The sequence below is a fragment of the Manis javanica genome, chromosome 5 (genome assembly GCF_040802235.1).
Source record: "Manis javanica isolate MJ-LG chromosome 5, MJ_LKY, whole genome shotgun sequence".
NCBI classification, from domain to species: Eukaryota; Metazoa; Chordata; class Mammalia; order Pholidota; family Manidae; genus Manis; species Manis javanica.
Window position 1 is genome coordinate 33,139,568 of NC_133160.1, and position 132,081 is coordinate 33,271,648.

Genomic DNA, 132,081 nt, shown 5'->3' on the forward strand with positions numbered 1-132,081 from the left:
TCACTTGACACAGAATAAATGGCTGAGCTTGTGAAATATTCTCCAGAGAGCTCTCAGAATAGGCATGGCTCTTATTGGTCTTCAGCTACCTGGGTAGATGTGGTTCCACTTTGTTCTGAGAGGGATGGATTCATTAGTTGACCAGGATTCACCAGTGACCAGCATTCATTAATCATCCAGTTCTCTGACTCAGTGAAGCAGACATTGACCCACGGAGACTGGAAAAACTCAGTGATGTACTGGGAATATGAGCCTCCCAGGAATCACATTTGGCGCCAGCATTGTGACAAGTGCCTAGCATTGTCCAGATGGTGAATATAAGCTCATGGATGTTGATCTTTCCAATGCTGCATGTGAATACTACATGTGCTTACAAATCATCTAGAGGGAATTCTCAAAGTGTGAGGCATGGTGTACACAAACTCCTTGGAAACACTTTACCATTTGAACACTCTGTTACGTCAGGACTTTGGATATGAGTCTTCATGTTTCTTTCCCTTTCTTTGTCTGAAGGAATGTATCAATTTACACACAACACTAAGTATATTAATTGGCACACAATACTATAATCAGATGGCTTCTGGCAGCCAAAGGACCATAAGTGACCTGACCTGACAGTGACTGATTTCCTGATATCTCAGGATACTTTCAGGCCCTTTTGCTGGTATTACTGTGAGCAAAACAAAACTAAAGAAAATGAAAATCTCCACATCTTCTTTACTTATTTTTACTTTTATTTTGTGGCCCTCCTCATCTGTCATTCAGTGGAAATAAAGACCTGCCTCTGACATGAAGATCATGACTGACTTCATCTTGCTGTGCAGGAGATAGTTTCTTCATTTTGACATATTTGCCATAATTTTATTGCTTATTCTTCCATGTGTATGTTCCTTCTCCTGAACAGAAAGTATGTAATTAGGCTTAACAGTACTTCAGAAGATACTTAACAGTATCTAGTGATACCTATTATCACAAAATAGAATGTAACAGGATTGAAAGTAAAATATTATCTCAAAAACAAAATGCTACAAATAACATTAAAACTTGTAAATTAGCAGTCCCATTTCATCTCAAATGTTAATCCAAAATAGCTAATAGCCCTAATATCCATTTATTTGATCCTGACTCTGAGCACTTAACTGACTGCAAGCAAAACGGTGAGGAAGTGATTAAAAATTCAAATGTAGGTTTAATTACAATAAGGGAAATACACTCTTCCTAGGCAAAGGGTGACAGGGGTCGGGGGAGGCCAGTGTTCTTTGGAGAGGAACTGTATCAAATCCTTCAGGTCTTATTCAAGAGCAACATTGGAGATTAGGGACTTACACATTGAGGTGAGATATGGTAAGCGTTCCCAGCAGTCTCAGCCCATGCCAGCCTCCCAGATGTTCTGGAAAGTCACAACAAGCTCTCATCCACCTTTGGGGCTTAGTATTCCTCCCTGGAATGTTTTTCTTTCAACTCCTTGCCAGTGCAACTCCTTACTCACCCTTCAAGTCTTTGCTTAAATATCACTTTCTCAGAGACACTGTCCCATACCCACATCGAAATTAGTCCCTTACCTCCTGCATGCTTCTGGACAGTCTTCCCATCTTGTTTAGCTCAGGAAATATTTGGCAAAATGATTATAGATGGACAATCCCCAGCATGTCTCCAGTGAAGGAGCATTTATTGTATATTAGCATTTCCTAATTATAATGATCCCCATACTCTTTATTTCTCTAAAAAGCTTGACACCAACTTGCAAGATAAGTAAGTCCCACACATGCTGTTTCATAGTCCTTAATTTTTTCCTCACACTTTCTATTCCAATTTAGCATTTAATTTTTTTTATTATTACTTTACATCTTCCTCCCTCTCTACCAGACTGTGACTTCCATAAGGGCAGGAAACAACTTCAGTGTGCTCAGTACTGACTCCTACCAAACACCTGTTACAGCTTATTAGAATGACAGTATATACTCCCCCTGAAGAAAGCATTTACTAATGTATAATTTTCTAATTCATAGATAGATTAACCTCAGAAGCAAATCTCTAATTACTGGTGAGTTAATGAACAGATGAGGAGGACCATGAAATAAAAATTACAAGTGTAGATTGTCAGCAGACTGGTTGAGACGTCCTGGAAATCAATTACTGTTACTTGAGGAAATGAGGAAACTGAGACTCAGTAACTGGCCACGTTCATACAAAGGGCAAGTGGCAGGGCAAGCACTGGGTCATAGGGCACACACTGGATCCTCAGCCAGTGTTTGATGAACGAATGTGAGGACACATTCACAAGATAAGTTGCCCACAAGTTCTACATATAATAATGCTCTTCTCCAAAATGTTACTTTCCAAAAATTCAATGTCAGTCCTAATTTTGCTTTGTGAAACTCCAAAAACTTGATTCACTCTTCCCCATGATATCTTAACTCATTCTTTTATTCATTTAACCAAGATTATTGACTGTATCAAATATCAAATGCTATGCTAAGAACACAGTGATGAGAAAATAAAGACATCCTGTCTGCCCACATGTACTTACTGGGGAGCAGATGAAGAGCAATCATCATACAGCAGTGAAATTACCACAGTGCTACCTAATTCACAAGAGAGAAGCTGTGGGCGCTTATAAAAGGGGAATTAAACCTCCTAAGGGAGAGCAGAAAAGATGAAGGGTATTACCTAAGCAACTGGAGGAAAATGCTTTCCAACAGAGGCAACAGTGTGTGTGAGGGACTGAAAAGGTCCGTGTGGCCAAATCAGAGAAAGTGAAGAGTACATGGTGTTGAGTCAAAGCTGAAGATCCAGGTAATGGCCAATCCACGCACAGTCCCATAGGTAAGTCTACCTTTTGCCATAAGGATAGCAAGGGCAAAAAGAACTATAGAGGAGTTTTAAACTAGAAAACAATGTTATCAGGTCTTCATTTTGCAAAATGTTACTCTTGACAGATGTTTGGAGACTATAGGGACAAAGAGTAACAGCAGAGAGATAACCAATCTACTGCTGGCAACTTATGGGGATAGCTTAAATAAAAAGGCATTGAAGACAGAAAGTGAACCGATTTAACATACTATTGAAATGTAAACTGAACAGGACTTCTTGATGAAGGTGAGAAAGGAAAGAAAAGGAAAATGACATTTACAGGATGATTTTTTGCCAATTTCTTTTCTCAACACCTATCTCCCCCCTTCCTTCTTAACAACAGAACACTACATTTATTTGGTGTGCCACGAGTCACAGATAAGATTAATATTTTTCTGAATGTCACTTTCAGCTATGTATAGTTATTATTATATTGATAAACATGGGCAATAAAATATGAGTGGAAGTGGTGGAGCCTTCGAGATGTTTCCTTAAAAGAAAGACTTCATGACCGTACTCTTCTCTTCTCTTCCTAACCCCTACTGTCTGGAACTCGGATGTGAAATCATAATTTTAGCAGTCTATTTGGAGTATGACGACAAGGGCCAAACTTTGGAGAAAGCAGGCCTGCATAGCCCAGACTTTTTAAACAGAAAATAAAACTTATGTCTAACTCACCTACAGCCAAAAACATCTGACCTGATATACAGCATAATCCACTAGACAAACAGGAATACCATTAACTAGGAAGAGAAGGCTAGGGGAAGTCCAGGTGATGGGGAGAAAAGCCAAGAGTTACTTTGAATGTGATGATAAGTTTGAGATACCTCAGAGACAAGGAAGCAGGCAGTCAGATAGACAAGTCCAGAATTTCTAACCTATGTCTGGATTAAGTATAGCTATTTGAGATTCCTTGGCATATTGAAGGCATTTACCATCATATAAGAAAATAAAGTGGAACTACAGATTCTGTGCAAACCTATCAAAATCTCAGATGGCCTTTTTGCAGATATTTAAAAACAGATCCTAAAATTCATATGGAAATGCTAGGAACCCAGCATGGACAAAACAATCTTGAAAAAGGGAGGAACACACACTTCTCAACTCTAAAACTTACTACAAAGCAACAGTAATCAAGACAGCATGGGAGGAAAAGGACAGCATGGTACTGGCATAAGATGACATATTAATCAATAGAATAGTTTTGAGTCCAAAAATAGGCCTTTACATTTGTGGTCAATTGACTTTTGATAGGGGTACTAAGAAAATTCAAAGGGGAAAAGAACAGTTTTTCAAAAAAGGGTGCTGAGACCATAGGATAGCCATGTGCAAAATAATGAAATGATTGCCTACCTCACACCATGCCAAACGCTGTGCGTCCCCTGAAGTCCCAGCCTGTGGCTTAGTCTATCCGTATTTGGACCAGTCCTGGGAGCTTGGATGGGAGTCACACGGCGGCACATGCGCAGTCCGCCCTAATGCACCTGACCTCAGTCCCTCCTAGCCTGTTGGATAGGTCATGCCCTTGGGGCTGGCAGGTTCTGCAACTGTGCCATTGATGAGAATGTTTGAAGGGTGGTTACCGTCAGACTCCCTAAGGTCCTCCAGTAACTTAGGGCCTGTCTGCCAATCTTGTTTCCTAGATGTCGCTCATCCGTGTATCCCTGGTCTGAATGGCTTCTCAGATTCCATGAGAATCAGATTCTGTTTCAGGAAAATTAGCAATCCTGTTCTGGAGCAGTATGGACCCTGGGCTACAGAGTGTGTCCCCTAAGGGTCCACCTGGGTCCAGTTTTATCCATCCAGACCCAGACACAGCGCAAGAATCCAGGACTCCAAGACAGAGTGGCAGGCGCATGCGCAGTTTGCTCCCCGCACACCTGCCCTCAGGCATTCAGGACCACCAAGCCTGTGTGGGTAGGGGCTGCGCCTGCCTAGCAGGTCATCCTCCTGGAGCCATCAGTTCCCCCACTGCACTCTGCACTCCCGAGGCAGAATCTGGAAGGTGGCTTGAGCCAGCCCTCTGTGGCCCAGTGCAGGGAAGATACACAGGCCTCTGTGGGCGTCGGCTCCCCCAGGCGTCAGTCATCCATCCTCTCCACCGCTCAGGATGGCAAGGCTAAAGAGTTCCCGTCCTGGAGCGGGCGGGACCTTGGTTGTGCATTGTGTCCTCCAGAGTCTGCGGCCCGGTCAACCCCTACGTGCCAAGGACGGAGGGACCTATCTCAGGTGTAGCCCAAATGCTGAGACGCGTACTACGCGCATGTGCAGTTTGCTCCCACACACCTGCCCTGAGACATTAGGCTTTCCGGGCCTCTCGGATCCAGCTTTCCCTCGCCGGTTGAGCCATCAACCTGGGGCCCTAAATCCACCAGTGATGAGGAGTAAAAGTGTAGTAAATTATATGTCATCAATGAAAATCATATAACCGATAAGGGGCTTGTTACCAGGTTATAGAATAACTATTAGAACTCAATAAAAAAAAAAAAAGGAGGATGTGAATGGATACTTCTCCTGAAGACATACAAATGGCCAAAAACACATGAAAACATCATTAGTCATTAGGAAAATGCAAATCAAAACCACAATAAGATTCTACTTCGCACCCCCAAAAATGGCTATAATCAAAATAGCATAAAATGATAGGTGTTGTCAGGAAGTAGAGAAATCGGAACCCTCCTACATTGGTGGTGAGAATGCAAAACGAGGCAGTCAGTGTTATTTGAATAGAGTCTGGCAGTTTCTCAATGGATGAAACAGAGTTGCCATAAGATCCAGCAAAGAAATGAAAACAGATGTCCACACAAAAATGTTTTCACATTATTTTCAGCAAACTTTATTCATAATAGCCAAAAAATAGAAACATCCCAAATGTCCTTCAACTGATGAATGGATCAATGAAATCGGTTAAATCCATACAATGGCATATTATTTGGCAATAGAAAGTCATGAGGTACTGATAACTGTCTATATTGTGGGTGAGTAGTAAAAACATGCAAAGTGAAAGAAGCCAAACACAGAAGAATGCAGAAGACATACATTGCATGATTCCACTTTTATACAGAGTTCACAATGGGCAAATCTATAGAAACTTAGATTCGCATTTCCCTAGGGGTGGGGATGGCAGGTGCACAAAAGCATGAGTAGTAACTAGGAATGGGCACTGGGTTTTCCTTGTAGGATGGTGAAATTGTTCTAAACCTAGATGGTGGAAATGGTTTGTCTTGCCAATGGGTTTCATCCCTGGGCAAGTTCACTGTGGATTCAGTGTGACCAAAGAAATGACAGTAAAACATTCTTGGGGTGAAAGAGTTATACCCAACTTTATTTCCAGGTGGCAGGTCAGTCAATAAAATCCTGTTCACTCAGAGCGATTCTGCATGCAGCAAGCCGATCTCTGCCTCTGGGCCTCTCAGCCCGCACCCCTGTTCTCTGGGCCTCTGTTCTCAGTGCTGCCACCACTGCAGGCTATGCTCTGCCCTCCTGCAGCCTTGCAGCCATGCCACCATGTTGCCCAGAGCACTGGGCAGGGCTCTTTATATAATAGAGTCAATAACAGCATATTGCCCACACATGTGTAGTGAGCTAGCCAACCAAGACCAGGTGAGAATCCTGGCCACAGGAATCTTCATTTTATCCACATGGTTGTACAATTCTGTGACTATATTAAAAAACACTGAATTGCACATTTGAATGGGTGAATTTTATGGTATGTGAATTAAATCTCAACAAAGTGGTTAAGAAATCAAAAGAGGAGAAGTTAGCTTTGCCCATTGCAGTACAAAACCACATGATCATGTCAATAAATTTGTAATTCCCAAATGTGCAATTCCTTTTGCTGCCCCTACCTGGAAACTCCCTGTCTATCCACATTCTTGCTCGGGGTTGCCCCTCTGCAGCTGATGGAGCCCTTTGCATCTTACCTGTCTCTTTTCTTGCCCTTCCCCCAACCAAATGGTGAAAAATGGGTTTTTACCTCAGGATTTCCAAAAATTTTGTTCCAGACTTCTGTTTGAAATATACTGAGCTATTTTTAAAGCAATAATTTTTAAAAAACCAACACAATTATTTAATTACATACTATAAAATGGATGTATATTGGAAAAATAATTTGTATTCAAGTTAATTTCTTCTCTAATGCAGAAATTTAAATGCATCTCCTCCTGCCCTCTCTCTCAGATATTTGAAATGTTTATAAATGTATGTTACTTCTGACCTACATATATCTATGTAGATACACTGTCCAAGTGTGTGGGCATCTGAGCCAACAACTCTCAAACTTAAACTGCATCAGAATCACACAGGTGGCTTGTTAAAGCACTGATGGCTGGGCTCCACGCCCAGGAGTTCTCATTCTGTGGTCTCCAGGTAGGGCCTGGGAATCTGCGTTTCTGATTAGGTTCCGGGCAATGCTGATGTGGTCTTCCACTGTGTGTACACTAGTCAAGGCTTAGACGTGTCACTCAGAGGAGGCTTCTGCCAGGGCAGATGTTCAGTAGTAAGCTCACATATAACAGCCTATCATTTTTTCATAATTACGTATTACCACTAATATGATGAGTTTGGCTCCTTATTCTCTTTTATAATTCTAATAAAGAATATTAACAATTGTGATATATTGTCCTTAATTTATAACAAAACAGTGTCCTAATAATTCACTTTAGGGCTTCTAATTTAAAGATAATCCCAATTCTGTAAAACAGGGCTTAAAAAAGAAATTAACAATTGCAATTATTGTTCCAAATGACTAAAATTTTCCTGATACTATTCATTCAATACTAAAAATATAAGTAAATTGAATCCCAAAACATTTTATAACACAAATCCTATAACTGCCAACCCCAAGAACCAATAATCAATTATGTGCGTATTACAATCCTATTATTCTTATTTTAAAAATAACTATTTTTATTTGACTTTATAAGGAAAATTATAGTTATAAAATATTATTTTTAAAATACACACTAGGAAACTGAGACACATGATAAAACTAAGCTGAACATCAATGTGGTAGGGAAAACATCACAGGTAGGGGATAGGAAGGAGCAAATATTTTCTGAAAAATAATCTGATTTCCTGCAGTTCTTAACATATGTTTAATTTGTACTATAAACAATGATTGCTTTGTCTGAAGAACAAAGAAACATGTATTATAATTGGGAGACCACACAAATTATAGTAATTATATAAACTTTTCTCAACATGATCAGCACTAAATCAGCACATTGAATTCTTCTGATTAATATTTCTGCAAATCAAATCAGAATATCTTCTGATCTCAGAAAACCAGTGGTTCAAAAAATAAAATACAGCAGGGGATTATATGCAATTTGTGTTTTCATTTAACATGAATGAAGAAATCCCAGACGTGCTTCCTGTTTGACAATAGAATGCCAAGTCTCCTATAACTTAGAAATAAACACATCTTTTAGAAAAATAGACCAGCTGATTGCCAACCCAATATCATAATATTCTAAATATCAGATCACAAAAGCAGTCTGCATTTTTGATGATATGAAACATATAACTAAGTTTCAAAATATAGCTAATGAATATCCTCTAACAAATGATGATATAACATGTCACTTTTGACTTGTCTATAAATACACATTTTTCTTTTATCATTTTAACATCATTTTTTTCTTTGGTAATTTTATAATTTTACTTTTGTGAGTAAACAGACTCTTTCCAATCTAAATGGTAACACGTCATACACTGTGTATAAAGAATATTAAAGGTTTAATTTAAGGAATTTTTAAAAACGTGATGAGTAAAGGTAATTCATATTTAAAAAGTACATTATCATTTCCATGGAAATATTCCACAACAATTTTCTTGAAAACATAAAGGTGGCTACAAGTTTATATGTAGATTATTATATGCAATTTTAGGGCAGCTGTAACAAACTGCCAAGTATGCAGTGGTTTAAAACAACATAAATTGATTCCCTTATGGTTCTGGAGACCAGGAGTCCAAAATCAAGTTAGCAGGAGCATGAGTTCCTTCTGGAGGCTCCGAGGTAGAATCCATTCGCATACTTCCCTCGTAGCTTCTGGTGGTTGCCTGCAATCCTTGGTGTTCCTTGTCCGTGGATTCACTATCGCGATCTCTACCTCTCCTTCACCTGCTTCCCCCTGTGACTCTGTGTGTCATCTCCTTTTCAGTCTGATACTGATCTTTGGATTTAGGGCCCATCCTCACCTAGGCTGATCTGATCTCAAGACTCTTACCTTAATTATATGTGCAAACATCCTTATTCCAAGTAAAGTCATATTCAGAGGCTCTGGGTAGACATATCTTTTGGGAGCCACAATTCAACTCACTATAATTGTAAAAGAAGTTTGAGAATTTCAAAAAATTGGCAAAATAACAGCAAATCCTTGCTTATCATTCCATCCATACATTGCTTCATTCACCCATATGTTGATTTTGTCCAGTAATTTAGTACCTACTATGTGCCAGGCACTGAGTTAGGCCCTAAGAAGACAAGAGTCCCCCAAACAATTACTGCCTCTAAGAAGGCAATCATGTTCTGGTTTCCACATGGACTGGAAGTTTCACCACCCTGAGACAAAATGAAGGACATTTTTTAAGAATTGAAATTTATTTCATTTAAATATATATTTTCAAATTTCTAGAATCTGCTCTGTTTACTCTTTTGGGCAGATACTTGAGTTCTATAAGAAGCAATGAATGAACAGAAGATGAAAACTGTACTTTGTAATGCTCTGTTTTGAACTTTATAATCTTCTTTCTTGGAGAAATACAAAATATGGAAATTCTATTAGATTCTTCCAAGTTTATTTTAATTGGCTGATTTTTTTTTAAAGCAACACATCTGGGAACCACCACTTCAAAAGTGCACTGGTCATCCTGAAAACCTCCACTGACCTTGGTCAACTTCTTTTTGCAAGAGGAGAATGAGATTCCCAAGATTTTCCCTAGATTGACACAAATCAGATATGACTGGAACCAGCCTTCCAATTTCACTGTAACCTGTGCCTGCACATCAGGTGATCAGATGTGCTTCCAGGCATCTGGCTTCATGAGCTGAAGGCATCTACAGGAAGGAAAGGTTCCTGGATGACTGTGTGGGGACGTCCTTGCCACAGTCCTGCACCACGGATATTAATCTGACTCCTGTGGAGAGAGAGGCTACAGGCAGAATAGAAAAGCCTCTTGCCCCAAGGACTGGGAAAGATTAAGGCATGAAGTAGAGATGCTTTGGTGCTCAGGTGGATCAGATGTGACACAAACTACAGAGCAAACATTCTCTCCCCATCTCTGTGTGGAACCAAAGGTGTCTTGAACTCACTGAGGTCTCCCCAGGGGACAGTTCCACTCCAACATTTCACTCCCCTAGATTCAGCAGGGAGAGATTTTGACTAGAATTGGGGTGATGGTAGAGTAGAGGCAGAGCTTAAATTGATGAGGTCAAGAACATTAGCACTTGTTTTTATTAATAATAATAATAATATCAATATTTTTGTCCATAAACTGGTAATGATAATGTTACTGAAATGTGTAATGCAAGGAAAGCCAGAGAGAAGATTCATCCTGGAGGAGGAGATTCCTAATTAGGAAAGCAGGGAGGTAGCATTTTCACTTACAGGCATATTTTAAAGAGGGGTGAATTTTAGAAGTATATTAATTAACAATTCTGGGATAAGGCATTATTGTAATACTCATGAACAAGAACACGGTGAAAATCCTCACGGAACTTTTATTTATTTCCCACAGCTTACATGCAAGAAATTCAGCAGGCCTGGGTTGTTCAAATTTGCACATTCTGAAGAAATGTGTCTTCAGGACAGGCCCTTGGCAGGACTCTAAGAGATAATCTCTGAGCCTTAGAACATCCTGCTTGATAGGAGTGTTTTTGTATGCCCAAGGCTTTGGGCCACTCTTTGTCATTTTGACCTCTAGGAAGCTAGAGTCCAAGAAGCTGAGGTCAGTCACAGGGGCATTTGCATGCCTGCAGGACTGACCCACAATGAAACCCTGGCTAGTGGCTTAGGTGAGCTTTCTTGAAAAACAAACAAAAAACCAACTCAAAAGAAAGGAAGCAAAAAGGTTTTAAGCTGGAAAAATACAAAGTATAAAAAGTGGTAACTGATTTGGGCACCCAAACAAGTTATATTTTATTGTGTGTAAAAGGATCAGATGTTTAAAGAGGCCAAATTTGAGATCATCTGAGCAACAAAAACAATCCTGTCTATAATTCAAACACTTTGAATATGTAAAATTTCATGAGTACAGAATGGTACTCAAAAAGGATACAAAATGAAACAGAAGACGCCACATACTACTTAGATAACTATCTAATACGAATTCCTTACTCTGAAAATTGCACCAATAGGAAAAGATGTACACATTCTGCCTTATACATTTAGAATTAGTTTAATTTTCTTGTGAGTTGACCCTCTTTAAATGAAAGTCTATTATATTTGATACTTGCATAATGATATCATTTTCTTTTAACTGTATGTGCATGATCAATCTTTTGTCCCCTTTCATTTCAACCTTTCCGCCTATTTATCTTAGGTGGGTCTTTTATAAACATCACATGGATTTTCCCCCCATCTATATTGCCCACCAAAGAGCAAGGCTACTTATAATGATGCTGACACTAAGTGAAGTATTGATGAAAAAATAAACAAATACGTCAATGAAATAGAACAGAGTGGATAAATTTACATATCTGTTTAGAAACAATCTAGATAAGGGAGAGGGGCTACAATATTCACAGGAAAAAGGGTTAAATAGCTAATGTTAATGAGATGGCTGGAAAAGATGAGATAAAAAAGTTGGATGGAGAGATGAGACCCAAACAGGTGGTGATACCGTCTGAGACTGAAGGAGAGGAGAAGTTGGACAATGGAGAAAAATTAAGGTCGGCAATGGTCACGGAGAATGAGTGAGCTGACCACACAATATAACAACATGGCTGAGCATATGGAAGAACTATTGAGACTCATGACCAGAAATGTGTAACTCATAAACAGCACAACATATCTTTCGATGTTTATCTTTTCAAGTGCAAGCACAGAGAAGGTAAATACATGAGGCCAGTAAGCACTGAGATATTACTAGATAAGTATGGTATAAAAGAATAAGTAGATGGGCTATTGGCAAAGATGTTATTGAAATGGATAAACTTGTAAATACAAGTTGTGAACAGAGAACAATAAAGAAAAAAATGGCTGGATGGCAAGAAAAGGATGGATGGGAGTCTCTATGATAGTTTATTTGGTATTGTCCAACTCTATCTGGTATCCTCTTATCACCTCTCTACCTGACGATGTGTCTTCTTTCCTGGCTTGAGTACAGAAATGAGATTTCCCACCAAGCCTCTCACATCCTGCTATCAACACAGTGATCCCACTGGAATTGCCAATGATCTGACCGCCTTCCACTGAATCAATAAAAAATAAAATGAATAAAATAAATGCAGAGTCAGACTGAGGGCAAAAAGGAAACCCAGGACCTGTTCTGACTTAATACTGCTAGCAGAAGGTCTCCCTGAAAGGTCTGTTTTAACCCAATAGCAAAACCTTTGAGTTGTTTTGCACAGCATGTAAGCAAATGTTAGTGTGTGTGTTAGATTTACATTTTACTCACAAAGAAAGAGAAAGAACTGTGAGGCTGAAAAGGCACCACAAAGGTTTATTTTGTAGCAATGGAATCATAGCTGCCTGGGTGGAGATGAACTTGATCGATGGGTTTTCCGTGGTAGCCTCCCAGCACTTAATCTTACCCAAATATTAATGTGCTGAATTTATTACATTCGAGCTCTGAAATTAAAAGTGACCATCTGCGGCACATGTGTGTGGTACATAGAACAGTAATATATTGTGGACTAGCCCAGCATGAAACAAAGGATATTACGATTGTGACGGGGCAGGCAGACTCACACATCGAGACAGCTAAATGAGTCTGATGGATACTGGTGTCATTGCTCTCCCCAGGTATATTTAGTTTCTGAAATAATGCACAGTATATAGGAGATATTTATTAATTCCTTCAACATACCTCTATAACAGACTGTGCAGTCTAAATCTGGAAACGCAGTTTACATCACTGAAACAGAGCAATCAACTGAACAAAACTAAACTCTGGAGGGAAAAGATCACAAGTCAAAAGAAATACAGAAGAAAATGCTTCCTTTTTTCCAGAGAGCAAGACTACAATGAAAGTCAGCATTGCAAAGATTGTTCCACCGGGATTTTCAGGCAGATGTTAGGATCAAATTAGGGAAGTGCGTGTATATATTTTGGAACCAAAGGAAAAGCAATTAGCATTTTTCCACGAGGAAACAATGCATATGAAATTAACTTTTGCTGCAAATTCAAGTTAATATTTCTATCACAAGGCTGGAGATATAGAAGTTTGATAGAACACTAATCTTTTCATAAATTATATAGAGCGCTCCCTTGGAGGAAGAGGGCAATATGCGAAGGAGTAGGGCCACAGAGGATGGAGACACTTGTTTATTTTGAATGAACTTTTATTCACATTTTGTCTGCATCTAAAGGAAAGAAAACTATCAGGTTAAAATTAATCCTTGGACTGCCATGCTGCCATATTACAGCAGGGATTGGGCTATTATTCCTATGGCTTGGGTTTCTGCATATATTACTGAGTTAAGTTGGTTGGTTTCACAGGTGAAATCCATACCTAGGAAAGATGTATCAGGATTCCAAAGAACTGGTGACTTACTGATGGTTTCACAGTTATAGACTCTAGAATGTCCAAATACTGTCCTATCAGTCCTGTGGGCCTCCTTAAGAGATTCCTGAGGACACTCCACAGAAGGAAAATTAGTAGAGTAAGTATCAAAATTTTATAGGGTTACTACCTACTCAGGAGTTTTAATATTCTCAAGTTCAGTGAACTTGACACTCCTAGAACGTTCCAGACAAAGGAGAGAGGGACAGAAATCAAGAGTGAAAGAAAGCAATTAGTGTCTACAAGGCAGAACCAAGTTGAAAATACCCATTATTTTGCATGATTCACAATTATAAGTGATAGAATCGTAGCTCAAACTGAGCAAAGAATATGAGTAGGCCTAGAAATATAAATGGCCAATGAGCCAATGAAAGTATTTTATCCTCCTATAGGAAATTAAAATTACAACCATGAGCAATGAGACATTTTTGCCTCTGCAATTAGGAAGCTGCTTATAAAAGTTAGGGAGAATGGTCACTTTTGTGCAATGTGATATGAGATTTTTCAGGAGGTCAGTGTGGCTAGACAATGGTAAAGTTTAGGAATGTGCTTTGGCATTTATCCATTCATTAAACAAATAAATTATCAAGTACTTATTATGTCCCCCAAACAGTGTAAATTATCTACCTCTTGCAGTGGTTATGATCTACAAGACAGGTAGATGTTATAAAAAGTAAGCATATTAATAAAGTAAACAATATAAAATTGCAATTGTGACAAGCACTGAAAAAGATTTATATGGAGCTAGAAGTACCTATAATAAGGGTAAATTGAGCAGTCTCCAAACCTAGCAAAATATCCTAGGATGCATCTAGCTATAAAACACTGAGAAAGTAAATGTTTAGTAAGGAAAGGAAGTACCTGGCAAATATAATAACATATACAAATAACATAAGGAAGGAAAGGGAAGACAGAATATTAGGTCAGTGTATAAGTCAGTATATGCTCTGCTATGCAACAGTAACAAAGAACCCTATAGTTTCAGGGGGTAAAACAGCAATCTATTTCTCACTCACATTTCATAGCTATTGTGCAGTGACTTTGCTCTACTAAACTCTGTTCCTTGTTCTCACTCAGAAACCCAGTCTAATAAAGCAGCCACTATCTGGAGCTTTAGTTACCAATCACCATTGTAAGGGTAAAATACCAAAACATCAAAATCAGCCACACAGCCTCAACCACCCATAAAGGGGCCCAGGGAATGCACTTTCACAGCAGAAAGCTGAAATACTTCAAGAACACACCAATCATATGTCCAGTGTGGCTGGAGCTGAGAGACAGGGAAATGGTAGCCCAAGTAAAACAAACCAAAACCTCTTTATATTAATAGCAATGGAGAGAATCACTGACGGCTTTACATTCTGAGAAATCTTTTCCAAGAAGAAAAACTATGTAGTCACATAAAGCTGATCTATAAGTTTGTTCATCACAGTAGTGTTTACTAATTTTTTTTAATGGGAGAAAATCTAAACATTCAACAGTAGGATCTTGTTCAAAAAGCAGTAGATTCTTTGCATCTTTATGATGGACTTAGAAAAATATAATTAAGTGAAAAAGATGTGCATAAGGTATAGTATAAAATAACATCTATTTTTAAAGTATCCTATATCTAGTATATGCATATAAAAATTCATATATATATATATATAATCAATTCTTTTTAATCTAGGATCATTGTTTCTTTTTATTATTATTATTATTTTCTTTCTTATTATGTGGATTTTATTCTTGTGCTACTTTTCTGCAGAAATGTTCACTTTTTCAGCAGAATTTTTTTCTTTTCTTCCTTGTCAGGACTGTATTTGCCACTGTTGAAAATAAATATCTATTTTCTTTTTCCATTGGTAAACATGAGTACACTCCCTGTTAATCTCCTGTCAAGAACATAAAAATTTCCATGTTGCTTTTGCTGTTTTCTCAGTTCCTTTGAACATTCTGAAAACTGTGTTTATATTACCACTAGTTCAGTCACTGTTCTGAGTTGGAGAAGGTTTAACATTTGTTGTCATCTTTTCAATTATCTCCTGCCACAAGCAGCCCCACCACTCAGGTTCTGGGTCCGTATCCAGCTTCCCTGGGGCCATGAAATGGCAAACCAGTACCCTGTTCAAAGTAACCAAATATTCTTCAGGTAGCAATTCTGGAGTCTAGTCAAGCACCCCCCACTTACCGGGCAGCAATGACCACTGTTTGGACATTTCTTGGTGACAGAATGGCCTAACTGCCAGTAATGCATCAAGAATAATACAGTTTAGGTACCACTGACACCATTATAAGAACATACATATCACTGAAAAACAGGCTGCCTCATTTTACTTTCTTACCCTGTCACTGGACATTTTACAGCACTCAATTCTCTGCTACTTCCAGGGAATACTTGGCACAAGATATCTAACCATATTTCATCTCTGCTTTAGCTTCCAGAAAAAGAAATAATCTATTTTACTGGACTTTGCAGACACTGGCCAAATGTTGGCCTGAACTCAGAGCTTATCCCTGGATGGGCTGGTACCTCTGACATAAATGAGTTATACCCCAAACGAGGCTGTACCTGAAAGGCCCGAAAAGGCTTAAAATTAGCCTGGGGTGGAAGCACTCCCCTGAGAGGCACACTGCTGAGGGAGCAGACTTGTACTACTTGCAGGATTTTCTTGTAGTTTTGCTGTATATGAGTTTGTTTTTGTTCCTTAAAGGAAAAAGAAGTTAAAGAATAAAATAGGAGTTTCTAATTCCAAGGATTATAATCTTTGGAACCCAGCATTTTCACTTATCCAAATAAACATTAATAATCTCCATCCATGAGACCACTGACATCTGCCATTCTGGCTCTAGTGACTCTTCACAGCCTCTTGGACACCAAAAGGCATTTCTGTTGGAGCTGGTAGTTTGTGATGAAAAAGAATTTGCTTTTGTTTTTTAATGGAAGCTGTAGCTGGTGCTTTTTTTCACACAGAGGTCTCCTATTTTGGTCTGAATAATGGATTTGAAATTAAATCAAAGTCAAAATGCAGAGTATTTACTAGAGTGAGAGATGATATTTTTCAAATGCAATCTTCCTTGAAAGTACTGTCTGATTCCTCTTTGGGATGTACAAAGCAGGTGTTTACTTAGTCTTACAACAGGAAAGCAACAGCCAGGGACTCTGCAAATATTTCCCAGAAGACACTAATCAGTATGAAAGAAGATAATGAAAGTTTGAATCCCTGGGGAAAATAATAACAGGAAAAGGCAAGTCTTCATTTTCTATTTCTATTTTCTTCCATCATAAGAAAAGAGAAAAAGAATGTGGGGAATATCAAGAGGTTATGATTAGCTCTATCTTAGATGTTACTCTGTGAAAATAAATGCTTTTCCTCAAGTAAACAACCCCCAGAAAAACAAAAGATTACAAGAAGCAAAGCCCCTTTGCTAAAATCTCAGAAAGGAAATTTGCAATAGGTAGATCTCAGCAATGTGAAGATGTGTAGATTCATCAGCACCTAATCAGGATACCAAGACAAAGCCAGGTTCAGGTCAGGGGTCAGATGCCATTAGGAGAAGGCTAAAATCTAGTTATTGTGGCAGATGTAGAGTAACTGTATACCTATAAAGCACACCACTGCAAGTTTTTGCATCACCAAACACAGTGGTTAAATTCAAAATTTCATTTCCTGTAGCTATTTATACCCAGCAAGACAAGTGTGGAAGCCTCAAATTGTGTGAACTTGTCAGTTTCACATCCCTTATCATTGTCTCTCCACTGGCCTAACCTAGCTGAACTCTCCTATTTTCTTATATTGTTTTAGAGTCTTAATTTCATATTTTTATTCATAGTATCCAATAAATTACTTGGCAAAATTCATCATTTTAATTGTGTACCTCATGACTTCCACTCTCTATGTGCATGTGTGTGTGTTTGTATATGTTTGTATACATATATATAATCAAACTAAAAATCTTTTGATAACACCAATGAATAATTTCAAGATAGCCAAGCTATCAACACCAATTTTTTTTAAGAAAATATCAAAATCCCATATTTCCCTTAAATTTTTACCATATAGCCAATAAGGTTCATAAAACCAGAGACTTCAGGTTGAAAGTTACTTAACAGGTCACCAGTGGCAGTTTTTTTAAATGTCCACAAATTTTGTACAGTCCTTCCAACAAAAATGGGACCTATGCCCTGCCTCACACATCTACACCGGCTTCTGACTCACTTGCAAAATACTGCCATGCAGGAAAGTGAGGTTTCTTGATTTCAAGTCAATGCAGCCTCTGCCTCACATCCTGGGACACATGCTTGTATACCCCTGAGCTGCCACGTAAGAAGCCCAACTAGCTCAAAGCGACCAGTGTGAAGAGTTCAAGAACACATAAAGAAGACACCTAAACAGGCTTCAGTTGGCAGCCCCAGCTGAGCTCTCAGCCAACTGCCAGCAAAACCTGCCAGCCAGGTGGGTGAGCCACCTTGGCCATCTAACCCGATAAGCCTTCATAGCGTCCTAGTCGGGCTGTAATGCAACCTCAGGAGAAACCTCAAGTGAGAACTGCCAGGCAAGCAAGCACTTCTGAATTCCAGATGCACAAAAAAGATGAGCAAAATAAAATCATTGTTTTAACCCTCTAAGTGTTGGATCATTCATTATGCAGTGATCAAGAACTGGTACACAATCTGATCCCAAATCTCCACTCTGGGATGGAGCTTTTGGGTGAAATGATTCCAGTAAAGGGGATCTTCCCTCATATGTTAGCCATTTTTTGGATAACTATTGTGTTCCTTGTGTTAGACCAAAAGTGTCATCTCTCTAACTTCAAAGTAAAATTTGGGATTAACCTCTAGTTCAGCATAAAACAAATCTGTTTTCTTCAACATGAAAGCTTGCCATGTAGACAAAAGCACTCTGCCAATATCTTGTTGGTCTTTTCTCTTACAGGAAAATGATTCCCCATTCTTTCAGACTTGCCTCAAAAGATATGATTTTCAGAATTCCGTGTGCCTTCTTCTGAACAGACCTCAACTGGAGAAGTCTGTCTTAAAATACAGAGCAAGAAGTTTGGCACATTATTCTATGTCAGCTCACTAGAACAGAATTTGGTGAAACTTTTTTTTCTATTGCCTCTGTTGTACTAGACACACTAATTCATTAATGCAACTTACAAATGCATTAGTTTATTTTTCAAACAGCCACATCACACTATTGGCTTATAATATTGTTGTCATCAAATTTTTGTCCCAGAATTTTTCCATCTGTACTGTGACCAAGCCAGCTCACTCTTATGCAATTGAACATGAAACTTTCTGAACCTAAACAGAACTTGCAGTTTGTTTCTGCTTCATTTCATTTCATTGGTTTTTAGACCAATGTGTCAACTGACATCACCTTCATTCTTGAGTTTGTCACCTGTAAGTTTTAGCTATGCATCCCACCTACGCATCCTCACTTCTAACCTCTGTCAAAGTTATATATAGAAATATTGAACCAACGGGGCTAAAAGTATAGCCTAGTCAAGCTCTGCTGGCAAACTACAGAACTATTTACCAACACATAGCAGGCAAAAGGCACTCAGTAGCAATAGCTCTGTCATTCAGTGTACTTCCTACCCATGATGTTCTTGCAAAAGATATTGTCAGAGGTGGTGATGTAATTGAAATAATCAAAATGCATTTTATCCATGGAATTTTCTGCTCTCTAGAGATTGTAACAAGGGAAATCACATGAATTTAGCATGATTTATCTTGAATAAATGTATGCTGGCTCCTGGAACTTATTATAGTATCTTCCAAGGTTATGAACTATGTGTATGGTAGTCCATTCTAGAATACTGTGTTGAACTAAGGTAGAAAAGGCAATAATGCCCATAATAAGTCTTTGTCACCATTTTTAAGGCCAAGATATAATGTTCCTACTTCAGAAATCTTATTTTCTAATAGCTCTTGAAAATTAGACTGTAGCTATCTTACACTAGCAGCTAAGTTTTATTAAATGAATGAACTGATTAATAAATGAATGTTTGTTCATGAACCATTCCATTCTTGTTTTATTTTCTTTATAACATCACTCTATGATGTTACATTGTTCATTTATTGTCACTTTATTTACAGTTCTCTGTCTACTCCTCGCTCCTAAGTGCAGATCTCATTTACCTTTCTCAATACTGTGTCCACAGTGCCTAAATTAGTGGCCCCCTGCCACTGCCCGCCCCCACCCCCACATAATATGCCCACTGAAGGAATAACCCATTAAGCCATTAAGGCCTTCAGTTTTAAATTCACTAAATTACTCACTTAGTATTGCAGTATTCAATCTACTCCTCTGGGTGGAAAAACCTTTTTCTTATTGAAGAAAACTGATACAAAATAGCAGCTCAGTTTTTTTCTCTCTCCCTTAATGGATTTCCAAGAAATACCAACTTTGTTCTCATTCTTACACCAGATATTCTTTCAAAACTAGGTATTTTCAGTAGGTTCCCCCAGAAGCAGTATTCCAGTGCAAGCTGTTTATTTTGGAGGTGACGCCAGAAACCCTGGGAGGGAGGTTGGGAAGTAAGACAGACAAAGGCAGAACAAAGAGTTTGACGTTTCCACCCACATGGAAGAATGCTTCCTTGGATCTCTGCAGTTGGAATAGTCATTCAGAGCGACCTCAAGAGCTTGGTGGAGTAACACTTTGCTGACTTTGTATGTTAAGCATTTTCCCCTCTTTTCAAAACAAAGTCATGTTCTCTCTCCTTCAGCACTTTGGGAAAGACTGAGTTGCCCCAGACATACCAGCAGGTTGACATAGATTGAAATGGAACATTTGTGTATATCTGACTTTTACATCTCTTATTTCCCCCATTTTGTCTTGTGATTTGTTGAAGTACGCATGCTTCTGGAATTAGCATATTGGAATTGAAATGTAAAAATGTACACAAATGTATATCAAATACTCTCAAAAAACTTGATAATCATAAATATCCCACTCACTGTTGTATAAAATAACTATCAGACATTGAATGACATAAAAGTGTGACAATTAGTTTTTACCATAAAATGAAAAACAATTTCAAGGAAGTATATATAATATGAATTTATTTTTATAAAAATGTGTGCATATGTATCTGTGTGTGTATAAACATAATTGAGAGTGGTATAGATGGTAGGATTTGGGGTGAGTTTTTGTTCCTTCTTTTAATTATCAATGTGTCTTTTTCAAAAATACATCACATTTTATTTTTGTAATAAGCAATAAAAAGTTTGGTAGTTGGTATAAACAAATATTCAAAATAAGAAAGTAGATAAATTAAAAGACAATATTCATAGACACCTATGTGACGAAAATGTCCTTACTTTATCAAAGAACATGTCGTCCACATTGATTATTTTCACAATAAGTTCTCATCACTTTTTCTATTAAAATATGGTTAGATGGTCCCAACCATATATGGTCAATTAATAGATGATAAAGGAGCCATGAACATACAATGGGGACATGACAGCTTCGTCAACAGCTGGTGTTGGCAAAACTGGACAGCTACATGCAAGAGAATGAAACTGGATTATTGTTTAACCCCATACACAAAAGTAAACTCGAAATGGATCAGACCTGAATGTAAGTCATGAAAACATAAAACTCTTAGAAGACAACATAGGCAAAAATCTCCTGAATATAAACATGAGCAACTTCTTCCTGAACGCATCTCCTCAAGCAAGGGAAACAAAAGTAAAAATGAACTCATGGGACTACATCAAACTAAAAAGCTTCTGTACAGCAAAGGACACCATCAACAGAACAAAAAGGCATCCTACAGTATGGGAGAATATACTTGTAAATGACATATCTAACAAGAGGTTAACATCCAAAATACATAAAGAACTCACATGCCTCAACAACCAAAAAACAAATAACCCAATTAAAAAATGGGCGGAGACAATTCTCCAAAGAAGAAATTCAGATGGCCAACAGGCACATGAAAAGATGCTTCATGTCACTAATCTTCAGGGAAATGTAAATTAAAACCACAACGAGATATCACCTCACACCAGTAAGGATGGCCAGTATCAAAAAGACTAAGAACAACAAATGCTGGTGAGGATGCAGAGAAAGGGGAACCCTCCTACACTGCTGGTGGGAATGTAAGCTAGTTCAACCATTGTGGAAAGCAATATGGAGGTTCCTCAGAAAACTGAAAATAGAAATACCATTTGACCTGGAAATCCCACTCCCTGGAATTTACCCAAAGAATACAACTTCACAGATTCAAAAAGACATATGCACTCCTATGTTTATCACAGCACTATTTACAATAGCCAAGATATGGAAGCAACTTAAGTGTCCATCAGCAGATGAATGGATAAAGAAGATGTGGTTCATATACACAGTGGAATACTATTCGGCCATAAGAGAGAAACAAATCTACCATTTGCAGCAATCTGGATGGAGCTGGAGAATATTATGCTCAGTGAAATAAGCCAGGCAGAGAAAGACCAGTACCAAATGATTTCCCTCATTTGTAGAGTATAACAACAAAGCAAAGCTGAAGGAACGAAACAGCAGCAGACTCACAGACTCCAAGAAGGGATTAGTGGTTACCAAAGGGGAGGGGTAGGGGAAGGTGGGTGGGGAGGGAGGGAGGGAGAAGGGGATGGAGGGGTATTATGTTTAGTACACATGGTGTAGGGGTTATGGAGAAGACAGTGTAGCACAGAGAAGGCAAATAGTGAATCTGTGGCATCTTACTACACTGATGGACAGTGACTGCATTGGGGTATGGGTGGAGACTTGATAATATGGGTGAATGTAGTAACCATACTGTTTTTTCATGTGAAACCTTCATAAAAGTGTATATCAATAATACCTTAATAAAAAAAATATGGTTAGATGGTATAAGGTAGGACTATTTTATATGTATTTTAAATAAAGTTCAGGTTGCAAATTTTAGTCTACCCACAATTTTCACATATAATATATTTGAAAATGTTAGATGAGGTAGAGAACAGAAAAGGTGTAGGAATTTCTATTAATTCATTCCTGGTTCCCTAATTTTGCATGTCTGCTTGGATTAAATACCAAAAAACATACAGGAGACTAGGTGAACTTAATAGATTAGTTTGATCCAAACATAATATCATCATCACCACCATCACCACCATCATAAATAAACAACAACAACAACTTAGTTTTCAGATGACAAAGTATAAATAGCTTATGTTGGCATACATTACTTGGAAGTCATCCTGAGTATACACTCTAGCATGTAGCCACCCAGTAAGATAAACAAAAGAAATAAGGTGGCAGCTGGCAGGGCCAGTACCTTTCTGGAAAGCAGTCACCTGGAGATTCCAACGCACTGGATGATCCATTTCTAAGGGACCCACTCAAGTACCTGCCAGTTGGTTCATCCAGGTCACTACTGTCCTCACAGCATGGCAGCTGGTTTCTGGAACCAAAGATCCGAGCTGTTGAAGCAAAAGTGGTAATACCTTTTATAATCTAGCCTTGGATGTCTCTCCCATCACTTGTACCATATTCAGTTGGTCACACAGGCCAGTCCTGAGTAATTCAATGTGGGAGAGGGCTGCACCACAGCATGAATATTAGGAGACAAAGATCACTGGGGGACCATCTCAGAGGCTGACTGCCACACTTAGCACTGTTTCCAGCTAAATTATAGGGACCAAGAACCAGGAAGAGAGAACATAACCAAGAGGAATGCAGTCACACTTCTCTGGTGCCTGAGCATGTTTTGCCTAGTGGTCTCAAGAAATGTGATGTCTCATTCACCCCTTGAGCTTTCCTCAAAAGATCAAGTTGCTGGAACTCTTCTTGTTTACTGGCCTTCCCCATGCAAAACATATTTTCCATGGAAGGGGAGGAAACTCTCCAAACTTAGACTTCAATGCTTCTGAGCCTTTAGTCACAAAATAGAATGATTGGAAGTCTTTAAAAACAAAAACAAAACCTGATACCAGAGTTCTAATGTTATTGGCCTAGGTGCAGTCCAAGAGGCAAAATTTTAAAAGCTTCCCAGATGATTCTAATGTGCAGCAAAAGTTGATTACTAAATGGAGGAAACCACTTCTGAATGACATCTGTCCTTCCTTAATCTCTCCATCCTGATCTCACAACCCTTATCTTTTAAACTCTGGCTCCTTGTTTCTAAATGCTATTACTGAGAAAACTCATCATTTCCTACAGAATTTGGAGAATTTCTTAGTCCCTTTCGGTGTCTACTTAGCTCCATTAAACCCCTACTTAGCTCCCTTAAACCTTACAGACCCCTAAAAGGCAGGAATTGGCTGTATTCCCAAGACCAGGAGAGAAAGTGGAATGTGTGAATCCACTTCAGCTCTTGGCTGTGGAGGCTGCAGTTAATTTCCTCACTAATTACCTGAGACATATGCACAACTTATCTAAGGGAAAATTAGAAAACAACTTCTCCCTATGAATATGAGTTTGACTCCATTCCTTGTGAGAATAAATAAAATAAATAACCTCAGCATGATTGTGTAAAGGCACATCCCTTTAGGATGTGACATAGAAGAGCCGCCATACTGGTAGAGAGACTCCTATTTTAGCCATTTGAACTGGTGCTTAACAGTTCTACCTGATGCTTTTAGACCCTCTGTCTCTCCTCCAGGAGGAAGGAGAGAGATGTCTCACTTTAGCACATCATCAAACAGTCAAACTCTGCATGCTAACCTCCAAAGGCACTTACAGAAGAAAAAACTCTATATATAAGCAATTCTCAAAATTTAGCACAATGAATAGGAGCCAAGATGGTGGCATGAGCAGGGCAGTGGAAATCTCCTCCCAAAACCATACATATTTTTGAAAATACAACAAATACAACTATTCCTAAAAAAGAGACCATTGGATACAGTACAACAGCCAGGCTACATCTACATCTGTGAGAACTCACGAAGACGGTAAGATACAAGCCATGGCCCAGTGGGACCTGAGTGCTCCTCTCACCCCAGCTCACCGGTGGGAGGAGAGGAGTCAGAGCGGGGAGGCAGTGAAATCCCAGGACTGCTAAACAACCAGCTCTAGTAATCCACACTGGGAGTGCAGACTCACACTGCATGGTGTACTGGATAATAGAGAAACAGAAAAGCAAAATCTGCGAGTGGGTCCCCACAACCAGCTCCCCTGGGACAAAAGAAAAGTGAGTGCTTTTTAAAAGTCTTACAGAAACAGGGGCCTAACAGCTGGACAGAAGCGTCCTAGCACACTCAGCCCAGCAGGCTGGGAATCCTGAGGAACTTCAGGCACCCCAGCCACCTGGGTGGCAACACAGCCCTGAAGCCCCTCATGGTGATAAGCAGCCTGCCAGTCATTCCCCTGGCTGATACAGCCCATGACACAGTGGCCCAGTAGCTGGAGAGCAGCTGTTCATGGCTGAGGCAGCCGTGGAGCAGCCCAGGAGAGGCTGCGCATGCCTGTGGCAGCAGCAGAGCAGCCAGGGAGAGGCCATGCCCCCACCAGCTGCCCAGAATCTGCTCACAGTGCACAGCCACCCAGGCCAGATACAAAGGCCGCCGCCAGCGTGCAGCTGCCCGGCGCAGGCAGAAGAAACCCGGGCAAGGTGCGAAGGGGTGCCGCTTTTGCAGGAGAGAACACCTGCTGTGTGTGCCACTCCCTGCAGGGCTCTGGGCTACTCTGAGGGCGACCCCACCCATGGCAGCTTAGGGGATTAATCCAGAGGCTGCTTCATGAGTGTGGGTAACTGACACAGGCAGCGGAGAAGGGCAAGGTGACCAGCAAACAGGAAAGGACTTTGTTCTCCCAGCTGACACACACGCTACCTGCCTACAGCTACCTCTATCACCATGAAAAGGGAGAAAAATTTGGTCCAGTCCAGAATTACCCAGACAACACCTGAGAGAGGGCCTGGGGAGATAGATTTAACCAATGTTCCTGAAAAAGAATTCAAAATAAAGGTCATAACCATGTTGATGGGCCAGCAGAGAAATATGCAAGAGCTAAAGGATCAAGTTGGGAGGCAGAATACAGAAATATAACAATCTCTGGAAGGACTTAAGAGCAGACTGGATGAGGTGCAAGAGCCATTAATGGATAGAAATCAGAGAACAGGAACACAGAGGAGCTGACACAGAGAGAGATAAAAGGATCTCCAGGAATGAAAGAATATTAAGAGAACTGGGTGACCAATCCAAAAGGAAAAATATCCACATTATAGGGGTACCAGAAGAAGAAGAAGAGAGAGAAAAAGGGATAGAAAGTGTATTTGAAGAAATAATTGCTGAAAACTTCCCTAAACTGGGGGAGAAAATAATCGATCAGACCACAAAACTACACAGAACTCCCAACAGAAGGGACCCAAGGAGGACAACACCAAGACATATAATAATTAAAATGACAAACATCAAAGACAAGGACAGAGTATTAAAGGCAGCCAGAGAGAGAGAAAAGGTCATCTACAAAGGAAAACCCATCAGGCTATCATCAGACTTCTTAACAGAAACCTTACAGGCCAGAAGAGAATGGCATGATATATTTAATGCAATGAAACAGAAGGGCCTTGAACCAAGAATACTGTATCCAGCATGATTATAATTCAAATATGAGGGAGGGATTAAACAATTCCCAGACAAACACAAGTTGAGGAAATTTGTCTCCCACAAACCACCTCTAGAGAATATTTTAAAGGGACTTCTCTAGATGGAAGCACTCCTAAGGCTAAATAGATGTAAACAGAGAAAATAAAATCACACCAAAGTGCTTTCTTTGGTGGTCTGCTTTGACCAACAAAATACTAAATAAAGGCAAAAAATAAAATCAACTACTCACAAAAGCAGTCAAAAGAAACACAAAAGAGTACAGAATAAAACACCTAACATATAAAGAATGGAGGAGGAGTAATAAGAAGGGAGAGAAATAAAGAATAATCAGACTGTGTTTATAATAGCTTAATAAGAGAGTTAAGTTAGATGGCTAAATAGTAAAGAAGCTAACCTTGAACCTTTGGTAACCGTGAATCTGAAGCCTGCAATGGCAATAAGTACATATCTTTTAATAATCACCCTAAATATAAATGGACTGAATGCACCAATCAAAAGACACAGAGTAACAGAATGGATGAAAAAGCAAGACCCATCTATATGCTGCTTACAAGAGACTCACCTCAAACCCAAAGACATACACAGACTAAAAGTCAGGGGATGGAAAAAGATAATTCATACAAACAATAGGGAGAAAAAAGCAGGTGTTGCAGTACTAGTATCAGACAAAATAGGCTTCAAAACAAAGAAAGTAACAAGAGATAAAGAAGGACATTACATAATGATAAAGGGGTCAGTCCAACAAGAGGATATAACCATTATAAATATATATGCACCCAATACAGGAGCACCAGCATATGTGAAACAAATACTAACAGAATTAAAGGAGGAAATAGAATGCAATGCATTCGTTCTAGGAAACTTCAACACATCGCTCACTCCAAAGGACATAACAACCAGGCAGAAAATAAGTAAAGACACAGAAGCACTGAACAACACATGAGAACAGATGGACTTAACAGACATCTTCAGAACTCTCCACCCAAAAGCAGCATGATATACATTCTTCTCATACTGTCTGAGAAAATAAAATCACATGGAACATTTTCCAGAACAGACCACATGCTAGGCCACAAAAGAACCTCAGTAAATTCAAAAAGATTGAAATTCTACCAACCAACTTCTCAGATTACAAAGACATAAAACCAGAAATAAATTGTACAAAGAAAAAGGCTCACAAACACATGGAGGCTTAACAACATGCTCCTAAATAATCAATGGATCAATGACCAAATTAAAACAGAGATCAAGCACTTTATGGAGACAAATGATAACAACAGCATAAAGCCCCAACTTCTGTGGAATGTAGTGAAGGCAGTTCTAAGAGGAAAGTATATAGCAATCCAGGCCTATTTAAAGAAGAAAGAACAATCTCAAATGAATAGTCTAAAGTCACAATTATTGAAACTGGAAAAAGAAGAACAAATGAAGCCCAAAGTCAGCAGAAGGAGGGACATAATAAAGATCAGAGAAGAAATAAATAAAATTGAGAAGAATGAAACAATAGAAAAAATCAATGAAACCAAGAGCTGGTTCTTCGAAAAATTAAGCAAAATAGATAAACCCCAAGCCAGACTTATTAAGAGAAAAAGAGAATCTACACACATCAACAGAATCAAAAATGAGAAAGGAAAAATCCCAACAGACACCACAGAAATACAAAAAATTATGAGAGAATACTATGAAAATCTATATACTAAGAAGCTGGAAAACCTAGAAGAAATGGACAACTTCCTAGAAAAATACAACCTTCCAAGACTGACCAAAGAAGAAACAGAATATCTAAACAGACCAATTACCAGCAAAGAAATTGAATTGGTAATCAAAAACTACCCAAGAACAAAACCCCTGGACCAGAAGAATTCACCACTAAATTTTATCAGACATATAGAGAAGATATAATACCTATTCTCCTTAAAGTTTTCCAAAAAATAGAAGAGAAGGGAATACTTCCAAACTCATTCTGTGAAGCCAGCATCACTCTAATACCAAAACCAGGCAAACGCCCCACCAAAAAAGAAAATTACAGACCAATATCCCTGATGAACGTAGATGCAAAAATACTCAACAAAATATTAGCAAACCGAATTCAAAAATACATCAAGAGGATCATACACTATGATCAAGTGGAATTCAACTCAGGGATGCTGGGATGGTAAAACAATCGAAAATCCATCAACATCATCCACCACATCAACAAAACAAAGGACAAAACCACATGATCATTGCCATAGACGCTGAAAAAGCATTAGACAAAATTCAACATCCATTCATGATAAAAATTCTCAACAAAATGGGCATAGAAGGCAAGTACCTCCACATAATAAAGGCCATGGACAACAAACCCACAGCCAACATCATACTTAGCAGTGAGAAGCTGAAAACTTTTCCTCGAAGATCAGGAACAAGACAGGGATGCCCACTCTCCCCACTGCTATTCAACACAGTACTGGAGGTCCTAGCCACGGCAATCAGACAAAATAAAGAAATACAAGGCATCCAGATTGGTAAAGAAGAAGTCAAACTATCACTATTTGCAGATGACATGATATTGTACATAAAAAACCCTAAAGACTCCACTCCAAAACTACTAGAACTAATACCGGAATTCAGCAAAGTTGCAGGATACAAAATTAATATGAAGAAACCTGTTGCTTTCCTATACACTAATGATGAACTAACAGAAAGAGATACCAGGAAAACAATTCCATTCACAGTTGCATCAAAAACAATAAAATACTGAGGAATAAACCTAACCAAGGCAGTGAAAAACCTGCACCTTGAAAACTACAAGAGACTCTTAAGAGAAATTAAAAAGGACACTAACAAATGGAAACTCATTCCATGCTCTTGGCTAGGAAGAATTAATATTGTCAAAATGGCCATCCTGCCTAAAGTAATCTACAGATTCAATGCAATGCCTATCAACATACCAACAACATTCTTCAATGAACTGGAACAAATAGTTTTAAAATTCATATAGAACCACAAAAGAATCAGAATACAAAAATAAATACAATAGCCAAAGAAATCCTGAGAAGGAACAAAAAAGTCAGGGGGGAATCTTGCTTGCCAACTTCAAGCTCTACTACAAAGCCACAGTAATCAAGACAATTTGGTACTGGCACAAGAACAGACCCACAGACCAGTGGAACAGAATAGAGACTCCAGATATTAACCCAAACATATACTGTCTATTAATATATACTAAAGGAGCCAAGAGCATACAATGGGGAAATGACAGCCTCTTCAACAGCTGCTGTTGGCAAAACTGGACAGCTACATGTAAGAGAATGAAACTGGATCATTATCTAATCCCAATTTAAAAAAGTAAATTCAAAATGGATCAAAGACCTGAATGTAAGCCATGAAACCATAAAACTCTTAGAAAAAACATAGGCAAAAATCTCTTGGACATAAATATGAGTGACTTCTTCATGAACATATCTTCCCAGGCAAGGGAAACAAAAGCAAAATGAACAACTGGGACTACATCAAACTGAAAAGCTTCTGTACAGCAAAGGACACCACCAATAGAACAAAAAGGCATCCTACAGTATGGGAGAATATATTCATAAATGACAGATCCAATAAAGGATTGACATCCAAAATATATAAAGAGCTCGTGCACCTCAAAAAACAAAAAGCAAATAATCCAATCAAAAAATGGCCAGAGGAACTGAACAGACAGTTCTCCAAAGAAGAAATTCAGATGGCCAACAGACACATGAAAAGATGCTCCACATCACTGGTCACCAGAGAAATGCAAATTAAAACCACAATGAGATATCACCTTACACCAGTAAGGATTGCCACCATCCAAAAGACAAAGAACAACAAATGCTGGTGAGGTTATGGAGAAAGGGGAACCCTCCTACACTGCTGGTGGGAATGTAAGTTAGTTCAACCATTGTGAAAAGCAGTATGGAAGATCCTCAAAATGCTCAAAATAGAAATACCATTTGACCCAGGAATTCCACTCCTAGGAATTTACCCTAAGAATACAGCAGCCCAGTTTGAAAAAGACAGATGCACCCCTGTGTTTATCAAAGCACTATTTACAGTAGCCAAGAATTGGAATCAACCTCAGTGTCCATCAGTAGATGAATGGATAAAGAAGATGTGGTACATATACACAGTGGAATATTATTCATCCATAAGAAGAAAACAAATCCTACTATTTGCAACAACATGGATGGAGCTAGAGGGTATTATACTCAGTGAAATAATCCAGGCAGAGAAAGGCAAGTATCAAATGATTTCACTCTTCTGTGGAGTATAAGAACAAAGAAAAAACTGAAGGAGAAAAACAGCCACAGACTCACAGAACCCAAGAATGGAATAACAGTTACTAAAGGGAAAGGGACCAGGGAGGATGGGTGGCAAGGGAGGGATAAGTGGGGGGGAAAGAAAGGGGACATTATGATTAGCATGCATGTGGTGGCACGGGGCATGGGGAAGGCTGTACAACACAGAGAGGAAAGGTAATAATTCCACAGCATCTTACTACACTGATGGACAGTGACTGCAATGAACTATGTGGGGGGAACTTGGTGATGGGGAGAGTCTAGTAAATATAATGTTCCTCATATAATTGTAGATTAATGATAACAAAAAAAAACTTTAGCACATTTATATAAATTACCTGTCTTGTTAAAATTCAATTCTGAACCTACAGTGGGGTTGCAATTCTGCATTTCTAACGAGCTCCCAAGAGAGGTATATATTGCCACTCCATAGGTCACACTGGGTATAGATATTACAGAAAAATAAAAATAATGACTACAGGCCACTTTCTTTTTTTGTTTCCTTCTTTTTAAATTGAAGCATGGCTGACATAAAAGCATATTGGTTTCAAGTGTACAATATAGTGATTCAACAACTATATGCATTACAAAATGCTCACCATGAAAAGTGTAGTTACCATCTGTCACCATGCAAAGATATTACAATATTATTGAATATATATCCTATACTGTATTTTTCATCCCTGTAACTTATTCATTTGGTACCTCTTTACCGCCTTCCATATCTCCCCTTTGATCTCATGCTTGTCTGTAGGACTAAAATAGTTTTATCCTGCTCCTCTTTTTTTTTATTGATGTAGTCTATAATATTCAGAGAATTCTATTATTTTTATACTTTCAATTTCATCTGTTTTTTTATGGTAAAAAAGCTCTCTGAACATCTTTATGTTAAAAGATTGTAGATCATTTTGTGAAAGAAGGACTGAGAAGAACAAACTTGTATCCTAATAAAATTTGTTCTGTTTCTAACAAGCCTTGCTGTATTCATGCAACAATTAGCCATACCAACTCCAAGTCCTTTCTCTTCACTCTTTGAGAACGAAAAAATATCCCACAAAATATAAGTAAATCCACTTTACCACCCAGACTAAATATTGCACAAATATGTGCTCTCTTAGAATCGTTACCATAAAACACACAGGACATAATACTTACACTACCGACATGACTCATGCCCAATGCTATTGTGGTTACATGTTAGCGGGGAGTACACTGAGCTGTGTTTCATTACTTTATCCCATTAGTCAATCTATTATTCAGGTCTTTAGGACACAGGAAAAAAATATATGCTCATTTGAAACAAAGTACCTCTTAACTTTGAAAGAAAAAAACTTATGTTTTCTGATCAGCTATAGTCACTTATAGGAATTGTCCTCATTGTTCTACTATTTCTTTTAAGCAGCTTGTGACATTATGGACCTTTGGCCATTCCAACGTGTTATATTCAGTAATAAAGCCAATTCACAGATTTTCTTTCCCATCTATAAAATAATGCCAGTTATGTGCGATAAACATAGGGGTGCATCTGTCTTTTTCAAACTGGGCTGCTGTATTCTTAGGGTAAATTCTTATACTTCAAATAGTCATTTCCCTGTATTAATAACAAGACAGCGAATAAGATTATGGCATTCTTTTGTCATTTGTAATTATAGAGAAAAAGTCCATAAAAAGAAAGAATAAAATACCGAAAACAACTCAAAGGACACAGGATGTGTCCTTGTAATCCTAGCTACTCACTACAACTAAGTCAAACTTAAAAAATATTCTACTTAAATCCAAAACCTTTTTAACTGTGTAAAGGCACCAACCATATATGACTCAGTATCAAACATATTCTATTGTTCTTGAAGCTGTGTTATGTCATTAGCATTACTCTAAACTGTTTCCAATTAATATTCTTTTATCAATTCACATTTAGGCTCAAAGGGAAAATTTATCCTCCAAATTGCTAAAGAAGTAGTTCTATGTATATTGAATCATTATAGAAGGAAAAAACCCTGCTTCTTTGCCTGCATGGTGCAGCCAGCTGGATCATACGATATTTCCGAGCTCTGCCTAGCCAGCCCAGAATGAATAAATGTGTGAGACGACACTGCAACTTGGAAGCCCAATATTTACAATAGCTGACTACTACACAGGAGTCACCCTCACCACAATCTTTACCTTGGAAATTACATCTGAAGTGGCTGAAGCCATCCCTTCAAACAGCATATGTTGAAATTTAAGTCTAACTCCATGGTAACCATAGCAATGTTTATTCATTACTAACTTTCATAATGAACATAAAGAACTTTGGACATAAATGTTTGGCAGCAATAATGAAATTGCCTAACTCTGGGGCTGTTGTTCCAGTGGCTCCTGGGAGACCATAGTGAAATATAAAGATCAAGTCCCCAACCAGACTCCATAACTAAATTGTGGTTTAATGGGGCAATTTCCACTTGCCTAGAATTTCAAAGATGTGGGTTCCTGTCATGCTTTGTCACTGACCAATTGTTTGAATTTATGGATAAGACAATCAATTTAACCAAGCATTAGTCAGTTTATCTATAAAATGAGAAATGATTTCTTTACCTATCTCTGAAGTGACTTTGATAAATATTAATATAAATTATTAGTCCAATTATATTTTAATAGTGAAAGAAAAAATTGAGCCAAATACTAAACCTTTATGGAAAATGTCAGCCACAAACTTTGAGTCACTAATTACGTTCCTGGCTGTCCATCCCAGACAAAGGAATATACAACAGCCTACAAAAGTGCAGGCTAATTATTAGCCAGCAAATATTCACTGAGAAGCTTCTAGAGATGATGCTACATAAAACTGATTAGTATTAGAGCTCCATTGAGAACAAACTATGGGGAAAGTGGGTAGTGGTACGTCCTTTAACTGGGAATCTAATTAAACAGTGAAGCCCGTAAGTGATGATCAAAGCAGAGAGATGCAGAGTCCTCTTAAAGAAGAATCATAGCCCTCCAACTAAACCTGGGTAGTAACCAGATGGAGGTGTTAGCATACTTAAAAAAGAAAACTCTGTCAAAGAAACAGCATTGGTCAGTCTTAGAAGTTTAGAGGTACAACCTTGAGAACTTATCTCTAGGATCTACAAGCACCCCTTAAGAAAGGTCCTCAGAAATAGGAGAGAGATAACTATCAGGCTAAATGGTTACTTTCTGTCAACTAATCCCACTTTCACTGTATCCATGCCACTAAACTATCTTCTGATTCGAATCGGACTTCCCATGTATCTATCACTATTAGGCAGGGAAAATTTGGACCCACCCCAGAAAGGAGGTAATACGTTTTTTTCTGAGTGGGATTGTTAGCTCTTAATGCACTGATAAATCCCATTCTCTGAGCTTCTCAAAATGTTGGGCAGGGGGAGCTATAATTGCTTAGGCTATTAGTAGACTTTCTCAAGGAACACTGTACATCTCAACTGGGCTTTTTTCCCCTCATACTTCCATACATTTACTCTTTCTGTCTGTCCTCTTCATTGTAATCCTCCTTCTTCTCTTCCAATAAAGGTAACGAACTGATGTGCATCTGAGTTTTAAGAATGGTGGAGATCAAACAGATGCTAGAAGATGGAATTTCAGAGAGAAAGTGATTAAAAGGGGTTGGGGAACTAAGTAGACCAGACCAGCCAGTTTAAGGAGGAGTAGTAAGGCCAGGTGAGAAAAGACTAGAAACTTAATCTGTATTTGGATCAGGAAGACCTCCAAAGATCATGAAGAGACCTTGTCGTAAACAGTTGACTATGAGAGCTCTTAGGGTTTCTTGAAAAGTAGTGACATAGATAATTTTGAATATCAGGGAGATTGTGCATACTATATACAATCATTCATGAAGGAGTCACACTGTAAATTGTATTTAACACAAAAGTATCTAGTTTGGTACTTTTGACTTCAAAGACATCACACATTCCTCTTTGGCACATGGAGGTAAGACACTTGGAAGGAAATGACTAATGTTTATTCACAGGACAACTGGGACTCAGGGAGGGATGTGGGTCTATCCATGAGTAATGGACAGAAGAAGGAAAAGAAAAACTGGAGGGCCCTCTAATTCATCCAGCACCTTTCTTCAGGGACAGAGTTTACCTACAAAATGACTGGCATGTCAACTCGGTCATGCCAACTCAACTCAGCCACTGGTCTCAACTCAGCCACCACAGCAACATCCAGGAGCTAACAGAACCACAGCACACTTTGAAACGCATGAGTCTGGGTTTCAGTGGTATTCCCAAGAAATGTCTGTAGTGTTCCCCCAAAACACCCTTGTCTGAGGAACAGGAATTAGTGTGGCACATGGCAATAAAGGACAGCTGGACACACTGGCTGAATCAGAACATCTGGTGAGGACCTTTCTGCTATTGCAGAACCTGAGAGATGCTCAATAATCATTCCAGCTTCCCAGGGTAGGTTGTTCTGGGAGAAGTACAACAGCCTCAGAATTCCAACTCAGGGAGAAATGTGTCTGCATCAGCGTGAGCGAAAGGAAATGTGTGTGTGTGTGTGTGTGTGTCACGCTGAAAGGAAATGTGTGTGTGTGTGTGTGTGTGTGTGTGTGTGTGTGTGTGTGTGTGTGTGTGTGTGTTTCAAGCAAAACATGAACACAAAATCACACTGCCTTCTGGTGTGATGGGCTCTCCTGGGCTGAATGTTTCAGTGATGTAGTTTGGCACAGGGGCCTTCATCTGAGCTGAGGTTCCCTCCCTGTCTTTTTACATCAGCTCTGTTTTGCTTGAATCTGAGTCATAAACTCCTTAAGCTGGCAGGAAGCAGGGAGTCGGCTGGCAGCTCCCTCTCCCCCAAACAGAGGGGAGTGACTTGGCTGACACCTAAGCAACCTTTTCCATTCCCAGACTCAGGAACAGAACCAATGAACATTAGCAGAACGGAAGGCTGGGCTACACTCACAGAGCAGGAGAAAGAAGAAACCATCCTGGAGAAATCCATGAGCTCAAGCCGGGCTTAGAAAAAGAAATGGCACTATGGAATTACCTCAGCCATTCACCAGACCCTTCACATGTTTTGCATTTATCCCCCAAAGCTGGCCTCTAGACACTCTTTAACTGAGTCCCCACCCCAACCCCACAGGACTTCTTTATCAAGCTCCAGCCTCCGTCCTTCCCTTTATTTCTCCTACACCACAGCTACTCTAACAGCTAAGCTCACATTCTCAGGGTTGGCCCGTACTCATGTCAAAGCAATCAGCTGTAATCTGAAGGAATCAAGGAAAGGCTTCTTTCCTGCTTGGGGGGGTTTCCTCTTTCTGTGTTAGGAAGAATATACATGTGATCAGAGAGGGAGGGAAGGCTGAGATGGTATCAGTCATTGACACCCTGGCTCCAATCAGCTGTCGAATTAGCTCCAGCAGAGATTAGTTAGGGGTCAAGGGCATAAGTAGAAAGGGCATGAGGGAAGGCAGAAAAACTGGAAAGAAAAGTTCGGAATAGGAAGGTTCTCCAGTGATTACCACAATGTGGGTGACCCCGTATGCGGTAGTTCAGGGGGAGGAGGCAGGAGTCTGAACACCTGGATGGAGAGAATCTGCCAAAAGAGCTACAGGGTGTTGAAAAGTAATGGCAGAAGGTTGGAAACAACCTTACCTCCTTCATAGTTTTTCCTTCAATCAACTTGCTAACTTAAGTTTAGGACTGAGCCTTGGCAGGTTTTCTGTATGCAGACCCTAACATAAAAACCTCGTCTTGCCCCATGCAGTGCCAACAATCCATAGTCCCCTCTCCCGACTCCCTCTGTCTTGGTCACAACCTACCACCGTCCTTTCTCTCTCTGGCTCTCATCCACCTCATCTTCGGCCTCCTCGGATGCCACTTCTGACATATGGCAAGACTCCCAGGCCTGTTTTCTGCACTATGCTCCCATTCCTTCCTGTCTATGCCATTGCCTGACGCCTTCTGACTGCTCAGACCAGGGCTCAGCTGTCAATCAAGTGCTTGACCTCCAGAAGGAAGGCAGTCTTCAGCCATTCAATTTAAAAGTAAAAATAGAACATGCACACACAAAAAAAATCTCTAAAATATTTGAAACAGGTTCTGTTTGGAAAGTTAAAATTGGTGAATGCTGAGTGTGTAAAATAACATCGCTCACTGTCCTAGAGAGAACTTTGCAAAGCAGCTATATTTCCTATATTAGAAATATATGCAGTTTTATTATGAATTGAGCTCTTTCTTTTCACAGACACTAGTTCTTTGTTTATTTCTGATATAAGCAGCTATACAGCTGCTCTCCAGTTCAATATTTGCAGCATATTAGTTTTGAGAGATAACATTGAACTATTAATATAAATACTGTAATACTGCCCCACCTGTATATGTAAAGGATCTTGGAAAATAGTCTCCATACCTAGTTGAAAACGACTTTTCATAGAGGAGAAGAGGGTACCTCATAACCACTCGAATTAAGTAAGTTCATTTCTCCCTTTCAGCTGGTTCACACAGGATGCGTCCTACCGTCTTTCTGTCCATGTGCAATCTGAACATTTGAATGCCAATCTTCCTGCAGACAGTTCCACCTTAGAGCTACTCAGCCAAACTCGGGCTTGGTGTTTGACCATTGCAGACCTTATCTGGGATGGAAGCAATTAACCATGGAGCAAAGAATGTAATAAAGAAGGTTTGGTATGAAGTGCAAGACCCTGCAAGGAAATGTCCTTTACTCAGAGGAAAGACCAATCTGAAGAAATGTGACTTACAGAAGAAAGAAATGGATGGGAAGCCTCTGAGACTCTGAATGCTTGTCATAATTCTGTTTCTGAGATGGGTCACCTGAAGCAAGATTAAGTGTTTTCTCAAGTCCCGTAATATGGGAAGTATAATGTAGTCCCAAGTAAGCAGTGAAGACTAAATGTTTTCTGAAGTCCTATGATACACCACTTATTCTCTGCATCTCTCTGCATACAGGCTCAGAAAATGGTCAGATAGACATAGTTCATGCAAAAATAGAACTCACAAAATAACCTAAATTATTTGGATTTTAAAAACTCCTTGAAGTGGAGAATCTCCTGTAATAATTTAAGGAAAAAAAATTTTGTTTTCAGCTCTTATCCCCTGATTAAAGCACAGAAGCCATTCCCAAGGCACTTTCTGCAAAATAGCAAGAGCATATTGCCCTCTAAACCACGTGTCCTCCAGACATTTACCCCTTCTTTCCCTTCACCACTTCGTCACATTATAATGGCAATTGATTGCCTTTTGCTAATCCTTTCCCTCCTCTCTGCACCCGGGTCCTGTTCCTCTACCATCCTGTGCTAGTCCTCTGTCACAAATGCCAGCAGGGTGGGTCAGACCCTCCTCAGAGGGCAGAACTGAAGGGGCCAGAGTCCTCTTTAATATGTAGGGCCTGAGAAACAATGAGTTTGCATGGAGGAATGGTTCTTATCCATCACAGTGATGGTTTATACATACATGCTTCTAAAGAGAAATGAGATGAAAAAATACATAGTGCATGCCAAATCCACTTCCAAATGGAAATTCTAAACTTTGGTTAATTACTGTGAAGAACTGTACATTAAAGCAGATTGTACAGCATTTGATGAAAATTAATGCATGAGAGTTATGTGCATCCATGTACATGGTTCTCATGCACCCATTGCTTTCTCTTCTGGTGCTCTCACCTTTTAACACCTTGGTCTCCACAGACTTTCACCTCTGTCTCCTCTACTCAGAGCATCTACCACGTTCTTCCTGGGTCTCCCCTCTGTGAATCACAACCTGGAGACTCTCTCAGGGAAGTAAGCCATTGGACAGGCAGGGCGCTTGGCACACTTGGTCTCTGTCTCAGGTATCACTAATGGCTAATGTCCTACCAACACATTTTTTCATATATTTTGCCTGAGTTTTTGGTTATTTCAGGTAAGCAGGTAAATACATTTCCTCTGCATCACTCTAAAAGAGGTCCTACCAGCTACAGATTTAACGAAAATCCAGGCTGTATTTGGTAAGTTAAACTGCTAAAGATCTAGTTTCAGACTCATAATGCCCCTTCTACAGGTCAAAACCAAATTTCAAAAAAGATCTGATACACCTCATTATACTTTGTATTTTTAAAACACTGTACCACCCCTTTCAGGATATGTTCATTTCCTAGGGCTGCTGTAACAAATCGCCATAAACATGGTGCTTTGAAATAACAGAGATTTATTCTTTCACAGTTCTGGAGGCTCGAAGTTCAAATACAAAGTGTCGATTTGTAATTATCTGAAAGCAAAAATAGAGTCACATTTTATTCTAACCTACAGCACCTAGCTTTGTACTTTGCTCCTAAAATAAGCTCTATAGTGTTTAAATAAATTTTAATTTAATTGTAATGGTGAAGAGGATTTCCTATGAAGGTAATTTCAGGCACCCAGTTTTAAATGTAGAGCTTTCTAAAAACAGTGCCAAGTATGCAATTATAATATACTTATAAGTGACAGTTGGCTTGAAAACAAGTAGTATTTTTTCCAGTTGTGCAGAAGTTAGTGGAATGCCAAACTAGAGAGCTTTCACTATTATATATGCTACAGAGAAAACAAAATGGTCTGTATAAAACTAATCATTAATGCCACAATAACATCAATTATAAAATGCATCCCTGACTTCATAGATAATTAAAATAGGGAAGATATTTGTCTAGAATCAAATATATCCCACGTGGGTTTGTTCTTTGAAACATGTGAGTAAATGTTAACATGTTTATGTGCCATAGATATTTTATGGGGTTGCTGTCTTGCAAGTTACCATTTAACCTGTGCAGAAAATTTCCCCAGCTTCCTACATTCTGAGATTTGCCCATCCCCTGCCCCACCTCCTCAACACATCCAGCCACCCTACAGCCTACTGGCCCAATCTTGCTTGGCCAATCGTATTTCAAACTTGAAACAGAAGTACCCAAAGTTGGGAATCTTTGTAGCCAAGTCCCATTAAGAGCAACCATCTGTCATATGGTGTTTGGATGTCTCATAAATTTCCTTTAGCCTATCCTTTCCAAAGACCTAGGGATTTAATCATGCTTCAGTTCCACAAAATACCCCAATTTTCTTCCAGTAAATTCCTTTTTGTGGCTTAAGTTAGCCAGAGTTTATTTCTGTGGCCTGAAACCAAAAGAACCTTAACTAATGCAATGCCCTAAGAACACTGCTGGAAAGATACACGAGAAATTAACACTAATTATCTCTGAGAAATGGATGGGACTGTGGGTCCAGAAGCAGAGGGGAACTTCCATGATTACTTTATTACACACTGTACAATTGAATGGTGTGTTTTTACCATTTGCTCTAGCTGGGTCTGGTATGTTCGTTTTTACAACATGAGCATGTGTGACTTGCATACTTTATTCCACTAGGTTTCTTTCTTCTCTTTCTTTTCTTTTACTGTCACATTTGGAAAGGAATGATATTATAATAGCTTTCTGATTTCTCACAGCCCACCTTTATCTCTACTCTATTTGAGCCCCATCATTTCAGGGGCCTGCAAACTGAGCCTAGAATAGGCATGACATGCAAACTATTTCATAGTGATCAGAACCATGAAGTCTGTTTTTTTAGACCAGTCCAGAACTGTTCTTATCTTGTCATAGGGTGAATAATGATTTTATTTTTAGGTGCAGTAGATACTAACTCATCAAACATGTTCCTGTTAAGCTGTTTTAAATTCTCTGCTTTTACTTAATATCCCAAATTTATTCAATTTCAGATTCTTTCTGGTTAATAATATCCTATATTCAAAAGAACATCAAGCTTAGATGGTTGGTGACTGATCATTTCACCCTTTCATGTGAATTCTCTTAATCAGGTTAAATTTATTCAGACACTTGGATAAAATCACTGACTGACTGAGCTGGGAATTCTGATGAACAGTGGTAAATTTAGAATGTTGGGTGTTACATAAGCATACTCTTCTAGCTCCCTCCTCCATCTTTCCCCAGAACTACTTTAAAAAATATTAATAGTGTCAGAAACATCTCAAGCCCCTAGAGAGGAAATCAGCACAAGTCAAGACAAATGGACCAAATTAGCCACCTGCGGAAACAACCCTTCCTGGGAGGTGACCTATAAATGCCTTGTCAATGGGAGCAAAGGGTTTCTAGTCCTGAGAAGGATCAGGAAAACTGGACTGGCATGTCACAATTATAAAGCGGACAACAGCAGTCATATTTCACCATGCTTTGAATGATGTCATGGTGCTTTAGCCACTGACTTTGAAATAAGAAGCAGAGAATAGAAATGTGTCAGTATTTGTACAGAAATGTCTTGAATATCAGAGCACCTCCAAGGATCACTCTGATCCTACCTGAGGGATCACAATGCTTTCGAAAAGCAGCAGGTGTTTCCTAGAGCATCAAACTGCAGGAAAACAGGGTCACAGAGAAAGAGAGAAAGAAGGGAGGAAGGAGAATGTGGAAGGAGGGATACAGGAAGAAAGGAGGAGAGGACAGAGAAAGGGAAAGGATTAGGGGCAAAAGAAAGGACAGAAAATAAGGGAAGCCCCCTTCTCAGAAAACGAACAATTTGGCCAATCCAAGTGTCAGAATGTGTTTTTTTGGGGTGGGCGGTGGAAGTTGAAGTCAGAATTCTTTTCTCCCTACCCCACCCCATCTACTGTAACAGCATTTTAACTGATTTTCCTGATAAGGATTTACATTATTTCTGAGTGTGAGCTGAAACACTGAAATTATTAGCCATCTCCTGCTTAAAGCTCATGACTAGTCCTCTTCCTCCTTTGGCATAATGTCGTTCGTCAGTTAATGCTGCGTTCCCGGCCCCAGGAGCCTCGCCTCCCAGCCACACTCTTCCCCAGCACCCTATTTTTTTGTTGATACCTGCAGTTTCCATAAATATGTCTGCTTTTTTCACACCCATGAATCTTTCCATCTTCTGTTCCCTCTAGATGGAACGGAAAGCCTACTTTCCAGCCCTCAGCCATCACCTCTCTTTTTTTCCTTGGTTTTTTTTTTGTTTTGTTTTGTTTTTTGCTGATGAGAATTTCAACCAGTGGACTCTGCCCAAACAATATTTTTTCAGTAGGACCATGAATACCCTTCCATAAGAGAATGACGTATTAAGACTCCACTGGCATCTATCAAATGACCTGCAGTTATCTGAGTACATCCTTTTCCTCCACCTAAATATCAAGCTCCTAAAGAATAGATATCGCATGCTCACCTGTGTGCCAGTCTCTAAGACATGCTCATAAGAGACCTTCAAAAATACTTAATTAATAAGTGAAGCAATGAAAACTCTTGTCAGGAAAATTTATCCAAGACTTGGAAATGATTTTTTAAAGGTTACTTTTGGCTATTTTATAATTCTATTGCATCAGTGTTCATTTGTAGAAAAGGAGTAGCAATGTGAATGACTCATGTCAATCACAGTACAAATGAATTACATAAATTCCACTAGGTCAAGTTCTCATTTGGACTTGTTTTAACATCTTTTTTGGTTCTCTCATTTATTAAGGAGTTGAATAAAATCTTTGACATACATTCATTTTCTATTTGTATGAGTAATGATTTTATCTTCTTGAAAATTATACCTTAATATTATAATAGAATCTCTTCATTTAATGTGTCTGTGCATAAACTACCAAATAGCATAGGTTAAATGTGTATTAATAGAATATAAAGAATGTTTTCTGTTAAACAGCCTAACATAATAGTTGTAAGGCAATTTGAAAGTGAAATGAATCTATCTGTTAAAATCATAATACTAACTGAAAACACCAACAGAATAATACAATAGAGCCTTTTAAAGCCAATGGTTGCCTAATATATACACACATGTAATACAGAAACATATGCACATACATGTGTTAAAATGTAACTGATGTATTGTAGCCAATCTATTTTCCATACAGTAGTTCTGAGTTTATAGGTTTCTTCATCACAAGTATGTATCACACTCTATTAAACATGTGGTCATAAGGGCACAATGTTAACTGTGTTGCTTAACTTTTAAAATCACTATTACTCACCCTTGCCTGATATTTGCTTTTCCATCATTCTCTGTAACTAAAACTTATGTATCATCCCCCACCGGACATGGTCCCACTCATTTAAGTGGAAATAGGAGCTTTTCCCCATAAAGGCAGCTGAGCAGACCACATTAAGAAAAAGACTCCAAATCTAATGGCTCATTAGTCATAGTCAACTGGCGATCACTGATGACTGACCAGGTAACTGGGCCATCTAGCTCAAGGGAAGGGTTTACTAAGCCTATAAAGCATTTATTTGCCTGGGCCACTCAAAGAGCCCTGCCCTACGCCACCCCCAAACCGACACACTAGGCAAGATGTGTGCAATCCGTAGGGCTGCCCACACCATTCCCTAGAGTGGAAACACCTCTCACTTTCCCAAATGCAAGTCCCCAGCTTCCACCTCCATCCACAGACAGATGATGGCCCCAGGAGTCACACGGCTCATCATCTGTGCAATGTGGGTTTCTCCCAAAGATGTGCACACTTCGAACGACTGGGCACACACCCTCTTTCTAAGACTCAGACGCCCACTAAGAGAGGGCATTCATTGCAATGTTACTGGCCTAGCTCTACTGTTAAAAAAAAAAAAAAGCACCACATCACTTTTTAAGATACTCATACTATGATTAGAATTTCATTCGATTTTTCTCCCTCTCTTAGCTGGCATTCCTTGGGAGTGGAAAAAAAAATCAAAGGCATTCCCACACAAAAGTCCACATTGAAGTATGTTTAAGTGTCAGATTAAAATTAACAAAAGACAGGAAACAGAGAGCTAAGACCTTTCTCAGTCCTGAACTCACCCTATTGTGCCCAGGTACCAAGGGGTCAGGAAAGATCTCTTAGATCCAGAATTAGCTGCTTCTGTTTCCTTTCACTGCTGAGATATTAAACTTCAAAAAATATTAAATGCACAAGAAATCCCCAAGCACTCATAACCCATACAGGGTGGTAATCCGTGCATATCTCTGGCTTTGAAAGGCATGTTTCAACCTTATATTTTATAGAACTAGAAAAACATCTGTTCCCTTTGGTCCATCCCCTTTCCTATGTATCCATTTCTGGCTGTCCTGAGCCCTTTCCCTTTCACTAAATAAATAAATAGGAGAAGAAAAGATGCCAGGAATAGGAAGAGGCAGGATGTCTTATCAGATAATGACCGCAACTTATTTTTAGTTTTCTTACATTTAAGTTTAATATTCTAATCCAGGATGGCCTCCAATGCCAGGTATGATTCTGATTCCTCCTGCTCACTTTTCAAAGACATCCAACAGTAATAATTCTAAAATGTCTCTAGCTTATCTGCCAGTGAGCTGGCTCACCTTGTCCATGAAGGCAGACGACCCTTGGGGACTGCTGCTTCTTTGCCTAGAGTTTCTCACCCCACAGCTGACATAGATGCTACTCGGGTAAGAATGTGAGTCAGTTATTTGGAACTGGGAAATGCACTTTGTGTTTTGGGTAATGATAAACCATAGTTAGCACCCCACAATCCATAATATTGTGAAAGAAATGGCGGAAATTAGCAGGAGTTACTGACACTCTAAGCACACGTGTAACGTAAGGCATACTTGGGGAGAGAAACTTAGAATTCTAACAACCCAGGGCCCCTGGAACTCTTCCTGAATGCTCCCTGTGCTCTGTAACTTCAGACAGATGTGTTCACAGGTCTGTCTCTTGACCTTGATCAAGTTCAGACTGGACTGGAGTATGTCTACTGTCTCAAAAAAATCAGTGAAGCCTCTTCCCCTGATACATGGTAGGTCAGAGACTAGCTCAATGCTTGCCAAACTGCATTCCCCTGACATCCTGTATTTGGGTGAGGACGTATGACTGGTTCTTGCCAATGGAATATGAATGGCAGACATCCCTTTCGGTCTAATGCAAGGGTCAGCAGACTATAGCCTACTGACCAAATTTGGCTCACCACAAGTCTTTGTAACATTTTCTTGGAAAATAGCCACCTAGGTTCATTTACATGCTGTCTGCTTTTACACTGGAATGGCAGAATTCAATAGTTGTAACAGGGAGTATGTGGCCCACAGAGCCTAAAATATGTATTATCGGGCCCTTTGCAGAAAAAGTGTGCCAACACGTGATTTAAGGCATCTTAAAGTTAAGTGCCTATTGCACTCTGTCTTCTACTTACTTGCTATCTAGAAGGTGTCAAAGCAATTCTGAAACCTGAAAAAACTTGGGTCCTTGAATGATTCATTCAAGGACACTCCTCAGCATGGAGCTGAGGCCCCCTGTCCAAATGACTTCTTTGGGACTCATCTTAAACCATGATATGGGTAAAAAATAAAACTTTATTCTATACTGAGATCTGGGGCTTCTTTGTACAGCAGCTAACACTGATTACATTGACTAATATAAAAATGGGGAAACATAATACTCTGTACAAATAAGATATTACAAATTGGGGTAATCATAGCATAGAAAAATTAAGGCATTGGCCCAAGGCCTATATCAAAGATGGGAGAGATGGAAGTGGTTACCATTACCCAGTTACTGAGATGAGATGAATTGACAGAGACCCACCACAGACCAAGTCCAGCACTGACCTAGGGCCTTCCCCACGTAATGCCATCTGAGGAAAATTGGAGGTTCAAGCATAAAAGAATATCTCCCTGGTGACTTGTCACTAATGTCTGCCTGATTCATTATCAAAGGCTGCTTCATTTCTGTTGAAATAAATACGAACATCCCAGAGAAGAGTATACCAAAAATCATTAGTTACTCCCTGTTAAGAAAGATGTTATTATATCCTTTTATAAGCAAAAATAGATAAATGAGCCATAAATATGATGATTAGAATCCTAGGCATCTGAAAGAGAGGACTGTGAAAAGAAATGCAGGTGATTTTTGGGAAAATGGAAGGTTGCCGAACTTTGCCCTCTAACTGGTACATGGCATGACTTTGGACTCTGAGATATCTTAACCAGGTATCAGGAACCTAGCAATTGTCTTGAACTCAGAAGCCACGATGTTGTCCTGCCCACAGTTTCCTCTGTCCTACACATGCCTTGTCACCTCTTCCTTAGGATCACTTCCCCTGGTAATTCTTCCCTAACCTATCCAGATACGTCCTTTCTTTCACCTTATACAACCCCTGCAATTAATAGATGCCTCAGGAAAGCATCAATTATACTGCATTACAAGTATAAATTTACACATCTGTCTCTTCTACCAGGTGTCAGGCTGGGGCCACTCCTTAGCATAATTTCTACAAAATATGCTTCATACAGAATATGCTTAATAAATATTTGCTGAATTAACAGGAAACTGTTGTCTAGGCCAATGAGTTTCCAAATCTGCTCAAGAATTAAAATCACTTGGGAAACACATAGAAATAATAGAAATATGGGTTCTCAGTCCTACTGAATCACAACCTGCATGGCTAAGACCACAAAACTGCAGTATTCATACAGTCATTGTGGGGCACTGCGTCCCAGGCTTCAATCCTTCTTGCCAGGAAATCTCCCAATCCCCAGAATCTAGTTGAGCTGCAATACTTTTCTTTGGTGCTCTGCTGGGGTCTTACATCATGCAAGTGAGTTAGGGATAATCATTCATTCATTCAATCACAGCAACTGAGTGCCTCCTATATGTGGAGCACTATTCTAGGCTTTGGGGTACTGTAAGGAATAAAATGGACAAGGATCTCTGTCCTCATGGAAGTTATACTCTAGGAAGTTATGGGGGATGACAAGCAGGATAAATAAGTACAGGTTATATATATTTGTAATAAGCACTGAACAGAAAAATTTAATCAGGAAAGGAATAGGAAGTGGTTAAAGAGGAGTTCTAGTTTAAATAGAGCTCCAGGGAAGGTCACAGTAAGAAAGTAATATTGTAAGTAAGAAGGTAAGTTAAAGATCTGAATGAAATGAAGAGAATGGTATCTGGGCAGGGAGCGTTCAAGGTAAGGGAAAGTGGATAGATCTGAAGGTAGAGGCCTTCCTGGTAGGTCTGCACAAGAACAGAGGGCCCTGAGTGGTGAGAAGTGACACAAAACAGGGTCCCAAGGTGAGGAGGGGCGACATCACATAGGGCTGTGCAGGGTACTGTGAAGTGTTCATCCTTCCTCAGTGCGAGATAGAAAGCCACTAGCGGGTCTGCGCAAAGGAGTGACAAGGTCTGACTTACCTTTCAACAGCTCACTATGGCTTCTTTGCTTAGATTAGATTGAAGTGGGGACCAGCTTGAAACAGCTAAACCTGTTAGAAAACTATTGTCCGAATTCATGCACAAGACCACAGTGGGTCAGACCAGGGTATAACAAGGGAGGGGCAAGAAGTGGTTAGATCTGAATATATTTTAAAGGGAGAGCCCATGGATTTTGCTTGTAAATCAGGTGTATAAAGTAAGAAAGAGCAGAGTCAGGGACAACTCCAAAGTTTGGGAGCTGAGATCTGAAAGTGTGACACTGCCATAACTGAGACAGAGAAGATAGAAAACAGAGCAGATTGGGAGTGGATATCAGAAGCTCAGTGTGGGATTTGAAACATCCAAGTGGGGATCTAAATGAAGATAGAGAATCCATCCTCACCAACCTTCTCTGGCTTGGACCTCCAATGCCCTAATTCAAATCTCCATTTTCTAAGGAAATGGATAATTACATATGTTTGTAAAAGTGCTCTGTGAAACCATGAAGAACTATAAAGTGAATGTTATTACTGTTTATACATGGAAATCCCAGGATGATGCCATCAACCTCAAGAAGGGCTTTTTATTTGGCCTTCAGAAAACCAGGCTATAGGAAACATACTAGAGTCCAGTGCTCCTAATGGTTCTGGGGCCAGAGGAATACAGCCTGGGTTATTTGAAAGCAAATATAGTGCCTTTTCTGGAAACCTTCACATTTTGCTAAATGATTGGAAAATTAAACACCCACCATTAAATCATACCCCAAGGGGACATGAAACAACAACTGACCACATACACCCACCTCTTCTTGCCCAGGAAATAAAAGCATTATGTACAGCTAGAGGAAATATAAGTTCAATTGAGAATATCTGAAACCCATGGATTTCCTTTTTAAAGAAACCATAGTCCATTCTTTCAATCCATCTCCCACTCCCATCCCATCTTGCAACCGCCGGCTCTGCCCTCGCTCCCACCCATCAAATCTTGGTAGAAACAGCTGCCACCACAAAAGTCATAGCAGGGCCAGGACAGCCAGCTGGCTCTGTGATTCACAAACAAATTAACCTTGGGATTTTATTTTGAGCAAAGGGGCTTCCTATCCTATGTTCTTAGCGGCCATCCATATTTTTGCTCTTGGATACACAAACACCAACTCCGATGTCACATAAGGTTGAGCCATATTGTGGTTTTTCGGTGCCACTGCCCACTACTGCTTTTAAATGTTTCCTTTTTAATCAAAAGCTTTTATCTCTTGACAACTTTTCCAGTGAACAAAGTATACCCAGTTTAAAGGACTGATCCATGCCTGGGGTTTCACTTCTCAAAGAGGAAAGGGGTGTGAACAGCATTGTTCTATTAACTATATAACAATCATTTCTCAAAGTATAGGCAGAAGGCATAGGATTAACAGACGACGTAATATGATATTTAAAAGTTTTAAGAAGCTAACGTATGTATGTGCTGCAGCACAACGCCATCTACTGGCCAAATAGGGAATGAATGTAGACAGACCGAGGGGCAGAGAGAGGGGGAGAGAGACAGAATTAACAGCAGAAGAGAGCGAGCGTGGGAAGAAGGGAAGGCTAGAGGGGAAGCGGACGGGAAAAGGAAAAGAAAAGAAAGGGAAGGAAAAAAAAACAGACTTTACATTTCCACTAATCCAATTCCTCATTCCACAGAAAGAAACTGAGCTCAGAAAATTTAGTTGAATTCACTAAGGGTACAGAAGACTCTCAAGTCATCTAATTAGAAGAAAAATCACTTCCACATTTTCAAGGTTTAAAAAATAATTAGCCTGCTGCGGTACTGGAGAATGAATAGACATTATAGATCAAAGGAACAGAATAAAGAAGCCAGAAATAGACCCACATATTGAGTGTATTATTTTCTATAAAGGTGCAAAAGCAATTCAATAAAGAAACAATAATCTTTTCAACAAATTTTGCTGGAATAATTATACAAAACATACACAACCTCAACCTGTAGCTTGTATCTTATATAAAAATTAACTAAAATATGGATCATTAATCAAATAAAAATCATAAAACTATAAGATTTCCAGAATAAAACATAGAAGAAAATCTTTATGACTGGGCAAAGAAATCTCAGATATGACACAAAAAGCACAATAATTAAAGAAAAAAATATTAAATGAACACTATCAAAAAGTAAAAATTTCTACTCTTTGGCAGATACTGTTTAAAGAATGAAAAGCAAACCAGAGACTAGGATTAACATTTACAAATCACATATCTGATAAAGAACTTGTACCCAGAATAAATACTGAATCAAAAGAAAAGTAGTAAGAAACCATTGAACTTAAATGATCAAAACACTTGAATAGACAAAAATGTTCAGTATCAATGCTCAAAAGGAAAATTAAAATCACAATGAGATACCATTACATAGTTAGAAGAATGTCTGAAATTTTTAAATAACTGAAAATACCAAAGGACACAGTGATAGGAAATCTTTTATTTTGCCAATGGGAATAAATATGGCACAGCCCTTTTGGAAAACAGTTTGGCAATTTCTTTATACAGCTAAATAAACACTTGCTATATGACACAGCAATCCTACATTCAGGTATTTATCCAAGTGAAATAAAAATTTATGTTAAAAAAAGCTGTGTAAGAATATTTGCAGCACATTTATATTCACCAAAAGTTGGAGCAAACACAAATGTTACTTAGGTAAATGGATAAACAGTGATATAACAGAATGTTACTCAACAATGAAAGTGAAGGAATTCACAATGAACCAGGACTTCTATATAGATCCTATGGAAATTAAAAGGGCAATAAAAGAATATCATAAACACCTCTATAACCACAAATTTGATAACTTAAGTGAAATGGGCCAATTTCTTGAAAAGCACAATTTGCCAAAACTCATACAAGAAGAAATTGACAATCTTGATAGGCTTATATCTATTAAAGAAATTGAATCAATAATTAATAACATTCCAAAACAGGAAGCATCAGACCCAAATGGGCTCACTAGTGAATCCTACCAAACACTTAGGAAAGAAGTTATGCCAATGCTTTATAATCTCTTTCAAAAGATACATGCAGAGGGAATACTTCCTAACTCATTCCGTGAGGCCAGCATTATCCTATTGCTAAAACCAGACAAAGACATTACAAAAAAAGGAAACTATACACCAATGTCTTTCATGAGAATAGATGGAAAAACTCTCAATAAAACATTGACAAACAAATCTAACAATGTATAAAAAGAATTATGCACCACAACAAAGTGGTCTCTACCCAGGACTGCAAGCCTGGTTCAACATTTAAAAAATCAATTAATGTAATCCGTCACAATAGAATAAAAATGAAAAATTATGCCATTATATCAATAGAGGCAGAAAAAACATGTGATAAAATGCAACAGTCTTTAATGATAAAAAAAACTCTCATAAATTAGGAATAGAGGGGCACATCCTCAAACTGATAAAGAAAACCTACAAAACCTATAGTTAACATCATACTTAATCATGAGAAATGCAAAGATTTCCCACTAAGATCAGGAACAAGACAAGGATGTCTTTTCTCACCACTCCTTTTCAACACCATACTGGAAGTTTCAACTAAAACAGCGAGACAAGGAAAGGAAATAAAAGGCATACAGATTGGGGAGAAATAAACAAGATTATCATTGCACACAGATGACATGATAATGTGTGCAGAAACTTTGGAAGAATCAACAACCAAAAAAAAAAAACCTTAAAACAAATAAGCAATTATAGCAAGGTTAATACACAAAGGTCAATTACTTTCCTCTATACCAGCGATGAAAAACAGAACTTGAGATTAAAAACACAACACCATTTGCATTAATACCCCAAAAATGAAATTCTTAGGTATAAATCCAATAAAATATGTTCAAGTCCATATGAGGACAATTACAAAACTCTGATAAGTAAAGCCGAACAAGAACTGAATAATGGGAGACAGTCCATATTCATGGGTAGGAAAATCCAACATTGTCAAAATGTCAATTCTTCCAAACTTGATCTACAGATTCAAGGCAATCCCAATCAAAACTTCAGCAAGTTAATTGTGTGGATACTGACAAAGTGATTCTAAAGTTTACATGGAAAGGGAAAAGACCCAAAATAGCCAAAGTAATATTGAAGAAGAACAAAGCTGTAGGATATAACCAGACCTGAAGACTTACTATAAAGCAGCAATAATCAAGACAATGTGGCATTGGTGAAAGAGTAGACAAATATATCAGTGGAGCAGAATAGTGATACCAGAAACGACTCACATGCAGAATCAACTGATCTTTGACAAGGGAGCAAAGACAACACCCTGGAGCAAAGACAATCTCTTCAACAAATGGTGCTGAAACAACTGGACACCCACATTTTAAAAAATGAATCTAGATGCAGACCTTATACCCTTCACAAAAATTAAGTCATAATGAATCACAGACCTAAATATAAAAAGCGAGACTATAAAACTCCTATAAGATAATATATGAGAAAGTCTAGGTGACTTTGGAAATAGAGATGACTTTTTTAGAAAAATACCAAAGTCACACTCTGTGAAAGAAGTTGTTAATAAGATGGACTTCGCTAAAATTGTAAACTTTGGCTCTACAAAAGTCAGTGCCCAGAGTTTTCGGACTCCTAGTAAGTCTCAGTTACTGACTCAAGAGGCCCTCATCTTTATTACATATTTTCCCCAAGGGACTATGAGGAGATGAGAAAAGGAATAGTTTGATGGGTACAGAAATGTTTGGCTTTGTATTTCTAGTAATAACTCAGTAGAAACTTTCTGAAATTTTTTCAGATTTTCTGAAAAATTACAAAAATGCACTAAATGTACTCTCTGCTATGAAATACCAAAAATTGTTGTCTAAAATACTATGAACATTACTTTAAATATATTTTTGAGCTTCTAAAAAAGTAAAAAAAAAAAAAAAGTCAGTGCCCAGAGAATGAGAATACAAGTCAAACAGGGAAAAATTATTTGTAGAAGACACATCTGATAAAAGACTATTATCCAAAATGGAGAAGGAGGCGAGGGGGGACAGGGAAGAGGAAAGTGGAGGAGGAGAAGAAAAGGAACAACCTGGTTAAAAAGTGGGCCCAACACCTTAACAGACACTTCACAAAAAGAAGACATAAATACAACAAAGGCATATGAAGAAGATGGTTCACAGCATGTCATCAAGGAAATGCAAATTAAAACAATGATATACCACAACATACCTATTGCAGTGACAAAATTGAGAACACTGACATCATCAAATACTGGCAAGGGTGTGGAGAAACAGGAACTCTCATTCACTGGTGGTGGGAAAGCAAAATGGTATGGCCACTTTGGAAGATAGCTTGGCAGTTTCTTACAAAACTAAAAATATATATATTCTTATCTCACACTCCATCAGTTGTGCTCCTTGATATTTAGCCAAAGGAGCTGAAAACTTATGTCTACTCAAAAATTTGTACATGCATGTTTATAACAACTTTATTCATAAGTTCCAAAACTTGAAAACAGACAAATTGTCCTTCAGTAGGTGACTAAATAAATAAGTTGTGGTACATCCAGACACTGGAATATTACTCTGCACTAAAAAGAAATGAGCTGTGAAGCCATGAAAAGACACGGAAGAGCTTTCATTGCACATCCTAAAGTGAAAGAAGCCAATGTGAATTGGCTACAGACTGTATGATTCCAACTACATGACATTGTGGAAAAGGAAAAAACTGTGCAAACAGTAAAAATATCAGTGTTTGCCAGGGATTGGGTGAGGAAGATGAATAGATGGAGCACAGATTTTTAGGGAAGTGAAAATACTCTTTATGATATTAATGATAGACACATGTCATTATATATTTATCAAAACACATAGAATGTACAATATCAAGAGTGAACCATAATATAGACTATAGACTATGGGTGACAATATGTCAAAGTAGGTTCATCAATTATAATAAATGTGCCACTCTGGTTGAATGTTGATAATGTGGGAGACTATCTATGTGTGGGGCAAGGGGTTTATGGAATAGCTCAGTACTTTCTTCTCAGTTTTGCCATAAACTTGAAACTGCTTTAAAAGCATGACATTTTAAAAAAAATAAATACTAGAAGAAAAATCCTACAGAATTGTTCACAACATGGAATAGCCTTGGAAAGAAAAATGAACTAATAATTCATCTAACAACATGAATGAATCCCAAGTGCATTACGTTTGGTAACATAAACCATTATCAAAGGGCTACATACTACATTATTCCATTTCATGATATTCTAGAAAAGTAAAACCTATTGGAACAGAAAATACATGAGTGGGGTGGCTGGGGTGGGAGGAGGTGACTACAGAAAAGCATAGGGGAATTTTGGGGCACTAGTAAACTCTTCTATACCTTGACTGAGGTGGGAAATATAACTAAATGCATTTGTCAAAACTCTCAGATCTATAAAATAGAAAGTGGATTTTAGGATATGCAAATCACACCTTAATACAAAAATGTAAAAAGTAATTAACCTATGGTCCAATATATGATTTAGGTTGAAACTAAAAGTATTTTCTACACTCGTACACTATTTTTTAAACAAATCCATTTATTCTTAAAAAGAAAGCACTTGCTAAATAAAAACTAACCCTGGCTCCTGTCTAAAATATCCCACATTTTAAAATAATGGAATCTGAATTGGTAAGTTTTTAGTGTAATATAAACAGTTACATTATCTACATTTTAATGAAAAAATCATTACAGAGAGTGGATTATACTGGCATTTAGTGCAATCTCTGAGTACACTTTCAACCCAAATGTTTATCTGCGTGATATGCCTTCAGAAATTCTTTCTGGCAGTTTACATTGTACGAATAACTGAATACACAGTTCTGAATGCTGTCCCTTTCTTTTCAAACTCCAAATTACACTCTGACCTGCCTTCCTGGAGCCAAACAATTCTTCTCACAACCGAGGTGACTTCTTAGCCACAAATAGAAACCTTCCAAAGTTGCCACCTACAGAATACATTGTATTGGAATAATGATGCCAGGAGTAAGGGTCAGCCAGAGGAAGAGGAGGGATGGAAAAACCCTTAAAACCCTCATTTTGCCACACTGACATTCACTTCATCAGTGATTCGTTTACTGCTTCTCTTTAGAAATTTCATCTATTTATATGATTCTTGGACTATATAAAATTCATTTACTGAACAGTTACTTCTTGTATGGCTGTTATGTAAGCCACACTGCTAAAAACAAAAAAGTTGGAAACGACAGTACGGGAGGCTCAGAGCATGATGGGAGAGTCCAGGAGTACAAGAGAGGAGGGTGGTTCAAAGCTGGGCTCCAAATCAGGGAAGGGTGCTTAGGAAGGAAAAAAAGAGTTATGAGGGTCTGGACACTAACATTTTAATGCCTTTTAACCACCCATTAACCAGTTTGACTGGGGAAGAAAATATGAACAAAACTCTAAAGGCTTAGAAGTCTGTGACTTTATATAATAATGTAATTAAAGTTTTTCCATATGAAAAGAAATGCTCAGAATGAAGATTCAGTACAAGTGTAAAAAATTTTAAATCTCTGATTTTTAGGCATCTAATTGAAGTTATCCAATTGATACGAAGTGGAAACAGAATAAACAAATTTAATTCAGAGAAAATTCTATCCCCAAATAGCACAATTAATTTGTCTTTAATTGGTAGAAATATTTTGACATTAGAGTGATTTATTCTAGACAACTGCTCCCATAGAATGTTGTCAGTTGAGCAAAAAGCAAAGTGCATTAAACAGTCTCCACTAGTCTTTCTCATTCTGAATAAAACTAGAAAAAAAATGAGGAAACTACTGATTCAAATGCACTTGGGGAGAGTCTGACCAGAATGATTTCTGATAGATGTTATTTTAGAAATTGATAGTAATCTCTTATTTTATGAGTTTCCTGCAACAAAAATATTTTGCACATTTAATTTTGCTTTTCCTTTGCATAAAAAGTTCATTCACAGAAAAAACATTCATTTATTCAACAATCTTCATATAGTTCCCACGATGTGCCCTGACCCAGAATCCTCATTTGTATTATGAACTTGAGTAATTGCTCTCATCAGTCATAGAAGGTCTGAAGATACACATAAAATTACTTAACCAATAGCTTAAATGCTTAGGTCAGGTCCCCCTCAAACCTCAAAACCTATAATAAAATGAAGGCTAATATGTCACAAACCTAGCCATATTTTTTATCTGTACCATTTCTTCAGATAGAGTTTCAATAAATATTATTCCTTTAGCATGCCATAAATTCACCTTTCTATAGTTTCAAAAACTTGGTCATAGTTCTCAGTTTTATTGAATTTGTCCATCCTCAACCACCAGTCTTTGCTCTTTCAAAATACTCTTAGTAAATAATTCAGAAATAGCATCTCCTTATTTTTTTCCTGGATAATATTCTTTGTTTACTGCTCTTATGTTTTCCCCTTCTCCTTTTTTAAGATCTTATTCTCCCTTTATTATGCAAGGAACATTCTGATAATTAATTATGGTAACTTAACAATATAGGTTAAGATCACCTTTTTGAGGGGATGGCTTGATCCTTTAAACTCTGGCTGGCATTTAGAAAGAGTTTAAGAATTACCAAAAAAAACCTAGCACCCGGATTGTTTTCTCAACAAACTAAGCAATAGTGGAAAGCTTTCTCCTCTTTTCATGCCCCTATAATATTCTGCAAGATCCATTTATACCATTTAGCTGGAAACCATTCCTTCAAGTTCCTGTTTCTCCTAAGCAATGATATGAGGTGGACTGTCTGAGGCATTCGTTCATGTGGATAATGTATTGCTTCAGGTAGAAGAAAACACTCCTCTAATAAATCCTCTGGGGTGACCGGCTCCACAAGGGTCTTGAAAAGCTGAGAAAAACAACAGAAGAACCAAATGTGAAAGGTGAAGCAGATGTCACTGCACACACATGAAGTTACAAACACTCACACTGTTTGCCATGCATACCTGCTCAAGTTAGCAAATTGAGTTCTTTTACTCTTTTATTTTTATAAACCAAGAGAGGAATACAAGAAAAGATTAACCTTTATGTTTATAACCCAAGAAAGGAACTCAAGAAAAAGTGAGTTTTGCAGATTACTCATTATTTACTTTGAGCAGTTATCAGTAACTCCTAGAAGTTAAGTCAAAAGAAATACAGTATTTCATCAAACTTGGGCAGGGCTAGAGAATATTCACCCCATGTCTTTGGCACATATATGCAAGGCCCCTTCAGAATTAGACATTATACCATCATGGAAAGTAGCGTGCTGAGACCCTGCTGAAGGGAGATCACTTAATACACCCAACTCATATAGTATCTACAGATATTTTGTTCATGTCCACTCTGTTAATTTCTAACTTATAGGTTGCTACCCAATTTCATCCAAGTGTTAATACTTTCTTCATAAATCTGCTTTTAAGTTTTGATTTGCGCTGAACCTACATGCCATAGCCCTTAAGTCACACTACAACTAAGAACTTTATGTGGAGGATGAAATAAATACCTTCCCTGAAATTCCCACCCTCAATCCCACATCTAAAACAATCTCTACCGATACCTAGCGGTCACTTAGAGATCTGGTTGTAGGAAGTGACTGCTGCAGGGAACACAGCTGGACTTCATCCAGAGGCCCTTGAATTCCCTATGCCACGTCTGTGTGACCATTCACAAGCTTTGGAGGCCTCTCTGCATGAGGCCTGCACCTGTGACTCCCTCAGAAGGCTGACCTTGGACCACTGGGTCCACTTTGCTGTCCAGAGAGCCAGAAGTGCTTGGTAATTTACTTCTTTCAAGAGTGACCAACCAGCCCACTTTGTTTGAAGCTGAAGGGTTTCCCTAGGTGAGGGATTTTCAGTGCTAAAGCAGGACAGTCCCAGGTCAACTGAGATGGTTGGTCACCCAATGCACTCCCAATACCACTAGTGGGCAATCCTCAGCTGAAATCTGACTAGCACAGGTGTATGAAAGCCCAGTTGCCTGGCCTCATGTTAGGACAAAATTTCAGGCACAATTATGCTCCAGAGCTCATTGCAGGGGCCAGCTGAGGCTGGAATTTCCCCTGCTTGGTATCTTCGCTCTGTATCTTGTTTCCCTCCTCTCACGTTCCATGTTCCCTGGAAGGACTTTCTTCATAAATCACTTGCATCTCGTTCTTATCTCAGTGAAACACTTATCCCCACTGAAGACTCCTGCCTTTCCAGAGTGTTAGAAAATCACACTATGTGTCTGTCACTGAAATCCACAAGGTGATCACAAAGTTCATTTTAGCCAATTATTTGGGCTTCCTCTCCTGAACTAAAACTAGTAATAGAGATACCAGCAGGTGGAAAAAATCTCTTATCTTTGTGAGTTTCTTTGTCTTGTTTCCAGTCTTGGATCAATTTGGAAGTGGTAAAAAGATGGTAGAAATGACAGCAGATGATAAAGGTGGCTCTGATAGGCAAAGAAACAGTTAAAAGGAGAGATGTGATATTTAAATAATAAACCCCCAACTGATCAAGAATTGCCTATTGCTAATACCATGGGGCTCAAGGGGTATCTTTCCAGAAATAAAACTAAACTCTCCAGCACGTTTTAAGAAAACAATTTCCTCTACTATGATATCAGTAATTATATTATTTATATATACTTACAGATTTTTTTTTCTGAAACTGTAACTCAATAAAATATTAGTCTAGCCTGGAACTGTCCTTTTTTAAAAAAAAATTTAATGCTCTACTTCACTGACTTGCTCTCTTTGAATCATTGATGTTACTGTACAATGAGGAGTGATTTGTAATAATTTGTCCCCCCCAAAAAAAAACTAATAATAAGGTAGTTCTACATCCTGTGTGTTTGATTGAAGGAAAAGGGCTTCCTTTTCAGGACCCCATGAATGTACAAAGTTCAAACAAAGTGCGGGGCGCTAATGAACAGACTGTTTTCCTGTGCAGGGCCCCTGAACAGAATGACTTCATTCAGAGCTCCTGCTCGCGCATGGAAAGTGTTGGTAAAAAAAATCCCACAGAGTTCAGACGACCTTTTCCTAACTTTCGTTTTTTTTTCCCCTGTTTGTCTTTCGGGTCTAAGCCGGGGATAACATAAATATTCATCAGCTGATATTTGCAGTAGCTGTGAAGTTATGAATGAGGCCATGCGGCTTCCCTCCTAGGCCATCTACAGCAGGGCAGCTTCTCCACTCAGCTCCCAGCCAAACAACACTTTCCGAAATCCCCGAAGTGTACTAGCAGGCTTTTCAAATTCAGTCTTTTTTTTTTTTTTTCTTTAATGCTCAAAGCAGAAATGCTGTCTGCTGAATATTTACCCTGGGATTATAGAAGAAGAAAAAGAAAAACATTCCGTTGCCTAGCTTTAAACTTTCAGATGCCTTGACATAATAGGCAAACGGGTTAGTGGCTCAAAATATGGGCAGCATATATCAATGGTTATGATGGCTGCAGGTTTCCTTTTTATATTAAATAACAGACAGCTACCTGAGGCAGTTATTGTGTGAAAAACAACGGGAAAACCACAGCTTTCATCTGTTTCTGCTGCTTTGTTAGTCACCTGGGCAGGTATTGGAGATTTTGGAAATACTTTTGAGTAAGACAATTTCAAATTGGTCCTCAAGGCTGAGACATAAAAACATGGAAATTGTGCTGTCATAGGGCCTGGAATAGAGTTGGTCTTCCTGTAATCCAGATTTCCCACAAATCATCACTGTAGGATCTGGATTTTTTTTTTAAATCTCCCTGAGCCTCTCATTCAAATAAAACCTAAATAGAAAGCAAGTTGTAAATGGACACAAGAGACTGTGTGGTAGCAAACAGCAATTGATGAATCAATCTCTAGCAGTTAATAAACATAAATAAAACATGTCTTTATACATATAGGGTCAGCGTTGTCAATGTACAATATTCTCTTTTTGACCTTGCTTACAGTGTGTTTTATTCAAAACCCAACATCTGGTGTGTTCTTGTCTCTTATGAAATGCTACCTACCTGTATGAGTTAGCTGGGTAATTCTGGGACATGAGGATCCTTTTTAACAAGTGTTATTTCAACTGCCATACTTGAAGAATCTTCCTGGGAATGTTCTGTATTTCTGAACTTTAAATAACAATGGCAGAGCCAAATCCCCTATAATCACTGTTCTGTATTTTGCTGGTTTCAGCCATCTTACAGTGGAAATAATTCTCTAAACCACCAAATCATAGAGATGAAGAGGAGGATCTCAGGTATTCATGTAAGGGCCAGATCCCAGTCTGGCGAGAAATCCAACTGGAGCAGACACTCAGGCTGGATTCCCACCTCTGTCTTCATCCTGGAATCTCCCTTTGCCAGGACTAGCATGGGCGCCAGAGGCAAGGGCTCAGCTGTGTTCTCCCTTGCTCCGGTCCTCCCCAGAATAAGACCTGATGAAGAGCTATTGGCGGTAGTCAAAGGCAATGACCTTCTGCAGGAAAAACTAAACAGTGGGCAGGAATGATGGATTATCACATGTGCACAGACATTTGGGAGGCCAGAGGAGTTAGAGCAGGCAGGAAAACATTTTCTCTTCCTCTCATCCTTTCCCAATACTGAGCATTTGACCTGGAATTGGCAGAGAGGAGAATTAGATGTTGATCCTTTTCTATGAAACTCTTCTTTTTGAAGAACCTCAAATCACAAGGGCAAAAATAATTTCAATTAAATATTCATTTCTCTCAGGTTACCAGGGAAGAAAGCAATCTGGCTCAACAGTAGCCTGTAAAAATCTTATGTACAAGTGATTTTGTGTTTTGATCTTGGGCACAAGCAAGCAAAGATTTTTGTTTATTTGCTTGTTTTTCTTTGGTTTTAAGGGACTATTTGCATATTAAAGATCACTTCCTAAATTCTAGCCTTTCTTGATCCTTCTTGCTTCTTTAGAAACATTTTCCCTGCCAATACCTCATCTGTTCAAGTACACAGCCAGAATTTTCAACAGTATAAGGAAACTTCAGATCAGTTGAGGCATATCGTAAGTGTAGTTCATACTGTTCCATCATAGTGGCCCATGTAAATGTTATCCAAATTGGGAGAGTTTAGGTGTAAGTGGGACATTTATACTGGGAATGGGTCTAAAAACTGGGACTGTTGTAGCAAACTGGAGCATATGATCACCCTACACACACAGTCTTCTAGCTGATTCTCTCTACTTTTGTCTTCAGTCTCCACTTTTGTTCCCTGGATAAAGAGTTGCTTTCCTATTAGGTGATTTAATGCCACTTTATTTGGCTGCTATGCCAAACTAATGTTGACATAACTTACTCATCCTGCATCCTTCTGAGGTCGCTTTGAGAGATGTCATCTTCCTTCTATCTTCCCCTTGATGACTTTAATGATTTCTAAAGCATATCATATAAGCAGCTATGCCTCTGCCTGTATGTAGAGCCAGTGCTATCTCAGGAAAAATAGAAGATTAGTTGATTTCCCTTGCTTCTTAGAGACTCAGTGGATACTGACTATCCAATTTTTGGTTCTCTATACTAAAGTATGCTCAGCTCCTGATAACAGGATCTAGACATTAACAATGTATGCAGGGGGCTCAGACTGTTTCCCTGGGGTCAGTGTCCATGGATGATAGAAAAGAGCACTTTGATAAACTGGCAACTTCAACATGCTGCTTTTGGCTTCAGGGCTCCATCATACCAGGCGATTTCCAATTGCTCTGTGGTGAATTCCTCTTACTGCTTTGTGATTCTGAAGCACTACTGTACCTCTCTTGCTTTCTGTATTCCTTCAGCATTGCTAAGTGAACAATAAAATTGTACCACTTCAAAGTTCATACACTTTTTTGGTACTAATTACCTAAAGTCTGCAGATGCTATTTAGACTGACGAAGAATATTCCAACCATGATTTGCATGAAATATATTTTCTAAAAATTTCTGGCCATTCAGCATTGAATTATTTTGCTATTAAGACTTCATTAGTTCTCTCCACTCTGATACTGTTATTTGACTGACCTTGGGTAAAACATGATTCTTTTGCATCAGTTTCCTAAACTAAAGATGAAAGGACTGGGTTTTTAACATATCTCATACTGCATTCCACAGAACTTGGGTTCTTTATGAATTGTAGACATGCTTGAGGTATTTATGGAAAATACCTGGTTTAACAAGGTAAGTAGATTTCTTTAAGACTTGAGATACATTATAGGCAGATGTGCCTTATCAAACAACAAGACTAAATTTTAAATTTGTATGATTAAGTTGTGCACTTCAACAATAAGGCAATCATGAAGTTAAATTTGCAAGAATACACATACTAGCTTTGGAGTAACAGGTAACATTTTGTGGTCTTACGCCAACAGTATGTCCTGGTCTTTGCATGGTCAAGCAAAGTAAGACCCTATTCACAGTAGGATTTCAGGCAATTCTCTGACCAGCATCAAATTTCCCAGTTGCCAAGTGACTCTGTACCCTTCAAGTGTTATAAGATTAAGGTTAAAGAAATGTTTCCTAAGTTCCCTTTCTTATGAAAATATGGCTGGAAAACATTGTTAATTTGTAAGGAGACCCACAAATTTAGCACGCACATATACACACAAAATATAGAGTACCAAGTTAAATTTGAATATCAGATGAACAAATACTTTTTTATGATAAGTATGTCCCAAATATTGAATGGGATATACTTATACTAAAAAAGCATTTGCTGTTTCTATGGGGAACACCTATTATTTGGTTCCCAATAAAAGTTCCTCACTCTGGAAACAGCAGTATCCTCCTCTTCCCTCTTCTCCACACTATATGATACACAGTAGCCCTGTATTCACATTGTACCTTTTCTCCCTGACCATCTTCGGTTGGTTGAGGGCTGCATAAGTGATCCAATTAGAGTTCTGCTCTTGAATAATCTTGGACTGCAGCTGGAACAAGAGCATGAATTCTTGGTGGCAGAGCTAGGAGATATGAATCTAGGGAGCTCCAGGAGACCCACTAAGTCTGGTCTGCAGTGAGAAAGCAATAAAACCAACATTCTGGGAGATTCAAGGGGAAAAAAGCAAAATGAGTCCTTATTGCTTTCAAAGCCCTGAACTCAAGTTTCCCAAGGTCCAGCTGCATTCACATTCTTCCTGCGGCTTGGTGGTCCAACACTCTGTGATACAGCGAGATTCTAAGAACCCCTCCTTTTACTTGTCCTCATTCAAGTTGTGCATTTTTTCTCTCCAAAAAAGGGTTGTTAGGTATAAAATCTTAATGGGACATTGTTCAAGATGCTTAAATAAAAGTTAATTTTCTTAGAAGGACTGAACAGTAATCAACTACTGACCGCTCTTTAGGGACTAACTATTGCACAATTGCAACATGGCACATACACATTACCCAGCTTACGTGGCCACAGACCCATTATTCAGAGAGCAGATCATAGGACTTGTCCATAGAATACTTGTGACCAAACAGGATGTGACATATTCTAAGCAACTCTAAAAGTCTTTGAATTTGTGACAATTTATCATATTATCAATCTCAATTTGGTAGTTACATGCTATGAAATCATAATCAAAGAAATTTTTAAATAATGAAATCTACCCTTGGGAAAATTTTACTTCTTAGTATTATAGTAATGTCCTATTTTTATTTCTGTTTTGAAAATCAAACACAATTTCACAATAGCAATTATGATTGTAAAATGCTCATGTATAAAATCAGAGTTCTTAGAATTTTCCATTAAATATTGTTATTAAAGTTTTCTAATGGAATGTGTTAAATATTTGCTAAATTTGATGCCAAACATAGAACATTACAGTTGGTTCTAAAAAAAAAATTCTGTAATCCCTGACAAATGTTTAGCAATTAATTTAACAAATATTTATTGAATAACTAGTTGTTCATGGGAGGTGGTAGTACAACATAAAACAAGGTAGACATGACAATCCAGCTTCCAGCACTATTTCCTCAGAAATTTTCCTTATTGGTATTTGTTCTTAGTACACCATAGTGTAAGTTTACCCATATAAACAGTTAACAGCGAGTAAGAAAGTAAAGACCACCACATGTCAGCCCAGGCTGGGGTAACCTGCATGGCCTGGTGGCCAGCACCTTCACCATTGCGTAGTGTCCCCTGAATGCTCTCAGTGTGGCCATAACACGAAGCAAGGCAGCAGAGCAGCCAGAGAACAGCTGAGGCGGACTCTATTGTTCCTGACACTACATTTCTGTTAACTTATTAAGGAATTAATAAGTGTTACCATTACTGATAACAGAATTCTGCCCTTGCTGAGATAAATATTCAAAGCACCAAAGAGCACTACAGCAAACAGTGTGCCATACAGAAAGAGGTCTCTGTCAGGAGCCCAGGGATCTGGATGGCAGCTTTACTCCAACAGGCATCACGGCAGACCTCGATGCTTAGAGGTATCTGATGGCATCTAGGCATCCTGTAAGATATTAAAGGTTATGTCTGCAAAATTCCAACCATCTACTCATTCACACCTTCCACATGGAATTGGTTAAAAGTGTTTTTTTAATCCTGTATTGTTTTAGTTACTGATGTGTTACCAGGTGCTAGCCAGTGACAAATGTAATCATTCATTTTACTGAAATGCTTAGATAGCCCAGGCAAGTCTGATTATGAGCATTTTCTAACAGCATCTGATATTTTTCAGTTTCATTCTTTTTTTTGAAGTTTTATTTTTTTTTAATTTTTTATTAAGGTATGATTGATATACACTGTTATGAAGGTTTCACATGTAAAAACTATGTGGTTACTACATTTACCTATATTATCAAGTCCCCACCCATACACCAATGCAGTCACTGTCCATTAGCGCAGCAAGATGCCACAGATTCACTACATGCCTTCTCTGTGCTACACTGTCCACCCCGTGATCCCCCACACCATGTGTACTAAACATAATACCCCTCAATCCCTTTCTCCCTCCCTCCCACACCCCTCCCCTTTGGTAACCACTAGTTCATTCTTGGAGTCTCTGAGTCTGCTGCCATTTTCTTCCTTCAGTTTTGCTTCATTGTTATAATCCACAAATGAGGGAAATCATTTGACATTTGTCTTTCTTCGCCTGGCTTATTTCACTGAGCATAATGTCCTCTAGCTCCATCCATGTTGTTGCAAATGGTAGGATTTGTTTCTTTCTTATGGCCAAATAGTATTCCATTGTGTATATGAACCACATCTTCTTTATCCATCACCTACTGATGGACACTTAGGTTGCTTCCATATTTTGGCTATAGTAAAAAGTGCTGCAATAAACATAGGGGTGCATATGTCTTTTTGAATCTGAGAAGTTGTATTCTTTGGGTAAATTCTAAGGAGTGGGATTCCTGGGTCAAATGGTATTTCTATTTTTAGTTTTTTGAGGAACCTCCATATTGCTTTCCACAATGGTTGAACTAGCTTACACTCCCACCAGCAGTGTAGGAGGGATCCCCTTTCTCCACATCCTCACCAGCATTTGTTGTTCTTAGTCAGTTTCATTCTTAATCCTAAATTTGATGGAAGCAAAAATATAAATGTATCTAGAAAAGGAAATCATGATGGCTCTTACATTAGATTGGACTACTAAGAATACTGGATTTATGCATCACTTCTGATGAGATTTAAAAACTCAGAAGCGTCAGCACTAAATAAACTGAAATTGATGTGAGCAGTTGGATTCTTGCAGGACATGAGTCTTATTTTGTCATTGTAGCTCGATCTTCTCTCATTCTCCTCTATCAGGTTCTCCTCTATCAGGTGAGTAAAAAATATTGGAGGAAAATTATTGGAGACTAAATAATTTTAATTAGTCTATCATTTATCATTTTTAATTAACTTTAAAAGGTCCATGTTGCTTCTTTTTGCTTTTCTGATGCCTTTGAAGAACTTTAGAATTAGGAGTGTTAATGGAGAGGACTTTTAGTAGAGAAGAGATTCTCATTCCTGAACTCCTGGGAGGAGGCATCTCAGATGGGAGGCAGTTTGGGCATTAGCCCCTTTTAACCACTCCCTTCTTGAGAAAGGGCCAACAACTGTGCAGAGTGTCTTGCCTTCCAAAGACCTTTCTTTCTATGTTTATTTGCTTGCACCTACATCATTTTCTCCATCATGTGCCTGCCCAATAAAGGATGGACAAGAGATGGCAAAAGCACTGAGAGCCAATGAAACCATTCTGGATAAATTCTTAACAGACCCAGAATGAGATTAGCCAAGAAACGTTTAGCTAAAATAGGGCTTGGGGGGAAATCTAAAGATTTCATTTAGATTGTGTTTACATGGCAACTAAGCATTTGGTTGATTTGGTGCTGTTGTGTATTTTTTTTTATGCTGTTGTGTAGGCAAAACCACCAGTTGATCCAATGACTGCATTTTCAAATTTAAAGATTCTGGCTTTCATATATGCTGCCCTGCCATAATCATGAGTGTCTGATAGTTGCCTAAATTACATCTGTGTTTTTTCTTTTCTTGGTAGATTAACAGTTTACTAATGCCTGAATCTTCAAATAATTCTGTTGGTTTCTCACGTGGTTGTAATTTTTCCTATATATGCATATAATATATATATATACATACACACGCACAGTTGGGAGTGTTTCATACACACACACACACACATGCACAAAACATATATATGTGCTTGAGAATGTTGGAAACTGAATTTTAACTTTATTCAGTGGGATTATTGAATACTTCTTTAAAGAGTTCCTCCTGACTGCATTTTTTAGTGCATTAAGAAGTTACTACTTAAAATAGGGATGCTCACATTATGATAAATTACTATTAGTCAGAAATACTCAAAAAATTGGAGCAATATTGCTCACTGATATTTAAACTAGATGGTGTGGTTATAATGTCAACTAATAGTCAAACCAAAAATATATTCTTGACTTGGGCAAAGCTATAGTCTACTATTATTCAGAAATTTTCAAAACCTCTGAGAGGTTTGCTCATCAATATTAAAACCAGATAACACTGTATCAACCGTCAAGGAATATCAGAGCCCAAAGTGTGTTCTTGACTTGGGCAATGCTACTTATTCATACGGCAAATAAATTTGTGGTCCTGGACCAAGGAGGTGCCAAAGTTCCTTAGAGAAAGACTCCTTGTTGGTGCCAATTGGTTCTTTAGGATAAAGGATTTTGTCTACAGGACATATTGCACTGTCTAACAAACTTTACTCAACCTTTTTGAGATATCCAATATGTCAGCCATTATACTACATGCCATATATTCTTGTAACTATTATTTTTATAATAGCTTACATATATATTATTTCCTACTGTTTAAAAGGGCATCACTATTCATTATTACATCCCATTGATTAATGATATTGGTACTCTACCTAAAGGGTGAAAATTAACATTCAATATTATTTCTCAGTATGTGTTCACTTGGTAGTTTAGGCTGGGAAATGAACTCAACAGTTTAAACAAAATTCTTGGGATCTTCTCAGTAAAGCATAACTGAAAATATTAATAATAAAACAAAACTTCTTTAGACCAATATAGTATTCTCCTTCAACATCATTTTAAACATTATTAGATTTATTATTACAGTCGATGTGCCTACCATACAGGTAAGAGCTACTATACAATTTTATGCTTTAAATTGGAAAGCTACATTGAAAAGATTTTATGTGACTTGTCCAGGGTAACCATGTAGCAAGACTGGTCTTGAGTCTATTAGGTAGTTTCTTCAGTGTCTTCAGTTGCTCTGAACATCCAATCTGTGCTGTCCAATATGGTACAAAAAGGCCACATGTGACTACTTAAATATAAATCCATTAAAATTAAATAAAGCATTCAATAGTAGGCACATTTCAATTGTCCAATTGCCATATGTAACCAATGGCTACCACATTGGACAGCACAGATACAAAACATTTTCATCATCAAGGAATTTTCCTGGGAAAGGGCTCAACTGGATAATAAGAGTCTTAAAAACTTTGTTTTAATGGAATATATGTTCAGAAATTTATCATAACCATTGATATTACCATTGTTATAACATTGTTGGTAAGGCTAACAGAAAAGTAGAGGGCAATTCATAAAAATATATGTTAACAATTGATATTAGTTAAGTTTTTTTTTCACTTGTAAGTTAAAAACAGAATGTGCTAGGTATAGTTCTGTTTTAAAATTATGAGTCATGATATGTAGCATTACTTCAACTGAAGTTATTGAAATTCACAGATAAGGAAATAGTTTTTCAGATACCAGATTTTTTCGGGGGTGGGATGACTTTACAACAAGAGGAGGAAAGCAGGCCAGTCTCTCATTTCTCCACATCAAATTCAATACCAGATGGCAATCCAAAATGTCTGCATAAAGAAAGTGTGACCCCAAAATAATATACTCATCTTAGCTGCCAAATATAAAAGCATGTGCAGATTTTTTAACATGCACAAACTCCAGGAATATAACTATACTCTTGAAAATACAATTTACCAATAAAATCCAGGGAACCAGAAGAGGTGAATTGAAGTTGAGGGCTAGGATTGGAGAAACTATGAAGATTATGATAAGTACTCAACCTATGTCAATGGAAGCTAATATTAAACAATTCCAGAAGTTGTAGTTACAGAGGAGGATGTTTTATACCTTGATGATATAAAAATAATAATATATTAAGAAAGTTGGGAGAGAAGGGGAGTAAAAAAGGAAGGGAGGGTAGGTGTAAGAGGCTAATTTCTTCATTTTTTATAGCAATGGGTCAACTGATAACTGTCTAAAATTGAAACACATAAATTGAAAATTACTACAACTTCTTAAGTGTTTCATAACTTTAAAAATACCATGAGCAGGGGTGCAAATTGTAGCACTCCAAAATCTTATGACTATAGACTATCTACGGTTAAAAGAACATATGGCATGTGAACAGATCCCAGAAATGGGTTGCTTTAATTTGTCTGATTTCTCTCAGACTGTTCAAGTACAGTTGGACAATATCCATCATATCATAGACAAATTTTCACAAATGCCTAGGGTGCCTAACTGGGTTTCTTGGCTTCACTGGAGATGGCTGGTAATTATAGATTTGCTTAGTTTATGTCACCATATTCCTATTATGTTAATATGTGTGCGCAAGTTAGTTAGTAGTTTAAAACCAATACATGCTTAAGGTACTCTACAAGAAGATATGTCAAAGAAATAATCAATCCTCCCATGTTTTCTTCCATATGCTACCTCTATAGCTTTTCTTCTTCCTTCCTAATTACAACCCTTAAATAGAATTCGTGCCTCATATTGAATTTACCGAGCATCATAATTCCTCCAGGTGGTAAAGACACCTCGAGACAAGTGCTGGGCATAGAAGCCACAGGGCATAAATCTGCAAAGAAGTAAAAAGCTAACCTTTTCAAACAATATGGCTTCTCTCTCACTTACCAACTTTACATTTCCCTGTATGGCCCCAGAAGACAACTGGTTAGCCAGAGACGGGTAAGATTCCTCAAGGGAGGAACAACCTAAGACAGGCACAGTCGCAGGGGGGCCATCAGGTGAGAAATTGGGGATCAACAAAGGTGAGGCTCAGAACCTCACCCCCCCTGTTTTAAGAGAAATCTTCTGCATCCGTGGATGTTTTGCTGCCCTTGTCTAGCTTGGATTAATACTTAGTCCACAGGCACACACCTGATCATCTACATTTGCCCTCTTACAGCACTAAACTGTTTTCTACCTTTATCTTGCATCTACCTACCACTTCAGCATTTTATTAAAAATAAAAATAATAATAATAATAAAGGGAGAAATGTGGGATCCACATATAAATCAAGTATAAAAATCAAATGAATATTCATATTTGACCTGATTGTTTATAGTTCATAATGTTATCAAAACCGAAAGTTTCTGTGATGAATGCCCTTGTACTGTTCACCATGTAAGAATTTATTCACTATGTAAGAATTCAGTCACCATGTAAGAACTTGTTCGTTATGCTTCAGAAGATTGGAGACTGATGAGAATTAGGCTTAAGATGGATTAATGATTGTGCATTGAGCATTGACCCCCCTATACAGAATTTTATTGTTGTTAACAACCATTTGATCAATAAATATGAGAGATGCCCTCTAAAAAAAAAAAATACCATGAGCAGGCACTTTTACCCTCTTTTTGAAAGAAGCATTTGCCTTAATTTTAAATAATTCCTTCAATTTCACTTTTTCTTCTACTAAATTCAAGTTAGAACAAAATAGAATATTTAGTTAAATGTAACATCTATTGTGTAGTCCTATTTTAGTAAAGCCATTTCTATCTATCCAGCTGTTGTTTATTATATGTACACAACATATACAGAAATATCTGAAATGGTATTCACCTAATATAAATAATAATTGTCGCTATGTGGTAAAATACAATTTTTATTTTTGGAAATAAGTAATGTAAAAACAAATGCATTTTGGTATTTGCTATATTATCTCTCCTGACAGTAATTATTATTAGGACCTTGAATGTCAATTTATAATTCACAACACATTCTCACATGTTCCACCATGCCGGGTCCTCTTTCCACAGCTGACAATCTGAGAGTCCTCAACTTAGATAATGTTTCTTTCACTATACTAGTCACTCAGATCTTCAGGATCATGAATCCAGTGCTTTCAGGCAGGTGGGTCTGGACTTGAATTCAGCAAGGACAGTAATGAAGCTCTAACAAATAATGTGAATCATATTACCATGAACAACTCCATCAATAAGAAGACCGCACTGTTAGAAACAGGCTAAGGAGTTTGTCATGGAAAACAAATCAGTTTTAAATACAGATGATCTAACCAGAGAATACAGGTAGCCAGAAAGTTTTCCCTAATGATGCTGAATCAAATCAACAAACAAAATAAAATTTATTGCTCACTTGAATTCCAGCCCTTATTTTGGCTTCATTTAGGGTAACAGAACTCATGGTTTTCAGAGGAAAACCTGGAGAAATTTCAGTTGAACCTATGCTCATTATCTAAAATGATATTCAGAAAACTAACAGTAGAGAAACAAATAGGTAACCGGATAAAACAAAGCATTTCTTATTTTGCTCAGCCAACTGTAGGAAACCACATGAGGGAGGAAAGAAGGTATCTGCTGCTCAAGTTAGATTTGGATAAGGACAGGAAATTGCATCTTTTAAAGTAGATAATATTTTCCATTACATAAACATAAATAATAGCCTTCTATCCTTTGGGCTAACATTTATTTTATCTAAAATAAACTCTCATCCTGATGTCATTTTATAATTGGCATGTGACAGAGTGTACAATGAAGCAAATATAAATTCAGAATGCATCCTCTACCTTTATAAGAAACCTTCAGATTTACCTAAACAAACAAACTTTATTTTGTTGCTATGCAACTGATATGCAATACAATCCATCAGACAGTAAATAAATTATGAATTTTACAACGAAAAGTCTTCTCCCCATTTGAGAACAAGCCACAACATCCGTTCATGCTATACTAATCTACCACAGCTCTCTAAAGCTGTTTCATAAACGCTAGTATTTTGGCAAGATAAATAAATGAATGAGTAACACAGCAATGACACAGATACAGTTTGCAAACTTCATGCCAAAAAGCCTCAATACTGTCTGATTCACTCCTACAGGCCTGGGAACCTTGGTTCTCCAACCCTGGTAGAAAGAAGGAAGTTTATTGTACACCCACCCACACTCTTCAGGTAGCAGAATATAAGCAAGTTTAAACAAAAGAGATTCTGACAAATTCTGCTGGCAGGCACCCACCAGTGTTAGATGTCTCAGGCATGATCCTGTGTAGGGGCCTAAGACTGATTTAGCCATGAAGGAAACATCTGTGAGGACAAGATATTACAGGTGATGAGAACCTGTGATTCAGGTGCCACAGCCATTCTTAACATGATCTGCTCCATCTTCAAAACGGTATTTGCCAACATTTACAATCTTTACAGAGCAATAGAGATGCATGTTTAGCTTTTCTCAAAAAATCAAAAATTAACACTGAATTTGAAATTTTTACAAAAACCAGTTGGAATCAGCTTCCAGCAGAAAAACTGCAAACAACCAAAACATATAACAGTAAGAGAATGTACTGATAAATTGTGGTACATTCGTACATTGGATTACTACAGAGTAATAAACAGAACAAACTACTTATATACTCAAAACACGAATGGATTTCACATACATTATGCAAAAGAAATCAAAACTCAAAGTTTCTGCACAGTGCCATTTGTATGAAATTCAAGAACAGCCAAAACTAATCAGTGGTGATGGGAGTTAGCATTAATTTTCTTCTGGTAGAGGGAGTACTTCTGGGGATGAGGGACATGCTCTATATCTCAGTCTGGGTGGTAGTGGTCACATGGGTTTATACATAAAGTGTATCTGTCTATGCACTTAGGTTTGAGCTCTTTACACACCTCACTGTAAGAACTTTATATCTCAGTAAGAAATAAAATGCAACAAAAGACCCAACTGGCGAAGGAGAAGTTGGCTTTTTCAGGTGGGGCATGATCCACACCCAACAACTGGCTCATTACAGGATCCACTTGGCAAATCTGAAGTGCTGCTTCTTGCTCTAGACTAGAATGGTGGTCCTCAAAGTATGATGCCCAGATGAGCCATATCAGCCTCACCTGGAAGTATGTTAGAAAAGCAGATTTCCAGGCCCCGCCAGAAACCTGCTTACTCAGAATCTGTGGGCACAAGGCCCAGCAATGTGTTTAACAAGCCTTCCAGGAGATTATGATGTACTCTACAGCTTGAGAAGCACTACTCTGGAGCATTCGATACATTAAATAACATACAAGAAAAGCTGACCTGGCCTATATTAACCTATCCATTTCCTATTACCCCTTCTCCCAACATATTTCAAGGAACTCCGAACAGAAGTCAACTGGCTGCCTCAAAGAACTGTCAGGTTCAAGTAAGAAAATCCCAGAAACAGATGTGCAACCAATATGCCCCATTCCTTAGCCTTCTGAAGGCAAAGCTATCTTAGCCTTTAGACAGTTCTGGTTTTAGGACTGTTACAATGGGACTGGAAACATTCTCCAAAAAAAGTAAAAACAACTTTATATCTTTGTTTTGGAATCAATATATATCATAAAGCATTCAGCTATATCACAATTCTAAAGAAAAAATGGAAATCTACTTTCAAGAGATAGCATAGCTCTAGGTGTTATAAAAGTGTCCAGAAATGCACAGATTACGACCAGTGATCCCCATTCCTACATAATTTACATAAAACTTAAAACACTAGGTGTGGATCTCCGTTTGCTGGAAAAGTTATCAACTTTTTCGCAAGGCACCACCCAACCACACAGTATGGTACAGCCAAAGTGGACAGTCTTTGACAACAACAAAGGCATTTCTGAATCAGGGCCTCAAAGAAGTGTTTATTATATATCTATTAATTGATTGATATAAATTGGAAAACTATACAACAATCACATGATATGACAGTAACATTCCCTCTTTGCATTTGCAGAAAAAACTGAGGGACAACTATTCCTTCTTACAAGATTAAGTAATTCTTTTTAAAATCAGTTTAGATACCTAATTTCAGAAAGAAAGATCTATGTTGGTGTCCATCATAGTATTTAAGAACACCCTAGCATCTAAAGGAAGGAGAGAGAGATGGATTTGAGAATAATAAAACATAGAAATAAAAGAGTAAAACAAAATATAGCAATCATATTTAAAGGAAGTAATTCTCTCAATTGCTTCATTCAGTACCTCATAGTGGTGGAACAACCAGGGAGATGGTGAAAAAAATCAATTTCAAAATTCCTTTGGCTACCCAATGCCTGGTTTGGAGACAAACCTGAAAGTCATGTGCCCAGGGCCTTGTGGACATGCTACCAGTGCAGTAGCACAGGCCTCCATGATCAGAATGGAGCCTCACCCTTGGGTTGAACGCTCCATGGTTGTTGTTTGAAATTCTTAATGATTTTATCTTTGAGTTCATGTTTTGTAAGTAAAGGCCAGTGGGACAGTGGAACATGTTGTGGAGGCTTGGAGCCTAGAGTCACACATTGCCCCATCTCCCTCCATCTTCCTACCTCCCCTGAATGGGTCCTTGGCTGCTGGCTCAGCCACCTGCCCAGTAACAGCATTGCCATCCACCCTTGGCAGCATCCAGGACACAGGCGCACAAGAGTCAGGGCAGAGCACAGGCAGGGTTCAGGCACCTGTGCAGGTCTATACTTGCCATGGGAGTATCCTCATACCTAAGAAAATATGGTATTAAGTAGCAAATAAAAGATACTATAAGAGAAACACTGTAGAAGAAAGGAAAAGGCCTTTCTCCTGCCTTCTGAACAAGGGGCCCACATTTCATTTGGCATGATCCTCACAAATGATGTAGGGGACCCTGTATATAATGGGAAATGGGAAAGAGGCAAAAGAATACAGAACAGGAACGAGAACATCTAAGAGAAATAGTAAGGTTATGAATTAGGAGAAAAGGGAAGCAATTAGGGTTCAGAGATTAAAATGGTTGAGTTCCATGTTATTATAAATGGACCAGATATATTCTTTTCAAGAAATGCTTTCTTTCCAATAAAAATGCAATATATTGTAAAATATCATATATATTCAGACACTAAAGACATGAATGGAAATCTATATTCAGTGAAGTAGCATAGCTCACAGTGTGAAAACGTATCAAGAAAATGACAAATTACCACCAATGCATCCCTTCTATCAAATGCCACCTCCTCAGGGTTGCAAATCCAAACAGGCTATTTCTCCAGGCACATCCAACCTTTTGAACCTGAGCTTACAATTTTGGAACACTGTTTTAAAGATGTGCAAACACAATGCAGGTCAATAAACAGTGAGGTCACTATCTTTTCACCTCAGCCTTAGCTACCTCCAATTTTACCCAAGGATATCTTTTGTGTTTCAGCACTTTAGCCTGCCAGGGGGTGACGTTGTCTAAACACATTTTCAATGTTTTGTTTTTAACAGTTAATATATTTCCAGGATGCAAGTCCATTTCTTTCTAAAAGGTTCCTAGGACACCCATTGAAAAGTCAAAAGCAATGAACTAAAAGGGATTCTATTTTGTTGGAGAAGAACGACACCCTTTGTATCGAACTGGGGAATTACAGACTGTGGTCACCCTCTGCACAGTGTCTCTTTGTCAAGTAATACATGCCTAAAAAAAAATAATACAGATGGGAAAATATTGTGCACTGTCAGATCTTGGAAACAGCCAAAGGATTTTTCCTCACCAATGTCTTGTCGATGACTTTCACATTCTGGCACCCTGAAAAAATAATGCACACATTTAATATGAAATGAATGCAATAATAATCAGGCAGGTAATCGTTTTCCCAAGGAATGTAAAACTTGACAAATGTAAGGTTTATGATTCAAGGTAGGCTTGCCAAATCTTATGTGGCATGAGACCATTTTTATTACCTAAACAGTCCTTAACACAAGATGACTGGCACATATTTTTATTAACACAAAGAGTATATTCTTTCTGCCACATTTAATAGAGAGTCAGTGGCTGAAAGCTCTCTTTTAGGATATGTCTGTAGTGAATTAAAATGTGTAGCAAGGATTCACAGAAGGCATTCTTCTCACTGAGGCTGCATCCACACACATTCAGCATTGATCCCGGGAAATCTATCTGCAGGGACAATCTGGGTGATACAGAACAAAGAAATGGAAACCCCCATTACCTTCAGAAGTGGGGAAGTTGATAATTAACTCAAGGACATTCTTGGCATCTAGAGGTCCATTCTGAGTCAAATTCAAAACAGTCACTAGTAATAATGGTGCATTATTTATTTATTCATTCCTTCAGCAAATATGGTTTATGTGCCAGGCATTCTAACTACTGGGGAGGACTGCAGTGAAGAGAACAGGTAATGCTTCCTGCCTCATGCTCACACCCTAGAGAGGAAACAGGTAATACAGAATGTGTGTAATTTAAGCAGTAAATTATATGATAGATGATCTATAGAAGGTGATAGCTGCTATGGAAAAAGGATGAAATAATAACAGGGAAAGAACACTGGAAGATGAGTGGGAGGAGAGAGGATGGATGGCCATTTCCTTTGAGAAAGTACGATTAAGTGAAGACTGGAAGGAGGTAAGGGAGTTAGCCTTGTAGGTATTTGGGGAAAGAGCACCCGGACAGATGGAATCACCAGTGCAAAGGCCCCAATGCTGAAACACGTTTGACATAGTCAGGGAAGGCAAATGTGGGCAGGGTGAATTAAGCAAAGGTGACAGTAGTAGGAGTTGAGGTCAGAGAGGTGACAGAGGTCAAATCACATAAGGCCTTGTAGACCATTGTAAGGACTTTGGCGTTTACTCTGAGTAACCAAGAGCCATTGGTGAGTTTCAATTAGAAGAGTGGCATGATCCAAATTAATGTTTAACAAGATCATTCTGACTGCCTGACATCCTTGCGAACTTCCCCTTCACCCCACCCAGCCTTTTCTGTGGACAGAGCAGGTTTAATAGGAAAAGTTAGCAGTTCAGTTTTGGACAGGTAGAGTTTGAGATGTCACTTAGACATCCAAATAGAGATGCTAACTAGCCGATTCATTTTATTGTTCATGTGTTATAAGATGAAGAGTAAAACATAGCATTCACCCTTTGGTACTGACACTCACCAAAATGTCCCTGGTAAGATTGGTCAAGGACGGAGTCTGTGTGACTACTACAGATCATGCACACTGTAGAGTTCCTCAGTTCAGAGAGTGCTCTGCACCAGAGTTGTAAATAGGGAGCCCACCTCAAATTTAATTACAGCCCGAATGATTCCATCCTCTTCCCCTCAAGTTCCCTTCTCCTCCCAGGGAGCCTGGCTTAGCGACCAGTAGGAGAAAAAAAGTTATCAATGAGATGACAAGTCTTACCACTCAGACCCATTGCCAACCGGAATTCTTCCTTCAGTATCTCAAGGACATCCTGAACACCTTTCTCTCCCTAAGCAAGTAAAAGATACAGATCTCTGGGGTAAGTCAGTCTGACTTGATTCACATATTTATTTCACTGTCAAATCATCCTGTGTTATACATTTAGTTCTTTGTCCTCCAATTACCTGCGAAGCCAAGCCCCAGATGACTGGCCTCCCCACAAACACTGCTTTGGCTCCCAGGGCCAGAGCTTTCAGAACGTCGGTGCCTTTCCGCACACCCCCATCCAGGAAGACCTCCACCTTCCCTTCCACAGCCTCCATGACTTCTGGTAGAGCATCGATCTGTGGCGAGAAGAGGTCACGACTGTGACAGATGCATGGTGCATTGTTACCCAACTCAGTCTCCACTGATCATCCCACTAACAAGGGTTTTGAGTGAAAGAAGCTAAGTAGGTATAGAATCAACAGTAAAAGACTTCTCTCCTGAAGGCAAAAGTGGTGCAAATGTTAGTAACTAAAACACTACCTGAATTTGGAATTGAATGGTTTATCTTTCTTTCAAAGTCTGTTTCTTTTTTACTTCCTGATAGTCAAATTCAAAAATCCTCATTAAAAAAAATTAAACGTAATTTAAAAACACTTGATGCACTTCTATAGCTATCTTTTAAAAGATACATAAATGAAGTATCTTGCCATATAAATTATTCTGAACATTATTTACTCACTGAAAGTCCATGCTCACTCGATAGTGGAAGCAGCAGTGTATAAAAATGCAAACACAGCTAGTAGTGAAAAACATCTCTCATATCCCTGTCCAACATACTTTGTATTCAGCCATACATTTGAGAACTCTCCATGGAAATATTTCTCTTGCTTTTAAAGGAATATGACTATATGTATCTAGCAGGTCCACATCTGGACTGGCAAATGGTGATGGGTTTATATCAGCACAAGAGAATGTAAGATTCTCATAGAGGTTGATCTAGTAGGTGGGGTTGTTGTTCCAGGTCCTTCGCAGTGCTCTGAAGCCACTCCATTTCCAAGGCAACTTTGCAGAGTTTCCCACTGAAAGAGGGTGCTTGCCCACTCCTTGACATTGACCTTGGCCTTTGCAACCCTACTTTGACCAAAAACATGGATAGAGGTGGCAGAGTGCTTAAAACCAGGCATAGACCTTAAACGACCTCACGCATTTCAACTTCCTCTTGCACCTGTGCCATTTCCCATGAGAGGCGCATCCTCTGGGCAGTGCTTCCCTGTTAGCTAGGGCCCCAGGATAAACACTCAGGAAGCAAAGCTAACCCAGCTGGACACGAAACCTGGAGCGCAGCCACCTAACCAGTACCAAGTCCAAGTTGACACAAAGCTTTATGGGACAAAATGCTTGTTGGTTTCAATAACTGAGTTTGGAAACTTTTGTTTTACAGCATCATGTGGCAATAGCTAATACAGTTAGCTAATAGCCAATACCATTAATAACTAATAGCTGATATAGTTGGCTACCTTGATGTAAATCTTTGCACTTGGGAATGGAAACCATTCCCACCATGATCTGTAGGTCAAAATCTGTAGAAATTACCCTGTGCATGCAAAAATCATCTCAAAATATTTAAATACAAAATTAAGTCCAACCCCCTTTTAAAATGCATGCTGAAGGAGCTACTATACCCCTGAGTACAGTTTTTATTTTTAAGAAATAATTGTGCTCAAATCCCTCAAAGGCTTTCCTGCTTCTCCCTTAAAATTTTAGAGCCTAAACTTAAAGAGAGTTTTATGTAAAAAGGCTGAAGACCAAACCCGGCTACAGATTTGGAGGAAGTGAAGGCAACATTTGGCACGCGGCCTTGAAATGTTTGGCAGGTAATGTGATTTTCCCCTTTCCCTTTTGGCTTTTCTGCCTTGCCAAACATGCCTTGGATCCATTTACATATGTCCCTTTACCTATACATAGTCCTCTTTTTACAGTCAGGCAAGTTACATCAACATATAAATGTTACAATCTCCACGCGATGATGCAAGCTATAATTAAGCATATTTCCCCATTTGAAACCAGAACCAAAGAAAAATATTAGCTAGCTTGGGTTCAACACACATTTTCGAAGTCACGCAAATCAAGTCTGTTTAGGTTGTTTCCAGTGACCAGCCTGGCCTAAAAGGAAACTAATAAGGATACTTAAAATGTGAATCCTGGGTTGTAAAACAGAGACCATATTGGTGTTTCATGTGTCTGTGGATGATGATATTTTCTGTCTGTTACTGAACATTTCTACCTTCCCCCTTTTTCCTTTTGAAGCAGCAGTTTTACTGGCTATATATTTTGGAGAATAATTCTGATCAGAGGAGATTTAAAAAATAAACATACTAAACAAATTTACTATTTCATGACTTTTATGTTTCCTCTTTTCAGTTTGCTACATATCTAAGAGACCATTCATTTTAGCTGTTCTTTGCTTAGTGGTTCTTCAGTTAATTGTGGGCTTACTCCAGCGGGGTTCATCTACAGGCAAAGACGGTAAGATACCAGTGTACTGCTGCTCACTCATCCATCCATTCATTGACTAATCAAACTTTACTGAGGACCTGGTGTATTCTAGACACTGCATCAGGCAGTTCAAGGGATCAGAAAAAAATATCCTACAAGGATCCTACTCACAAAGAGACTCCTCTTTCCTGTTCTTGCTCAAGCCACACTCTTTCCAGGATGCTCCTTGTCCCACAAAACTTCTACTCACAGGGAGCTCTTGCCTTTCTATCTTCCCATAGCATCCATTGCTGTACTACTGATTTCTGACATACTAAGCATAGAACCCTTCAAATGTTTCAAACCAAAGCACCTGAACATAAAGAAAAGCAGATAAAGCCAGAGCTGCTTTAGTTAAAATCAAAGAAGACAGAGTCCAGGACCCTGCCCATAAATCCTCCTTTGACCCTCTACCCTAGCCCACCTATCACACTTCACCAGGAAGCCCTGTTGTGGTGGTTCTACTGGGCAGGCTTAGAAAATCACTGGTCCACACAGGCTTGGCTGTGTGTTTGCAATTGCAAAATGGCTACAATTATTTCCCTTCCTATCTCTATTTCTTTGAATGTGACATTTCAGCTCTTCCTATCATGTGGGAGAAATGGGCTGGAAGAGTCTATTTTCCCATCCCTTGAACCCAAACTAGCCTTGTTACTGGCCATCACCAACAGAATGTGAGAACAACAGTGTGGTTATTCTAAGCCTAGATCTTAAGAGGCCTTGCATTCTTGCATTTAGTTCTAGGAAACCTGTCACCTTATGAGAACTAGCCTGTCTAAGGCCCTAGATGTGAAATAATGCAGAGCTGTCCCTGCTGAGGCCATCTTACCAGCCTGTCCTAGTAGACCCAGCAGCTGACTGCAGACACCTACAATTGAGCCCAGCCAAGAGAAAAAAAATGCCTTCTGGCTGATCTCAGCCCAAATTACCAACACCCAAAATTCAACATGAATAAATGGCTATTGAATTTTGGCCAGTATGTTTCAGAGTGGTTGTTACATAGCAAAAGCTAACTGATACATCAGGTGTTTCTCAAAGGTAGAATTGCATGGATCTCTTTTCAAAGGAACAATAAAATCTCTTAGATCTCACAGAACATGGCAAAGGACTCAGTTTTGGAAACACCTGACTTAACAACACAAATACTTATTTTATGAGTTTTGCAGGTGAGAATTTTCACTGGGAAAGAATGTCATATATTTTTAAACTTAAGGTTGATTGGGCCCAGCTAGCATCAAAACAAAAAAGAAAAAGTGGAGGAAGAAATGCTTGTAGATGCTTCTAGAGTTCAAAGACTCCAGGGAATTTGTCTTTAGACCTCAATTTGAGATAGTCCAGTACTATGGATTTGGGAAATTGATTGCATTCTGTCATACTGTTCTTGAACAACTTCAAGACCAATCTTGGCCCCATGATTACCTTGAAAGTAAAGACCTTGACATGAACTTAATTTTTAACTTTCTACCACTCACCTCAAAACCCACACACTAAGGGAAAAACATCTTCACCATAAACCAAAGCCTTTCTCACATTTCTGTCATGATCATTGGTCTTAAATTTGCTCTAAAGTACGAGGCAACACTCAAGCAAGCATCTCCTCTCTCGCACACAGCATGCAAAGGGGAGGGTCATTATTTTTTTAAAACCAGTCTCTGAGACCACAGCTCAAAAAGCCTTTTTAGATAAGTTTCCATATCCCCTCAGCCAGAGGGAAATAAACCACAGCATTTAGATATTTTTCCCTTAAAACCTAGTTAGATTTGATTTCAGTAGATTTAGATTTTATTTTTAGAAAACAAACTTAATTTGACCTGCACACTAGGTCTATGTCTCCATGCACAAGAGACATATAAATCTGCACAGAGGCCTTGGGATGGGACCAGCTTCTCCCTCATGCCCAGAGCAGGCCTTCATTCTCCACCTCTATTTACTTGCTGGCAACATTCAGTATTAATTACAAAAATGGGTCTCTATATGTAAAGCTGAATTGGGAAGGCTTGAAAACCTCCAGTTTTGTCATTGAAATTCTTGACTCTGTCATTAGTTCCTCAGTGTGCACAGATGAGGTTCATTCCCACCACTAGTGCCTTAAGGAAAAGCTGTGGGTACAAATATGGATGCCAAACAGCGCCCTACCATCATTTAGTCTGCTCTAAGACCCACACACTTGGTCTGTGGATTCAGGTAAGTTAACCTGCTATTCCCATGAAACAACAATCCACTCCTGCTTGACTAAATTATTTGTTCTGCTCTACTTCCAGTTGCTTGAATAAATTCACTGGTCATCCTGATTAAAGCCATCCACTTACCATGACTGAATCATTCTGATAAATGGGATGAAATGCATAATGATGATTCAGTTCAGAGATGGTGGTATGGAAAATCCATCTATATTATTTTGTAAATACATTTTTCAAGTTTTGTTACGTGATGCTAGCATAATTTGCCTATAATAAGTTGGATTCTAGAATATTGGTTTGGAGTGGAAATCGATTCCCTATGCTCTGTTGTAGTTCAGACCCCTCTTTCTTTCTCTGTCCATCTTAATTATCCAGACCACTTAATTAGTCTTCCTGCCTCCTGTTATGCCAAATTCCTATTTCACTGCTACTAAATCAAGGCTTTTTTTATTGCATATCCAATTACTTAAAATATTCAAGAAACCCCCCCATTACCTGTCTGAGCAGACACATTCCCCAGGACTCCCCTACCACCACCAGACACTGCAAACCAAATTGATTTCCCAAACACATCCAGCTCTTCCTGGTACACATTTAGGCCACACCTCTAAAAACAGAAGGTCCACACAGGGATGGAGCAGAGGTGAAAGGCAGCTGCAACACCATTGCCTCATCTAGGCCCCATGATTACCTTGAAAGTAAAGACCTTGACATGAACTTAATTTTTAGCCAAGGTTAGGTCCCCACGGTGGGCAGCATGTAAGGAAACTACTTTTTAACCCCACCTACAGCTCTTGGCCACCATTCTGAATCATGGATCCATGAAACCTTCTCTGGGATATGTGTCTATCTCCATGACTTTTGATTCATTTCTGGGCCCCCAATTCCTGATCTTAAAATCTACCCCAGTGCCTCTGTTGGTCTTTGTGGCTCATGGACCTCTTGGGGCTAACTGCTATCCATTACAGGTTTTATTCAGTCCCATACCTTTCCAGCCAACTTAGTTTACTTTTATATCTAGGTTCTGGATTCTGATTTGTTTAACAGTGTGTGCATAGTGTACAAAAATCATAGATGCACATTGGAATCTTCAGGGTAGCTTTAGAAACACTGGTGCCTATGCCGGCTTCTCCCAGGGAGTCTGATGAATTGATCTAGGGTACAGCCTAAGCGTTAGGACTCTTTAAAGTTCCTCAGGTAATTCTAATGTGCAGCCAAGATAGTTTACAACTCAAGCAGGGTAGTGTATGTGCAGTGGACCTCCCCTCATCCAGGCCACAGGATGTCCATCTCCTTTCCCCACCCACCCACCTGCTCTCTGAAGCTCCTTAATCCCCACATCCACAGGAATTCCTCTTTCCCTCATTTTGGCTTCTTGTGACAATTGTACCAATGATCTCAAACTCCAACTAAGCCTTTTGTAACTACAACTGTCTGTTAGCAACTCTTCTTTGGGCTCTCATGGCATAAACACTTCTTTCTTACTCCAATTTACAGTATACGTATTGAACAGAAGAATAATACCTACCCACAAATGACATTATTTAACAGGGACTCTTACAAGTTTATAAATAAATGTGTTGAACTAATAAAGGATCTGGCTTAGGTAGTTATATGCCACTAAACTTAAAATCCAAGATCTCATATATTCACACATATTTTTACCTTCACTGTTCACACAAAAATATACACGGAGAAGAGGCAGACACAGAGATAGTCAAAACTGATGGAAATGGGAACTCCAAAGAAAAATCCCAGCATTTGCTGGAACTCACAGTGGCTGGCACTCCATCGAGTTGTCGAGCCCCATGATTCGACACCAAAATCCCATCCAGACCATGTTTAACTGCCTCCCTGGCATCATCACCTAGAAAAAGCAGGACAACCATCATATAGAAAAGGCTACTTAACAGAAGGCTTGAGTTTAGAGTTAGAGCATTCCAGTCAATAGAAGCCTGACCTCACACATATATGTACCTTGCTCAGAACCTTTAGCATAGAAATACACCCATGGGTTATATCTAGGATAGTAATGATGGTTTGTTTCTGCCAAAGAAAATTAGTGCTTATGACTAATTACAAAATAAAATTACCAATAGACTGCAAATTGACATGCAGTTAAAATTTATTTATTCTCATAAGGAAGTACTCCTGCTTAGTATTTTTATTATTATTATTATTATTAATGAGATCATACATACCATTTAGCATTTACCAAAATTACTCCTCTACAGTTGGGATAGCATAAGAGCATGTATAAGTAGCAAACCCTGTAAGTGTAACAGGTAATGAACAAGTCTATTTCAAAAACATTCTTTAATACAAAGTTACAATTTCAGTAACCAATTTACATTGTTTTATAATTAAATTTATTTCACCCATTGAAATATATAAAAAATGTAGTATTAAAATTATATGCCTCAATCATGTTTCAAATTACGTTACAAAATATATTGAGTTCTGGAAATATACTTTGAAAATAGATTAAAGTTCTCATAAGTTAATTTTCAACCAGCTTTTTATAGTTTATATTTAACCTATTATTTTCAGCATGCTCCAAATAGCAAACCATTTGCTAACCGAATCATGAAAGTAATACTGATTCTCAAATTTAACACTCAAAAATAATTGGTTCAAAGTTGTAGGAAAAGGCAGATTTTGGACACTTAAGCAGATGGATAGGAAACATGGCATATTTATAAATTCAGCAATGGTGAGCAAAGGCTGGGGTGACTAAGAATAATGAAAAACGATTCACCAGACAATTTGTAATTCTGATTGCTCAAAAATTTTGTGGTAAAACATTTCCAAACTGTGTTTCTTGAAATACTAGTTTAAAAATATACCCATTTTTAAATATCATGTTATTATTTTTCTTCTAAAGTTATATGAAAATGTTAAACCCATGTTTCATGGACTGAATGTTTGCATCCTCCCCAAGATCCACATGTTGAAGCCGTAACTGGCCATGTGAGCGTATTTGGAGACGGGATCTTTGGGAAGTACTTAGGATTAGATGAGGTCCTGAGGGTGAGACCCTCGTGGTGGTGTTAGTGCCCTTATCAGAAGATACCAGAGAATATATATGCTCCCTTTCTCTCTCCATACTCACACAGAGAGGTCATGTGAATACACAGTGGAAAGGCAGCCTCTACAACCCAAGGGAAGAGCCTGCACCAGAAACTAACTATGCTAGAATCTTGGATTTTCAGCCTCCAAAAATGTGAGAAAATACACTTCTGCTGTTTAAGCCACCCAATCTGTGGTATTTTGTTATGGCACACAAAAGTTGACCAGGCCATCATGTCATGATGTTGTTGTTCACATTCATCTTTAAGGAACTCTATGACAAGCCCTAAAATGCAATGAAATAGTATGAAAGGTGTTCTGATATATGAATTGCCAGTACTTATCAACAACCTACTTTGTATGTTATCTATTCACCTGTAAGCCTGTGTTGCATTTTGTTATAGACTCAATATATGACTGATGTTCCATATCTATTTCATATTAAGATATAAAACATAATGTTTCTATGATGCTATTTTTGGCCACCTGTTTTAATCCAGCATGCATTCTATCCTGTGTGGGATCTCAATGGAAACTTCTGAGTCACTTGGAGGAAAAAGGCCCTAGATAGTATCAAGATTGAAAGATGACTTTTACCCAGCCCATTGATTGATTCACATTTTACAGTTTAATCTTGCTTCATATTTGGACCATATGTGTTTTATGATACAGCTTTCTCCCCCTGATTATCTAATTGTCTTTCTTTTCTTTTCTTTGTTCTCGATTTATTGTGAGACTTTAGAGTATTCTCAAGTTCTTCAAACCTTTCAATTATTCCATCTGAAGAATTCAAATCATTCATTTTCCCTCTGGAGACACTCCTCATGAATCCTCTAACTTCTCATTCTACACTGCCCTGGTTACTCTCAATACTGACCTTCATCTTATAAGATTTCTCCTATTCTCTCTAGGGTTGACTTTATCATAGTTTAATTTATGACTTCATTTGGTTTATATTCTCATTTGTTCGTAGTACATTCCTTTGTAACTTCATTAAAAAGGCTCCATGGGAGGTAAATTTACAGGACACTTAAATGACTTCTTCTGTGTCTGATAAGTGGCTTAGATGTAATATTCTAGGTTGAAAAATCCTTCACCTTACAACCTTAAAGACATTACTCCATTGCCTTCTAGTACCCATTGTTGTTGACAAGATTGATGCCAACTGACTCCCATTCTTTCATAAGTAAATTGTGCTATGTTTTCCTCTCTTTATACACATTATTTTTCTGAAATTACATAAGGGATGTAATAAGCTATGATTTGTATTTTCAGTGTAATGGCTTATGACTCCAGCATTCAGACTGTGTCTCTGCCTAATAATTTCCTCTCTGCCTCTTTCTTTTATTTTCCCCCCTGAAGCCTCTGTCAGCTGGATATTGGACATTTTAAAGGGACTGCCAGACTCTCTTTCATTTAATCATATTGTTTTTCTTTTTGCTTGTTGTAGCTTTACATTTGAGAATGTCATTTACTCTATTGTTCAAACAATATTTCGTTTTTAATTCCAGAAATCATGTTTTTGATCTTTGGGAGCTCTTTTTTATATTTTGATTTACTTTTTATGGCAGACTCTTCTTATTTAGGTATATTTTCAACTTCTCTGGGTCTATCATTTGGAGTGCATAAGGTTCTTTTTCCTGTTTTATCTCTTTCCCCTTCTCTTCCCTGGATTAATTTTGGTCTTTTACATTTTGTTGTTTCTGATATGCCCCATGATGCTCAATTTTCCACTTATATTTAAGGAAGAAAGACTGTTATAGCTCCCAGGGCAGATGAATTTCCTTCCTTCCAAGTGTTTGCTTGGAGTAGAAATTCTTTCTTGGAGCTCCATGTGGGACTAAACAAGGAATGTTAAGTAACGGTTTATTGGATTGTTTGTTCCTCAGTGTCAGAATGAGGACAACATTGTATCATATTGTAAATGTTATCCACCCATAAATTGTCCAGCCATCTATTCACTTCTTTGGACAGACCAAACTACTTCGCCAAGTTACCCATGTTGCACAAGAGGTGAGGAAGGGAGACCGGATTCCTGGCTGGTGTAATAGCTGCACAAACAGAACTACAATTAATCCCCTTGCTTTCAGCCTCCACTTCTCATCCCCCATCTCTGTCACACTTGCAGACTGGCAGCTGTGGCTTCTCAGACATTCCATTATATAATTTGCCCCTGTCTCCTCTAGGGTTCCCCTTGAGCCTGTCTTGAGGGGCAGTTTTCTTTATATTTTTTCCTGTCAATATGCTCTCATACATTTTGTTTCTCTCATAAATTTTTTGAAGAATCTCTGCTCTTTGTGCCCCTCATCTTCCTTTGCTTTACTGTCATACGTCTTATGTATTTTTGTATTTCTGTACCTTAATTTCAGTGGTGTCTCAGGTTTGATAAGAGGATATGTAAGAGGTACTCAGTCTGTCATTTTGAACCATAAGGCCAATACATTGTCATTTTAAACTGTGCTTGGAAAAATGGTTCCCTTTAGATACAGCCTTAATGCAATGTAAAATGCATTTGACATTGTTAAGGTTTGCTCTGGTTATATGTATGTATGAAACCTAACATCCAAAGTCAAAATACATATATATGTAGTTCCAATGTGTGTTTTGAGAAATTGAATATTATCAATAAACTGATCCTATACAGTATTAAAAAGTGATTAACTGCTTATGCTTATTGGTCAGACCTTCTGGATTTGAATCTCCTATCTGCTGCTTGCTTCCAATGTAAGTGGAGAGTTAGCTTCTCTGAGCATCAGTGTCCTAAACCATAAACTGGGGATAATAATCCATGTAAGATTGGCTTGTGGGTTAAATTAATTGATTGAGGTTTAGAAGGTGCCTGACGCACACTGAGCACTCAGATAAACATTAACTATTATTATTGTTTTCCACTGATGGTGTGGGGAGTATAAAGTAAGATGAGCAGGTGTAGGAAAATTCGTTTGCTGGGTGCTTTCTGCAAGTCCGTTTGAATTTTGTTTATAACATTAAATGTTCATCCTAGTGAAGATTACCTTTATAAAAGCCTTTCACTTGAAGTCAGTGCTACTTAAGTAACAGTTTGTTATCTTCTATCATTTCAAGTGGTTTTCCATGTGCTTCCAGGCAGTGCTGGGAATGTAGGGGGAAATGGCAGAATGGTTTGCTCGAAGATAGGATCATGAATATCTAGGGAAGCCAAGAGTAAGAATAATTCATAGCCAGATATGAGCCCTCTTCACTAGCTGATTATGAAACCTTGTCTGAAGTTTTACATGTTGGAGAGAAATGCTGCTTTAATAGAGGGGTCAAAATGTTCTGACTTAGCAAAATGTTCATGAATTATGAATTAATTTTCATTAAGCATTAAGTATTTACTACTATGGTATTCCAAAATGGTTAATTTGCCAGTTAATATATTAAATGATAAATACAACTGTCAATAAGGAATAGCACTGTTTGCTACCTTATTAATACATATTTAATCTAAAATACCAAAGTGAAATATAAGTACTCAAGATTTATTCTCAAGCCCTTGGAGCCCTTGACCTAAGACAGTGCTATCTTACAGGACTTTAGTAACTAAATCCTAGATATCTGGCAGCAGTTTTGAACACAGTCTGAAACATTGAGTGAATATTCTTTGAGATATTTTGGAAAACATATATATATATATAGGAAAAGAGTTAGTTAGAGAACAATTTCTGAGAAATAAAAAGCCACTGGATGTGAGACAGCCTAATTTAAAAATTTTTTAAATTTAAAAAATCTCTAAAAAGCACTGTGCTTTTGCTCAAAAAGTCATTTGTTAGCATGAGTTCTGGTGAAGACCAAATCGGGCCTCAAATATTTGTTTGGGGTTGGTGTTGAAGTTTTCCAAGGGCAGCATTTAACTCTACAGTAAAATATTGCATCTTGCATTCCAATTTGCATTCATTAAAATACAATTCTTAAAATGGTGGTAAGGGGGGCATGTTTCATTGAGGTCTTTCCAGTTTCTCAGGAGTTCATGTTCCTGAAGATCTGTGAAAGAGTGACAACTAGATTTCCCAGAACTTGCCCTGGCCCTTGCCCCTCCTCCATCTCCAGACTGAGCATATGCGCTACATGATGGCTGTTGTCATAGAATGATTCTTGTTGGTTAAATAAATGGAACAAATAGTTACCAAAAAAACTGGACAGTGTAAACTGCACATGGATAAATAAGTTACTTCATTTCAAATGCCAGATGCCCCATCTCTCTTTCTCTTGCTTTTGAGTTCTCTCCAACTATATAGACGTGTATAGTTTTCACTGAGGGTTTTATTCAATAAACATTTGGGCTATCTGCTATGTGCAAAACATTATGAAAATCTGTAGAAACAAGTCACATGACCGATATGGATGAGAAGAAAAGAGAGGCAATGGTGGTGGTTCTAGGTAAGATGGCCACAGAATGAAGTTTCAGAAACCAAAGTATTTTTCAACTTGACACATGATGGCAAACTCTAATTAAATAGATTTTTATCATATCCAGAGGACAAAGTCGTGGAAGATGATATATATTGGGAATCTCCATTGAAAAGTCGGTTGAGTTATTAAATAACCTCATTCTTATATTTGTTCCCTATTTAACTTAGACAAATATGGGACTATACTACCATTTGATTCTTCCTTGGTGATTGAAGCCAGTTGCCTGGGGCCACCTCTGGGATGAGAGTAGTTTAAATACTTGAAACTATATTAATTGTCTAATTCAAGTACACCTGCTAAGTTCCCTCAGCTACTCACAATCATGCCTTGCCTAGGCAACAAGTGTTTCTTAAATGTCCTCCCTGACCACCATTTTGCCACCTCCATCCATTAGGCCTATTATAAAATGCATGATTTTTTTTAAATGCTAATCTCATGAGGTTGTTTCCCTGATCAAGATCCTTAATGATTCTCAAACATCTTATAGTCTACTTCTCTACTATGACTTATATACTTTATAAATTGTTACTCATAAATGCTTTATTCTGCCACATTTTCAGTCTGAAAAGAGTCTCTTGAGCCGATATCATAGCAAAACTCAAGCATCATCTTTCATTCTGTAAGTGAAGCCTTCCTAATGCACTCATAAGGGCCCATGCCTGATTTTAAGTCCCATCTATACATTGCATAGACTCTTATCTCAGCGCCTGTAACATCTTATTGCACCCAAATTCTTGTTTGTATGTCTGTCTCCTCTAAGAACAGGCTCTCCTTTTTAGCCAAAGATGTCAAATTCCTATCGTTATTTTTTCAAATTTAAGCACATGGTAAATAAAATAAATGATTACAAAGTGAACGACTGAGTGAGCAAACAAGAGAACAGATGAATGAATGAGTGAGTCAGAACCTTCAGGTTCACGTTCTTTAGTACCTACCTGTGAAATACACAGAAAGTAGCACTAACAATCATGAATAACCATGTAGGTGTGAGCAAGGTAAGTGAAATTTCAACTTGCTTAAAGGCTTCTGTAATGCCAGGATATACTCACTAAAGTATAATCCACAGAAATTTTGAATTAGGACAATGATCAACAGGATAGAGTGTAACAATATTTTTTAAAAGCACAGATTAAGATAGATCTGGACTTAAACAAACATATCTCCACTACTTTAAAGCTTTGCTGGGCCCATTCTGTTACTTTTATTCACATCATTTCTGTGTACTTAAGATTAAGTAGATAAGGCCAGGGGCATATCTATAGTTTTATAGGTAGGGACCAGGTGACTCACACATATTCAAGTAAAATTTATGAAAAAGTTTTTATTCTAAGTCATTGTTAACAGTGAGATGAGTTAATAGAATCTCTCACCCCAGATGCACTTACTTAAACATTCCCATTTAAAATAATGTTTTTGGCAGTTATCTATAAAACCAGCTTGAAAAAAATGTTTTCAAAGGCAAGAAAACATTTTTGTGGGTGAACACATTTACACTCCAAATTATTATAGACATTGGTATCTTCCTGTGGGATCTGACTACATGTTGAGAGCTAGGAAGTCGTTAAGTTCCTTAATATCCACCTCATTTGAGGATTTTAATGTTCTAGTCAACCATTCTTTACAGGGAGGTGATGTGGGATTCACCACACTGAAAATTCAGTCTTGTCATTGGTACTTGCAAGGAACAGGAGAAAAATAGAAAAGCCTCTTAAAATGGGTCTGGCTGTCTTAATATCACTGTTGGGGGTTCTTGGGCTGAAGGCTGCAGCTCGAAACCTCAAAACTTCTACCTAGATCTTGCCAAGCTCCATGATTCAGTGACAGCTCCAAAATAAGACCAACAGCATCCCAATACTTTTTAAAAAGGTAATTTCTTACCTCATGAAAGCCCAGCTCTTCTTCAGTATATTACCCAAGAATGAAAAAATACTTACTCCCTACCATCAAAAGGGAGAATTGAGAGACAGAATGTCTCCTTAGAGTTCCATGTTAATTTTCCCTTAAAAATATCATGATCTAGCCACAAAGGATCATAAAATCAGTGTGAACTCAAGTGGAGATATAAACAAACCTCTCAAAATGCCTTTTGCTACAATTGGTAGTGATGTCAGTCCCCTCAGCCACTTGACGTCCTCCCAGCTGATCGATGGGTCTATTTCTTTGGCCACATATGCAGCAAGTCCACTGGTATCTCCATAATTTTTCTTAGGAGAAAATGCTAAATTACTGGTTTCAAAATTTTTCATTCTGAAATAAAGACATACATAAAGTGAAAAACTTCCTAAAGTTAGAGGTACCTTTACAATGGTTCATTCAATGAAAAAAGGAAAGTTACCCTTTTCATATCAATTAGATGTTCATTCCTCAACTATCATTCTTCAACCACTTGGCTGCGTGCATATTTTCCGTGTTTTGATGTAGAATTCTAGGCTAAATGTGACAATCTAGTGGACTTAATTGATCATTTAAAGTTTATTTTACATCTTAGGCTGTGTTTATGTCAGTAAATCAGTTTCAAGGAAATCAGGTCTCAGTTGAATCCTGGCAGTTGCATTTGACTTCAGGAAACCTTCCAATATCCTCTTGGAAAATTCTAGAGGGGAGTGGAGCAGTAGTAATATGTGTTAATACCTTCTGCCTTTTGCCACTGTAGACCTGTTTGCTACCCTACTATTGTGGTTGGGGTTGGGGTGGGCATGGGGAGAAGAGGCAAGCATTTCCCAAAAGATGAGTTGTCCACTCTGTCTTTTCCTCCTCTATTTAGTTATTTTCTCTTTGCCTGTAGTGTGATGTCTAATTTTATATATCGAGATGATTGGATAAGGGATGCTTAGAAAGCTGGTAAAACATTATTTCTAGGTGTGTCTCAGAGGATATTTCTAGATGAGATTAGCATTCACAACAGTAGACTGAGTTAAGGTGATAGCCCTCATCATTATGGATGGTATTGTCAAATTTGTTTAGGTTCCAAATCAAATAAAAAGGTGGATGAAGTACAAATTTGTTCTCTCTGTTTGAGCTGGGATGTCCATCATCTGCTGCCTTTGGACATTGGAGCTACTGGTTATCAAGCCTTCAGATCTGGAGCAGGATTTACATTATGGGTTCCCCAGTTATTAGGCCTTCAAACTCAGACTGATTCACATCATTAGATCCCCTGGGTCTCAAGCCTTCTGGTTTGGACTGGACCTACCAGGGTCTCCAACTTGTACACAGCAGGCTGTGGGACTTCTCAGCCTCCATAATTATGTGAAACAATCCCTCATAATGAATCTCTCTCTCTCTTTAGGAGAGCCTGAACCACCACCAGCATGGCAGACTTGAAGTGTCACAGATGGTGGTGTATAAATACCCCAGCTCCCTCAACCCTAGGCAGATTAACTCTGAGATATGTTCTATATGATCTTCCAGAATGTACCATCAGGATTAAGCTTCAGTTGTCCCCAGCTGTACCTGTTGATAACATGCCCACTGTTCACACCTTGCCTCCCTTGCATCGCCTCCCACTCGTTTCCCTTGGTCTTCCAAAGGAACTACTTGCACTAAAACCACTGGCTCACTGTGTGCTCCTAGGGGAACAGACACAGCTCCTCTGAAATGTTGCCTTCCTCTGTGTCTAATTTTGTTAACCAAGCTTAGACCAGCATTTCTCTAGCGAATCTGTAAGACCTCTACTGGCTCACTCTGCACCCAAAGTCTTTTCTCTTGGTCTAATATCCTGATATCCTGACTAGATTTTGGCAGTTGCCCAAATTAGGGACAGTCTTTTCTGCCTGCACCTCTGGTCACTAGCTGCACCTCTGGCCATCTGAATATACAACAGCACCAGCCATGTGACTTAGCTGCTTACAGACCCAAAGCCAAGTACAAACTTCATTTCTCTGAAAGTCTGAGTGATGACAATGATCTGGATTCACCTTGTTCTTCTGCACTTTATAAATTACCCTGCAAGGCAATCTCCTCTCTGGATAAAAGCACAGCTGTATATTGATCTCTAGCTGGGTCACAGCTCTGTCTCCCTTTCCACTAGCTCTCCCACTGAACATAGAAAAGATCTTGGAACCATGACTATAATGATTTTTATATAAACCTAGAAGTACATAGGCACTCTATTTTAAAATTATTTTTTAAAAGAAACATAAGACTTTTTAATTGCTAAAATAGCTATTAAAATAGCTGGCACATATTATCATAAGGGTATGAATATTTACATTCCATGCAGCTTTATTCAAGCCATTGGCAATGTGTTCTCAATAAGGATTGAACAGTTAGTCCCACAGTTTCATTGACTCAGGTGGTCATTAAAGATCACAGAAAATTCCAATTTCATGAGAGACATACTGATACCCATCTATTTATTGAGCTGTGGTCCAGATTTTAGCTGAAATAATTAAGCATTTCTAGGGTTGTGCATTTTATCATCGAGTTTAGTCTTCTGTGGTCATCCTAATTTGAATTAAGCTTACCCTCTGGTCAATAAACACATCCACATTATGGAGGCCTATTCCATTACTTAGAAATGATATTAAGTGATATTAAATTGCAAACTTTTAAATAATATTGTTAATAAGAAAAAGGTCCGGTCTGTCTATTCCACAGCAAGACCAGGGGGAAAAAAAAGAAAAACATCTGTACTTGTATATACCCTGCATAGCACCCCACCCCCATCCCAAACAAGCTACAGTGTTTCAGCAGGGGTGGGGTGAAAGGGTGAAATGGATAGGAAAAAACAGAAACATGGATAAAATTATATAAATAACTGTTGTTATTCTTGGAAGGTGAAATGCAGATCAACACTTGAATGAATGTTGCCTTACAGAAATTTCAGTGCACAATGAAGCCTTGTTGTTACTCTAAAACGTTGTTCAAAGCCAGAAGCCAAGAAAAAGTTTTCAGATATCTTGACAGAGATCCACAATGGAGTGTTTTACCAATGGCTCCGAAGGAAACCTCCATGAATGCTATTTTTATTCGAATTATGACATATACAGAAAAAACACTTGAAGTGGCTTCTGATAACCGAACTATTCCATTTCATAAGGAAGGAAAAGAGCAACATCAAAATAATAACATGATTACCTAGGACTTAATTCTCTGACTTCCAATCTGTTTTATGACCCAAAGGCAAGGTATAAAATTTCTTCTTTGTAAGAGACTCACTGTGCCTTGAATATATTTTTAAATCTAATATAGAAATTTTTTTAGCTTTTAGAAAGTTAATATTATGAGAATAGCAACAATTACTAAAGAAAGTTAAACATTATTAAACAACCAATAGAAACACTAATAGTAACAAACATCATGAGAAACAAACATCATGAGAAATATATATTATTTGTTATAAGTACGGATAATGTGATATTAAAGATAAAGTTATATATCTCCATAGTGGAAAACAAAACATAAAATAACCAGTAGGGCACATGATATCAACAAAATATGAGAGGAATAGATTCATAATACATATAGGAATTGGTGCATGGGCCACAAGCCTTTAATTCTGTGGTTAGGAAAACATAGCCCTGCTAATTTCTTCCACAATTAGAATGAATATTCAGTGCACAGATTTTAAGTTTGAGCTCACACCATTATTCAATTTACTAGTCATGTTTAACTGCGTAAATTTCATCTGATCTAGTAAATTTTTATTGATTGATTCAACATTACTTATTGAGTACCTACCATGTGCCAGTGTTTTAGATGTTCAGGATATACCAGTAAGTAAAAGAATCAAAAATACATTGCTACCTAGGGTTGACATTCTAGCTAGGGGAAACAGAAAATAAACAAAAAGTGTGATCAAGAGGTAAATTATGCAGCATGTTAGCACATAAGTACCATACAAAATAAAGAAAACAGTGAGCAGAATAAAAGGGATGGGAGCTGGTAGAGGCTTAACTTGAAAGTGTAAATATGGTCGTCAGTCTTGGCCTCACCGAGAAGCTACCTTGAAAGGAAATGAGCAGAGCAATATTATTTCATTTGTTTCCTGTTGCTTCTATAACAAATGACCACAAACTTAAAGGCTTTAAACTAACAGAAATTTATCATACTGAAGTTCTAGAGGTCACAAGTCCAGAATGTATCTCACTAGACTAAACTCACTGTCAATAGGGCTGTGTTCCTTCCAGAAGCTCTCGGGGGAAATCCATTCCCTTGCCTTTTCCAGCTTTTAGAGACTCCCTCCATTCCTTGACTCCTGAAGATATCCTTCCAATTTCTACCATCACATCTTCTCTAAGCCTGACACTCCTATTTCTCTCCTATAGGGACCCTTTTAATGACATTAAAGTTACTGGGATCAGCCAGGATAATCTTCCATCTCAAGGTTCTTAGCTTAATCCAATCTGTGAAATCCCTTTTGCCATGTGAAGTAACATATTCACAGGTTCAAGGGATTAGAATGTGGACATTTTGGGGAGGTCATTATTCTATTTAATATGGTTATACTGTGAATGTTTTCATAACCAAGAAATTTACAGGCTATTGGGCCATGTACTTCACAAATATCTCTCTCTTGCCCCTGCCCCAACCCAAGGCTCTCCACACATACTGTGTTCCTATTCTGATCTCTACTGTCAATTTTTATTCTGGTGGCCCAACATAAAGACGTGTAGATCCCTCCTTGATGTCAAAACATAAAAGAAGTGAAGAAATTAGTTCTACATTGATTTGGGGAAAGAATGTTATAGGCAGGGGAAAGAGTCAATTCTGAGGCTCTCAGGTGGAAGCGTGCCTGGCATGTTGAAATTAGGGAAGCCGGGGCAGCTGGGAGGAGTGAATGAAGAGACGGGTGCAGATGATGGGGTCAGAGAAGTAAAGGGGACCTGCTCATAAGGGGGCCTCGCAGACTAGTTTTTTCAATGAGAGACCTGGGAAGATAATGGCAGTCTGATCTTTTTGTGTGTGATCTGCCCTGGCTATTATGAGCCCATGTTTCAAGGCAGCAAATCACTAAAAGAGTAGATATCGTGATTAAACTTGATTTTAGTCAGTGACGGGAAGTTTCTTTTCCTCTCTTTCAACTGCCCTGGTGCTGCACTGAGAGAGAAATCTTCACACAGAGCAAATGAACCATCTCCATAGGGTTCAGAGAAAGAAAAAGACCCCTGTCTCAAAGCCTCACAAATACTCTGGCAAACTAGCTTCATTCCTTACTGCTTCTCAGAGCAGATGAGAATTCTCCTTACTCCTGCTCAGTTTCTGGAACCTCTGTGCCATTACAACTCACACACACACACGTGTTTTGTGTATAGACTGAGCAGAGACTACCAAACTCCTGAACTCTGGCTGGTCACAGGTGCCAGGGGCCGGGACCCTGCCCCCCACCCAGGCAGAGGAAGCAGCCAGGGCAGGAAGGAGCCGCTGCCTTACAGACTCATTCTCCTCTGGATTTCCTGCCTCCCTCGCCTGCCAAACCTCACTTCTGAAAATCCCCGCTTCACCTTCTATGAGTCAGGTCAGCTGCGGAAAAAAACCTGATTTCATATCAGGCGGTAACAGATGCGTATTTGGTTGTACGCGGCCCGGAGCGGAAGCCTGGGCCTCCCGTTCGTGTGCCCTGCCTGCGACTGCTGCCCGTGGGCTGCTTTGGAGCTGACGGAGGGCACTGGCCCGTCCCGGAGTCACAGCGACAGGCAGGGCCAGCGTGCGTGCGCTCTGGGGGCCGCGGCCCGGCTGCAGGGTGTGTCCTGTGTTCCCCCATCACCTGGATGTGTTGCTCATTATTTGTCAGACGGGAGATGTGACACGCTGGGGAGCTGTGGCCACTGCTGGGAACATCGGCAGCTGAAAAGGGCCTTTGTCTCGTGGTCCTTCGCGTCACCTGGGCAGGAGCCCGGGAGCAAAAGGGGGAAAAAGCAAATTGCCCTTCCGGCTCCTGAGTAGCGCCGGCACCAGGGGAGCAAGCGGTACCCGCCCGAACTGTGTCATCTCCGCACCTAAGGCGAAACACGTTGTCATCCAGAGCAAGGAAGCACTTCCTAAGCTGCAACCCCCGTCCTGTATTATTTATTATGATTGTGGGTAGTTGTAGTATTAAGGAGGAGGAAAAGGAATAGCAAGCTCCTTTCCAAATGGCCAAAAGGAAGTGTGAGGAGGGTTTCCTATCAGAAGCCTAAAGAGTGGGAAACTATTTTAGCAAGTCTAAAAAATAAGAAAACCAAAATAGAGAAATAATAAGAACACAGATTTCATATTAAGGAAATTGGAAGCCATCTATTTTCAGATCAGCTTGGCAAGAAGGAGAAATATGTCAGGGACTTTTGTTTTTGTTTTTGCTCATACAAGGTGTTTGGGTAACCGTGTCTGGGATAGAGGCTTATGGACAGCTCTGTCAGGGAGAGCATTTGTCTTCTTGTCATTGGGCCACTGAAGGTACCACATACAGAAATAATACCCTAAACCTGTCTGGAAGTATCAAGGATATCATCACACAGCTAATTTAATGGTTCAACATTAAGATTTATGCTCAAAAGTTGATACTCAAATGGGTATGTGCACAGCAGAGCAATACGACAGTTTTGTGACACTTTTACGAGACTGTATGTGGACTTCTGCGGTGGGTGGCATACATCCCACCCTATAATATATATGTAATTCCTGACTTCCAACAATCCTCCTGTCCTTCTGTGGCATGCTGGTTTGATTTGAATCTTTTAGATTTTGGATCTTGTGGAAAGGTTAACTCTATATACGGACAGAATAAGCAATGGCACATGTGAAATGAGGTCTGGGGTCCAAGGAAGGCATCCCTCACCATTCACATACTCTGATGAATGCTCTGAAATCACACTATCAAAATGTCTTCCATTTAAACTAAGATTCTGATGCCTGTTCAAGCAGTTTAAGCCCTGAAGGCTCTCAGTCACACACTGGTATGAAAAACCTAAGAGCAGATTTTGGTGGGAACCAGGAGAAGGAAAACACAAAGGGGAAAAGAGGCCAGTAGCTCTGGGAGATTGGGGTCTTCCTTGGTCAACTCCAGGAGTTCCTAGCTTTGACAGAAGTGGATTCAAATCTGAAAGTGTTATGGGGAAAAGGACAATTCCCTGGTAATGGACAGGCTGAATGACCTGATAAACCATCATAGGTCACTTTTAGATCTCTAGATATATTGTTTGGATTGAGCTGAGTGTGTCAGTGAATCAGTGAATGAATTAATGAGTCTTGATCCATGGAGGAACCACACTGAAAGAGGAACATTGCTGAAGGAAGCAGCAGATGAGGGAATCAAACACGTGGGGTTTTAGTCTCCATTCTTTCAGATTTCTTCAATCTTCCTAGCTACAGTTGTTCCAAACACAATTAAAAATAAAATTTAAAGGTGGCTCTTTGATTTCAACAAAGAAAATGGGTATTGGTATAATAATAACCAACAGTATCTTCTATCTATATGGCAGTTAATACTATCCATGGTGCTAATGCACTTGGTGCATCAATTTCTCTGACTTCTACAAGTGTATCAACAATTCTCTCTGTCTCATAGCTTGAGAACATGACACCCACAAAAGGGGTGTGATTTGCTGGAGGCCACGTGGCTATCTGGCAGTGATACTATCTCTAGATAGTATCCCAGGCTTTATCATCCCTAGACAGATCCCCATCAAACATACTTTGGGACCAACATTTGTGAAGACCTAATTCCCCAGGGCACCCACTTGGAAACTGGAGAAAAACTGTTGGGGCTGGTATGTGACAAGAGCAAAGAGGACTAGAAAAGCAACTTTGAGCCCAGGTAATCGGAGACCCATGGTTACCTGAGATGAGGAGGCAGCTTGAATCTGTTACGCACATCATCGAAGCGGTGGCCAAGGTAGGGGGTGTCCGCTGTCAGGAATATGGCCTTGTAGCCCATTCGCTCAGCCCGACGCACTAGCTGCTTGGTGACCTCACGGTCCTTGTAGATGTACAGCTGCAGCCAGCGGAGTGCTTCAGGAGCAGCCTCTGCCACTTCTTCAATTGAGGAGGTGGCCCAGGTACTCAGCATCATGCCTGTTCCCAGGGATCTGCAGGCTGAGGGAGAAAAGAGAAAAATCAAGGCAAGCCTGGAATATTCATTACTCCAAATCCTCCTGGTTTTAGTTCAAGTGGTAAAGACATCCATTTAGTGCAAGGGCATTTTGGTAATAAGAAGCTAAATCTTTAAAAGTTAGAAATATGCATTCCTTCCCAACTTTTGTGAATTAATCTTGAAGACAAAAATGAGTCAAACAGCCAAAGATGTACTCTGTGTAAGGATGAAAAACTTGGGAACAACCTGAATCTCCAACCTTAGGGGACTGGATAAACTGCAGTAATATTTTTGGGATTATTAATTTTATGTGTCAAATTACCTAGGTGATGGTCCCCAGATGTTATTCAGATGCCTGGATGTTGCTGTGAAGATATATCTTAGGGAAGATTAGCATTTTAATTAGTAGATTCTGAGTAAAGAAGGTGACTTTCCATAATGTGAATGGGTCTCATCTAATCAGTTGAAGGCCTTAAAGAAAAAGACTCAGCTTCCCTGAGGAAGGGATTCCTTCAGCAGGCTGCGTTCAGACTCAAACAGCAACATCTACTCTTCCCTGGGTCTCCAACCTGCCAGCTTACCCTGCCGATTCTGTACTTGCCAGTCTCCATGACTTCATGAGCCAATTCCTTAAATCACCTCCCCCTCCCCTTCCTCAATATAAAAACATAAATATGTGTATTTATTCTGTTCTATCACAGTTATAAAAGAATAATACTAACAGACATAAAACTGTTTGCAAGATACATTGAAAACAAGTCTACAAAATGACATGTGTAACATGATCCCATATTTGTACAAATGTGATTATTGATATACGAACCTAAAACTAATGAAAGAAATTCTGCAAAGTATTGTCCAACAAACCACATTTTAAAAGTAATAACACATGAACATCTGAACCACTGTCTGATTTTCATTAAAATTTTTAAGTATGGAAAATAGCTCCAGGTCATCCATCACTATTTGGAAGGAAGGCAAGGGACATTGATTGCTTGCGTCAGAATCCCCTAACTATCAATTTACTATAAAGAAAATATGTCCTGAAGAGGCTGTGACCTAACTAAGGCCACACAGAGGGAGCAGCTGAGTGAGATGAGAATGCAGCATGTCTGACCACTCCCCCAGGGCAATGATATTTCTAGAACTCCCAGATGCCCCAAGGACTCCACTGGTATCAAGCATAGATAAGCACATTCCCCCTAGTCCGTCAGGCCATGACACCCAAGGGAGCAGTTCTGCCATGTCCCTGAAGAATGTCACCATGCCAACAACTCTAGGAAGACCTAGAAACTTGCAACCAGTGGGTAATCCTTAAAAAGATCTTGAATTCATAAGAAACACCTACAGACACTCCACACAGTTTGTTAAAATGCTACAAACTGATGCACCAATAACATATACCTCACCTAAACTATCAACCTCACTGACGTGTCAGCCTTCACAAACATTTTACCCCTTTCCCTTAAGTAGGTATGCCCAGAGACAAGCAAGGTCAGTCCATGCCACCTATATCTGGAGTCTGCCAGTTCTAATACTAATGGCTTCTGATGTTATTGGTACACAATGTTTATTTTCTAATGATTAAATCCCATGAGGCTGAATTTTTGGATTAGGGCCTCCCAAATTCTAAGTTACCATTTTATCCAGTTGTAGGCATCAATAAATATTTGGTATTTTAATGAATTTATTCCAAGAGTCTCCTGAATGCAGGGACTTTCAGAGTCTATATTGACATTTTATGAGTTGAGGCTAAGATATTATTCCCAGGGGAGACAGGAGCAAAACATAGGCAGCTCCACGCTCTTTGAACATATATTACTGACCACTGTGATCCTATTCACCTGTGATTATTTGCTGTGATAAAGGAACATTATTGTTGAGTTATATCTATTGTTTCAACAGTATTATGTTAGAATGAGATAAGGGAGCCTGAGCTTTTGCAAGAACCACTCAGACAATCACAAATTAGCCTGGTCCTACTGAGGACATATTTTTGGTTAAATTGGTACACACCAGTATGAAAATTCTGCTTGCTAAAATATTGAGAGATTCTTCCATCCCAATTGGTAAATAACCATGGCTCTGAAGTAAATGATGCTCCCCTTCCTGAGTCCCTTCAAAATGCCATCACTCCCTTCTCTCTCCGAAGAACCCCTGGACACCTCCACACACACATAGAGTCTGACAATTTAAAGTCAGGCTTGGCTAAGCTGGGGGCATGCAGAGACTAGAGACCAGCATCTGAGTATCTCTTCTAACTGGCCAAAGTCCTTCGCTGTATGTGTTGCTCAATATCTCATATCATCTTTGCCTGAGAGATAAAGCTACACACTTGTAGCTCGCATCACTCTTTAGGGGACAAAAATTACAAGCTTTTACATTTTATAAATACCCTGGCATAGTCAGACTTCATTCAGAGATTCTAATTAGAGTTATCCTAGTCTAGCACTTGAAAGCACAAATGTATTTTGGAATCCACTTTCTCTCCCTATTCATTTTCCACAATGAAACTCCAACCTTCTGCTCCCAAAAGCAGCAACTGTCAGATTTCATTCTACAAAGGACAGGAATCAGCTTGCAAGGAGCCCTGTTCCTAACTTGTGGTACAATAACAAGACTCCAATATGTGTTGTATTTTTGCAACTTCTGGCAAAAACCCTGAGGTGATACTACTAAAAAGGCAAGACTTGGTTCTTGCCCATGACCAAGGTCCCTCTTGTTGATCCATATCTAAAAGTTTTAGCCTTCATAGTAGCAGCATATCCAAGAGACAACATATCCAGGAAGGTACAGTAGCAGGTAAACACGATTCCATAAGACATCCCAGGATTCTGTTTCTTTGCTTCCACTCACTCCATTTTTACCCCTAAAATACATCTTCAAGGATACTCACCTAGACTTTCATGCTGTAGATATATTCAGACTTTGTTTATATTTCTTTCTTTCTCTCCTTTATTTAGAGGAAACACTAATACATTATGCCCTTGCTATAGGAAAAACGCTTATGAGAGACACACACACATGAATCACTAAAAAAAACCCTAACAGGACTTGGGTATTGAAACATGAAAGATAAAGCCTATAAATGACCTAGGTAATAACATCTGCCTTACAGAAAGACAGCAGGATAAATGCACTGAGAGTCAGATGTCTTGGTCTACAGTCCCCACCTTGCCATCCAGGATGCACATTTCATTTGCAAAATATCTTCAACCATGGCTGTTGCCCTGTCCACTCAGTTACTGGATAGTCCAACGAGCTGTTTGTGAACATTTTCTGTATAAACTCTGAAGCCATGCAATTGTAAAGGGTTAAGTAAGAGAATGCTTAATACTATTGGCGGGGATGGGGGAGTGGGAGAGAAAGTCCTAGATAGCTTTTTAAGTGTTCAAAATTTTACCAAGGACCTGGATTTCTTATCACTATTCATAATCTTCTTGACACCCTGCTTTCCTCTGCAATGATGTAAATACACAAAATACCCATTCTTCTTTGAAAATGGAGTGTTAAATGCTCACCACCTTAAGCAAGAAAGCTCTTAAGAGAGAGAGGAATCTTCTTTAGGCCAAGGAATTCTGTACTAGGACTGATACAGGGAGAGGATATTAAAGGAGTTAATTCCTACATTCCCAGGATGTACCTCCTTTTGGAAACACAAGAAGACAATAGCAAATAATCCAAGATGTGTAATAGGAACATGCCTTCCCCACCCCCTCCCCTCCCCCTGATCTGTCTACAGGTAAAGAAGTCCATGGTAGGAACTGCAGAGTAGATCTAATTTTAAAGAAGAAATTTGCAGAAGAAAACTTTTAAAATCCTTACTACATATTTGTTTCTCTAGTCTTTTGTCATGCAAATGTATGTATAATAATATGGAAATAAATGAGCTTAATATAATACTTCACTATCACCTATAACCCCTCCATTCCACCCCAAAATGAGCTATGGGCTAATAGAAAATACTGCATTCTGTTTTAACAAAATAAATTATCCTCACACCTACCCATAGTAAATTTTCTTACTGGTTAAATCACTTGCCCTAGGGTGGGAATACACTACAAGGGTCTGCAATAAACTGGCAGAGGACTGGGCATAGTTCTGCCTCCCAGGTAACAATTCAGTCAGCATTAACACAATTTTCTACAATATGGAACCTATAATCACCTACTGACCTTTACATCAACTCATATTAGATAGGAATGCCACCACCTCTGGGGTTGATGCAAATCCTAAACTCCAATGTACTGTGTTTTAATTGGGCTAGAACAGGTAAATAGCTTTGTAAAACAGCCTGTACTGGCAGAATCCTTCCCACGGCTAAGAAATACAATTGTACTTCTAGATTTTGGTAGGGTTTCACTTTATATCAAGCCTTAATGGAAACGTTTATATCTGATCCAGGCAATCTAGATGTGGAGGACAGAAGAGAGGAAACCTATCATGGACTTAAATTTTAGGGGACACTAAATCTGCTGGTCCCAGTTGTTTAATTGTATACGTCTCTCTCATTCCTTTAGAATCCGCTTCTTCCTGCTTATTTCAGGAAGCATCCTGGTATCAGCTCTCAGATCTTAGAGGGTCATCAGATGGGAATGATATTCGTGCCATATCTAACACTCTTTCATCTTTGAGGATTTAAACTATGTCTTTGGCCGAGAACCACCAGGAGCTTTTATTCCGGCTCTGTCCGGTGTTTCACAAGCTGTGATGTGCATAGGAATCATGTGGGGATGTTGATAAAATTTAGATTCTGATTCAGTAGGTCTGGGGTAGGGCCTGAGATTCTGCATTTCTAACCTGTCCTGAGTGGCAATGACTATACTTTGAGAACAATAAGGTGGATATTTTCTTTCGCAAGGACTCACCCAAGTTAAGTAGATATGTCTGATGGCCTAAGGAAAGGTAGGAATGTATAGAAAATGGGAGGGAGAAACATGGTGGTAGAGTACATAGCGGCTCGCTTATGGCTTGCCAATTGCTCATAATGAATCTGTCTTTCCCCTCCCTTGGTGTCCTTCTGGAGAGGGACACTACACATTTTCTTATGCATTCATCTCTTACTAGTTTTAAAGTCAGGGAATGAAACTGCATTACAGTAATAGCCCCTCAGCACACTTAAACATTGTTAGATCTATTTCATAGCCTTGCATATCCAGGATTTGCCCAGCTTCCTAGATTTCAGATTCAAAGGGAAAAAAAATCATAAATTAATTAATTAATTAAATGGTAAAAGATAAGAAGAGAAAGAGGTTACTTAAAGCTAAGAAGGTACAGCTTATCAATTATGAAATAGCTTCTGCATGTTTAATGTCAGGTCGAACCATCGTACACATAACAAATAACATGCCGAATCGTCAAATAAAACTAAAGTTCATCATGCTGGGCTTGACAAGGAAGGGAATTATCACACGTCTGAGAATGGTGTTCATTCAAAGCCATTACACAGCAACAGCCACAGAGGAAAATACAAACTATTAGTTATCAGTGGGAGTAAATGTCTATTATTTGGACACTGATTCATGTGGGACAAATCATATACCCAGATTAGGGCTGAACAATTAAGCAATGTGCTCCTTTGGGTACAAATTATTTCTTTGAAAATGGCTCTCCTTTATGGGAAAGGTGAGTTAAGTTTCCAAAATTACGTGTCTAAAGGAAAAGGGATAACATGATGAAAGGGCCTAACATTTATTTTAGGTACATTTGATTAAAGAGCTTCTGCAAAACTTAGTCACCAAAACAGCTGCACTGAAAATTCTGTTGAGAAAACGCATTCTGTCCCCTGCACAGGAAGCCATTCTGTAATGCGGAAAATATGCGATGACAAAGTACCGAGCCATGGTGTGATTCTGAACTTAGGGTGACATGCTGAAGTGCCTGCATATACGTCCACCCCAACATTCCCTGAGCATGTCAGCCTTTCTTCACGCGGAAACCCCATCACTATACTCATTCGTTAAAGACACAAACAACATTATTGTCTGACTGTCTAAAATTACTATTGTGATCACTCAGAAGAATAATGTTCTGAAATCAGTAATCTAAGAGAAGAACAAAACCTCCACTACAATTATGTGTGAAATACTTAGAAGTGGCCAAACAAATCTTAACGATTCTAGGGGATATAACCAATTTAAACACTGCCAAGAGAGGACAGGGAACCAGATTTCATCTTTCTAGTGCTCCAGTGATGGTCTGTTGTCTGAATTTGGAGCATATAATCTTGAGTGATCACACTGTCACTATACCTCCAGAACTCTTTTTTACTGTATGGAAATATTTTCATGGCACAGTTAGTTGCAATGACATCTTAGCTCTCCCTTCCTTGCTTCAATTTCACCTCTGGTCTCTGGGACAGAACTCTGCAATAGACTGTAACATTAGCTTTACTGTAATGATTCCCAGGGTATTAGTCTGTCACTTTATTGAGCAGTCAGGTCCTGATGTAACTGGCATATCACAAGGAAATCACAGCACAGTGAGATGCCATTGAATGACAGTTTCAAGGAGTATCAAGTTCGCATGTGAAGACTTCAATCAACCTCCCTCAGCTTAACAACCATGGTGTGGGGATAGGCATGTGAGCCTCTGATTTTCTACTGTCGCACTTTAATGTCATTAGGCACACTAATAATTTGAGAAGGAGCAATCTCCTACTCTCAGAAAAGCTGCCCAACAGCTTAAATTTTGGTGCAAAATACTAGAAATCCTATCAATCTGATGTTGGTCTCTGATATAGCTAGAGTCTAATTTCTTAAAAGCTGTATTTGATTAATGAAGTTTGTCTCATTGCAAAATGATTTCAATGCTGAATCTATCATGTTCTGAAAATTTTTATATATGAGTTATGCTCTTTTATATGTACTATGCATATAGAGGTCCATAATCTTTTTATATGTATATTGTGTGTGTGTTGTGTGTATATGTATGTGTTTATGTGTGTATGCACATACATGTAATGTGTATGAGTGTGTGTAGAAAGAGTAAGTCCATCCACTTTTAATTGTTGGAAAAAAAATCTGAAACAAAATTGAGCTGAGTACATATGTTGAAAATAAAGGTGAGAAAAGTTGTGAATTGATTTTTTTTTAACTACAGAATGCAAAGAGCTTTTTCCTTCCAAATGCTGAAAAGACATAATTTGGAGAAAGTTTTAGTGAACTGTCCTTTCTCATTTATCTGCCTAATTTTGTTTCTTCTCAGTAATAATGAATAAAATAATGGAAGAAGACAAACAAGTAGGTGAGACTCTGAAGTGAAACATGTCTTGGTTCAAACCCCATCTTAACCATTGATTAGCATAGACCTCGGTCAAGGGCATCCTTTCCCGCTGCTGAATGAGGAAAATGATAAAAGAAAATCATCTCACAGGCCTACTGTGAGGATTAAGATAGGGATACCAAGTCCAAGCACCTGGTGCAAAAAAAAGCCACTCACTTCAGAAAGAGTAAAAAGTTTCATTTAGAGTAAATCTGGTGCTTTTCCTGGATTTCGGTAAAATTGAGAATAATGGGGATATTTTCCTCACAGGTAAGCTGAAATGTATATCTACTCGGTCACCTAGTACAACACATAAATATATGTCAATAAAGCTTTCAAAAATACATCGTTTGAGTCTGGAGCAAAGGAAATGACAATTTTTCTTGCTGAATGGTCTTTCACTCAATATTAAGGTTGATCACTTAATCTCGGAAAATCCAGAAAATTCAACAGCTAAAGCTCTCACCTACACCCTAATTCAGTTCTTTGGGGTCTGTATGGCTCTTTGTGTTACTCCACAATCTGTTCCACCTGCACCTTAATAGGTGGTCAAATCATAGCTGAGTCCCGAAACTTCACTTTGGAATGTTCTAGCCTTTTAGGCTCTAAAAGAAAGTGTTTAGATTTAATGGTTTTATGACCCATCAAATCCTGTGTGGTAGCCTCTAATTGCATCCAGGGGCAGGAATTTGTTTAAAAAAAATTTTTTTTGACAGTTTAATAAGAATTTGCTAATATGCTGAGCATTCCTGGAACGCATTAAGTGGGTTTTAATTTCTCTCCATTTGAGGTCCCAGCACTCCCTCATGTGGTGCTTGTCCACATAACAAGTCAGAGGCAAAAGGATAAATGAATATTTAATCTTTTTTTTTCCTTTTCATTTCCCATGTTTAAATGGAGCAAAAGAGCTAATGTAGCTCCACGGAGGATGAAATAAAATTTTATTACAGCCATTGTGCATAAAACCAGAGAGCTTTCACGATAATCTTCTAAAAGCCTAAGTGGAATATTAAGCATTTTATTAATTGGCTCTTTGAGAAGTCAGAGATGCTCTACTTATATTGCAAGATGGGAATTTAACCTAATGAGACCACCTCTCTTATATGCTACTAGTATTTATTTATTATTGCTATTTCCTTCATCATGTTAAATATTTGCAGAAATGATTTTGTGTTCATCCTTGCAACTTATATTAAAGATAAAACTTAAAAATCTAATAGTTTCAAATGGATGTGGCATTATAGGTAGAGGTATTTGTATGACTGTTCAAATATTATAACAGTATCAGTTATTAAAATGTTGGCTGAGCCCTCTACTGCAATAAATCTCTAATTCATAACACAATGTACAGCAAACTGCTCTCCACTCGGTGTTGCCCTGTTATTTTCCTTCCATCTTGAAAGAGTTTTAGGAGTTCTAATATTTGTTGTTTAACATTCAAAAAAATTGTTAAAATTTTCCACCTAAAGCATTATTTATGCTCCTAAGTTTTGCACAAGGCTCACGTTTCCTAATGAGTTTCATATTCTGTGGCTTATTCTATCCTTTCAAAACTAAAAGGATAAAACCATAAAAACATAGAAAGTTTGCAGTTACTATTCCAAGACTGTAACATAGAGCTTGTTTTAGGGGCTGGCTGCAGTTAGTAACATTTGGGAATGTCAGTTACTGACCAGGATGGTATAGACAGCATTGCATAAGTGATTATTAATCTGGAGCATGGTATTTAACCTCTCTAAGCCTCAGTTTCCGTAGCCATGGGATTTAGAGAAACCACGTTAGGGCTTTGGACTCACACATTTGAAGATGGTAGTAAGAGATAGACAAGTTAACGACTGCAAATTGCCTGGCACAAATTCATTGTTCAATAAATAAATAATAATTTTTCGCAAGAGTTTGAAGTATCACCTTTTACATTTATGTAGCACTTATTGAGCATATATTTATGTCTTCAGCAAGACTCAGAAATAAACACATATCTGCTTGCTCTCATCTATTCCAAGAATGCAGTTATGAGAAATGAAAATCAAATGCACATAAACCTTCACACGACTATATTCTCCAGGGCTGGCATGAAAGATAGAAGGTAGAGGAAAGAGGTGGGATTTCAGAAATTTAAGGACAGGCAGTTCTCTTCTTTGAATGGTCTCTTTTTCTATTTGAAAAAATTATAAATGGGGACAAACCACTTTTTCATATACTGAAAAAAAAATCGCAAAGATCATCTATCCCTGATGGGAATTTTCTGATTTTGTTTTTCGAGTTTTCTCATTGTGGAGGTTTTTTCCTTGTTTCTGTCTTAGCAGCAGAACTCCTTCTTTAAAGAACTGTCCTTTTGAATCCCAACATGTGACACAAGTAGCTGTGTGCACAGTAATGTACCAAACCTTCCTAAGCTCCCTAGGAACAATCCCTACCTCCTCAGAACTGGGTAAGCCAACCACTCCTCTTGGTTAAGCAGCTCACTTTATCAATGAGGAAACGTAATCCTCCTAGAGAGTGCAAATGACCTGCCACAGAAATGAAACTAGTCAGTGGTGAATTTTCACATAAATCAGATGTCCCAGCCTGACACCCCAGGGGACAGTAGGAGCCCACAAAAAGTATTTACTTTGGCCCACACATTGTTGCCCCAAACAGTGTTTTAAAGAATTCTGATTTATTTGCCAAGATATAAAAACCAGGAGATTACACATAAAAATCAAGGTTTTTGGCTTCTCTTCAGTTTTTGAAGTTTTGGCACCACCACATCCTCATTCCTTTGGGGCAACAGCTAGCTGGCCTAAGAGGTGGCTGCCCCCTTAAAATGGAACCTGCAATCTCAGGTTCGCTCAGTCTCCACCACCAAGCTTGGATTGTTGTTTTCTTAACGTCATCCCTCTTTGGAGATTTGTGTTACCAGTCTGACCTTTAAAGCCATTTCTTTTTTACTGCATAAAGCCATTTTCTTTGACTGCATTAAACTTAAAACAAAAATATCTTTAGCAAAGTAAAAAGAGGCTTTTATTCCCACTAAAATGTAGACAGATGTACTTTTTTGAAAGTCAGTTTTTTATGTGGAAGGGAAAGATCTGGGGGACTTTGGACTCTGAGGGACCAATAAAATGTGTACCCCATTTTGGGAAATTTTTCCTAGCATTTGTCTCATGTGATCCTCACAAGAACCCCTAGAGGTAAGAGCTTTTATTCAACTAGGCTTACCAGATACAGCAAATAAACATAGACAATCAGTTATAAGTGATTTGCTGTTTTTCTGAAACTCAAATATAACTGACTCCCTGTATTTTATTGTCATCTTGAAAATGGAGAAAGAGTATTTCCGTTGGTCGCTCTGAAACCACCCAGCTGTTCCAAAGGTAGACCTCTGTTCTTGGGCCCATTGGTCCTGGGGATGGTGAGAAGAAAGGCCAAAAGACCCTTGAAGCAGGACTCTGAGGACATCTGGAGAGCCAACTGGGAATGTGAGACTGTGGTATTGTGGCAACTTTCAGAACTTTCTGGACATCCATTCTAAATTTTTCAAGCCAGACCATTCCCTGATCTGAATGGCCTTCCCCTACTCTTACTGACCAGGCTGATGGGGATGCTTTCTGCAGAGAGCAATGCTAACTAACCCCTGTCCTCTGAACTTGGCCTCAACTTCTTCTAATTGGGGGCTACAGCTCTGGAAACAGAAAATCTTGATTAGGAGCCAGATAATCAGGAGGGTGGGAAAAAATGACCTTCACAACAACTTCCATAGATTTCAACATCTCCTCAAGGATCAGGCTTGCTTGAGAGAGGATTTCCATGTTTTGAAATTATAGGGTAAATTGAATATCAGCTGCATAATTCCCATGTGAATTTTTCTGAGTTTTGAGAAAAAAAAGCAATCACTACCAAACAGAAATGTCCTTACACTATTACTTAAATTTGTGTGTGGCTATATATAATCTTCAACTAGCCATTGTCTGGTTCGCATTTTTGCAGAAGCCAACAGTGAGACAAAAATAGGAGTGCAGGCTTTTAATGGGGGTGATCCCAAGGCGAGTGGAAGGAGTAGGAACGTGAGAGAAGGATGGGAAGGCAGTCAGTGAAGGGTGTGCAATAGGCAGGTAACTTTTGAAGGCAAAGAAGGATCAATCCCACTGAAGAACACTAGGTGATAATATTTAGAAAGTGCTTTAGTTACTCCGAGCAACTAGAGCTGGAGTATTTATCCATTAACACTGGATAAATTAGCTGAGGGGTCCCCTCCAACTCACCCACCCACAACCAACCCATCCATCAGCTCCTGTTGCCAGAGAAAATGGGTCAGGCAAAAAGTTGCAAGTTCTGGTAGAAATGATAAATAACAAAGGAGGATATTCAGAGTATGAAGGGCAACTGCTCCAGGCATATATGCTTTCCTTCCAAGTAACCTATCTGCCCTACAGCCAAAACACATCAATCAAGGAATACTCCTGATTACGAGCTGATCACCATAGTCTTTCAGGATTTATCTAAACATTAAATAGGCTATCAATCCATAGCTGGTAACTGTAACATAGCAGAATATATTTAAAATGTTGAAATCCTTGATGGAGGTTTTTACTATAAATCTGCATATAAACTGATATTCCATACAGAAACCTGATCTAGGATCTTAGATTCTCCAGGGCAGTGTGTACAACCTATCTCTGTGTTCTGTGTTACCACACTGTCTTTGCTTTATCTGTTCTACCTAATCCTGATGTCTATCATGTATCTCACTTTCCTGGGGGCTTGCTTTGCATGCACCAAAGCCATAAATTAATAACTTTTAGGGGACTGTAATTGACAGATAATGGCTTCCCCCTCATGACATTTGATGGGATTTTCTGGCTATTAAAAGCAACACAAGGTAGTGAGCCAAGACTACACAGGTATGAATCCCTGTCTGTCACTTATGAGTGTGATCCTGGGCAACTTACTCATCTGCTGTGTGCCTCAGTTTCTCATGTGTAAAATGGGCTTAATAATAGTACTATTCTTTGGGGTCCTCCAAGGATTGGATGCTTTCATACCTGTAATATATTTAGAATGTGCCTGGAACATGGTAATTGCTTCTTAATGTTTATAGATATACCTGGAGGAATACTCCAGCAGGCGCTTAATAATACCTCATGGTTAGTACCAGGAGGAAGTAATGTTGGATAAAGTGATCCTACATACGCTATCCACTTAGTTTCTATGCAGGGTTTCTTCTTATTTTTCTTTCCACCCCATCCCCACAAAAATAAGGGGCCCTGATCATGGAACCATCAGGGTAAGGTGGAAAGAAAGTCTGTCATTTACTTACTATGAAAACCTGCTTTCTCTGGAACTCGGGCTCTTTGCCCACAAAATGGGGACAGTGACAACCATCATCATCAAATAAAGTAACATACAGATTCATAAATAATTTGCAGGCTTCAGGGTGCTGAGCCAAGTGAGCTCTGCTTATTGCACCCCCCGTTTTGTTTTTACCTCCTCTCCTTCATTTCCATTCCTTGCACGGTCCCTTCTCCCTTTTTCTCTCCTCCTTTAGGTTCGTTTCTTTTTGTTTCCTTCTTACAAAATAATTCAAAGGAAATTTTATAAATATGGACCCAAAATAAGAATAATACAAAGAAGGAATAATCACTCATAAATAAATACTTGTTAAATGTAGTCTGCAATCTTTGTCTTTAAAAATAAGTGTATTTTGGGACCTTACTATTGTTTGCAAATGATTATTAAAAATTAATATATTGCAACATCTTTCCATACCACTATCATCTTTTCTATGACATGATTTTTTAAAATTTTATCCCATTTTTAATGTGCTCAACTTTTGCAATGAGTCTCCAATTATGGGACATTTGGGTGCTTTTTGTCAACTTTTCTTTCATTAAAAATAACAAATGCATCAAAATCCTTGCAGAATTGTCATTCCTCAAAAATGTAATTATCAACTTGGAATTCATAGAACAGATGCTACAGCATTAGGTGGAATTCACATTTTTAAAGCTTTGATACACCATCCCAAATTATTTTCTAGAAAGGTATTTCACTTTACACTCTTCCTCTCAGCATTTGAAAATGCACATTTTCCTTCCAACCTCATCACACTGTATAATCTTAAACTAATAATTTGATATTCAGAAAATAAAGGATATAGCTATAATTTACATTTATTTGATACTAAGTGAAATTGAATACTTTTCATATATTTGACATTTTTATGTCTCCATTTGTAAATTTCCCACAATTGCCTTTTTGTTATTTTATCTATGTCTTTTTCCACTTAAATGTTCTGCTCTTTTTGGTGTTATATATTATTTTATTATTCAAATATGAGGGCTCTTTACATACAAAGGACACTAACCCTTTGCAATCTCATAATTTTTTAATTTTTTTTTTAGTCTGTCATTTGTTTTCAATTTTATAGAAATTTGAGAGCACGGAGATTTCCGGTTTTTGTGTTGATTTGTTTGTTTTTGTTTTAATGTTTGTTGTCTATGGCACACTTGGGAAGGTTTCTTTTATTCCAGCCCTTTCTCTACCCATATTTCAGAATTACTTTAGACAAATGGCTGGGTCCACACACTTCTCTGTGTGTGGTCCTAGTACCAGGGAAGCCCCAGGCTCTAACCTATGTCTGTCTGTCCAGCACAACCTCCTATGTCATGCTGATCTCTGGCAGAATTCTGTGGAAGGGCCTGAATTTCCTACCCTGCTTACCAATCAAAGAAAGTCAGATAGAATTCATTCCCAGTGTTTATATGAGTTTCTGAAGCAGAATATGGGGAGATTTATCCCTGGGCATACCCTTTCCAATGTTCATAGTTCCTAGGGGACTGGGAGTTGATAAATTAGCCGTAGTAAGGAATTTCTTTACATCGTATTTGAATTTCTCATTGCTCACTCAGTTAGAACATATCCTATTGGGTAGTTAGAAATGTCCTACTGGGGATATAACCTATTTGTAGAAAAGAATCATGGATCAAAACAATGGCAGAAAACAGAATACCAAGTCGTTGCACTGGCCTCCACTGTGAGAAGCACATGGGTCTGGGGAACAGGAAGGGTTTTGAAATACAGTAGCCACAAGGTTGAATTCCATCTCTGCAACTACCTAGGCTGTATGACCCTGGGTGAGTCAATTTCTCAAACCTCCATTTTCTGAGATGTTGGTCTTACTACTCACAATAGAACCAAATGTTATTGAGCCACTACTCGGTGCCAGGCAGTGCTATGCACTTTCTGTGTGTGAACTCATTGATTCTTCACAGTAACCCAAGAAGGTAGATGCAATTCTTATTCTGTTTTACAGCTGATCAAACTCAGGCACAAAGAGTACCTTGCCCACAAAAAGTCAGCCAGCCAAAAAGCAAAGGAGCAGTATGTACAAGAACAGGCACTTGGGGGGCAATCAATGAGCTTAATTTGGGGGAGTGTAAAAACATACAGGGAAGTGCTTGCTTGATGAATACAGAGTAAGGAGTCACCAAATGTTAGCCCTCTTCTGTCCCTTCCGGGGCACTTTCTGCCTACCTCGAGCAGTTGCGAGCTCCCCATCCACATGAGCCATGCACTGCATGGCGGTAGCCCCAGCACATATTGGCATGCTGATTCTCTGCCCCAAAACTGAAGATGACAGGTCTATTCCAGCAACATTCCTGAGCATCCGTGGATATAGCTTCCATCTAGAATTTTAAAAAGAAAGGTTTTACTATTCTAAAAGCATGACCAAAGCTTTGAGATTATGTTAAAAAGAGAAAAACATCTCATAGTTTTTCCATCCAGCAAATTACTTGACAAAGGTAAGGAAAAGAGACAAATTTAATGTTTGCTAAGATGGGAAGTTAACCATAAGATACTAATGAATTTCGTAAGCCATTTTCTCAGTAAGGTATAAGCAACACATAGTAGAATTCCCCCATTTGAATGTACAGTCTTGTGTGCTTTAACAAATGCATACAGTTGTGAACTGCCCCATCAACATCTAGGACAGTTTAAGCACCCTGAAAAATTTCCCTGTTTCCTTTTGTAGTGAAACTTTTCCCTCAACAATCCCCTAACAACTGCTGATATATTTTTTTTGTCGTATTCATTTCTCTTTGTAAGAATATCATATAAATGGAATCATATAGCATGTAACCTTTTCAGTCTGGCTTCTTTCACTTAGCATAATGCATTTGAGATTCATCCACATTGCTGTTTGCATGAATAGTTTGTTCCTTTTGATTGATGAATAGTATTCCATTGTGTGGAGGTACCACAGTTTGTTTATCCTTTCCCAACTAAGAGATACTTGGAATGTTTCCAATTTGCAGCAATTATAAATAAAATCACTATAAACATTCACTCCAATATTTTTATGTGACCATAGCTTTCATTTCACTTCCTCCAAGCCATTTTGAAGGTGGAATACAAAGGCACGAAGATTAGACTATAGTTTGAGATCTGTCTACTTTGTCTTTTTTAAATATATATTACAGACAGTAGCTTCAGAAAATTACTTTTAAAATTATAATGTCGTTTCCTTAAAATCCTTAAGCTGAATTCTATATCTATTGAAGTGTGATGATGAGGAAAGATAATATTTTTTTAAATTTAATAGAGCATTTTCCTCAAACATGTTGTTTGGCAGAGACTGGAGTTTTCGCTTAAAATTTTTTTGATTCCTGAATATTATCTCAAATGACATTTTTTTCAATTCTTTCAGGTCATAATGAAAACTACCAGCAAACCAAGAACAAAAAAATGTCCTGTAAAATTTACAGGAGACCTAGTTCTCTTTCCTCTCAGCAAAATTTATATCTCCTATTTGTTCAGGGTTTTTCTACTCCTCAGTAGTAACTGATTAAAACTAAAGAAAATAAAGCCCTATTTCTAATGAACCCAAAGACAATAGTGTGTAGGCACACACACACCTAACCAGCACTCCCCTTTCACGAGCTGAACTTAACACTGCTTCCAGAGAGATCGAGATGTTTAGTTAATACAGCGAAGTGTGATTTGAGAATGGAGTCACCATAATAAATTGAACGTCCAAAGCCTTAATTGAAGCCTACTTCCTGCAGCGGAAGGAGAAATTCTGCCTTCATGTTGCTTCGTGGAACAGTTAAGGGTCTGTAATCCAATCCTTCCCTACATAATAAAGTGAAAACAGCCAGCCCCTGGAAAGCATAATAAAGAAGTTTTACTGTGCGATTTCTCTGCAGTTCCTTTGAACATCATAATTGTCATTATTTTCTGTCACACCACATGATCTATCGCTGGAAGTCTTTTCTTCTCGACTGACCCTCACAGCGTGGTTCTTTGATCTCCATTTTGCAGGGGGAGAGGCAGAAGCCTTGAAGAGAGTTTTTATTACCAATTATCTCTAAGTGTATTATTAGAATGAGGGAAAAAGATTTTAATAGCAGTCGCTCCCATGCTGGCCTTGGAAGGCATTAATATTTACATAGAGCTGAGGAAACAATGAAAGCTTTTATGAAGAGCACACAGAGCTGCGGGGCATTGTGTGTGTGTGTGTGTGTGTGTGTGTGTGTGTGTGTGAGCTGCGGGGCATTGTGTGTGTGTGTGTGTGTGTGTGTGTGTGTGTGTGTGTGTGTGTGTGTGTGTGTGTGTGTGTGTGTGTGTGTGTGTGTGTGTGGCAGAAAGGACATTTTCAAGGACATTTTCAAATCTCCAATCCCCATTTACACATAGGCTAGGCGCAATCGTAGCTTTAGGCTTGTCCACATGGTGGCGCAGTTCCTTTAATAACGGTGTGCTTTGCTTCCCCTTACACATTTTCTGTTCTGAGGATGACGTTACAGACTTGTCAGCCAGTGCACAAAATGCAATTCTCAGGCAAAATTAGGTAAGATCAATAGAGTGGGAAATGGATTTTCTCAAAAAGTCCTCCACGTTTTGATATTTTCCAAAGGGTAATTACCGCAATCTTATCAAGTCGTTTCAATAGCTTTCCCCACCTGACCCCACCCCCAATCTGAGTGATCTTCCCAAATCTTGCGTAAAATAATAGCTGACTATATATAACCTTGGACTGTGCTTTAATGGGACCTCCGCTTTGGAAAAAGCATGTGAGGGTTGCCAAAACAATTGAACCAATGAATAAGAAACCTTTTTCAAAGAATGGAAAATAAGATGCCTGAGCAAAGGAAGTGGGGAAAGGTGGGAGTCCTTTCACAGGGCTCATAACGCACACTTCACATTTCAACAAGGGCCTCAAATTTAATTAATCAAAAAGCCAAGTGACATCCACACTCCCTAAGACAGGGTACTCCATTAAAAGAAGACAGTTATCACACAACTTTAAAGCTGTGTGCGGTGACTGAATCTGAATCCCACCAATTGAGCACAGTAAATGAGTGTTGTATAAGTTCTGTAAGATGATCATATTGCATTCCAATTTCCCCACACTTGTTTTTTATTCTAAGCACTTAAAACACATAAAATACATGCATATATGTACATAAAATATACCACAACTTTTGTAATCTTATTTTTTACCGTTCATTATAATATTGTGCGACTTTAAAACATTTAACTAGGTTACTATCAGCCTCTGAATCACCCTAGTAAAAGGAAGAGGCTGGCAGGCATTGAAGTCTGAAAAAGGCATAGCATGATAATTAAGCATATTTAAACAGTCAAACCAGTTTTTGATTGTCTTGGTGTGTAGGTAGGCTTCAAAAGGCCCATGAACAGCCTGAAATGGCATGTGTGTGTGTGTGTGTGTGTGTGTGTGTGTGTGTGTGTGTGTGTGTGTGTGTGTGTGTAGGTTTGTCAATATTTGTCTGGATAAACAAGCACAGCTTTGGGGTCCAATACAGATAGGTGGGGGAGGAGGGAGGGAGAAGGGGAGGAGAAAACAGAGCTGGGATATGAAACCTCTTCCCATGTGAATCTTCAAAAGCAAGAGACAATTAGCTGCTTTTCATAACATAAGAGTAAAAAGCAGCTTCCACCTATTGGGCACACTAGCTGAATGATCCTGTGACATTTACGCCCATGAAAATATAGAAAATGCCATCAATGAGTTTATATTGCTTCTCAAATATGGAAACGAGAGAATGATAGCACTTTTACCATCTGTTATTGAAAAGAAAACCATGCAATTTTCAGTGTAAGTGATGCAACAGGAAAAAGAAGAGCTTCATTTCCTAATATCATCAGGACTTCTAAACACCCAAATGGTAGAATTACTTTCCAACAATGATAATTTCACAAGAAGCCACAGAACACATACAGGCTGTGTTTGAGAAGGATGCACTGAGTTAATGTGTAAGAGACACAAACTACTGCGTTTGTTTTTTAATCAACTCCAATCAGGTCAGACCATGCAAACTGTAGCAAACTGACATTTGCTCTATTTTGTGGTGTTTACAACAGGAAACAATGTTCTTTGGTGTGGTCCCATTTGTTTAACTTCATTTGTCTTTTGCATTTTATTTTTAATTTTCATTTATTTTATTTTATATTTTATTTTTCAGTCACAACCATAATAGAGTTCCAAGTCTTATCCAGAAATGTCTCCAAGCAACTGCTGGGTCATGTAAGTAAGCCATGCCCCCAGAACTCCAAAATGTGGTGGTCAGAGTTGAATGCTGAGATAAAAGCTGTCACTGTGAATGACCCTTTATTGCACTTATAGGAGGGGAAGGTATACACATTTCATAAATGTCTTTTAAAATGCACTGGCATTGTGTCATAGCAGGTTATCTGAGGTTTGGTCATTCTGCAGTCTTTATTTGGAAAAGAATGAGAGATTTCAGATTGATCTCCTTCATTCCATCCATACAGAGCCACCACAACCCTGGAAGAAAATGCATTCTTAGTTTCATGTGACCAGCTCGATGATACAGGGTAAGGAATGAAGGTTCACCTAGAAAGTTACACAGCGGAAGAGGAATGAAAATCTCACATAGGCAATGCCCCCTAATGTTTGCTGCAATAAAAACTCCTCAAGTGGTTGATAGTAAAAGAGTTTCAGCCATCCTCCAGAGAAAGTTGACTAATCCATAGATTTTCCCTTTTAAATCTGAACAGAAGAGAAAGGCGACATTGCAAACTCATTCTCATGATCTGTGTTCTGTCCCAAAGTTACTCAGCACGTTGATAGCCAGGGAATGCTCAGTGGAGTCCTGTGTCATTCACACAAGCCATGAGTCACTCACCCAGCTCACAATCTGGAAGTCACCACAGGCTTTTACATCTTGCAAAGTGTATAGAATTTCTAGGGTTCAGAGGTAGGTGGTCTGTCTGTTTTGCTGTACCCCTTTACTTCCTCTTTGAGGCCTTCACTGGGCCAATTGTTGTGGAATCATTTTGCATCAGTTCAAACCACCAGCATTATGGATGCCAAAGATCAGTGTGCATCCACTGGAATGTGAGCTCCTGTGGACAGGAATTGTGTCTGGCTCACTGCTCTGTCCTCAGCATATAGGACAGAGTTCAGCCCACAGAGATTTCTAATTAAGTTTCAGTTAATGAACTAGTGTTCAGAGAAGGGGGCTAGAGGGTAGATGAGGAAGGCTATATATAAGTGGAATGGGTGGTCACCTGAGCATGTGACCTGAGGAATGCAGAGACACCCACTCCATCAGCTTGTCAAGGGCCTGACATTTCCTTAGTTGAAATAACCAGTTTGGGCTAAAGTATTGTTTTCAGGAGAGTACTAATAGGCAAACCACATTACCTAGTGAACAGTTGCTATGGGTCCAAGAAGGGGCATCTTACAAGAGCAGAAAACTTTGAAGGGGCTCAAAAGGTTAAATAATAATGGAAAAGGCATTCAGAATTTTAAGCTCCTCCACTCTCAGCCAGCTTTTTCCTTTCCATGGCTCTTCCAGCATTTTTTGAGTTAATTTAAGTTCCAGGGAAGATCTGAGACAAAGTCAAGGCTTTTAGGGGCTTGGAGAGGCCCCACCCTTTGCCCCAGTCTCAGGCTCCTAAGGATGAATTGGTGCCACATGCCAGGGACCACCTTGGTTAGAATGATTTCATTTTTTCCAGTTTATATACAGAAAAGTGATTTTGAGAGATGTTACTCTAGACTAAAGAAGAAATCAAAAAGGCAGATTCTTTCCCATGGATAATTTCTGCTTTTTTTTTTTTTAACATATCACCATCAGTGAGCATTCACAACCCTCATCAGCTTTACTAAAGGCTATCATGTAACATGGGTAAGCCTGGAAGAGTATGATGTATTGAGGGCTCTCCACCCCTACCCCAGCAAATAAACTATTTTTTGTAACTGCGGAGAGAAAAAAACTCCTTCAAAGTTATTTTGTTTCTTGTTTTTATTACAAACAGAAAACATAAACCATGACACCCACCATCTTGTGCTTTGAAATATGAAAGTCAAGGGAAAATTAATTTGGGGAAAGAGATGAAGCACTTTGGAGGACAGATGAAACAGCAAAGTTGACAGATTAACGCCAGATAGACAAATGAAAAATCTGAAGTGAAGGTTTAGACAACAGTAATCAAAGTGAGTGAGGAAAGCCAACAGGATGGAAACATAGGAGGCAACGATTCGGTCTGATTTGACCAGATAAGAAGGCTATCTTGTATTTAATCCTGTTTCCACACAGTAAACACAGACCCTCAGTATCAGACTCAGAAAATGGATTCTTTTCCCACTATCACTACTTATCAGAATGTATCGCTATTTTTATATGTAGTGAGATTAATTATCCACATAATTCCCAGTGAGGAAAATTAGGGTTGGTTTTTTCCAGCCAACTGTTCAAGATTCCCAGGCTTGGATGATTTTTAAACAATTTAAATTAAAAGCCCAAGATTACTCACAGCCTGAGAGTTCTCCCCCTCCCTAGATTGTATCTAGGCAAATAATTTCACATCATCAACATTCGAACTAGGAGATCTTATTCTGGTAGAATGCCTTCATGTAATTTTAAAACATGATGTAAAAAGTTAAATTTTCTTACCTGGAAAATGCTGCAACATTATCAGCCAAGGTTTCCTGATCATTTGCCCCAGACCTGTAATAGTCATAAATAGACTTCGGAAGTACTGATTTAGCGTGTTGTTCATAATCATTGATACAAACTAGCTGGGGGAACATCCTCACAGGTGATCACCACCCCAGGTCTCTTTTTTTTTTTTCCCTGCACTGCCTTCTACATCCTGACAATTCCATTATTTGTCAATTATTAACAGACTTCCCCAAGGATCAGATTTAGTTCTCTGACACATTAAGTGAGCAAACATATGCTTAGACTTTGAAATTTCATTTGCAGCCGTCTGCCAAAGAAGAGCTACCTCTAAGTCACAAGAAGTTAGGGTTGATGAGGCATTAAGAGGGGATTAGTTATCTGTCACATTAAAAAAGGCAGATAAATGAGTCAAAAATGAACAACTTAAGAGTAGTATTTGCATGGAATCGTTCCTGGCTCCATTCTAAGGCTGTTGCTTCCACACAGTATGTACCTTTGCTCTTTGCTTGGTACCCAGAGTGGGCTGCCCACTCATTTTTCTTCCACATTTGGATCATGCACATATCATGTGACAAAGAGCTCATGAAATGAATGGGTATCCCATAAATACAGGTGTCTACCCAATATGAAATTCGGCTGATTATAAACCTTCAGCTTTAACAAGGAACATGAAGGCCAAATTAACAGCTAATTCTTTTAAAAATCTTATCTGGCACTGGAAAGGATGTAGGCAGACGTCATTCCAAAAGACCTTGTGGTCTCAATCTAAAATTTCACTGCATCATGGAATACCTGGGGAAGATGTGTATTAATAAGACATGATTGAGAAAACAATGGTTTTGACATCAGTCAGACCTGGGTCTCAGTCTAGGAGCCTTCACCTAAAGCTACTCACCAGCTGTTCAGCAGCTGAGTTCCAACTGCCTACATCCGAAGGCATCTGTAGACTGTTTTCTTGAGCTTGGAGCTTGCTTCTCCACCCACATGGTGCACTAAAGTGCTATGGAATCATTGTCCCAGAGAACAACCCTCAAGCAAGGACTTGAGAGAATTGGTTTTAAATACCTTCTTGCCAATGGGTTTCAGCTCCAGGCAAGTTCACTATGGTTTCAATGTGACCAAAGAAATGACAGAAGAACGTTGTTGGGGTGACAGGGTTTATCACCCGGCTTGTTCTCCCAGCGGTAGGTCGGGCACTAGCATCTCTGCCTCCACCCAGAGCACTGGGCCAACTCTATATAGCGCAAGAATAGCTTATTACCTAGGGTGTGGAAGCAGTAACCTAGCAACAGGCCAGTTACATCAAGTGGTTTAAGTTCAGTGAGGATCCTGGCCATAGGAACGCCAACCTCCCCCCAACAATACCCCAGCTCCCTGACTCCTCTGCTGGTGGGCTCCTGGATGTATATTCCACACCACGGGCTCCAGTTGCCTGCAGCATTAGCTGGGCTGATAACCCACCCTGTATTAGCTGCCTTCCCTTCCAGTCTCACTTCCCTGCTCCTTAATTTGATAAAAAAGCTTTATGTTGGTAGATCAGCATTGAATTAGTTTTATTCCAAAAGTTCACAAAATGTTTACTTTTTGCATCAATATGGTGATAGGTAACATGACATGTAAAATTGCTTTTAGAATGTGAGAATCTGTTAATATAATAAGGGAGTCCTAAAAAAAAAACATAGATTTCATAGTTAACAAAAATCACTGTGAAAGTTGATCTAAGGAATCTTAACTGCTGCTAACAACTGATTCAAAATTTGCAGATTAAAGCCTGACCTTTTTCTTGCCTGAGGGTTTCAGCCCCCAGAAAGTTCATTATGGATTTGGTGAGACCAAGAAATGATAATGGAACATTCTTGAGGTAAAAGGGTTTATACTGGCTTTATTCTCATTCTCACTGTAGGCCCAGCACTAGGATCATGTCTGCATCCAGCAGTTTCTAGGTCTGTAACCCTCCTCTGCCTGCCTTCTGCAGGGCAATGGGCAGAGCTCTTTGTATAGTGACTCAGTCAATAACAGCTTTTGCCTACGGTTGTGGAAGCAGTAGTCTTAGCAGTAGGCCACTTACATCATCAAGTACTTTAGGGTCACCTGAACGTCCATTTTCCCCACAACCTTTTACTTAACATATTCACTTATTTGCAACTTCAACAATTAGTAAAACTGATAGCACCTTGCAACTAATGTAATTTTGATGCAGAGGAAATTTAATATTCTAGAATGAACTTTCAGCAGGTCAAGCCCTGGTGAAAGTAAAGATAAAGGCAAGTGCTTCTTAAAGCGTGGCTCTGGACCAGCAACAGCCTGACCAGGCGTCTTGCCAATGGGTTTCACTGTGGATTCAATGTGACCAAAGAAATGACAGTGGAACATTCTTGGGGTGAAAGGGTTTATACCCAACTTTATTCCCACGGTGGCAGGTCAATCACTAGAATCCCGTCCACTCGGAGCCAGTCTGCATGCAGCAAGCCGGTCTCTGCCTCTGGGCCTCTCTGCCCCTGCAGCTGTCTCAGCCTCTGTCCTCAGCGCTGCCACCGCTGCAGTCTCTGCTCTCCTGCAGCTGTGCAGCCCTGCCCCCGTGCAGCCCAGAGCAATGGGTGGAGATCTTTATATAGAGTCAATAACAAGGTATTGCGCACACTGTGAGCAACCTATCAGGGCCAGGTGAGCATCCTGGCCATAGGAACCTTCCCTTTCTCCACACCAGGGAACCTGTTAGAAATGCACATTCTCAGGCACCAGCCCAGTCTTGCTGAATTAGAAACTCTTCAGCCATTTGTGCTGTAAGAAGCCTGACATGATTCTAGTGTACAGTAGTACTTGAGAACCACTGCTCTTGGCAAGATGGAGAGTAAAGGAGGATTTTTTTTTAAAAAGAGTCTTGAATTTTAAAAAGTTCCACTCTCCTCTGTACTATTGTGGCCAACAAGCTGATTTGCAATACCATCTAAGTGGATAAACTCGCGTTGCTTAATTACTGTGGTGGCAAGAACTGAAAGAAGTGGTTGGAGTTCAGAACAGTGTCTGGATTAATTTGTGTTAATTACATTGTTTAAATACCTCACATTCTTTCAGAGACAATAGTGTTCTGTAAAACTCCTCTCCAGGCCTCTGTGAAGTGAGGGGCTGAGGGCGTTAACAGGACAGAACAAGTTCGGAGTCTTCAAGCTGCAGGGAGCCCACTCGCCCCGGCCCCTCCCGGTCTGGGAGACCGGCTTGCAAATGCCCATGCCCTGGCCTCAGGAGGATTGGGTTGCTCTCCTGCACCCGGCCAAAAGAATGGGGACCTTGTAATGTTTTAACACTGGACTTCATAAAATCTCAATTCACTTCCAATCCGTCCTAATATCCCAATAAAATGGTCAGCTGAGTAATGCCTCACCATCTCCACTACCCTTGGTATTTTCCAAACCGCCGGTAACTAACTCTTCTGCCTCCAGCGCTGAGGAATATGTGAGCATGCGCCGGAGAACTCCACATCCTCTCCTCCGTCTCTCTCACTTGTCTTGAGAGGTGATTAAAACTACTGCCTGGGGAAAGTCTTGTTTCTTTTTTTAACCCTTCCCAGAGGCTTCTCAGTTTCAGTGAGGGGTAGGGTTAGTGAAATCAGTCATCTCCACCATTCTAGGCTCCAGAGGAGGCCGTGTTTACACCTATAGACACCAGGGTACCCAGGGCAGCCAGAGAAGTCCCCTCCAAGGGTAAAAACGATTTCATGGCAGTTTAGCTTTGCGGTTCCCTGATGACTAATGGATTTGATCATCTTTTATAAGTTTATTCATTGGCCTTTTATTTTTCCAGTTTGTGAAATGCTTACTCATGTCTTTTTTTTCTCTCTCTCTTAGATTTGTTGTTACTGATTGGCAGAATTCCTTTATATACTCTGGACACAGATCCTTTGTGGGTATATATATGTGTATATATATATACACATATACATATATATATATGTATCAGCACATTTTTACTAAATTCTTGGCTTTTTTCCCACATGAAAAGTGCAACATCAGCCTCAAAGCTGTATGACTGACAGCACGTGGTTTTAGATACTCTCCATTTTCTTCCTTCATTCCTTCCTCCCTATCTCCCTCCCTCCCTCTCTTCCTTTCTTTGTGCCTTCATCTTTGACTTAGTTTCCTCTGTATTTCTTCTTCCCCTTCCTCTTCTTATGCCTCCTCATTTTCTTATAATTATCCCTCCTTTATTTTTCCCTCCTTATTCTAATTAGAGCCAAATTCTAGAAAGGCAAGTTGCCTCTAGGTAGGATATTAATTTCTGGTTCACCCACTAAGCAGGTTACTCTCTGAGGTCCTGGCTTTGAGCTGGGATGAAAGGGTATGTGAATGTTACAGACTTCTGGAAATCTTCCCTCTTTCATGTAGGGCAACAGGGCAGGACTTTGCAAGCAGTCACCTGGGGGTGGTCTGAAGATGGAGATGAGGGGTGCAAAGACTTTACCTGGGCTTCTCCACTATTGGTTGACATCCTTTTGAGTATCCACCTTAGAGCAATACAGTTTGTCTTCAGTTCCCCAAAGTCCATGAGGCTATTAACATAAAGCTCCAAAACTGGGTTCAGAGTGTATATTTTCATTAACTCTTTGAGCCTTTAGAAATACATGTTATATTTAAAATAACTAAGTTATTTTCAGCAGGATGATTGAATTGACATATTTTAGATCATGCAAATGGTAAGACGTGGGCAAGAAATCATTTGACTACTCACTACACATAGGAATTACTCAGTTTTGTTTTTTCCTACTATCCCAGATGTAGTCTGTGGAAACAGGACATTTCCCTTTGGGTCTTCCCTTGCAGGAAGAGATGGGGTTTTTTTTTCCCACCACTACCCTTCCACTGAGGCAGTGGTTCCCATTTTTATACAGGTGTCCTCATGGCTTTCTCTCCTCAGCTGCAGAGCTACAAACACAAAAACTCTCAGTGGACAGAGCTTAGTACATGTGCTTCGGGCAAACCTCAGCTTCAGTGTCATTTACCAACTTTTGTTGGCGAGTTTTTGTTTTTGTTTTCCTCCTGTGTTTGCTTATTTGATTTTTCGAGACTATCCATTCCTTTCTTGCCATTTCAGCAACACATTGAGAAATATGCTTTTAATATTTTTCTCACATCCATAGGTGTTCTATGAGACCTGTTCCCAGTAAACCCAATCCACAGTATTTTCAAAAAGCTGAAGTTCATGATTTTTCCTCAATTATTGGTCTTCCACTTTATGGAAATTTAGATTTTAGGATGGAGTCAAGTTTATCAATAATTTTATTGGTTTGGACTTTTTTGTCTTGTGGAGAAAACCACCCTGAAGTCACAAATGCGTTCTCCCATATTTTCTTCCATCTGGCACTGGCCTTTGTGCACTGTGGTCGTCATTACTGCTCTTCAGCAGACAGGCCTTTCTGTCATAGGCCTTCAGTAAATAGGCCTGTCTTAGGATTGCACGCCCTGATTTGCTTGTGGTACGTTTGGGCCATGGGCCCTGCTCTGGGCAAAGAATCATGGGGGGAAGTATAGTACGTCATTTCTAGGACAGAGAATTTAATTGCCAGCTGAAACCCTTTGGTGCTATCTTTGCTTTGCCTCGGCAACTAACAATGTTCCAGAATGGCTGCCCCCTCAGCCTGAGCTCCCACATATGGGCATCATGGAAAGTGCTCCCTACCAGATCAAAATGGCTTTGTAGTGTAAGCAAGAATAAACTTTTCATTTTAAGACATGAAATTTTGAAGCTTGTTATTGAAGTATAATCCAACCCACCCTGACTAACTTTAAAAAATAGTATGAGAGAGGGAGTAAAAAAATATATATATTGGGTATTTGGTTAGGGAGTGAGTGGTAGGAAAACTGTTGAAGGCAGGGAGGATGAAAATTCATGTCATGCAGGGGCAAAACCCTTTTTATTTATGTCATTTGCAGTAACAGAAGGTGCATCATGTACTTAATGGACACGTGCCCCCAAGGGAAGGAGTTGGAACGTGAAGTATGTACTATGAATTGGCTACTATTGTCTGTATTGGGTGAATTATTACAAGAAAACTAAATAAGCTCACAAAGAGTTGGCTGGCTTATGCACAGGAAAAAAGATTCCCCAATGAGGTATCCAAGAGATTCTCCAAAGAGAGAACCCAGAAATGTGGAGGTTTAAAAGGCTTGGAGCAGCTACTGTTTCCCAAATCCTGTCAATAAAATGTAAACTTTAAAAGATATTTGAGTGATAAAGGCCATTTCAAACTCAGTTCAATGTAGGCTCAAATCTGGGGCATGGAACTCACACTCCTTGTTAACACAACTGAACAAAGTAAGCCATCTCAGAGCAAGACCCGTATAAGAAAATGACACTCAGTAATCTTCTTGACTGGATAAATGGCTTGTGGAAAAGAATAAAAACAGGTAGCTGCTGTACCTGAGGTCTGCTGTTCGTTATCCAGTGCTATATAGCAAACCATCCCAAATCTAGTGACATAAAGCCAGATCCGTTTTTGTTATGCTCATGGATTCTGTACATCAGGAATTTGGACAGAGCAAGCGAGGACAGCTTCACTCCCTTGATGTGTGGCCTCAGATGGTATGACATGAATGGACAGGGGCTAGAATCATCAGAGGCTAATCACTCACATTTCCGGCACCCTGGCTGGGATGTCTCAAAAGGTTTGGTCAGTTGGGACAGCCAACCAGAATACCTACCACCTGAAGCTTCTCCATGTCACTAAGACTTCTTCACATCATTATAGCCTCAGGTGATGGGCTTCTTACAAGACGGCTAAGCACTCCAAGAGTGAATGTTCTAGCAAACAATGCATAAGCTACAATGTTTTATAATCCAGCTTCAGAAACCACATAGTATCACATGCTCTGTTTTTGGTCAAAGCAGTATCAAGTTCACCTAGATTCAAAGGGAAGAATATAAGACTCCAATTTTTAATGAAATGAGTGTCGAAGATTTTGGCCACATTTTAAAACCAACCTAAATACACAATGAGGTTAAACAAAAGAGAAAAAGAACAGCAAAGGAGCAAAATACCAGCATCTTCCTATTAGCTCTCAGGAATCCCTTCGTTAAAATTCAAAATTCTACATTAAACTGCAAATTAGAAGCCTACTTCCTATTATTTAATGGGAGGAAATTATAATACATTAAATGCCAATGATACTCAATCCTCAATCAATTTCCTAAAAATAGAACCAAAATAAAGAATGTAAAACATCTACATGTAAGTTCTAAACTATCATGTCAGGATGTAAAATGCTTAACATATCACTTCTTGAAGCTCAAACAATTTAAAAGGTTGTAAACAATCACTCTGTATGCACTAAGAAGCCACACATCTCTACAGACCCTCAGCACACTTTTCAAAACCTCTGCATGTGTTTTTGCCATTTTACAAATTGTAAACAGAAAGTAATGCAACATTTTTCACCCACATCATTTTGTTTAAAATGTCCAATTTTATTTGAGGGATGTAAATATACATTTTTGTGTGTGTGCATTGTCCAAATAAACAATTGAAATCATATGGATGGTTCGTAGCTATTAAGAATCAAAATTTGTCTTATTAAAAACTAAGATAGGACATTAGAATTACTACAGACAAATGCCTCCTGAAGACTCTCATTCCTTCTTCCCCTTTATGGCAACTCTGTCCTGCCTAACAAGACAGTGCTTAGCAACCTTTTATCAGAATCACTGGGGGATTAAGCACAGATTCCTAGGCTAACCTCCAGCATTTCTGATTTAGTAGGTCTGCAGAGGTCTGAAAATTTACATTTCAAATATTGATGCTGCTGATCCACAATTTGAGTGGAGTAATGCCTCTATAATGGACAGGAAAGGTGTAACTCCAGGGGAAAATCCCAGGGCAAAATACCTTTGAGACTGAAATCAGTCAAAGGGAGAAATAAAGTTTAAGAAACCAGTTTATTTCTTACAAGCAGTCATCCTGTCTCTCTCTTGACCAGGCTGCAGCAGAAGAGAGCTCCACCCAACCTCTCCAGTCAGATAAACCCTCACACGCTGTGAATAAAGTGAAGGCTCCTATGGACAGGATTCTCAACCTAGCCCTGGTTGGCTAGCTTACTACACACATGTGGGCAATATGTCATTATTGACTCTATAAAAAGAGCTCTGCCCAGTGCCCTGGGAGACACGGTGGCTCACCTCCAAGGCTGCAGGAGAGATGAGACTGGAGTGGTGGCAGCACCAAGGACAGAGATTGAGACAACTGCAGGGGGTAGAGAGGCTCAGAGGCAGAGGCTGGCTTGCTGCATGCAGACTCGCTCTGAGTGGATGGGATTCTAGTGATTGATGTGCCACTGTGGAAATAAAGTTGGGTGTAACCCTTTCACCCCCAAGAACATTCTACTGTCATTTCTTTGGTCATGTTGAATCCATAGTGAACTTACCCAGGAATGAAACCCAATGGCAAGACACACACCATTGTACTTACCTACTGTACTTTTCTCCACCCCTTGGAAATACCTATTGATATGCAGATGCATGCACTAAAGCCAGGTGAGAGATTCTGGAAATACCCACAGTCCATGTCTCCAGAAATCTCACCTCACAGTCTACACATTTCCATCTTCTGCAACAGCTCCTGTGTGAGAAAACTGGAGCACTGTAATCAGGCTAATAACATAAAATAGCAATAGCAATAAAATCATGATAATCCTCAAGCTGGAGGCTTCAGCTAGATTCAAAGTCCTAGGCAGATTAAGTCCATGGCTCACCCATTCCACAGGCAGTCAGTAGCTGAACACGTAGGGAGTTCAGAGCAATCATCACATGGCAGCTGCAGCCAGGGTGTGCATACAGGACACATGGACTGCAGAAGAAGAAAATAACCTTAAGGGTGATAAGATACATGTTTGACACCAGCATAGGCAAATATTATCCATCAGGTAGGATACATGCAAGAGAGTGGTCTTATGATAGGACAGTGGCAGGAATGGGATCTCATCTTAGTCTAGTATACTAGACTTTCACCACTCTCCCTGTGGGAGTTACAGATGGGTCAATATATAGGGTTATGGGAGGTACATGCACTGGACATAAAGATAAAACAAAATTTCCTTGTAAGATGCTCTTACCTCCTGGACATTTTGGGTACACTACCGTGATCTTTGGGGGCCACTCTGCTGTTACTCCAGGAATACACACAAGGCCAGCTTCCAGGCCTTTTCTTCAAGGTACCAGAAGGGCAAGCCATCACTGGTCCATGTGTCAAAATGTCCCAGGCCACATCCATTCAACAGTGTCTCCAGGGTTGAGTGCAGCTGGGGCTGGCAGCAGTATGTTGCTCTATTGGCCATATCTGGGCTTCAATAATTCCTCTTTGGTTTACATATACAGTTGTATAGGAGAGGCAGTGAGGTGTGTCAGCATATCCACAGGGCTCAAGGCTCCTTTTTGGGGCTCCTCACTCAAACGCTGTAGCACTGTCCATAAGTGAACTGACTAGCCCTGTAGACTGTTGGTGTTTGACTTCAGGCCAGATTTCAACAAACCATTGTACCTCTCTATCATTCCTGCCCCAGTAGGGTTATATGGTACATGAAACTTCCACTTTATTCCTAATTGCTACACCCATACTTGTACTGCATGCCCAGTAAAATGGGTGCCTTTATTGCTCTCAACCACCTGCAACCAGCCATAGACTGCAGAGACACTCTAGGCCCCTCTTAGTGGTTTGCTGATCTGCACAACATGCAGGAAAAGCAAACAACAGGTCAGTAGCTGTATCCACACAAGTTGTGGAATACCAATATCCTTCTGATATGGTCAAAGGCCCAATAAAGTCTATCTGCCACCTGACAAGGGGCATTGGTCCCTTTATTATTGTCCCATGTTGCTGCGGGACTTAGTGTAAGTCCCTCTTAGAGCACACAAGGCACTCCTTCCGGGCTCTGCTGATTTCTTCAAAGGTCAATGACAAGCCACACTGATGGACTACAGCCCACATTGTCTTTTTCCCTATGTGCAACAAATGCTGATGTAACCACTGGGCTACATCAGAGGCAGGTTTCCTTCTAGACAATGCACTTGGGCCAATGTGTCTGCTTCGTCATTCCCTGGAGATGCCAAAGGCAAATGGCCAGTCACATTATATATACGGTAACAGTCTTACTCTGACCAGAGGCTCATAGGTCTTGCCACAACTCTTGCCCCCAAAGGGGCCAGTGATCAACCATCCAGCTGGCATGATACCATATCGGTAGCCACAAGGTCAAGCCCCGATAGGTGGCCCAGCTGTCAGTGCAGACAACTATAGGGGAGGGCTCCTGGGTGATCATGAGCCATACTGCCTGCAACTCAGCTCATTGGCTGCTCTTCCCCTCTCCATCCTCCATCCATATGGTCTCAGAATTAAGATGGAAAGCCACAGCCTCCACTTAGGGGGCTGCCCATGACTGGAGCTGTCTGTATACCAAGCATCCTCAGGTATAGGGGCTTTCCCTCTTGATAAGGGCTCTTGACTACCAATGGCTCAAAAGCAAGTTCTTCCTGCTTTCTACTGGTATGTGTCACTGACCCTACTAAGTGGTGGAGTTCTCCATTTAAGGGGCTAGTAGAGAGGGTGCTATACTGCTGTAAATATGCACCCCATTTGGCCAGTGTAAGTGTCTGTGCCGTGACATTCTGGGGCCTTTGGGTCCAGTCTCGCACCCACCTCTCAATGGGATAGGTGGTTATTACCTTCGCTGGAGCTGTTCCAGTGATGGACTCCATAGCCACCAGGCATGGTACACAGTAGACCCTGTCCATAACCATCTTCAGTTACATGAGCATCTAGGTCACAGGGCTTTGGTGAGTCCATTACACTCAAGGCCTGTACAGCCTTGACTGACCACTTGGCAGCAGTAAAAGCAGCTGCATATGTCTCATCCCAGTCCCATCTGATGCCCTTTCATACCAATCGGTTGTAAGGGCTACAGGATTTGTGCCAACTGCAGGATAAACATTCTCCAGTAGCCCAGAAGACCCCAAAACTCTTGTAATACTGCCACAGTAGTAGGGGTAGGGAAAGCCTGGACCTTGTCTATGACTGCTTCAGGAATAATTTTAGTTGTAAAATTATTATCCAGACAACCCCCAAGAACTTTACAGACAAACCAGGTCCCTGAACCTTGGTGCTGTTCACAGCCCATCGTTTCTCCTGTAGATGTTGCAGCAGTCTAGGAACTGCCCCTTCTAAATCTGAAAGAGAATCAGATGTGAGCAGAATCTGCACTGTTTGCGATTTCCTCCATGTGGCCAAGTCCTGGGCTACAAGTCCATGACAGATGGTGGGACTGTGGAGGTATCCCTGTGGAAGGACAGTGAATGTCCACTGCCGGCCTTGAAGGCAAACTGTTCCTGACTTTCCTGTACTATGTCAATAGAGAAGAAAGCATTAGCAAGGTCCACAACATAATGATACATCCCTAGTTCACAACTGAGGGTGTCCATAAGGGCTGCTATAGAGGGGACAGCAGCATGCAAAGAGGGTGTGACTTATGCAATTCCCTATAGTCCACAGTCATACACCAGGAGCTGTCTGGCTTTTTCACTGGCCACACTGCAGAATTAAAAGGACTACGAGTGGGCTTTATGATGTCCATCTTTTCTGACTCCTGTAGAGTTTCTCCAATTTCCTTGTGCCCTCTAGGCAATATATACTGCTTAGTATTTGTCACTCCCCTAGGTACAGGCAGAGCTACAGGTGGGTGCTTAGCATGTACCCTCAGTCTAAACTCACCTGCAGTGGTCTGTAACCACAGATCCTGAAAGATATCTACCCCCAAAATATATTCAGGGCTGGGAGAAATGTACATGGTATACTCCTTTGGGGACAAGCAGCCTATCCCAATGGGATTTGGGCTTTCTTCACTCTAATTGCCTTACCCCCATAGCTATCTATTACAGCAGCGGTCCCAGGAAACCGCTCAGGATTGCCATAATTCAAAGAATATTCGGCTCCAGTGTCCACCAGTGCCAGGACACGCTGTACATTCACAGGGGACCAATGACTTGCTAATTCTCTGGGTCCTTGAGACCATCACAGGGCACTTTGCACCTCTCCTTTCAGTCGTAACCTGAACTTCCTTCCATGCTCTTATTGTTTCAACCTCCCCCAGATCTGCTAAAGTACAAGTGGCTTCACTTATGGGTTGCCCTACATGGGGGGGCAAAAATAGTCCCTAGGGACCCAAAAAAGAGATTTGGGAGCTGTATGCAGCACCATATTTCTCATTCCTATGGTGAACAACTCATGGGGACCCTGGGCATCCATATTATAAATGAAATTTTTTCATGTCCAATTCCCGCAATACCTGCTGGAGCTCTGCATACATTTTCCAGCTGGTGGAGAAGTATGGCAAATCACCCTGATTAGGCCAAACTGCCCTGATGGCTGCTTCAGCCAATCCAGAAGCACCCAATTCCCTGAGGTGTGATGGGCACTTTGTAACCGCTGCAGTAGGGAAGGGTGAGTCATCAGGGAAGCCAGTCTACTCATTTCAGAACCCGACATAACAATATTTTCCACCCCCATATCCTAGAGACGCAAATGCCATCTAGGCGGAGGTTCTGATGGCTTCTCTGATACTGGACACTCATGTCCACCAGCTCATCCTGGGTATAGGGGTAGAGCATGGAGTGCTCCACACCCTGGGAAGGGGGCCACTACTCCACCTCAGGAATTCACTGTTGTTGTATTTTTACTTTTTTAATTACAACAGTTCAGGCCTTTAATACCAGAGAGGCTGGTGCCTCAGGCGGTGGACTCGGCAACAAATCGGCCCTCGGCCCTACCCCCTCATCCTCTCCCAACACTTCCCCCACCATCTCCACCTCTTCCACCATTTCCGGAGCTGAAGGCACTGCTTTTTCCTCCTCCTCCCCTATGACTTTCTGCAAAGCTGACTCTCCTGTTGTCTCCCCTTCGCTGCTGCTAAGGAATTTTCCTGGAGTGAGACCCAGCCTTTCAATAACTCTCTCTCTTTCTTAAGGACATCCCATAGATCATCACCCAGCTCCTCCAAGCGATGCTGAAGTGTGTCTCTCTCCTGCCGAAGTCTCTCTCTCTCCTAGAAAACCCTCTCTCTCTCCTCAGTAATGTTTTTCACTCCCTCTACAAAAAGAGACCCTACAATGCCAGCTGCCACACAGCCATTCAGGGCCTCTGAGTAGTCTTCTCTGACAGAGGACTAATTCTGCAGCCTCTGGAGTCTCCACCCTTCCCCAGTTCTGAGAAGGCCCCACCCCTCTAGGAAGTGCTTTACCCTAGACCAATTTCCCACTAGGGGCTCCCCAATTG

General features: G+C 39.2%; 1 protein-coding gene across 1 annotated transcript; it reads right to left on the reverse strand.

The window, feature by feature from the left end:
• Positions 1–71,854: 71,854 nt before the first annotated feature.
• On the reverse strand, positions 71,855–118,946 carry HAO1 (hydroxyacid oxidase 1). Its single transcript, XM_017648142.3, has 8 exons — positions 118,767–118,946; positions 112,354–112,505; positions 97,322–97,577; positions 89,635–89,810; positions 81,839–81,930; positions 75,546–75,704; positions 75,361–75,430; positions 71,855–73,751 (listed from the first exon to the last, which is right to left on the reverse strand). Exons 1-8 carry the CDS (start codon positions 118,901–118,903, stop codon positions 73,681–73,683), a joined length of 1,113 nt encoding a protein of 370 aa, XP_017503631.1. The 5' UTR covers positions 118,904–118,946; the 3' UTR covers positions 71,855–73,680.
• Between the last annotated feature and the right edge of the window lie 13,135 nt (positions 118,947–132,081).

Coding starts and splice junctions, on each gene's coding strand:
- HAO1 (XM_017648142.3), bottom strand. CDS start 118,903: ATGTTCCCCCAGCTAGTTTGTATCAATGATTATGAACAACACGCTAAA. Junction 81,931..89,634: donor AGCAAAAGGCATTTTGAGAG/GTTTGTTTATAT, acceptor TGCTTTTTCTAG/GTGATGATGCCAGGGAGGCA. Junction 75,431..75,545: donor TCTGGGGCTTGGCTTCGCAG/GTAATTGGAGGA, acceptor TTACTTGCTTAG/GGAGAGAAAGGTGTTCAGGA.